A 144,179-nucleotide genomic window follows, 5' to 3' on the forward strand; every position below is an offset into this window, starting at 1 on the left:
GAAACTTTCTATAAGAAAGTTTAGGAAGGTGACTTGGACCATTTAGTATATATACATACATATATATATAAAATAGGTGAAAATGATCTCAAATATGTAAATTGAAATCTTATTTGTTAATTGAATATCCCTGTTTGAATTCTACATAAGAATATTTCTATCCTACTAAGAAAAACTTAATAAGTGATATTAAAAGCTTGTTTGGCTTTTTCTTTATACAGAACTCAATGACTTCATTATTCAACTTGATGAAGAGGTAGAGGGTATGCAGAGTACCATTCTAGTTCTTCAGCAACAACTGAAGGAGACTCGTCAACAGTTGGCTCAGTACCAGCAACAGTCTCAGGCCTCAGTACCAGGTACCAGCAGGACTCCATCTTCTGAGCCTTTAGACCAGGGAGAGGTCATGAGTAAAGACTGCAGCCGTCTGACTAATGGACCAAGTAACGGCAGCTCCTCCCATCAGAGGACGTCTGGGCCTGGATTTTTTAGGGAGGGTAACACAACAGAAGATGACTTTCCTTCATCACCAGGGAATGGTAATAAGGTCTCCAACAACTCTGAAGAGAGAACTGGCAGAGGAGGTAGTAGTTACATAAACCAACTCAGTACGGGGTATGAAAGTGTAGACTCTCCCACGGGCAGTGAAAACTCCCTCACACACCACTCAAATGACACAGACTCCAATCATGATCCTCAAGAGGAGAAAGCCGTGACTGGGAAAGGTAACCGAACTGTGGGTTCCCGTCATGTTCAGAATGGTTTGGACTCAAGTGTAAATGTACAGGGCTCAGTTTTGTAACGTTTTTCCAGCAACATTTTTATACAGTGTCATTTAATTTGGGAGAAGATACTGTCCAGAAACAATTTTAATTAGTGCATACTTTTTGTCACAATTTGCCTTTTTGTGCAGTGTGGGGTTTTTTTTTTGTTTTGTTTTTTTTCCTTGCTTCAATACCTCTGCCACTTTGGAAATTGTAACAGTTAATTACGTTGAACGTTGCTAAAAGGACGTTTGTGTAGGCTCAAGTTATTTTTATATGAGTTAATGTGAAGTTGAAAATGGAAATAATTTCCACAAAGTATAACACAATGATGTCTGTACAAATCCATGTATATCTAGAACCCGTGCTGTTGTAAGGGCATTCTTACTCATACTGTTCTTATCCTTATGCAACATTCAGATTTGTCATAGTAGTTGTGGATTTATGACTGCCAAGTTTGCCCAGTACAGTAGTTTTATCACTAAAAAGTTGGACTGTTGATGGAGTCCCGTAGTAGTTTCAGTGTTAATTACAGTTTTTTCCACCATACATCTGTGCATTTTCTCTTTAGGTGACTGAATGTTTAAGAATTTTGTGTGCATAGTTACTCAGTTTTTATGAACTGTTGTATCCTGTTAATGCAGATTGCTCTGTGACTCCACTATATCTTACCTGTACTGACCAAACCTAAATAAAGATTTTTAATAATGTAAATCCTTCATTAGTTGTTTTTTTAGTATTCTAATGAACATCTGAATTCCAGTTCATCATACTTCAACCAGTTGGAAGACTGAGATCTAAGATTAGTGTTTGTGGTCTAATTTTAGTTCAATCTGGTAAATTGTGTAATTGATGGTTGTTTTGAGTATTGAATCAATGCTATTACAGTTATATTTCTGCATCATTAATACTGTGGTCTTATTATTTGTAACTGTATAATATGCCATGACAGAAAAAAAAAATTTTCTGATCATAAGATCAAGCCTAAATGGGTTTTTATTTAGTGGCTAGTCATCTCTAGTCACAGGTAACAAATAATTTTGGAGTTTTCTTTTTTGTAATGGGAATGCAACATTGTTTCTAAGAATTTAGTTGGGATGGCTTAATATAGGTTATTTGAATGTATATTCTTTAAAAAGTAAAAAAATGCATTGACAAAAACAGAATATTTGATGTAGTCATTATTAGTATTATTATTTTTATTATTAAACTAACTGAAATAGCACAGAAGTTGAAGCTTAAGAGAAACATTAATACCTGATGTGGATAATACAACATAAGCTTTTTTAAAAAATTTTAACTGGTGTATGAGTAAATTCTAAGTCTACAGTGGTATGTAAAATGTACCACTAGACTGTCTTGAAATCTTGGTAAATGTAAAATGTCAAAATGAATTATTAGTATCCTGCACTAACTATATAAATGGATTTGTAATTTTCTTGTTCATGTTTTAATATCTAAAAGTAATGATTGATTCCCTCCAAAACATCAAAAAAATTATAAGTTTTTGTGTTTTTGAAATAACTGGTCCCCTTAATATCAGTAGTGCAAGTTAGTAAATGTACTAGTAATGTTGAACATAATAAATATTGATAATTTGTTTTACTAGGGTTGCATGTTTACATTAATGAGTAGTTGTATCAAATATAGATAGACAGTTATTGAATATAGGATCTTTTCTCATGTAAATACAATTAATTTCATCATGAATTTTCCTACATATGATCCAGGATTACCAAAAAGGGTCATTAGCTTCTACAAAGTATTCCTTATTACAGGTCTAAAAAAATTTTAAATCCTAGCCTAATTTAAAGACTTACATTGAAGTCTTAACATTAGTTTTTAAAAATAAGCAGATGGGGGCGGCTAGGTGGTGCTGTGGATAGAGCACCAGCCCTGGAGTCAGGATTACCTGGGTTCAAATCCAGTCTCAGACACTTAATAATTAACTAGCTGTGTGGCCTTGGGCAAGCCACTTAACCCCCATTGTCTTGCAAAAACCTAAATAAATAAATAAATGAAAGATTAAAAAATAAAAGCAGATAGGATGCTTTTAATTTTTTTCAAGGTTGTACTTCTCAGGATGGAGGGAAGACAATTGAAAGTCTCCTTTAGAATTACTATGTTGAATTTCCACTGGAAATGAGTGGCACTCAGGAGTAGAGAGTTTTATTGAAGCCTCAATAAGATTAATTCATCCCATATGCATTGTATATCATTGAAGTAGAAAGGGAAAACTTGTTCTATGAGAAGTTTCTTAGGGCATTTGATGAATGCCTTTGGAAGTATATTTTTCTCCTGTGATGGATTATATAAATTCTACACTGGAAAGGAATTACAAATGAACATTTATGATCAAGTGTTAAATGCTAAGAAAATTTCAGTAATTGAGGGCTTACTAGGCTTTCTAATCATATTAAATTTTGTTTTAACAAAATAATCCATGATCTCTTGTCTCCCTTACAAATATGTCAGAGACAAGAATGTTTGGGTTTTTTAACTCTAAATATTTTTACTTGTAAAGTATTCTGAATGAAAAAAATATAATTTTATCAAATGGTATTATGTTAAATACAAGCATAAAAGTGAGTTAACACAATATGAGATTAAATGGTAAGATATCTTGGAAGTGATTAATTAAAAAAAAGGATGTTTGTGTAAAATAGTTGTGACCAAAGGTAGAATCCTCTATGGTGTGTCTTTAGTTATGGAAATCAGCAAATCTCTGAACTGCAAGTGAATTTTTCTCATGCTTTATGCTTGGCTAGAGGTGCTGAATTGGAGAAGAAACATGAAACTGAGTTTGAATAAGACAGATCACTGCAGGAAAGTGACATGAAAATTTTACTTACAAGAGAGAATTCTGATATCAGTATTTTTAATCCATGCTACTTTGAAAACAATTCCTTCCCGAATTGGAAAGATTGGAAATACAGAAGACCTAGAAAGCTAAGTGTATGAGCAGATTCAATCTTTGTTGTGATGTAGAGAGGATGACTCAATGGAAAAAGTAAACTGAACTGGTGGTAGAACAGGATGTTTAGAGGAAAAACATACTGATTTTTCATACAACTAAGAGTTGTCACTTTGTAAGCTAAGCAATTGCAAATATGAATGGTAGATACTGGAAAGGTAGATATAAGAATTATCTGAAGAAGGTAGATGATAACATCGGACTTGTTGAACTTCCTTGAAAGAACAGGACCAAGAGGCCAGACCTAGAATCCTGAATATGCTCATAATTACTGATTGGGCAGTAAAGTGGAAAAATTACCAAATTACTAGTTAATTGCTAGGCAAGTAGATTGTCATAGAAGTTAAGGGAGGGAAGAAACTGGAGTTTTGATTGGCAAGAAGAGAAAAATGATAGAAAAAGTTTTGGAAAGTTAGAAAATGAGACCTTTGAAGTAGAACATCTTTCTAAGAATGTTAATTATGAAAGATACAAAAAAGTAGATAATATAAATATACCCATTGTTTTTTTAAGATGGTGAAGCAGAGGTTTTTTTAAACCAATGAGAAAAGGTCAGTAGGTAAAAGAAGGATTTAAAATGCTACAAAGAAAAGAATCTGAAAAATTGATCTTTTATGGCATGGAAGGGACAATGCAGAGTACAACTAAAGGATATATTTCATCTATGACAAAAGGGAAAAAATAAGAATTAAAGAGGAAGTCAGTGAAATCTTTTCCAACAATTGTGAGGGGAAAATGAACAAGATCCAAACTGAGGGACTAGAATGACCATTGGCACTAGGGTCAAAAGATTTTAGACAGATGACCAGGTGAGCCAAGACCTTGTTAAGGTAGAGATTGAGAAATGAATTGTGGGTCAAATGTTTGTTCTGGCACTGCCGGTTTATCACATATAAAAGCAAAAATGACTCATGATCCATATCAAGGGACTGGATTTAGGAATGGCTGAAGATTAGGAGGTGAATTAAGATGCTAAATCAAATGTTGAAATTACTAATGATACAATTGATATTTAGTTGTAAGACAAATAATTTTACATTCATTGCCAATCCTCACTAAACCCCTCTGAAGCAGGTGCTGTTAGTCTCATTTTACATCTGAGTGAATAGGCTCAAAGAGGTTAATGGCTTGAATGTGGTCACACTTACGTTTGGGATGTGGGAAAAACTAGGCCTAGCAAGATAAACCCATTCTATGAATGAGGTAGTTGAGCTGAATTGTGATAAGGATGGGAAGTATTAATGGGAATGTAGGGAAAAGTGCTCTTGGTCAAGGGAGGTTTCACTCAAGTGATTAAGGAATTGATCTTTCACTGTGGTTCATAGAGAATATATTAAAATATTTTGTAAAAATAGTAAATAATAGAGAATTATATCAAATCTATATATTAAAATATGAAGTAATGTATTTTATTAAATATAAAATATTTATAACCAAACATTGTTGCATGATAGAGATGAAGAGACTGATTATCAGCCCTTGAGAAGGTGAAGAATGGGAGTCTTGCTGAAGTGGTGGGAAGCATATTTTCAGTCCCAATAAATCAGTGATAGAAAAGGAAATAGATTCTGGGGAGTCAGTTTCTGCAGTGAGGACCAATCAGGACAAAAAAATAGATATATTTCTATTGAAAATATATACAATGAAGCAAGCCCTTGGCAAACCACTTAAATATATCTGAGCCTCAATTTTCTCATCTGCAAAATAGGGGTAATCCTTGTATTGCCTACCTCAGAAATGTAGTGAGGGCAAATAAGCTAAATCATTTAAAAAACTAAAAAAAAATACTACATTCTCCCCTTACATAACTATATCATAGATTTTTAGACCTTAAAGTAAATGTTGGGGAATAATCTTTGTATTCTGAATTGTCTGAATCACTTATGCTTTTCTCATGTTTTCTGCATATACAGTAGACCAAAGAACAAAATGTGTTTGAAAGTGGACTCAATTTTATTGTGAAGTATCCTCACCTTCACTTTTTCTTGTGAAATATTTTTTTCAAATAAAAATCTATTGAGGACAAAAAAAAAGTCTACAGAAGGTAGTGCATAGGTGGTGAGTTAACAGGACAGAGGTAGAAAAAAGGAGAAAAGGAAGGCTAAGACAATAGAATAAGGCAGCAAGAGTGCGATGATTGTGTAGAAGTAACTGGATGTAGGAAATCCAAAGTAAGGGTGATTTGAAAGAAAGGTACCTACCATACTCTCATGCTATCCTATGTTTCATCTCCCTTTGAGAGCCTAAAATCCTGAGAATAGCTGGCCATTTTGTTTCTCCATTCCTTGAAAAGCAATAAATTCAGAGGGGGAAAGAACACTGGATCTGAACTCAAAAAGATCTGCATTTCACTTAGTGCCTGTGTGACTCTTGGGCAACTCTTTGAACCTCAGGAAGTTTGAAATGAGGTCCCTGAGGTCTGTTTCAACCATATTTAATGTTATCCTATGTCATAGAGCCTATATCTTGACTTTTCTTGCCTCAATGACTGTTGCTCTCTAAAATTATATCTGTTCTCTAGTATTTGGTCCTATTACTCTTAGGATATTTTCTTGATGGCTGTTTCTGATGATACTCTGTCGGGGGTCTCTACCTGCCTGAATATCGTGTGTCTTTTAGAAGTGATTCATAAATACCCTTTCTTCTATATGAGGGTATATTAAAGCTCTGTCCTTGGTTCCTCTATATATTCTATACCCTTGGTGAGCTCATGAGCCCGCATGAATTAAATTACACAGATTGGCCCATTGACATATCTCATTGTCACTTTTTTCCAGTGTCATATCTGTAATACTGCCTTCTTCATACCTCTACTAGATGCTCAGTCTTCTCAAATTTAGCATGTCCAAAACTTTCCCCTAAAATCCAGTGTATCCTCTCCTTTTTTGGGATTGTAACACCATTCTTGAAATCATTCAGGTCCCTTAACCTAAAATTCATCTTCTATTTCAGCCTTATCTCAAATATCCAATCAATGACCAAGTCTTGTCAATTCCCTGTCCTCAAACACCTTAGATCTTTGTCTTAACTCAAAACCACCACACAAACCAGGTCTTCATCACTTTTCCTTAGACAATTGAAGTAACCTAATTACTCCCACTGCTGCCAATTTTTCCTCCAATTCATTCTACACATAACTGACAAATTTAATCTTAATATTTCTATTGGTTTTAGGATAAAAATAGAAATTTAAAGGTCCTCATAGTCAACCCAGGCCATCTTTCTAAGCCAATTCTATTGCCAAGGCCTATCTCTTTTTTTCCTTCAAAGCATTTCTCATATACTCCTAATATTACCACCACCCTTGCCCAGGCCATTATCATTTCCCACCTTGACTACTACAAAAGCCTGTTGGTTGATCTCCTTCATCTCTTCCTGACTAGTCTGCCTTCCACCCAACTGTAAAATTGATCTTTCTACAGGACAGGTCTGACCATGTCTTCTTCCTATTCAGTGAGTTCCAATGTCTCAAGGGCAACTAGATGGTGCAGTGGATAGAGCACTGGCCTTAGAGTCAGGAGGACTGAAGTGGGAATTTAGCCTCAGACACTTGACTCTTATTAGCTGTGTGATCTTAAGTCATTTAACCCTAACTACCCTGCATCCTGGTTATGCACATTTTTATTGCCTTTGGGCATAATTCCAAATTGCTCTCCAGAAAAGTTGGATGAGTTCACAGCTCCACACTGGACCCAGATGTTTCTGGAAGAGAAAGTGAGGCTGGTGACAGCCCAGCTACCTCTCATTTCAAGTCCATTTCAGGTGTTTTCCCATGGCGTTACCTCCCTGATGTCATGGTCATTGTCTCTATCTACAGGATCAAATACAAAACATTTTTGTCTTTCAGAGCTCTTCATGACCTGACGATCCATCCAGTGACAGTGGCTTTCTTGTTGTTACACTGTATCTACCAACTGGTGACGCAATGAACAAAATGCTAAATCTGGAGTCCAGAGGTGTCCTAAGTTCAAATGCAGCTGGCTGTGTGACTCTAGGCCTCAGTTTCCTCATCTATAAAATGAGCTGGAGAAGAAAATGGCAAACCACTCCAGTATTTTTACCAAGAAAACCCTAAATGGGGTCACAAAGAGTTGGACATGTCTGAAATGACTGAAGAACAATGCCACCAACTGCTCCATGCATGAAATGTTCTCCCTTCCCATCTCTGCCATCTGACTTCCCCAGCTTCCTTCATGTTTCAGCTTAAAATTACATCTTTTAAAAGGAAACCCTTCCTGGATGTGGGAAATCTGGGACACTAATACATTGTTGGTGGAGCTGTGAACTCATCCAACCTTTCTGGAGAGCAATTTAGAATTATGCCCAAAGGTCAATAAAAATGGGCATAAAATGAGCATACCCTTTGATCCAGCAGTACTACTACTGGGTCTATACCCTGAAGAGATCATGAGAAAGGGTAAAAACATCACCTGCACAAAAATATTCACAGCAGCCCTTTTTATGGTGGCAAAGCATTGGAAATTAAGTCAATGTCCTCCAATTGGGGAATGGCTTAGCAAAAACTGTAGTATATGTATGTGATGGAACATTACTGTTCTATTAGAAACCAGGAGGGATGGGAATTCAGGGAAGCCTGGAGGGAACTGCATGAACTGATGCTGAGTGGGATGAACAGAACCAGAAAAACACTGTACACCCTAACAGCAACATGGGGGTGATGACCAACCTTGATGGACTCACTCATTCCATCAGTGCAACAATCCGACACAATTTTGGGGTAGCTGCGATGGAGAATACCATCTGTATCCAGAGAAAGAATTACAGAGTTTGAGCAAAGACTATTAGCTTTAATTTAGAAAAAAAAATCATTATTATGTAATTCTTCGATCTCTTAAGCTTTATTTTCCTTTCTTAAGGATATGATTTCTCTCTCATCATATTCAACTTAGATCAATGCATACCATGGAAATAATATAAAGACTAACAGACTGCCTTCTGTGGGGGGAGGGAGGGAGGGAAGGAATATTAGGGGGAAAATTGTAAAATTCAAAATAAAAATTTTTTTTAAAAAAAGAAACCCTGGGGGGGCGGAGCCAAGATGGCGACAATAAAGGATCGAGGCTTAGGCGCTCTCTGATAAAACTCGTAAGCTAAGGACTCTAAGCTTTCCAGAGACAGAACCCACAGAGGGAACCAGTGAGGCAGTTCTCCTACTCAAGGTAACCTTGAAAAGAGCAGAAAGGCTCTGCTCCCTGGGGCCAGAGGGGCGGCCTGCCAGAGCAAAAGAACTTCAGCCTCCTGGAGGCAGCCCCAGGGTGCTGGGAGCCGCAGCTCACAGCAGCAGGGGAGTCTCCTGAGCTGCACCCCGGGGAGCACCAGGTGCAAAGTGGGGGAACAGGATTGGGGGGGGACCTCTACCAGAGCGAGCACGCACGTGGAGCCCAGCCTTCAGGGCACACAGCAAGCAAGGTGGTCTTTCTGCAGCCTAGACCGGGAAACAGAAGCAGGCCCCAGGGCATGAGCCCATTGAGCTGAGGGAGGGGAGTGAAGAGAGACTGCCCAGCTCTGTCCTCAGCCCCAGGAACAGGACTCTGGGGCTCTGACCACATTCAGATCCTGATCACAGTCTAGGCCCCCCCCCCCGGAAGAGCAGCAGGGCCCCCCCCCACCTCAGCCCCGTGGCAGAGGGGGGCGCTTATGGTCATTCACAGACCAGTAAGGAGGACAGAGCCTCACACACTGAGACCCTTGTGGGAGTGTCCCAAAAGCTCAGGAAGCACCCCAAAACAGGCACAGGCTGGGAAAAATGAGCAAGCAGAGAGAAAAAGAGGAACACAATTGAGAAATATTTTGCAAATGAGCCCAAGAATGATCAAAACACTCAGTCTGAAGATGAGGAAGCACAAGCTCCTGCATCTAAAGACTCCAAGAAAAACAGAAATTGGGCTCAGGCTATGACAGATTAAAAAAGACTTTTGAAAATCAAATGAGGGAGTTAGAAGAAAAACTGGGAAAAGAAATGAGAGAGATGCAGGAAAAACATGAAAATGAAGTCAACAGCCTAGTCAAGGAAATCCAAAAAAATGCTGAAGAAAATAGCATGCTAAAAACTAGCTTAGGTCAAATGGATAAAACAGTTCAAAAAGTTATGGAGGAGAAGAATGCTTTAAAAAGCAGAATGGGCCAGATGGAAAAAGAGATAAGAAAACTCTCTGAGGAGAACAAATCCTTCAGACAAAGAATAGAATTCAGGGAGATTGATGACTTTGCCAGAAATCAGGAATCAATACTTCAAAACCAAAAAAATGAAAAATTAGAAAATGTGAAATATCTCATTGAAAAAACAACTAATATGGAAAACAGACTTAGGAAAGATAATTTAAAAATTATTGGAATACCTGAAAGGCATGATCAGGAAAAGAGCCTTGACATCATTTTCAAAGAATTACTACAGGAAAATTGCCCTGATATCCTAGAGGCAGAGGGCAAAATAGAAATGGAGAGAATCCACCAATCCCCTAGAGAAAGAGATCCCAAAAAACCAACCCCTAGGAATATCATAGCCAAGTTCCAGAACTCCCAAGTCAAAGAGAAAATATTACAAGCAGCCAGAAGGACACAATTCAAATACTGTGGAGCTGCAGTCAGGATCACACAGGACTTAGCAGCAACTACATTGGAAGCTCGTAGGGCTTAGATAGAATATACTGGAAGGCAAAAGAGCTTGGAATGTAACCGAGAATGAACTACCCAGCAAGGCTGAATGTCCTCTTCCAGGGAAAAAGATGGACTTTCAATGAACCAGGGGAATTTCAAATGTTCCTTTTGGAATGGCCAGAGCTGAACAGAAGGTTTGATCTTCAGATAAACAGGACTCAGGTGAAGCATAGAGATTGGAGGAGAAGGGGAAAAAATGAGGGACTTGATGATGATGAACTGCATGTATTCCTGTATAGAAAAATGACACTGATAATACTCATATGAACCTTCTCAGCTAATAGAGCAGGTAGAGGGAGCTTTTATAGTTGAAGCACAGGAGAAAGCTGAATTCGAAGATAAAATATGGTGTAAAAATGGAGTTAATATAAAAAAGGGGAATGTAATGGAAGAAAGAAAAAGGAGAGAGGGAATAGGCCAAGATATTTCATATAATAAGACTTTTCTTTATTATAATGAGCTATTGCAATGATATGGAAGCAGGGGAAGGCAAGGGGGAATGAGGGAAACTTCGCTCTCATCAGACGTGGTTAGGAGAGGAAACAGCATATATACTCAGTGGGGTATAGGCATTCGGAGTAAGGAGAGGGGGTGACAGGTAAGGGGGGGATGTGAGTGATGGAGGAGAGGATGGACCATGGGGGGAGAGTGGTCAGATATAACACATTTTCTTTTTTACTTATTGCAAGGGGCTGGGATTGGATGGCCTGCCCAGGACCATAGGGCCAGGTGGATTCTGGGCCTAAGCGGTGGTATGGGGGCTCAGGGTTTCTTGACCAGGGATCTGTCTGCTGCGCCACTCAGCAACCCTACAGCAGAGTCAGAGTGAAAGGAGAGAGAAAATATAGTACATGGTAGTGGAGAAATACCAAAGGAGGGAGTTGCAATCAGCAATGGCAACAGTGGAAAAATATGGAAGTAACTTTTGCCATGGACTAATCATAAAGAATGTGATCCATGCACAACAGAGTTATTGGTGTTAGAACAAAGACTGAAGCACATTTTTTAATATTATTATTATTATTATTTGGGGGGGGTGCAGGGCAAATGGGACTGGGTGGCCTGCCTGGGGATGCATAGCAGGGTGATCCTTGGGTGTCTGAGGCCGGATTGGGACCCGGGTGCTCCTGGCTCAAGGGCCAATGCTCTGTCCACCACCCAGCCACCCCTACTATTATTACTATTTTATTTTATTTTGGGTCTTTTTTTTTTTTTTTGGTTTCTGCAGGGCAGTGGGGATCAGGTGGCTTGCATGTCACACGGCTGGATGATTGTTGGGTGATTGTTGGGTGTATAGGGCCGGATGTGGGCTTGGGTGCTCGTGGTTCCAGGGCTGGTGCTCCGTTCATTGTGCCACCTGGCCATACCTACAATTATTACTATTATTTTTTTTTTATTTTAATTTTTTTTCTCTCCCCTTTACTTTATCACTGAAGCAAGTCTATATTTATGGGGGGAGGGGGTATCTCATTTACTCTTAAACAAGAATATTTTACTAATGTAAAAATAACATTAATTGTACAAAATGAGAATAAATATTAAATTTTTAAAAATCAAATTAAACAATAAAACAAAAAGAAACCCTGATACCCCTGAATGTTGGGCTTATCTCTATTGAATATCATGTTTCAGGAAAGGATTAGACTGAAATGATACTGCATAAATTTTAAGATTCTTTGAGTCTAAGGAATATAAAGAATTCTCCCAAGATTATGACCATTTTTAAAGCTTATGCTTCTATGAATTCAGGTCAACTTAAAGGAGTCAAAAAGCTAGATAATCAAAAGGCTAGAGTTCTTGGCCTAGAGTCAGAAAGATGAGTTCAGATATGACCTCAGACAACTAGCTGTGTGACCGTGGGCAAGTCAGTTCATCCTCTGCCTCAGATTCATCTGTCAAATGTACTGGAGAAGGAAATGTTCAACCACTTCAGTAATTTTGCTTAAGAAAACCCTGATTCTGATCATGAAGCATCAGACACAATTAAAATGACTTAACAATAGTACCTAACCTATTGGATGAGGTGGTAGTGAGAATAAAATGATATATTTTAAAAGTGCTTAAACAGTTTCAGCACATAGAAAGTGCTATATAAATATTAACTCCTATTATTATTATCAAATATTAAATTACTGAATTTCTGGAAGCTGATAAGGATTACAACTGAGAGTGAATACTCCTGTTTAACTTTGTTTCTAGGCAGCTGGGTTGGGTGGATTTCAAGTTCTAAGGAAGCATCATAAATATATAAATACAAACAGCTTTCCAAGGAACCAGTGCATCTGGAGTGTGAGGAAGGAATTTGAAGAATATTGGAGAAACCTATCAGAACATTTTAATTCAAAATGTCATCATGAAGCTTTCCAGAAAAACACAGTCACCAACTCTCAGAAGGCTCACAAATATTAGACTATGACCCTCCACCCTACTCTTTCTTCTTCCCTTCCCCACCCCTCTATCTGCACTCCAAGTCATCATTCACGTAAAGCCAGCACCTTCTCTAATCTTAGCCTTACCATAATTATACTGAATAATTAAGTCATGCTAACTTTCCTATGGCCTGGGCTTGCTGTGAGGTGTTGATGGGTGAGGTACAGAGAGAATGCAAAAGCTCATAGAATCACAAATCAGTTTATTTTTCACAGGTATGTATGGATAGGGCTTCCCAGTCCCATGGATGCAAAAATGCTTGCTCTAACAATGGAATAGGAATCCTATTTGCAAGGTCAGATCTTTGTTGTTACTGGGCAAATTGATAAGGAACAAGAAGAAGAGAGACCTTAAGGGACAGTCAATCATCAGGTGATATGGACTGACCCTCCTCAACCTAGTTACTGATAAGGGCACTATGATTAAGCAAGTTTGCTAACCCTATACAGATTAAGGTAGTTTACTAAATTGATTATAATCAGTAGAACCTTGCATTCTTTGTCTAAATGTAGCCGCCTCAACCAATACTGGTTATATAAGAACTTCCTGGTACATAAATGGGTCAATCAGTAGCCAAATATGGATTAACCTCTGTTACCTAGGGCCCAGCAGCACTTGACAGTCCTCACCCACATCTTTTGTATTTGGGGCAATGATTTCTTCAGGATCTAGTTTTAGTGACTGCTGCAGCTGCAACCATAACTCATTCAGACTTAAGAGAGAAGTGATCCAACAAGAAGGATCAAAATAATTTCACAAGGGGAAGAGAAGTTACTAAGCTTCTCCTATGCTGTCACTATGCTAAGCACTTTAAAAACATTATTTAATCCTCACAAACAACCCAGTAAAGTATTTGCTATCATGATTCCCATTTTAGAGTTAAGAAAACTGAGGCAGGTAGAAGTTAACTTACCTGGACTCTAGACTCAGTGTTCTATCCACTTTGCTACCTATTTCCCTCAGTAGCATCTGGTAAAAAAAAAAAAATTTAAGTTGTGTGAATTCAGGTGGGGTCTAAAAAAAAAGACCCAGACTATCAGAATCCATCGCTTACCCAATGTTCTAATATTCAAAACTGTTAATAATATCACAGTGAGTTCTGGGGAATTAAATTTCTAAAAAAGAATATAAAAATAATATTCTAAGTCATGACAAGAGCCAAGCTTATTCAATATACCAAATTTCAAGGATATTAATGAGAAAAAAAATGGAAAAAAAAAACACACCTACTTGGGGATTGATTATAATTGAGTTACAGAAAGAGTAGTCCCTTCCTGGCATCAAAAATTTATCATTTAAATAAAATTTTGATTTTTTTTTTGGTTTCTAGATGTTTATTTCCCAAATGTATCCCTTCCCAGAGAATCACTGGCTATAAAAAGAAAATGGAAAAGGGAAGTTTATATTTAAAAGAAATATTCCATAGTCTTACTACCTTATCTCTTCTTTTGAGGCCAAGCTTGTTCCATATCATTTAACTGAATTCAGTTTCAATATAAAGGTATTTCTAAGGGCACTTTGGTATGTAGATATGGAGTTAGGAAGAACCAGATTAAATCCCATTTCAGATCTTTAACCCAGGGCAAGCCACTTAATATCTCTAAACCTTAGTTTTCCCATCTGTAAAGTGAGGAAATTAGACTAAATGATATACAAAATCACTTCTAACTCTAAATCTATGACCTTGTGATATATAATGTACAATTTTGTTTTATCACAATTATTTCACATGCTTCAAAACACACACACAGACACACACCCTCCCTCTCAACCAGAACCCTCCCTTTTAGTCATAGAAAACAGTGGAACAAAACCAACAAACTATATCACATATTTGGCACTTATAGTATCCCCCATCCCCTATCTGATGATGTTTCTCCTTTATTCTCAAAGAAGACCATGACATCATACTTTCACATGAATTTGATTTGAGTGAGGGGTTGCTATGCCAAATTATCAGCCTCACTTTCTCCTCTAGAGCCAAATGGAACTAGGGACCCAGATCCGGATCAGAATAACTAGTGATGACCCTGGATTCAAGGCAATCAGGGCTAAGTGATTTGCTCAAGGTCACACAGCTAGTAAGCATCAATGGTCTGAGGCCAGATTTGAACTTGAATTCTCCTGACTCCAGGGCTGTGCTCTATCCACTGCACCATCTAGCTGCCCCCTACCTAAAAGATGGAGAAATGAATATTTTATCATATCTATCTTCCAAGCAATATTGATTGCTGTGTTTAATTGGAGTTCAGATGGCCTTTCTAAAAAAAAAATCTTTCTTTTCATTTATATGATTATATTCACTTTGTACATTGTTGCAGTTCCACTTTCTTCTTTCTACTTCAGCCCATATAAGTATTCCCATATTTCTCTAAATCCCTCATATTCATGTTTTGCAAAGCTGTTTTCCTTTACTACAATTTATAAAAACTCTTCCCCTATCAATGGGCAGCCACTTCGTTGACAGTTATTTGCTGCCATAAGAAAAAATACTCTAGAACCATGTTCTCAGAATTCTCAGAACTATAGATTTCCTTTCATCTCTACAATCTGATCTGCCACTTGTATTAAGGAGCATCATTCATAAATCAGGGTTGCTTGCAGGAAAAGAATTGGGTGTTTCCACTAAAAATGATGCCCTGGGGGCAGCTAGGTGGCTCAGTAGATAAAGGCAGGCTCTGGAGTCAGGAGTACCTGGGTTCAAATCCAACATCAGACACTTAATAATTACCTAGCTATGTGGCCTTGGGCAAGCCACTTAACCCCGTTTGCCTTGCAAAAAAAAAAAACCACCTAAAAAATAAAAAAAATAAATAAAAATGATGCCCTGCATAATTAATCATTGTCCTCATGTGTCTAAAAAATTTGCAGCAGCAGACCAGATTTAAAGCCAGGTTTAAACCTGGCTTTCATTGGTCATTGAATAGAATCTGGTAATTCCCTGGTATAGCTAGTGATGAATCCTTCCTCAGAGAAAGCTGAATGCAGACTGGAAGCCAAATGTAACTTGCAGAAGTTTCCCTAGCATTGAACTGAGTCTGAATCAAAAAAAAAAAAAAAAAAAAAAAAGGAAGATTAAACAGGCTTGGTTCAAAATACCAAAAAAGACTGGCAAGGCTTGGGCTTCCTTCCTTCTCTTTCTTTCTTACCAACACATATATACATAGAGACATACATGCACATATATTTATATTTATATTTGTATTTATATGGATGAATGTAAACATATATTAATTCTGCTCCCTCTCCTTGTGTATTTGTCCAGGGCATTAAAGAATTCCATTTCTCTTCCTCTGTTCTTCTTTTTATTATTGTTCAGTTATTTCAGTCCTGTCCAACTCTTTATGATCCCATTTGGGGTTTTCTTGGCAAAAATACTGGAGTGGTTTGCCATTTCCTTCTCCAGTTACTTTTATAGATGAGGAAACTGAGGTCAACGGGGTTAAATGACTCACGCAGGGACACAAAGCTAGTAAATGTCTAAGGTTAGATTTGAACTCAGATCTTCCTTGACCTAGTCCTTTCCTTAGCTTGTGGAAAAATAAAAACTGGAAAATGAAACCAATCTTTATTAAAGGAAACATAGGTGGAATTTGACAGTCTATCCAGTACACTCTGAGATACACAATTCACAGAGCAAAGCATTGATTATTGATTTTTTTCCCTTTCAATTATATTATTTTAATTTTAGCTGTTCTTTTTTTACATAATGCCTTTGGTTTCTGAACTTGATAAGTAAATTTTTTAAAAATTTAAATAATCTCAATCAAGATTCCTTCCTTCTAATAACTGTATGTTTATTTTTTATATATCTTGCTTTTACTTTTTTTCTCTGGATGTGAATGGCATTGTCCATAACAGGCATACCAAATAATTAATTTAAAAATTAGCCTGTTATATTTGGTCAAGCATTTAATTAATTCACTCCTAAATAGCTCCTCAATTTAATGAGTTTTGAGTAAATTGTAAATTTCTTGAGGGGTGGGACTGTTGCACTTTTGGACCTGTATTCCTCACACCTAGCACATAGTAAATACATAATAAGATCTTAATAAATACTTGATTGCTCTGAATTTAGTGCCTTTTTTCTCCTCTCACTTTCTATTTTTATCCAAGTAGGCAAAATACTGTAGACAACTTTAAAGTAGGTAAAATATTATAGGGACAGTCTGGTGACACAGTGGATAGAGTGCCAGGTCTGGAGTCAGGAACATTCATCTTCCTGAGTTCAAATCTCTTCTCAGACTCTTCACTAGCTATGTGACCCTGGTCAAGTCACTTAACCCTGTTTGCCTCAGTTTCCCCATTTGTAAAATGAGCTGGAGAAGGAAATGGCAAACCACTCTGGTATCTTTGCCAAAAAACCCTAGATAGAGTCATAAAGAGTTAGACATGCCTGATAAAGATTGAACTATAGCAAAAAAATTATAATTTCCTGACATAGTTCCTTTTTTCTAATAACAAAAAAAGGTAGTGATTCCTCATTTACCATAATAATGTCTCATGATTCTTAGTAACAGTTGGTAACTAATTTGACAATGAAAATTCTTCAGTCCTAGAGTACTTTGGACTATCAAGAAGTGTGCCAACTCTTTGTTGAGGACCACAGCTGAGTAGGTCTCTGATCATGATGGTTGAATAAACCCTCTTGGCAGAAGGAGTCTGCTTTTTGCCTGGTTCGGTTCTCCATACCTGGAAGCTTAAGTAGTTACTTTCTAGGCATACTATGTTCCTAGAAGATAAGAAGCTATTCGGTTATGACGCACTTGATATGCCAGTACATACAGCACAGCCCAAGAACAAGGTCAGTACTCAATGTGCTCAGGGGCATTAGAGAAAGAAGGGACCTTGTGATTTTTGCAATATATAAGCTTGTGCATTGCCCAATAAATCAGTCTCTGACTTCTTGGTCACAACTGCTCCAGCTTCTGCACTTTCTCCTTGCTCAATACACAACTTGGGGCTTGAAACCATTCCTTACCCTGGCATGCCACCTTTAGTTACTAGTCCTTCCTCAGTTAGCCCTGTATCTATGGCCCAGAACAGATAGCAAATGACAGAACTATCCGTTTTCACTTATTCCTAAACTTTACACAAACTCAGGTCCCTCTATGCTGGATCCAGGCCCTCTTCTTGTCCTAGTGGACAGCTTTTTCTTGTACTGAATTGTTCCACTAAGCACACCCTTGGCCATACCCTTTCACCAACATCCACAGACCTTTCTGTCTCTCTATGCTGATCTAGACTTAATTTTTTTTCTCTTGGATTTCCCAATCAGGATTTAGTCTGGCACATTTTCTAGATCTTTTTGGAGAAGTTTTGGAGGGTGGAAATGGAAGAAACTTACTATATTTCTTTCTAGTACTCCACAACACTAATTGCCTTTTGCACCTTAAACTGAATATCCTGTAGGCAAATTCAATACACTCAAAAATGAACTGAGGGCAGCTAGGTGGTGCAGTGGATAAAGCACCGGCCCTGGAGTCAGGAGTACCTGGGTTCAATTCCGGTCTCAGACACTTAATAATTACCTAGCCTTGCAAAAAAAAAATGAATTGAGGCTCTTTTCCCAAAATCCACCCTTCTTCTAATTTCTTCCACCCTTTCCCATTACTAGTACAGAACTCACAATCCTCCAGTTACTCAGATATCATTGAGGTTGGTGTCATCCTCAACTTTTCCCTCTCATTGACCTTCCATATTCAATCTATTACCAAATCTAACCAGTTCCACTTTGACAGCATCTTTCATATACATTCCTTTTTTCCACTTAGTCATACCCTTACATGTGGGTACTCCATTCAAAGGAATATAAATTCTGATCGCTTATCATTTGTAAAGTATCATGGGACTTGGGGAACTAGTTTTTTTTCATCCCTATTTATTTATTCTATTAGGTGTATTTTTTAAACTGGAAAAATTAATTCTTTTGTCTCACACAGTTTTCATTTAAGATCTCTTAAATATAGATCCAAAAAGTCAGACTTTGTTAAAGCACATTGTGATTCAAATGAAGCTGCTTGACTGTGCCTCTAAATACAAATCACTTTGACTTTCACTGAGTGGGTGATAATATATCCCAGCCCACATCTCACTTACTCATTGTTTAGGTTTTGATGGCCTCAGGGGCCTGGAACTTCCATTCCTAGGTCCTATACAAAGCAACTGTTGGCTATTTAGGAGTGAGTTAATTAAATGTTTGACCAAAGTGAAAACCAGGATAATTTTTAAATTAATTATTTGTTATGCTTGCTATGAACAACCATTCACATCTAGAGAAAAAAAAAATCATGGTATCTGAATGCATACTTTGTTCACTTTTTTAAAACTTCTCTTATGTTTTTTTCTTCCTAGCTCATGGTTTTCTTTATTTCCACTTGGTTCTAATTTCTTTTACACAAATGATGAATATGTAAACATGTAAACATGCAAATGCACATGTACAACTGCTGCCATGAGGAGGAGGGTGGGAAGGGAGGGTGATAGAAAAATGTGTAACTAATAAATTTGCAAATGGATGAATGTTGAAAAACTATCTTAGCATGTAATTGGAAAAATAAAATAAAATCTCAATTAAAAAAGTAATAATTTTGTATGGCCCACAAATGAAGTTATAAATATCCAAAAGAAAAAAGGTTCTCCACCTTATCTTCCCTTCCCAGACTATTCTTTTATGAAAGCAAATTAGGTCATCTTTTGCCTCTATTCTTACCTAACTTTTAATTACAAAATCAGGAGTGCCTCAGACAAACTGAAACCCGTTTAACTTTAAAAAGTCAAGTTCTCCTATTCCTTCTGGATCCTTTTTGCCAGTGGACTTTAGAAGAGAAGGTGAAGCTGATGATTTTACACAATTCTGCCTCACTTAAATGCAATTCACTTGCAAGTCAAGACATCACCTTCCTGTTATCAATGATCATCTTCTGAGAATGAAAACAAACAATAATCCCTCCACTTTCACACAGACTCAATTCTTTCCAAGTCTTTAGAGTCCAAGACCTGTCCTCTTCCTATTTTTCCATCCTTACTCCTCCCACAAACTCTAAGATCCAATCAATCAATCAATCAACCAATCAATATTGATGTGTAAACAGCTGGGAATTCAAAAAGAGGCAAAAGACAGCCCATGCCTCCAAGAACATTACAATCTAATAGGGGTCTAAAGACCAAATGAAAATAAAGATATACTAAACAAGCTATATACAATATAAATAGAAAATAATTAACAGGGAAGACACAGGAATTAAGAGGGATTGGTGAAGGTTTCTTTCTTGTTAAAAGTGGGGTTTTAGTTGGAACTTAAAGGAAGCTAGGGAGGTCAGTAGTTGGAGCAGAGGAAGATGAATATTTTAGACATCGGAAAGAGCCAGATAAAATGGGTGGGTCCAAGGGATGAAGTGTCCCATTCATGGAATAGCCTGGAGGCCAGTGTCATGAGATGGAAGAGTACATGCAGTGGGATAAGGTGTAAGGAGACTGCAAAGATTTATATTGGAACAGCTGGAAGGAGGGTACTCAGACAAAAGGTTTGGGTATAAATTGAATATAATGTGATGATGTTTATAGGTCTTGAGAACTATAACTTCTATCAGGATAGATGACAGGGGTATACTCTGACAGAGGATATGAATATAAGACAGGTATAAAACAATGAAAGACATGAATATAAAAATATAAACATAAAACATAAAGACATGAACATAAAACAAAGATATGAAAAAAGGATTATACTGAGAGAAGGAGGTGGAAGCATTATAGGATAATAAACACCACATGAAGAGACAGAAAGAACCTATTAGAGGGAAAGTAGGGAGAGTGCAAACAATGAGTAAATCTTATTCTCAGCATATTTGGCTCAAAGAGGAAATGATATACATTCCTAATTGAGTTTAGAAATTTAACCTACCCTACAGGGAAGTAGGAGGGAACTGGGGAAAGGACAGTATGAGACAGGCAGCAGCCAGAAGCAAAGCATTGGTGAGAAAGGATGGGGGGGGGGGAGAAGCATAAATGGGGAAAGAAAGGGATGGAGGAAAAGATAAAAGGTTTTACACAAATAAAATCAGTGCAAACAAGATTAGAAAGAATGGAGAAAGCTGAGAAACAATTTTTACAGCTAGCATTTCAGCTAAAAGACTCATTTCTAAAATAACAGAGAACTACTGACAAATGACCAAAGGATATGCAAAGACAATTTATAGCTGAGGAAATCAAAGCAATCCATAGTCATATGAAAAATTGCTCCAACTCATTACTTATTAGAGAAATGCAAATTAAAGCATCTCTGAGATATCACCTCACACCTCTCAGACTGGCCAATATAACTAGAAAGGACAATGATCAATGTTGGAAGGATGCAGGAAATCTGGGACACTAATTCATTGTTGGTGGAGCTGTGAACTCATCCAACCTTTCTGGAGAGCAATTTGGAATTATGCCCAAAGGGCAACAAAAATGTGACCCAGCAATACCACCACTGGGTCTATACTCTGAAGAGATGATGAAAAAGGGTAAAAACATCACTTGTACAAAAAATATTCATAGCAGCTCTGTGGTGGCAAAAATTGGAAATTAAGTGAATGTCCTTCATTTGGTGAATGGCTTAACAAATTGTGGTATGTGTATGTCATAGAATACTATTTTTCTATTAGAACCCAGGATGGATGGGAATTTAGGGAAGCCTGGAAAGATTTGCTTGAACTGATGCTGAGTGAGATGAGCAGAACCAGAAAAACATTGTACACCCTAACAGCAACATGGGGGTGCTGATCAAACTTGATGGACTTGCTCATCCCTTCAATGCAACAACCAGGAACAATTTTGGACTATTTGCAATGGAGAATACAATCTGTATTATGGACTTTGAACAAAGATCAAAGGCTATTACCATCAAATTAGAAAAAAAATTATATTACTATGTAATTTTACTATCTCATACTTTATTTTTTCTTCCTTAAGAATTTGATTTCTCTGTCATCACATTCAACAGGGAACAATGTAAAGACTAACAGAATGCCTTCTGTGGGGGGTGGGAGGAGGGAAGCAAGAATGGGGGGGAATTGTAAAACTCAAAATAAATAAAATCTTTCTTAAAATAACAGAGAACTGAATCAATTTTATAGGAATACAAGTCATTTCCCAAATGATAAATGATCAAAGGTATAGACATTTGAAAAAATACTCCAAATCCTTAGTGATCATAGAAATACAAATTAAAACAATTCAGAGGTACCACCTTATATCCATCAGATTCACTAAAATGAAAAAAAAAGAAAATGATCAATATTGAAGAGGATGTGGGAAAACTGGAAGAGTTACACACTTGTTATAATTGTAAACTGATCCAACCTTTTTGGAGAACAATTTGGAACTATACCCTAAGAACAATAAAGCTGTGTATACCCTTTGATCTAGCAATACCACTACTAAGTCTATATCCCAAAGAGATCATAAAGAGATCATAAAAAAAGGAGAAAGGCCCACATGTACAAAAATATTTAGAGCAGTTCTTTTTGTAGGTGCAAAGAATTGAAAATTGAGGGAATATCTATCATTTGGGGAATGGCTGAACAAGTTATGGTATAAGAATGCTATGGAATATTTTGTTCTATAAGAAATTCAGAGGGTCAGACTTTAGAAAAGCTTGGAAAGACTAATGTGAATTGATGCTGAGGGAAGTGAGTAGAACCAGGAGAATGTTATACACATTTACAGCAACATTGTGAGATGATCAACTATGATGGAAGGAGCTCTTCTCAGTTCAGTGATCAGGAACAATCCTAAGGGATCTGTTATGGAAAAGACCATTCACATCCAGAGGAAAAACTATGGAGTCTAAATGCAGAGAAAGTATAATGTTCACTTTTTAAAATTTCTTTTATGCCATTTCTCTCTCATGATCTATTTTTTCTTCTTTTACAACATGCCTAATTTGTTAAACACAATTTTACATGTACAATCTATATTAGATTGTTTGCTGCCATGGGGAGAAGGGAGGGAAGGAAAGGTGAAAGAAAAATGTAGAATTCAAAAGGCTTGGCAAAGGATGAAAGTTAACTGTCTTTGCATATAACTGGAAAAAATAAAGAGGAAAAAAAGAAGACTGCAAAGATGGGAGGGGGCTAAGTTATGAAGCATTTTGAATACCAGAGTATTTGAAGGCAACAAAAAATTAATTATAATAATAATAATAATAAACTGGAGTTCACTGAATGGTGTATGTGTGTGTGTGTGTGTGTGTGTGTGTGTGTGTGTGTGTGTGACATGATTGTACCTGCACTTCAGGAAAATCACTTTAGTGATTGAATGAAGAATGAATTGGAGTAGGGAGAGACTTGAGACAGGCACAGTTACCAGTAGGGGGGATGAGAACCTACCTTAGAGTGGCAAGGTCAGAGAAGGGGATGCATACTCAAGAGGTAATGCAAAAGTGAAATCAATATACCTTGGCAATATCTTGGATAAGGGGATGAGAGATGGTGAGGAATCCAGGATGACTTCTAATTGAAACTCTTCAAATAAAATGATTTCCTACTCTATCCTTTATGTCTGGGATTCTCTGCCCCTTCACCCTCACCTGCTGGCTCCCTTTAAGACTCAGGTCAAATTCAACCTTTTCTAGAAAGCCCTTCCTAGTCCTTTCTACTCCTACTGCTAGTTAACCCTATAATCAAATTATGTATTTCTTTTAACATTACAACATTTTGAATGTGATTTACAAAAGTAAAAAAGTTACAATAGAAATCATCACAACATGAATGTGAGGTATCAAGGTTATAAAATAGATAATAGCACTTTCATTCCTATTTCATGCTTAATCATTACAAGTTTAATATCAGACCTGAATAATTAATTAAAGTTAGTTAAATGATATTAAGAATCATACTTTATATAATGTTTTTACCATATTCAGAACGTATATGGTTCTCTGAAGCAGTTTTGTTGTCCATAAAAAATATGTAATAGCAACTGACACACTACCTTACATCTACTTTGTATTTTTCTTAAATTCACCTGATCATTTATATGCTGCTTTCCTTCTTAAAATGTAAGCTCCTGGAGGGCAAGGATTTGTTTTGCTTTTCTTTCTTTTTTATTATTAGTTTCAGTTTTTCAACATTCATCCATTTGCAAATTAAAAAAATATTTTTCTACTACCTTCCCTTCCCTGCCTTCTACCCTTGGCTGCGAACAATCTGGTATAAGTTGTACATGTACATTTATGTTTAACATATCTACGTATTAGTCATTTTGTGTAAGACAAATTAGGATTAAAGGAAAAGAAAGAAAACTACAAAATAGAAAGGAAAATATAAGAGATGTTTTCGAAAAGTGAACATAGTATACATTCAGATTCTGTGGTTTTGTTTATATTTTTGTTTTCCTGGGTGTGGATGGCATGATCCATAACAGATCTCCCAGGGTTGACCTTGATCTCTGAACTGCTTAAGGGAATGCATCATTGTAGTTGATCAAGTCACAATGTTGTTTAAGTGTACAATGTTCTCTTGGTTCTCTCCCTTGTTTTCTTTCCAACCTCAGAGCTAAGCATGGTTGGGGCTGATTGCAAATGTTCAATGAATTGTTACTTGTTGCTTGTTGACAGCTAACTGACTAAAATTTATATATTCAAAGTAATTTCAAGAGAGAAGGAAGGGGCGGCTAGGTGGCACAGTGGATAAAGCACTGGCCCTGGAGTCAGGAGTACCTGGGTTCAAATCCGGTCTCAGACATTTAATAATTACCTAGCTGTGTGGCCTTGGGCAAGCCACTTAACTCCATTTGCCTTGCAAAAAAAACAAAAACAAAAACAAAAAAGAGAGAGAAGGAACACGGGGCAGGGTAGGGGCCTGCGTCAGCTAGGTCGCTCAGTGGATAGAGCACTGGTCTTGAAGACCTAAGTTCAAATTTGCCTCAGACACTTAATGATTATCTAGCCTTGGGCTTGCCTAGCAAAAAGAGAGAGAGAGAACACTAACTGAGGAATCTCAGAAAAAAAAACAATCCTGCAAAAGGATCTGGTTCAAGGGGCAGCTGGGTGGTGCAGTGGATAGAGCAATGGCCCTGGAGTCAGGAGGAACTGAGTTCAAATCCAGCCTCAGATGCTTAATAATTACCTAGCTGTGTGGCCTTGGGAAAGCCACTTAAGCCCATTGGCAATGAGGACTGGCACAGAGTCTGGCTGTTAAGTGCCTGGCTCATTGTCACAACTGGCAAGTATAGGGATAGACTTTGAATCAAGGGAATAAAGTCTTTGAATTTTATTCCTTACCAGCAAATGCAAGTTATAAAAAGACCACACCTAATGAATAAGAAATAAATCATTTATCCAAGTCAATAGCAAACAGAAATCAGAGAATTATAAGATAAGACTGTACCAGACAAAAAGAAATAATGAATGAGTTTTTCTATTGGGAGCATAGTATCTCTGGCTCAACTGAAAGAGAAAGAGTTCCAGATTTCACTCAGAGGTAAATTCCATGAATTTCCTAGCATGATAAACTTGGAATAGGAACATGATTGAGGTGCTGCTCTCTTACATATCAACTTTTTCCAAGAGTTTTTCTTTCCCTTAATGGATTTCTCTTTGGAGAGAATTTGGGACTTCTAATATCCTCTCTGAAAGTTGGAAGACAAAAAACCAGTATTCCCAGGCTTTCTTAAACTCCATCTTCATGTATATATATATTATATGGTGTTAGAATTTAATTAAATTAACAACCATTTTTCTGCCCTAATAATCATTTTAAATATACAAAAAGATATACTGAAAGGTAGTTTAATATTTCTTGCATTTAATACTCAAATTAGAACAATAAAAGAGGTACATAAAACTTGATTATATTATATTACACATTGTAAGCAAACCTATCCTAATGGAGCAAAAGCAACAAGGTGACCATAGCAAACAATGTTGGAACATATGCAAAACCAAAACTCATTCTACCTATTCTAACTCTTTTTGTTCTTCTACTTCTATGGTTTCCAAAATGGGCAATAAGATGACCCTTGAAATCTATATTTCTGTTGGTTCAGTGAATCCAGCTTCCTATTGGTTTTCAATGTTCAGGGAACACCAGTGTACTCATAATATTTTGGGGGAATTTGGGGTATAACACAAAGCAGAAACATATGACAGCTTGTCACCCCCCGGTTGTTTGGCACTTTTTCTCTTTACATTATATGTTGGCTCACTAAAGTAACAAAAACAAGGGAATTAAAATGTAGTATTTCATCAAAGATATGATGAGTTTTAAGACATGAATAGAGGCAGCAAATGGTGATTAATATAGGAAGACTTAATATTTTAAAAATATCAATTTGCAAGCAGCTAAGTAGCCTAATGGATAGAGCACCAGCCCTGGAGTAAGGAGGACCTGAGTTCAAATCTGACCTCAAACATTTAATAATTACTTGGTTTTTGTGATCTTGGGCAAGTCACTTAACTCCATTGCCTTGCAAAATAACAAAAAAGGACATGAATAAATAAAATTACAAACATAGTTCTGATCATTTTTTTTTCCACCTGTGGATGAAATGAACATTACTTCGGGTACTTAGAAAATGCTGTTGCACAGATGAACATTAAAAAAGTAAGAAACTGGGATAAAAACCTCTCTCTTCGATAAAAACTGCTAGGAAAAATGAAAGTTAGTATGGAAGAAACTTAGATTAGACCAACACCCCACATCCTATACCAAGATAAGATCCAAATCGATACAGGATTTAGACATAAAAAACAATACTATAAGCAAACTAGAAGATCAAGGACTTAGTTTACCTGTCAGATCTATGGAAAGGGAAGCAGTTTATGACTAAGGAAGAGATGGAGAACATCACTAAAAACAAACTAGATGATTTTGATTGCATTAAATTCTGTAACCTAGATCAAAAGATATGTAGTAAACTGAGAAACAATCTTTACAACTAATGTTTCTGAGAAAGGACTCATTTCTAAAACATACAGAGAACTGAGTCAAATTAAAAAAAAAAAAGGCCATTCCTCAACTGACAAATGGTCAAAGGATATGCAAAGGCAACCTTGATGGACTTGCTCATTCCATCAGTGCAACAATCAGGGATAATTTGGGGCTCTCTGCAATGGAGAATACCATCTGTATCCAGAGAAAGAACTGTGTTTGAACTAAGACCAAAGACTATTACCTTAAATTTAGAAAAAAAAAAAAAACAAACCTGATACTTTATTGTCTGATCTTGCTATCTCTTATACTTTATGTTTCTTCCTTAAGGATATGATTTATCTCTCATCATATTCAATTTGGATCAATATATACCATGGAAACAATGTAAAGACTGGCAAATTGGTTGACTTCTGGCCAAGATGGCAGCGAGAAGACAGGCACAGTTCTAAAGTCTCCTGATCTTTCCCCATCTATTATATGAAATAAACCTCTTAACAGAAATCTGACCCACAAAACCCAGAAAGAAAAGCCAGGAGAAAGAACATCTCCCTCGGGATTTGTCTCCTGCAGCAGCATTGGACAAATTCGGTTGGGTGAGTCTGGGCTCAGAGGGTGGATCAGCACTGGATCAGCCAGATTAGTAGCTGAAGTGGAGCCGGGAGTCTCAGGGCCTGAGATCAGCAGTGGGGCTAGACAGCAGGGGCTTGAGTCAACTAGGAAGCAGAGGCACTGGTGTTGGTGCTGTCTCTCTGGAGCTTGCCTACAGGGCTGGGGGGAGAGTTCCGGTGCAGGAGAGCTGCAGACACCATCCCTGGGCTCCTCTGGTCTGAGGAACTCTGAGTTCTCCATCTGAGGAATGGCTGAGGCCTCTTCCCAGAACAAACAATTGCAGACTACTTCTGCCTCAGGCACAGATGTGTGAGCAGAAGAATCAGCCCAGCTGACAATCAGAGAGGAATGATCTCAGGCCAGGGTAAAGAGCAGTATTGATTGAAGGCAAAAGAATTCAATAGCTGCAACTCCTCCCTTCAAGCAAAGGGAGAAGGCCTCAATCAAGGCCACAGACACTCCAGAGAAAGCAACTAGCACCTCCTACTGGCCAGCCAGCAAAATTGCATTCAGTGAGTAAAGCCTTTAGGGATCCCAAGCCCCTGTGAACCAGCCCCTCCCCAACTCAAGGTCTTAGCAAAATGAAGAAGGGTCATTGGAAAGGTGGATTCATAGAAAAATTCTTGGAAGGGAAAGACTCTAACTCAGAGAGACCTAGAACCTCTGAGGAGAATACAATCTGGGCTTCAGCATAGAAAGACTTCCTTGAAGAAATAAGAAAGGAGCTTAAAAATCAACTGGAAAATTTGGGAGAGACAATTAATACCTTGCAACAAGAAAACAAATCCTTAGAAAATACAATTGGATAAATACAAAAGGAGAATAAATTTGGACAATTATAACATCTCTCACATCATCAATTGGACAAATACAAAATGAGAATAAATCTCTCACATCATCAATTGGAAAATACAAAATGAGAATAATTCTCTCAGAACCTCAATTGGGCAAATGCAAAAAGAAAATTATTCTCTCAAAACCTCAATTGGTCAAATGGAAAGCTCTTTCAAAAGTAGAATTGCCAATTGGAAAAGGAGTTGCAGAAGGTTAATGAAGAAAACTCCTCCCTAAAAAAAAAAGAATGGAGTCTGCAGAAACTAATGACTCTATGAGACAGCAAGAGCCAGTTAAATAAAATAAAAAAATAGAAAAAATAGAAGAAAATGTAAAATACCTCATCAACAAAAACATTGACCTCGAGAATAGATCAAGGAGGGGCAACCTGAGAATTATTGGATTTCCTGAAAACATTGAAGAGGAAAAAAGCCTGGATTTAATATTACAGGATCTAGTGATGGAAAACTGCCCTGATATCATGAAACCAGAGGACAAAGTGGTTATTGAAAGAATACATCGATCCCCTCCAGAAAAAGATCCTAAAATGAAAACACTAAGGAATGTTGTAGCCAAATTCCAGAACTATCAGATAAAAGAGAAAATCCTGCAAGCAGCAGCCAGAAAGAAACAATTTAAATATCAAGGAGCCACAGTAAGGATCACACAGGACCTGGCTGCATCAATATTAAGGGATTGAAGGGCCTGGAACGAGATATTTCAAAGAGCAAGGGAGCTTGGAATGCAGCCAAGAATCCACTATCCGGCAAAGTTGAGCCTTCTCTTCCAGGGAAAAAGATGGACATTTAACAAAATGGAAGAACTCCAAAAATTGCTGATGAAAAGACCAGAGCTAAATAGAATATTTGGACATCAAACAGTAGGTTCAAGAGACACATGAAAAGGTAAATAAAAAAGGGGGGGGGCAGTAAAAGGAAAAAACTTCTATCCAATAAGTTGAAACTGACTATATATCCCAGAATGGGGAAAAAGATTCTCATAAATCTTGAGAAGTGTAACTCTAACAAAGAGAATATACCTAGCCAGAAGTGATAGACATTCATGATCTATCCATGAGACTGCTATCTAATGGGATGTAACTGGCTTTAACCCCACTTGGGAGAAAGACTCTAATAATTCTCAAGAATTTTAACTCTATTAGATATAATGTATTTAACTAGAAGTGGCAGATACTCAGAATTTTCTGACTCAGAATGAATTAAAAACATTTCCTCTTTACAAAGGGGGACAGGAAGGAGACTGGAGGAGGGAGGTTGAATGAGGTAAATCTCATTACACTAAGAAGTACAAAATACCTATGGTAATAGAAGGCAAGAAGGGAGCAAGTGAGAAAAACCTGAATTTTCTTCTCATCAGATTTGGCTTAAAGTCAACCTACACATGCTCAGTTAACTTATAAAACATCTAACCTTTCAAGTATTAAAAGGAGAAAAGGGGAGAGGGGATGGAGAAAGGGGAGTAGAGTGGGGGAAAAAGGGGGAACTAACAAAAGGAAGGGAAGGGAAAAGGGAAAAAGGAAAGAAAGGGGAGGGGGTGATATAGGAGGGCAAACATACTGAAGGGGGTGATATTCAGAAAGAAAATTCTGGGGAATATGGATAAAGGGGGAAAGAGGGAAAATGCAAACAGAGGGAAGATAGCACAGAGGGCAATAAAGAATTAGTAATCATAACTTTGAATGTGAATGGGATGAACTCTCCCTTAAAATGTAAGCGAATAGCAGAGTGGATTAAAAACCAGAATCCTACAATATGCTGCTTACAAGAAACTCATTTGAAGCAGAGAGATACATATAGAGTAAAGGTACAAGGTTGGAACAAAATATATTTTGCTTCAGCTGAAGTAAAAAAAGCAGGGGTAGCAAACCTTATTTCAGACAAAGCAGCAGCAAAAATAGATTGTGTTAAAAGAGATAAGGAAGGAAACTTTATCCTCTTAAAAGGTACCATAGACGATAAAGTTATTTCAATACTGAATATATATGCACCCAGTGGGATAGCACCCAAATTCTTAGAGGAGAAGCTGAAAGAACTACAGGAAGACATAGACTGCAAAACTCTACTAGTGGGAGACCTCAACCTCCCACTATCAGATCTAGATAAATGGAATCATAAAATAAACAAGAAAGAAGTTAAGGAGGTAAATAGATTGTTAGAAAAATTAGATATGGTAGACCTATGGAGGAAACTAAATGGGGATAGAAAGGAATATACCTTTTTCTCTGCAGTACATGGAACTTATACAAAAATTGACCATGTACTAGGACATAAAAACCTAATGATCAACTGCAGAAAGGCAGAAATAGTGAATACATCTTTCTCAGATCACAATGCAGTAAAAGTCATATGCAATATTGGGCCAAGGAGATATAGACCCAGAACAAATTGGAAACTGAATAACCTCATTTTAAAAAAATGAGTGGATTAAAAAACAAATTATAGAAAGAATTAACCATTTTATCCTAGATAATGATAATAATGAAACAACATACCAAAACCTATGGGATTCATTCAAAGCAACTCTCAGGGGATATATTATAGCTTTAAATGCTTACATGAATAAATTGGAGAAAGAGGAAATCAAAGAACTAAACATGCAACTAAAAAAACTAGAGAAAGAACAAATCAAAAACCCCCAATTAAATATCAAATTAGAAATTCTAAAAATTAAAGGAGAAATTAATAAAATCAAAAGCAAAAAAACTATTGAATTAATACATAAAACCAAAAGTTGGTATTATGAAAAAACCAATAAAATTGATAAACCTCTGGTCAATTTGATTTTAAAAAAGAAAATAGAGAACCAAATTACTAGTATCATAAATGAAAAAGGTGAACTCACCACCAATGAGGAGGAAATTAAAGTAATAATTTGAAATTATTTTGCCCAACTCTATGCCAATAAATTTGATAATCTAAGTGAAATGGATGAATATTTACAAAAATATAAGTTGCCCAGGTTAAATGAAGAAGAGATTAAATACCTAAAGAACCCTATCTCAAAAAAAGAAATTCAACAATCCATCACTGAACTCCCTAAGAAAAAATCTCCAGGACCTAATGGATTCACAAGCGAATTCTACCAAACATTTAAGGTACAATTGTTTCCAATTCTATATAAACTCTTTGGAAAAATAGGTAAAGATGGAACTCTGCCTAACTCTTTCTATGAAACCAATATGGTGCTGTTCCCTAAACCAGGAAGAGTTAAAACAGAGAAAGAAAATTATAGGCCTATCCCCCTGATGAATATAGCTGCAAAAATCTTAAATAAAATCTTAGCAAAACAATTACAACAAGTTATCACTAGGATAATACATTATGATCAAGTAGGATTTATTCCAGGAATGCAGGGTTGGTTCAATATTAGGAAAACTGTTAGTATACTCAATTATATCAACAACAAACTTATCAGAAATTATATGATCATATCAATAGATGCTGAAAAAGATTTTGACAAAATACAGCATCTATTCCTACTAAAAACACTAGAGAGTGTAGGAATAAATGGACTGTTCCTTAGAATAATTAGCAGTATCTATCTGAAACCATCAACAAGCATTATATTCAATGGGGAGAGGCTAGAGGCATTCTCAATAAGATCAGGGTGAAACAAGGATGCTCATTATCACCACTACTATTCAATATTGTATTAGAAATTTTAGCTTCAGCAATTAGAGAAGAAAAAGAAATTGAAGGAATTAGAATTGGGAAGGAAGAGACAAAACTATCACTCTTTGCAGATGACATGATGGTCTACCTAGAGAATCCCAAGAAATCATCCAAAAAGCTACTGGAAACAATTAGCAATTTTAGCAAAGTTGCAGGTTATAAAATAAACCCTCATAAATCCTCAACTTTTCTATATATGTCTAGCAAGATACAGCAGAAAGAGCTAGAAAGAGAAATCCCATTCAAAGTAACCTCAGACAATATAAAATACTTGGGAGTCTACTTGCCAAGACAGACTCAGAATCTTTTTGAAAACAATTAGTTTTAAAACACTTCTCACACAAATTAAATCAGATTTAAATAACTGGGCAAATATCAACTGCTCATGGTTAGGTAGAGCTAATATAATAAAAATGACAATTCTACCCAAACTAAACTACCTGTTTAGTGCCCTACCAATCAAAATTCCAAAAAATTACTTTAATGAGTTAGAAAGAATTGTAAGCAAATTCATATGGAGGAATAAAAAGTCAAGAATTTCCAGGAGCTTAATGAAAAAAAGTGCAAAAGAAGGTGGCTTAGCCCTACCTGATCTAAAATTATATTATAAAGCATCAGTCATCAAAACTATTTGGTATTGGCTAAGAAATAGAGTGATGGACCAGTGGAATAGACTAGGTGTAAAAGCAGGAGATGATTATAGTAATCTGATGTTTGATAAGCCCAAAGAGTCCAGATATTGGGATAAAAACTCCCTTTTTGATAAAAACTGCTGGGATAATTAGAAGGTAGCATGGAAGAAACTTAGATTAGACCAACACTTAACTCCCTTTACCAAGATAAGATCCAAATGGTTATAGGACTTAGACATAAAAAAACAATACTATAAGCAAATTGGAAGATCAAAGACTAGTTTACCTGTCAGATCCATGGAAAGGGGAGCAGTTTATGACTTAGGAAGAGTTGGAGAATGTCACCAAAAACCAATTAGATGATTTCGATTACATTAAATTAGAAAGCTTTTGCACAGATAAAACCACTGTAACCAAGATCAAAAGAAATGTAGTAAATTGGGGAAACAATCTTTACAACTAATGATTCTGACAAAGGACTCGTTTCTAAAATATACAGAGAACTGAGTCATATTTTTAAAACAAAAAGCCATTCCCCAATTGACAAATGGTCAAAGGACATGCAAAGGCAATTTATAGATGAGGAGATCAAAGCAACCATAGCCATATTAAAATTGCTCTAAATCATTAATTATTAGAGAAATGCAAATTAAAGCTTCTCTGAGGTACCACTTCACACCTCTCAGATTGGCCAATATGACCAGAAAGGATAATGATCATTGTTGGAAGGGTTGTGGGAAATCTGGGACACTATTACACTGTTGGTGGAGCTGTGAACTCATCCAACCATTCTGGAAAGCTATTTGGAACTATGCCCAAAGGGCAACAAAAATGTGCATCCCCTTTGACCCAGCAATACCACTACTGGGTCTATACCCTGAAGAGATGTTGAAAAAGGGTAAAAACATCACTTGTACAAAAATATTTATAGCAGCCCTGTTTGTGGTGACAAAGAATTGGAAATCAAATAAATGTCCTTCAATTGGGGAATGGCTTAGCAAACTGTGGTATATGTATGTCATGGAACACTATTGTTTTATTAGAAACCAGGAGGGATGGGATTTCAGGGAAGCCTGGACGGATTTGCATGAATTGATTCTGAGTGAGATGAGCAGAACCAGAAAAACACTGTACACCCTAACAGCAACATGGGGGTGATGTTCAACCTTGAAGGACTCGCTCATTCCTTCAGTGCAACACTCGGGAACAATTTTGGGCTGTCTGCAAAGTAGAGTGCCATCTGTATCCAGATAAGGAGATGTGGAGTTTGAACAAAGTTCAAGGACTATTCCCTTTAACTTAGAAAAAAAAAACAGATATCTTATTGTCTGATCTTGTTACCTCTTAGACTTCTTGTCTCTTCTCTAAGGATATAATTTTTCTCTCATCACACCCAATTTAGATCAAGGTACAACATGGAAAGAAAGTAAAGACTGACAGAGTGCTTTCCATGGGGGGTGGGGTGGAAGTAAGATTGGGGGGGAAATTGTAAAACTCAAATAATATCTTTAATAAAAATAAATTTTTAAAAAAAGACTGGCAAATTGCCTTCTGTGGGGGTGGGGGGGGAGGGAAGTAAGATTAGGAGAAAAATTGTAAAACTCAAAATAAATAAAGTCTTTAAGAAATTTAAAAAAAAGAGTAAGGAATATAAATCTGTGATTTCCACATTTGCCCATCTTAGAAAGCACCCTGATTACAAGTGCCATTTCAATAACTGGTTTACCAAATCCAACATAAATTAGGTGCTGATTCTACTGTACTGGTGCAAAGTAACTGAATCCTACCACTGCACAAATGTGTCAGAAAGGAATCAATAGGGCTTGAGTCACTGGCTACTTACATTTGTTGAATTGAATTATAAATCAATATTTTGACACTTAAAATGTATGTCTTTAGATGCCACATTTCTTATTATTTATAATCTTCTTTCAAAATATGTTGCTAATCCAGTTGGTTTGCAATGGTTTTTATGCTTTTCCAGTTTAGGTAGAACTGGTGTTAAGAACCTATAGAAAGGTAGATGAGTGACATATGCAAATAGCCTTATTATAAATATAACTGAACACTGAAAACACTGAAAAAACACTGAAAACTGATGAATCTTATCCTTGATACTTATCTTGAAGAAAATTACAACACAAGTAGTTAAAATCATCACAGATATGACCTACCAGTTTATTTATTTAATCATGTTTAAGAAAATTTAAGTTTCTGTATAAATACCTTTTGCCCTTGTTTAGTCAATTAGTTGTGGCTAACTCCTCATGATCCCATTTGGGATTTTCTTGGCAGAGGTACTGAAGTGATTTGCTATTTCCTTCTCCAGTTCATTTTACAGATGAGTAAACTGAAGCAAACAATGTTTTAACACTAGTAATAGCTAGTAAGTGTCTGAGGCTAGTTTTAAACACAGACCTGGCATTCTATCCATTTTAACACTTAGTTTCCAAATACTCTTAGCTTCCCTCAGTACAAAATGTATTGTATTTGTAATCTGAATAATCAAACCTGCCCTCCTAAACAAGATCCCAAAATAATTTAGGCAAGTTGAGACAATTTTTTTTTTAGGTTTTTTGCAAGGCAATGGGGTTAAGTGGCTTGCCCAAGGCCACACAGCTAGGTAATTATTAAGTGTCTGAGGTCAGATTTGAACTCAGGTAATCTTGACTCCAGGACCAGTGCTCTATCCATTGTGCCACCTAGCTGCCCTCACCGAAGGCTTTGAATAAAGAAATGACCCAACCACATAAGGAGAATGAGCTCCACAGTATATTTACTGTGGAGGATGATTTGGAAGGATGAGAGAAAGGAATTGGAAAGTATGGTTGGAAGCTGTTTCAGTCATCGAGGCAGGTGTATTAGGGAATGGATAGACACTTAGGAGAAGCATGATATTATATATGAGAAGTGAATAAGAGTAAAAAGAAAAGAAAGCACCAAAGTTTCAGAAATACAAACGAATTCAGAAGAAGGGTCAAGTTTTGAGGAAAGACTGCTGTTGGAAGAGTTTATTAACTCAGTTGGGGACATGGTGAGTTTTAGCAACTCACTACTCCACCAACATCCTTACCCTTTCTTTGAATAAGGTAAATATTTAATGCCCTATATGATTTAATTATTCAATGAATTGTAAACATTATTTACCCTTTGTTTACAACTTTGCTTTTGTCTGATATCTGATACACAGTAAACCACCAAGAGACTGAAACTGGGTCTAATTCACAGGACATGGTACTAGTTAAATCCCAGTAACTGTGAAATGATTTTTGTTTTAGAGTAACAAAGATAATGACTCTCATAAGTTCAAAAATTTTCAGATGAAAGAAACTTAAGAGGTCCTCTAGCCTAAATCTATCATTTAGTCATTTAGGTACAGAGAAATGAAGTAATCTTCCCATAGTTACACAGATAGCAAGTGGCAATATTTGAATCTAGGTCTTCTGATACCAATTTCTTGATTCATATCTGGCCACTGGGCCAAATTGGCTCTGGATGAGAAAGTGAGGCTGGTACAGCATCCCCCTCATTTAAATCCAGGTCACATGCTTGTCATGGCATAACACCCTTATGTTATGGTCTTCTTCAAAAAGGAAAGACCAAAAAAAAAAAAACCCAACATTAAAAAACATTCCAACTAATTGGTAGCTAATCTGGAAAATTTTTCCTGTGAAGGGGTCAAGGCTAGTTCATATTATCCTTGGGGTAAATGTCATGTTCTTGGAGCCAGGGAATCCAAGATATCAGGTGACAGGGATGTGCAGCCAAAGGGGCAACTTCTCAGTATGGCCTGAGGTTGGACCCTCTTGACTTGATTTCCCCAGAATGACATTTGGATAATGTCTCATCTGGAAGAATAAATCTGGCCTAAGACATTTGACTACCCACATGACCTCTGCCTAGACAGATATTCAGTACCTATAAGAAAATTTCCCTTTGATGTCCTGGATCTTTATGGCTACTAAGCAAAACAGAAAAAGAAGTTTTAGGTGAATTGGATCTAAAAGCTAGAGATAGGTTAGGTGTGTTAGGTTGTGGCTCTGACATGTGCTAACATCTACATGTTAAGATAGGAATTAAGTTTCTTTAATATTTAGAAGAGATATTTAGGTAAGAAGAAGAAGAATGGGAAATTCTTAGGATAATTACAGTTTTAAGGCCTAGCTTAAGGAAAGGAATGTGAGTCAGATAAGTATATCAGGAGAAGGAGAATCAATGGTATATTTGGGAATATTTTGAAAAATTTCATTTTGCTTAAGGATGTTTAAACCATTGTAATAAGAGAAAAGGCTAAGATTGTTTTGTTTTTTTAAACCACGTGCTGGGTACTCTGAACTAAGATGATCATTGAATATATATGTTACAAGCTTAAGTCAGTATGATAATTCTCATTGGGAATTTGTTCATACAGTAAAAGATTAATGAAAGTTTATTGCATTAAAGTGAAGAATATGCATCATTATGGTAATAAGACAAAATGTAAATTGTAATAAGTTCCAAAAATTTCATTGTCCTGTGATGAAAATATATGTTTTGATCTGAGTAAAATCTTAAGCAGTTTCTTTACCAGAAGACAAAGTCTCAGCTAGTCACCTGAGCTGGAGAGGACTTTTTTGGAACAGATTCAGAAGATGCAGAAGGACATCCAATGTCTCCAGGAGAGAAGAGAAAAGAGTAGAGACACTGGACCAATTCATCTCTTGCCTATGTATACATACAAGGGACCTGTTTTTAACCTCTCTTTGATTCTGTAAGTGTGACACCCCTACTTATGCCCTTCTCCTTTAGAGGAGAGGCAGAGTGGAGATGTTCTCCATTGAAAGAAAAGGAGGGAGATTATTGGGTGGCATGAGTCTGTATACCCTATCTAAGAAGAGTCTTACCTCTGATTTAGCTGGACTGTACAACTTAAAGAGATATGTGGACTGAGAGACTCAAGTGAGTTGTAATGGTGCTACCTGGATCCTTTGTAAAGATGTTTGTAGTTCATGCTAACCCAGGTTATAAAGATGATAACTCAAAAGGTTTGAGCTATTTTGAAAAAAAGTGTGGAATGAAGTACAATATCAATAGTTGTGCAATCCTTGTATAGAAGGGATCCTTGACACCTTTCTGGGCCCTGAGAAACTCCTCAGAAATATAACTTTGGCTAGGCACCTTTGGGTGTGAGAATAATCTGACAGGACCCAAATGCTTGACTCTGAGGGTCACGAGATATACCATAAATTTGTCTGAGATATACAAAACACTCTTGTTAAACTAATCATTTTGCTGTATCTGTAAAATTCCTGCTTTCTCCAAAGACTGTCTCCTCTTCCCCCAGATGCAGCTTGAACCATAAGATAGTAAATTCCACTTGCCTTGAACCTGTGGGAAGCCTGTGAATATGTGACTCCCTCTGTCTCAAGGAACATGTTAAGACATAAAGCAAGATCTATACTAGGCCATATGTTTGCATATGTTTGTAATAGTCTGACAAGGAAATATATCTAACTGCTGCCTCTGCTTCTATATCCTGCTTGCTCACAATACACCTCCCCCCTCAAAATACTATAAAAACCTTTTCCTCTGGATACTCAGTGCTATGTGCTTTGAGGAGATAGCCCCACATAGTCATTAATAATAATAAAATATACTCCCCAAAATTCATAGCTTGGTCTCCATCTTGCTTCTTTCAGTTCAGCAGTGTGAGCACAATGTTGGTGTCATAAAAGAAGTGTGACAGAACTTCTTCCTCTCTTATTTTTTAAAATAGTTTGTGTAGGAGGCAGCTAGGTGGCACAGTGGATAAAGCAAGGCCCTGTACCTGAGTTCAAATCCCGCCTCAGGCACTTAGTAATTACCTAGCTGTGTGGCTTTGGGCAAGCCACTTAACCCGATTGCCTTGCAAAAAAAAATAGTTTGCATAGAATAGGAATTAATTGGTCTTTAAGTGTTTGCTGGAATTCACTTATAAATCCATCTGGACCTGAAGACTTTTTCTTAGGGAGTTTATTGATAGTTTCTTCAATTTCTTTTTTCTGAGATGGGGTTATTTAAGTAATTTATTTCCTCTTCTGTTAATCTGGGCAGTTTGTATTTTTGTAAATATTCATCCATTTCACTCAAGTTGTTCAATTTATTGGCATATAGTTTGGCAAAATAGCTCCCAATTTTCTCTTTAATTTCCTCCTCATTGGTAGTTAGTTCATCCTTTTCATTTTTGATATTGGTAATTTGGTTATCTTCTTTCTTTTTTTTTTTAAATCAGATTAACCAGAGGTTTGTCTATTTTATTAGCTTTTTTTATAAAACCAACTTTTCGTTTTATTTATGAGATCAATGGTTTTCTTGCTTTCCATTTTATTAATCTCTCCCTTGAGTTTCAGAATTTCTAATTTGATATTTAATTGGAGTTCTTTAATTTGTCCTTTTTCTAGCTTTTTTTGTTGCATAACTAATTCATTGATCTCCGTTCTTTCTATTTTATTTATATAGGCATTTAAAGATAAAGTTTCCCTTAAAAACTACCTTTCCTGCATCCCATAAATTTTGGTATGATGTCTCATTATTATAATTTTCTTGGATATAATTGATTATTTCTATTATTTGTTGTTTGATCCACCCATTATTTAAGATAAAATTATTTGATTTCCAATTAGTTTTGGGTTTATCTTTCCCTGACACTTTATCACATGTATTTTTTATTGCATCATGGTCTGAGAAATGTATATTTATTATTTCTGCCTTTCTGCATCTGATTTTAAGGGGGTTTTTTGTGCTCTTAGTACATAGTCAATTTTAGTGAAGGTGCCATGTACTGCCAAGAAAAAGGTATATTCTTTTCTATTCCCATTAAGTTTTCTCCAAAGGTCTATTATATCTAAGTTTTCAGAGATTTAATTCACCTTCTTAACTTCCTTCTTGTTTATTTTGTTGTTAGATTTATCTAGTTCTGAGAGAGGGAGATTGAGGTCTCCCATTATTAAAGTTTTGCTGACTATTTCTCCTTAAATGTCTCCTTAAGTGTCTATTTCTCCTTAGGTGCATACATATTTAGTAATGATATAGCTTCAGTTACCAATGGTGTCTTTTAAGAAGATGTGGTTTCCTTCCTTATCCCTTTTAATGAGATTGATTTTTGATTTTACTTTGTCTGAGATTAGGAACACCACTCCAGATTCTTTTACTTCCGCTGAGGCACAATATATTTTGCTCCAACCTTTTACCTTTACCCTGTGTGTATCTCTATGCTTCAAATGTGTTTCTTGTAAACAAATTATTGTGGAATTCTGATTTTTAATCTATTCTGATATCCACTTCTGTTTTATGGGACAGTTCGTCCTTTTCACATTTATAGTTAAGATTACTAATTCAGTATTTCCTTCCATGCTATCTTTCTCCATTAATATTTATCTCTTTCCTTTTCTCTTATTCCTCTCTTATTCTTATTCTTCAATCACATATTTGGCAACTGAATTCTCTGTTCAGTTCTGATCTTTGTGTCAGGAAATTCTGGAAGTCCTGTATTTCAATGAACATACATCTTTTTCCCTGATAGTATATGCTGAATTTTACAGGGTAGTACATTCTGGGTTGTAATCCTAGGTCCTTAGCTCTCTTAAATATGTTATTCCAGTTCTTCCAATCCTTCAGTGTTGAGACTAATAGATCCCATGTTGGTCTGCTTGTATTCCCTTTATATTTGAATTGTTCTCTCTTTGCTGCTTGCAACATTCTTTTATTTGAGGATTCTGGAATTTGGCTATTACAGCCCTTGGAGTCTTTATTCTGGGGTCTCTTTCTGGAGGAGTTCTGTGGATTCTTTCCATTGTTATATTTTTATCTTATTCTAGGAGATTGTGGCAGTTTTCCCTTATAATTTCCTGCATGATGTTTTCCAAATTCTTTTGTGGGTCCCGGCTTTCTAGTAATCCAGTGATTTGTAGATTGTCTCTTCTGAATCTATTTTCCAGATCATTCATTTCCCTAGAAAGTACTTTACATTTTCTTCATTTTTTTCAGCCTTTTAATTTTGTTTGATGGAGTCTTGTAGTTTTGTAGATTCATTGGTTTCCAACTGTTCAATTCTAATTTTTTGGATTTTATTTTCTTTAATTATCTTCTGTGTTTTCTTTTTCAATTGGTTATTTTTACTTTTAATGGAGTTGATTTTTTTGTCACAACTTGTCACAATTTTCCTGAATGACTTTCATTTCTTTTTTCTATTTTTCTTCTTCCTCTCTTCTTTAGTTTTTAAATTCTTTTTTAAGTTCTTCAATGAGCTTTTGTATGTGAGTCCAATTTTTAGACTGTTTTGATAACTTCTCCTGTGAATTATTTTTTGATGATTTCTTCTTCAGACATGGTGTTGCTGTCATCTTTGTTTGTGAAGTACTTTTCTATAGTGAGTGCTCTTTTAGCTTTTTTCTTCATTTTTGTTGTTGTAGTTCCACTCCTGGAGTAGAACTAAGCTTTTATTTTGCTGGGGCTGGGATTTGATCCCTGACTTGTTGTTGGCCAAGATGCTGCCTCTGCAGTCCAGGCCTTGCCTTTGCAGAGGTCTGTTTCCTCCTTTATGTCCAAGTTATGATTTAACAGAGGAATGCTCCTGACCTAGTCCTGTCTATTACCCTAGTGCTCTCAGGATTCAGACTTTGTTTAGGGTTGGGATCCTCCCTGCTGTTTGCTATCTAGGTTCCAGGACCTCTGTTATTATTAAGCTGTCCAGACCTGGATTGCCCTGTGCCTAAAAGCCTCCAGCTGGTTTTCCCCACTCTGCTGCCTCCTGGACTTTACTTGTCTCTTCCGACCAAAGAGGCAGACCTTCACTGAAGATCTTCCAAAATGTCAACTATTGAAAACTTTTTTTGAATCTTCTTTTTCTTGGCGGGATTTGTAGCATGGATGTCAGAGTAGAAGCTTCATGTATCTTTGGTAGGGAAGTGCTCCAGGAGTAGGTCAGCTTCTAGCCACCATTTTGGCTCTACCCTGGGAGTTCCACAGCCCTTCATAAATACCTCACCCTCTTCTGTTCTGGCTCAGATGAGTAAATGTAGTGCTGCACACCAAATCTTGGAAAGTTGCCCACTATTTTTTTTCCTGCCAACTGTGTGTTGGCTCAGTTTTCCCTCTAAGTTAGCAACAAACTATTCCCACTCAGAGAGACACTCTAATCTCTTGCCATTAATTCTTCTAGTATTCATTTTGTCTTGGGGCTGCCACTTTGGTTGAATGTGAATATTTAACTTAAAGAAGGTGAGTCTGTGATCAGTCCAGCACTCTGCACCACACATTGCCTTTGTCACTCTCACATCCTGTCTGTCTTTTTTTCTTTTCCTTTTTTTTTAGGTTTTTTGCAAGGCAGTGGTGTTAAGTGGCTTGCCTAAGGCCACACATCTAGGTAATTATTAAGTGTCTGAGGCTAGATTTGAGCTCAGGTACTCCTGACTCCAGTGCTGGTGCTCTATCCACTGCATCACCTAGCCACTCCACTGTCTGTCTTTCTTACATCACATAGTCTTACTTACATAGTCTAATAGATGCCAATGTTTGGGTACATCCAGGAAGTTTTATAGGTAAACTGAAGACAGTGTTCATGATGAGAAGGTCATGAGATGTACAAGTCTTCAGTAGTAGGTGACCATTACTGTTGCTGTTTCCAACTCCATTCTTCCCAAGGACTCCCTGCCATGTTTCACAATCTGAGCCTACTGTAGCATTACAATTATTCAGAATTATAAGCTTGTCCTCTTTTGGTACATTGGTGATAAGGATAAGATTCTGGTAAGATTCTTTTCAGAGTCCTTCTCAATAGGCTGATCCTTCATTTGGAAGATGGTCACCACCCTGAGAGCCAGTGTGGCTTCAAAAAGGGTTAAGGAACAGTTGATATGGTGTTTGCTGCCTGACAACTCCAGGAAAAGGTCTAGAAAGAGAACAGAGGTCTGTATACAACATTTGTCGATCTGACCAAGACCTTTGATACCATCAGTTGTGAGGGCTTGTTGAAAATTATATCAAAATTTGATTGCCCAGAGTTCACCAGTATTACATGTCAACTCCATGATGGCATATATGTCTGAGTTCTGGATAGTGGATGATGTTCTCAAGATTTCTCAGTCACTGCGGTGAAACACACTTTTTAGCCTGATATTTTCAGCCATATTATCAAATGTCTTTACTGAGGATGAATATGGCCTCAAGATCAGCTACTGCACTGATGGCAAATTCTTCAACTTGAAAAAACTACAAACCAAGACCAAAGTGGAAGGAGTGGTGATGGGTGGTCTTCTTTTTGCAAATTATTTTTCAATCAATGCAGCCTCTGAAGCTGAGATGTAACAAAGTATGGATCAATTCTCTGCTACTTGTGCTAATTTGGGTCTAACAATTAACACCAAGAAAACACAGCTGCTCCTTCAGCCAGCACCAACATACATATGTGGAACCATCTATTACAGCAAATGGAGAAGTTTTGAGAACTGTGGACAAGTTCACTTACCTTGCCAGTGTCCTTTCCAAGGAGGTACACATTGACAATGAGGTTGACACACATATTGCCAGAGCTAGCTCAGTATTTGGGAGGTTCCAAAAGAAAGTATTGGAGGGCAGAGATATTAGACTGACTACCAGAATGAAGGTCTACAGAGCCATTGTACTGACCTCATTGCTATAGGCCGGTGAAACATGGACAATCTACAGTGTCATGACAGGAAACTGAATCATTTCTTTTTAAATTGTTGTAAGAAGATTCTGAAAATCACCTGGAAGAAGATAATAGACACTGAGGTCCTTTCTCCAGCTAAACTTCCTAGCATTCTAACATTACTATAGAGAATGCAACTATGATGGGCTGGACACATTGTTGAATGCCAGATATATGCTTGACGAAAAAACTATTTTATGGAAAATTCACACAGGGCAAGCACTCACAAGAGGGTCAGAAGAAACTACTGAGATACCCTGGAGGTCTTATCGAAGAACTTTAGAATTGATTGTACAACATGGGAGACACTGGCACAGGACTGCCCAGCATGGTGTGCCCTCATCAGTGAGGGTGCCACACTTTATGAGGAAGGCAGAATTGAAACAGATCAATGGAAACATTACATACATAAGTTTAGAGTACCCACTTCAGGTGTTCACATTGACTATATCCAATCTGTGGTATTCTGTGCTCTTATTGGTCTGATCAGTCATAGTCAGATACACTGTAGTTTATCTCAAATATAGTGATGTCATTTTGGTCCTCTCCTGGTGGAATGGGCTATTGAGAACAATCCATTCCAATGGCCATGATGGAAACTGAAGTAGGTACTGAGGAGACCTTAGAACTTCGTTAGACATCAAAGACACCAAGATCATCCACTGCATCTCCAGTCATCACCAGTTGTCTTGACTCTGTCTTGCCACTCTTTTGCAATGACTTTGGAAGAGAATGAGGCTGATAATTTTGTGCCACTGTCTCCTTTAAATCCAATTTATGCACAAATCAAAAGACATCATCCATATCATTTTACCATTCCTATCTCAAAGTCCTGTGGTAACAGGCAAGTGATGAAATAGCAGGTGCAGATATCACTGGGAACTATAGTCACAATCATGCACACAGTTTATCCAGATCATAGAGTTGTCTCCTCACTGGAAGCAACAATGGGATTCAGCAATCCACTGAGTGTCTGAGAGGCCTGCTCAGCTCCTAGTGTGAAGAAGGGACTAGAAAAGGTTCTCTAAAAAATTGTCTGCTAACTCAACCCTGGCCTGATTACCTTGGCAGGCAGGGATCCACCTTGTGGTTGAAACACAAAACAATGTGCAAAAACTTTCAAAGATGATTCCACTCACCATCACTGCATGGAATGTATGCATGCTCCTAGACAACACAAGTGCTGGATTGATCACAGACTCATCCTCTCCAAGTTAAATATCCATATTCACCTAAAGTGACTGCTCTGAGGCAAAATGCCTACCAGAAGAAGTAATGACAAGAGATCAGAGTGCTTTTTATTACTAACTTGGAAAGAAAATTGAACCAACACACAGGTGGCAACATTAGAGCAGAAAATGTATGAGCAACTTTTAGGGATTTGGTCCAGTACAGCCCTGCATTTGCTTATCTGGGTCAGAATACTCACAAACATCAAAACTGGTTTTATAAAATTTATGGGGAAATACAGAAGCTGCTAAATGAAACAAAGAATTCAACAGGATTTACCAGTAGGATAGTTCATCTAGTTCTAAGAAGGCAGCATTTAATTCCATCAAAAGTAAAGTACAAGTGAAACTAAAAGAGATACAATTAACTCAGTAAGACTGACTGATTGAAATTTGGTTTTATACAAATAGTAACAATCCAAAGGGCTTTTTTATGCCCTGAAAGCTATTTATGGGCACAAGACCTCTAGTGCATCAGGGCTGATGGAGCCACATTGATTAGTGATAGGGAAGTGATTCTAGAGAGATAGGTTGAACACTTCCATGGTGTTCTCCACAGACTGATATCATTCAATTCAGGAGCCAATGTCTTTTACCTTAAATTGAAGTTTACCTTAAATTGAAGTCAATCTGTCTCTAGTTGAAGCTCCCACTGAAGAAGAGCTTTTGAATGCCATTAGGTTCCTTTCATGTGGCAAAATACCTGGTGCTGATTCTATTCCAACTGAGATTTACAAGATGAGGTTTGTGTGTGTGTGTGTGTGTGTGTGTGTGTGTGTGTGTGTGTGTGTGTGTGTAGGGGGGGTCCATTGCTCATACAAAAACTGATTGAAATTTCCAGTTTATATGGTTTGAAGAGATTATCCCCCAGGAGTTCAAGAATGCCTCCACTGTCCATCTCTATATAGGTAAAGGCAATAGATTGTCCTGTGAATCATAGGGGTGTTTCTCTCTTAATCATTGCTGGCAAAATTCTTGCCAGCATCCTACTTAGTAAGTTGATCCTGAGGCAACTAGATGGTGCAGTGGATGGAGCATCAGCCTTAGAGTCAAGGACCTTAGTTCAAATTTGACCTCAGACACTTAATTGCCTAGCTGTGTGACCTTAGGAAAGTCACTTAATCCCCATAGCTTTGCAAAAAAAATGTGAAGATTAATAAGTTGATCCTTCACTTGCAAGATGGTCACCTGCCTGAGAGCCAGTGTGGCTTTAGAAAGGACTGAGGATCAGTTGATATGGTGTCTGCTGTCTGACAACTCCAGGAAAAATGCCAGGAACAGAACTGTGGTCGTATACAATGTTTGTAGATCTAACCAAGGCCTTTGATCTTGTCAGTTTTGAAGATTTACGGAAAATTATGTTAAAATCTGGTTGCCCAGAGAAGTTTAATTTCATAACAGCATGCTTATCTGGGTTTTGGAGTAGATGATGTTCCTAGTCACCAGTGGAATGAAACAAGGTTGTGTCCTTGCTCCCATACTTTTGATTATGTCATTTTCAGTCTTGTTTTCATTGAGGATGAAAAGGTTACAGGCCAAGAACACAGTGTTGGTGTATGATTTTCAGTTTGCAGATGACTGCCTCAATGCAGCCTCTGAAGCTGAGATGAAACAAAGTGTGGATGGATTCTCTGCTGCTTATGCTAAATTTGACCTAACAATAAAAACCAAGAAAACCCAGGGGCTCCATCAGCCAGCACCACACCATCCATATGTGGAACCATTGGTTACAGCAAATGGAGAAGTTTTGAATGTGTGAATAAGTTCACTTACCTTATCAGGGTACTTTCCAGGGAGATATATATTGACAATGAGGTTGACACTTGCATTGCCAAAGCTAACTCAGTGTTTGGGAGACTCCAAAAAGAAAGTGTAGGGGAGAGAAGAGGTATTAGACTGACCACCAGACTGAAGGTCTCCAGAGCCATTGTGCTGATTTCATTGCTATATGTCTGTGAAACCTGGACAGTCTACCAGTGCCACGCCAGGAAAATAGATTGCTTCTTTTTGAAATGTCTTAGAAAGATTCTAAAGATCCCCTAGCAGGAGAAGATACCAGACTCGCAAGTTCTTTCTCCAGCTAAACTGTCAAGCATTCAAACATTACTACAGGGATCACAACTAAGATGGGCTAACCACCTTGTTCAATGTCAACCTTATCCTTGTCAAAAAGACCATTTTATGGAGAACTCTCACAGGGCATGCTTTCATGGGGAGTCAGAAAAAAGCATTGCAAGATATAAGGAATGTGGCGGGAGAGGTGGAGGTGTCTTCCATAGGAATATAAGGGGAGATTGTTATTTTACATTACAAAGACTAGGGTCTGCCCATGTTGGTGCCTAGGTGCAGGTATGTGAGTGTAAAACAAAGGAATTGACCCCCACCTGATCAGATCTGAACTTAGATCAGGCCTGCCCCATCTGGTTCCCAGTTGACCTAGGGTCCTTTTCCTTTACAAGTGTGCCTGCTCAAGGAGGTTCATGTTTATTACTGTTCACTACCCTGGACTTATTAGTATAATGAGCAGGGCAGGGAAAACATAGGGGGAATGTATCAATTATATTGTGACCCTGACCAATGATTGGCATAAACTGCATATAAGACTCAATATTGCAGTAATTCGGTGCTGTTAAGAATGGAGGTCTGTGGGGCAGCTAGGTGACGTAGTGGATAAAGCACCGGCCCTGGAGTCAGGAGTACCTGGGTTCAAATCCAGTCTCAGCCACTTAATAATTACCTAGCTGTGTGGCCTTGGGCAAGCCACTTAACCCCGTTTGCCTTGCCAAACAAAAAAAAAAAACCTAAAAAAAAAGAGGAGGTCCTTCTTTGCAAAGAAGAATTGGTAAAAGTCATTTTAATCACTCTAGACTAAGTATAATGATGAGTCATTGATAACATGAGGACACTCTAAAAGTCTCTTGTTTGCTGTAAATAACTTTTATTTATTAATTTTTCCAACTAGATGCAAGGTTAGTTTTCAACAATGAAATTTTCCCCTAGGTTTAGAGTTTTACATTTTTCTCTCTCCCTCCCTTCCCTCCACCCTCTCCCTGACAGAAAGCAATCTAATACAGGCTATGTATATTGCCCCCTTTTTGGTTTCCCTAGCTCTTAGTGCAATTCTTGGAACAATGTATAGGTGCTTAATGTTTATTGAACTGCAATTTTATATCAAGAGCAAATGGTGATTAGTATAAGAAGAACTAACATTAAAAAAAATCAATTAAGAGGCCCAGTGAATAAAGGACCAGCTCTGTGGACAGGAGGATCTGGATTCAACACTTAATAATTTTTTTACTTATTTTTTATTTTTATATTTTTTTATTAAAGATTTTATTTATTTTGACTTTTACAATTATTCCCCTAAGCTTACTTCCCTTCCCCCATCCCCACCCCCACAGAAGGCAGTTTGTCAGTCTTTACATTGTTTCCATGGTAAACATTGACCCAAATTGAGTGTGATGAGAGAGAAATGATATCCTTACGGAAGAAACATAAAGTATAAGCGATAGCAAGGTCAGACAATAAGATATCAGGGTTTTTTTTTTTTTCTAAATTTAAGGTAATAGTCCTTGGTCTTTGTTCAAACTCTGCAGTTCTTTCTCTGGATACAGATGGTATTCTCCATTGCAGACAGCCCCAAATTGTCCGATTGTTGCACTGATGGAATGAGCGAGTCCATCAAGGTTGATCATCGTCCACATGGTGCTGTTTGGGTGTATAGTGTTTTTCTGGTTCTTCTCATTTCACTCAGCATCAGTTCATGTAAATCCCTCCAGGCTTCCCCAAATTCCCATACCTCCTAGTTTCTAATAGAACAATAGTGTTCCATACATATACCACAGTTTGCTAAGCCATTCCCCAATTGAAGGACATTTACTTGATTTCCAATTCTTTGCCAAAACAAACAGGGCTGCTATGAATATTTTTGTACAAGTGATGTTTTTACCCTTTTTCATCATCTCTTCAGGGTATAGACCGAGGAGTGGTATGCTAGATCAAAGGGCATGCAGATTTTTTTTTTTACAAATAATGTTTTTTATACATTAATAAAAAATTCTTGTTTAAGAGTAAACAAAATACCCCCTCCCCCCAAAAGTATAGACTCACTTGAGTGATAAAGGGGAGAGAAAAAAATTAAAATTAAAAAAATAATCGTAATAATTGTGGGTATGGCCAGGTGGTGCAATGGACAGAGCACCAGCCCTGGAGCCAAGAGCACCTGAGCCCATATCCGGCCCCATATACCCAACAATCACCCAGCCCTGTGACATGCAAACCACCCCAAAACCCCACTGCCCTTCAAAAAGAAAAAAGAAAAAAAAGACCCAAAATAAAATAAAATAGTAATAATAGTAGGTGTGGATGGGTGGCAGACAGAGCATTGGCCCTTGAGCCAGGAGCACCCGGGTCCAAATCCAGCCTCAGACACCCAAAGATCACCCTGCTATGTGGCTCCAGGAAGGCCACCCAGACCCCTTTGCCCTGCACCCCCCCCCAAATAATAATAATAAAAAATGTGCTTCAGTCTGTGTTCCAACACCAACACTCTGTCGCAGGTGGATCACATTCTTTATGATAAGTCCATCGCAAAAGTTACTTCTATATTTTTCCACTGTTGCCCTTGCTGATGCAACTCCCTCCTTTCTTATTTCTCCACTACCATGTACTATATTTTCTCTCTCCTTTCACTCTGACTCTGCTGTAGGGTAGCTGAGTGGTGCAGCAGACAGATCCCTGGCTCTGGGGCCAAGAGGCCCAGAGACCCCCTACCACCCCTTAGGCCTAGCATCCACCTGGCCCTATGGTCCCGGACAGGCCATCCAATTGCAGCCCCTTGCAAGAAGTAAAAAAGAAAATGTGTTATATCTGACCACTCTCCCCCCATGGTCCATCCTCTCCTCCATCATTCACATCCCCCCCTTCCCCCTGCTCCCCCCCCCCTCCTTCTTACTCCAGATGTCTATACCCCATTGAGTATATTTGCTGTTTCCTCTCCTAGCCACCTCTGATGAGAGCAAAGGTTCCCTCATTCCCCCTTGCCTCCCCCCCTTCCATATCATTGCAATAGCTCATTGTAATAAAGAAAAATCTCATTATATGAAATATCTTGGCCTGTTCTCCCTCTCCTTTTTCTTTCTCCCATTACATTTCCCTTTTTTCTATTGACTCCATTTTTACACTATATTTTATCTTCAAATTCAGCTTTCTCCTGTGCTTCAACTATAAAAACTCCTCTGCCTGTTCTATTAACTGAGAAGGTTCATATGAGTATTATTAGTGTCATTTTTCTATGCAGGAATACATGCAGTTCATCATCATTAAGTCCCTCATATTTTCTCCTTCTCCTCCAATCTCTATGCTTCACCTGAGTCCTGTATCTGAAGATCAAACCTTCTGTTCAGCTCTGGCCACTCCAACAGGAACATTTGAAATTCCCCTGGTTCATTGAAAGTCTTTTTCCCTGGAAGAGGACTTTCAGTTTTGCTGGGTAGTTGATTCTCAGTTGCATTCTAAGCTCTTTTGCCTTCTGGTATATTATATTCCAAGTCCTATGAGCTTTTAATGTAGTTGCTGGTAAGTCCTGTGAGATCCTGACTGCAGCTCCTTGATATTTGAATTGTGTCCTTCTGGCTGCTTGTAATATTTTCTCTTTGACTTGGGAGTTCTGGAACTTGGCTATAATATTCCTAGGGGCTGGTTTTTTGGGATCTCTTTCTCAGGGGGGGATCGGTGGATTCTCTCCATTTCTATTTTGCCCTCTGCTTCTAGGATATCAGGGCAATTTTCCTGTAGTAATTCTTTGAAAATGATGTCAAGGCTCTTTTCCTGATCATGACTTTCAGGTATTCCAATAATTTTTGAATTATCTTTCCTAAATCTGTTTTACATATCAGTTGTTTTTTCAATGAGATGTTCCACATTTTCTTCTAATTTTTCATTTTTTTTTTTTTGGTTTTGAAGGAATGAGTCCTGATTTCTCGTAAATTCATCAATCTCCCTGAGTTCTATTCTTTGTCTGAAGGATTTGTTCTCCTCAGAGAGCTTTCTTATCTCTTTTTCCATCTGGTCAAATTTGCTTTTTAAAGCATTCTTCTCCTCAATAACATTTGAACTGTTTTATCCATTTGACCTAAGCTGGTTTTTAGCATGCTATTTTCTTCAGCATTTTTTTTTTTTTTGGATTTCCTTGACTAGGCTGCTGACTTCATTTTCATGTTTTTCCTCCATCTCATTTCTTTTCCCAGTTTTTCTTCTAACTCCCTCATTTGATTTTCAAAGTCTTTTTTTGAGCTGTCATAGCTTGAGCCCAATTTCTGTTTTTCTTGGGAGTCTTTAGATGCAGGAGCTTGTGTTTCCTCATCTTCAGACTGAGTATATTGATCCTTCTTGGGATAACAGATAATGTATTTCTCAATGGTGTTCCTCTTTTTTCTCTGCTTGCTCATTTTCCCAGCCTAAGCCTATTTTTGGGGTGCTTCCTGAGCTTTTGGGACACTCCCACAAGGGTCTCAGTGTGTGAGGCTCTGCCCTCCCTCCTGGTCTGTGAATGACCATATGCAACCCCCTCTGCCACAGTGCTGAGGTGGGGGCCCCCTGCTGTTCTATGGGTGTGTCTAGACTGTGATCAGGATCTGAATATGGTCAGAGCCCCAGAGTCCTGTTCCAGAGGCAGAGCTGGGCAGTCTCTCTCTCTCTTCCTTCTCCTCTTTCAGTTCAATGGGCTCATGCCCTGGGGGCTCCTGCTTACCAGCTCCTCCTGCTTATGTTTCTGGGATATGGGCTGCAGTGGCCATGCTGCTTGCTGTGTGCCCTGAGGGCTGGGCTTCAGGTGCTCGCTCTGGCAGAGGTCCCCCTGCTGATCCCCCAATTTGTGCCTGGTACTTCCCAGGGTGTAGCTCAGGATATTCCCCCGCTACTGTGAGCTGTGGCTCCCAGTGCCCTGGGGCTGCCTCCGGGAGGCTGAAGTTCTTTCGCTCTGCTTGTCCTCCCCTCTGGCAGGCCGCCCCTCCAGCCCTGGGGAGCAGAGCCTTTCTGCTCTTTTCCAGGTTACCTTGAGTAGGAGAACTGCCTCACTGGGTCCCTCTGTGAGTTTTGTCTCTCAAAAATTTTGTTAGAGTCCTTAGTTTCAAAGATTTATGAGAGCCTAAGACAGGATCCACTCTTGTCACTATCTTGGCTCCGCCCCAACACTTAATAATTATTTAGCTGTGTGACCTTGGGAAAGTCACTTAACCCCCTTTGCCTTGCAAAAAGCAACAAAAACCATCCATAAATGTGACTAAACAGTGAGTATGGACTAAAGTGGGGAAGAGTCTCCTCTGAACATTAAGGGTGTTGAAATGCCGTGAGTCCAGGTAAGACTGGTGATCTGAAGAGAATGTTCGAGCTAGGATTATATAATACACTGGATGCCCTCTTTTAAAAGTCATTCTCATATCTCATATATTTTCCATGATTTCATATATGTAACTCATGTGTTTTATATGAGTCCATGTGTAACTTGGTAACATTGTTTGTCTCATGTTTTGCATGGTTTCATATGTATAATCAGTACCATATTGCATTCTCATGTTTTGCATGTTTTCATGCATGTAACTGATACCATATTTTGTCTCATGTTTTTCATGGTTTCATATGTGTGACTGGTACTGTGTCTTTTGTTTTGCATGGTTTTATGTATAACTGGTACTGTATTTGCTCTTGTTCCACATGGTTTCATGTGTGTAACTGGTACCATATTTTATCTCATATATTTTGCATGGTTTCATATGTGTAATGGGTACTGTGTTGTGTCTCATGTTTTACATGATTTGATATGTGTAACTGGTACTGTAGTCTCATGTTTTTCATGGTCTCATGTGTGTAACTGGTACCATATTCTCTCATGCTCTGCATGGTCTCATGTATATAACTGATACCATATTTGCATGGTTTCATGTGTATAACTAGTACCGTATTCTCTCATGGTTTCATGTGTGTAACTGGTACCATATTCTGTCATAGTCTTCATGGTTTCATGTGTATAAGTGGTACCATATTTGCATGGTCTCATGTGTATAACTGGTACTATATTTGCATGGTTTCATGTGTTTAACTAGTACCATATTCTCTCATGTTTGCATGTGTGTATTTGCATGGTTTCATGTGTGTAACTAGTACCGTATTCTCTCATGGTCTGCATGGTCTCATGTGTATAACTGGTACTATATTTGCATGGTTTCATGTGTGCAACTGGTACCATAGTCTGTCATGGTTTCATGTGTGTATTTGCATGGTTTGATGTGTATAACTGGTACCATAGTCTGTCATGGTTTGCATGGTTTGATGTGTGTAACTGGTACCATAGTCTGTCATGGTTTGATGTGTGTAACTGGTACCATAGCCTGTCATGGCTTGTATGGTTTGATGTGTGTAACTGGTACCATAGTCTGTCATGGTTTGCATGGTTTGATGTGTGTAACTGGTACCATAGTCTGTCATGGTTTGATGTGTGTAACTGGTACCATAGCCTGTCATGGCTTGCATGGTTTGATGTGTGTAACTGGTACCATAGTCTGTCATGGTTTGCATGGTTTGATGTGTGTAACTGGTACCATAGTCTGTCATGGTTTGATGTGTGTAACTGGTACCATAGCCTGTCATGGCTTGCATGGTTTGATGTGTGTAACTGGTACCATAGTCCCTCGTGGTTTGCATGGTTTCATGTGTGTAACTGGAACCACAGTCCCTCGCGGTTTGCATGGTTTCATATGTGTAACTGGTACCGCATTGTCTCATGTTCTGCATGGTCTCTCACGTGTAACTGGTCCCAGACTTGCATGGCTCCGCGTGTGTGACCAGCAGCCCCGTCCTGGCACGGTCTCCCGCGTGTGCCCGCCCCGGCCTTGCCCGGCCGCGGGTGCAGATTGGCGCCCCTGGCCCTGGGCAGAGGCTGGGGGAGAGGAGGGGGCGGGGCCTGCGGGGGCGGCCCCGCCCACCAGGAAGTGCGCAGGGGCCCGGGGGGGGGCCGAGGAGGAAGAGGCGGGGACGGCGGGAGGAGGGGTCTCCCTGGCCGCTATAGGACCCCTCCTCCCGGCAGCGAGCAGCGCCGGCTCAGCCTCGGACGGACGCTCCCGGCCCGCCGCCCCCGCCGCCGCCGCCCCCCGCCGCCAGGATGAGCGCGGGCTCCGACCCCGTGGTCTTCGTGTCCGCGGTCCGCACGGCGATAGGTGAGCAGCCGCCTCGCGCCGGGGCTCCGCGCCGGGCCGCCGCCGGGGCGGGGAGACTCCGGGGCCGGCCCCCGGCCCACTCCGGCTCCTCCGGCGCTGATTGGCTCGCGGGGGTAGGACCACCGCGGACGCCGCGCCCGCCATTGGCCGGCGCGGCGGCGCGCTCCCGGGAAGGCCTCCCATTGGCCGGCGCCCGGTAGAGCCACGCCGGTCCCTTGTTTTCGGGGGTCGGGCTGCTCCCGCGTGGGGGGGTCCGGAGGTCTGTCCAATGAGCGCCCAGCGGTTGTCGGGCACGAAGGCGGCGGCGGTGGGGGGGGGGGGCCGGTCGGGATCCCGGGTTGGCGGGCCGGGGCCGGGGCCGGTGCCGGTGCCGGTGCCGGGCCCGGGCCGGGCCGCGCCGCTCCGGATACTCACCTAGGGCTTGGGTCATCCTTTTGTCTTGGCCTGTGCAGGCGGGTGCAGCCCTGGCTGGCCACCCAGCGTGCCGGCGGGTAATTGAGAAACAGACGGAGGCTTCATCGAATTCTGTTTTTATCGTGATATGCGCAAGCAGGGGGCAAGGAATAGAGGGCCCGTGGGATTCTAGTTGCAGCATGATGCCGAGGCAGTTGGAATATTAATGAAGGATCTCGGACGCTGGCTTTGTTTTGGCCTATGCCTAAAGTCAAACAAAGGTTCATTCTAGGCAAACAAGGGGGACATTCATTCATTGAGAAGTAAATGGAGGGTCCATCTGAGTCTGTTTTTATCATGATATATAGGCACGCAGGGGTGTAGTCCGCTCATTGGGAAAGGAATAGAGAGTTCGTGGGATTCTAGTTTTAGCATATGCAGGCAAGCAAGGCTGTAGTCCAGTAATTGGAATAGTAATGAAAAGTTCTTGGATTATAGCTTTATTTTGGTATATGCCTAAAGTCAAACAAAGGTTCATTCTAGGCAAACAAGGGTGACATTCATTCATCGAGAAATAAATGAAGAGTTCTTGGATTATAGTTTTATTTTGGTGTACGCAGACATTTGGTATATGCCTAAAGTCAAACAAGGTTGAAGTTCATTCTAGGCAAACAAGGGTGGCATTCATTAATTGAGAAACGAATGGAGGGTTCATCGGATTATACTTGGAAACAAATATTAACCAGACTTTGAGAGGGGGAGAGGGGAAATGTACGGACACACACTTGAATTTGCTTTATCAACACTTAAGCCCAGGCACTAGGGGAAAGATAAATCAGCCCTGATTGTAGAAGTTGCTAGTCACTGATTTGTAAAGGTTTACACTGAAAATTTAAGGTCTTCCAGTTAGAATGAGTCTAATAGTGACCTTAGAGGCCATTAATAGATGAGGAAACCGAGGCACTGAGATTAAGCAACCTGACCAGGGTCACATAGTTATTGGAGGCAGGATTTGAAAATTGGACGATCCACATTTTCAGCTTCTAGTGTTTGGTTCATAAGTAGAATTCTGATGTTTTAGGAGTTAAGCACTATGATTTTTACAGGTTCATTAGCATCGTTATCTGTTATTGAATCCACTATCAGTGAACCAAAAGCCCTGAATCACAAATGCCAAAGAGGACCAGATTTAAAAGAGAACTATCTTCCTTCGTTAATACCTAACCTAATCTAATGTCTAACGCTTAATAATTAGACATTTCAACAGTAGAGGAACTGGGGTTGAAAGGAGATGGCAGAAGCTTGGTAGTGGTTCCCCAAAACCACTGGCTACCTTCCAAGGAGTTCAATTTGGGTTTCAGAATTAACATTTTTAATATTTTCTTTTAGGATCCTTTAATGGTGCTTTATCTACTGTTCCTGTCCATGAGCTGGGCTCCACTGTCATTAAAGAAGTCCTTAAAAGGGCTGGTGTTAATGCCTCCGAAGTTTCCGAGGTCATTTTTGGGCATGTTTTGTCAACAGGTAAGATCACCCAAATTTCAGGAATTTAGATTTGTTTAGAGATTTTGGCCTTTCAGGACCTACCTGTTCTTGTACATTCTACTTTAATGATCTGGACTTTCAGGAAGCCTTCTCTGAATGATAGCAGATTTCCTGATAACTCCTCTCCCATTAATGTACAGAAGCCCCTTTTATCTCTCTTTACAGATGCTTGAATTTTTCCATTGAGTATCCATTCTTTTGTGTTAAAAATATTTTCTTTCTAGAATTCTCTTTAAAATATAATACAAGGTAATACATTAGTCCCAAACATCTTGATGTGAATAAAATGAGCAAATTACTTTTCTCCAGTGATACATAAGAGTACTTGATATCACCATGTTATTCTTATCTTGGAGAAGGAAGAAAGAAAACAAAGCCTCTTGTGTACTAGACCACATTGCTATAAAAAAATCTCATTTGATCCTTACAAGGAAAGCAAGTGGTTATTCCCATTTTACAGATGAAGAAACTGAAGCGGGCAATGGTTAAGTGACTTGCCCAAGGTATACAGCTAGTACATATTTGAGTCTAGGCTTGAACTTGGGGCTGGTTGACTCCAGGCCTTAAACTCCTGTTTAATTAATGTGCCATGGAGCTATGATAGGCTTAAAGAGAAAAGAAGTACAGCCTAAAGTATGATCATAACCAACTATCTTATTTTCTTCCATTTCTCTTTGTCTGTTAGTTTTTCCATAGTTGAATGAATCAAACAGGAATAAGATGGGAACTAGACCTGTGAGTCCCTTCTCAGCAATTCAGAACACAGAGGATGCCTAGAACAGTGACTTACTTATGCCAGTATATATCAGACTTAAACCCAGGTCTTCCTGGCTCTCTCTTAGTCACACTTTTCCTGAGACCTCTGATCAATCTGAGAACTTCCCATTCATTTCTGCTTCTGCTCCTGGTATCACTGTCCTCTGCTCACCTCAGGTCCAAACTTGACTTCAGTAATCCCCAGGAGATCTTGCCACTCTTTTAGGTTCTTTCTCTTAACTCTGGCAATCCCTCCTTCCTTTAGGGTGTGGTCAGAATCCTGTTCGACAGGCCAGTGTGGGGGCTGGAATCCCCTATACCGTGCCTGCGTGGAGCTGTCAGATGATCTGTGGATCAGGCCTCAAAGCTGTGTGCCTCGGGGCCCAGTCACTTGGAATGGGAGAGTCTAGCATCGTTGTAGCTGGAGGCATGGAGAGCATGAGCAAGGTATGGCCTCCATGACCCCTAATAATTCAACCCATTTGTTTATTTTTTGAGCAGCATTGTCTTGAACTGAAAGTCAAGAAGATATATAGATATAGATATATATATTGTATATTCATATCTATATCCCCTTAGGGATTCATTCTTTTGCGTTAAAAAATATTTTCTTTCTAAAATTCTCTTTAAAATATAACACAAAGTAACACATTAGTCCCAAACAATCTTGATGTGAATAAAAATGAGCAGATTACTTTTCTCCAATGGTAGGCGGGAATCTGAGATACTTAAGAGTACTTGGCATCACCACACACACACACACACACACACACACACACACACACATTTGTGACTTCCTTTCTTTTTGGAAAGAAGATTGACTCACTGGAATACTGCAAGAAGAAAAGCGATAGTAGTATTTCCTTTATCTTAATGTTTAGCACTTTCTCAAATGGTGTGAAATGTATTTGTATATCTCAGCCCTTCCAGTTTACTGCTTTTTATGACCTTGGGGGAAGGATAAGGATAAGGAAGACCAGCCCTGGTTTTGTGACAAGAGATGTGGTCCTGGCCAAGACAGAACCAGCACCCACTCAGGGAGAAGCAGTGGCTGGGGCACACCTCAGCAAAACTGAGTTCTAGGTCTTGGATCCAAGCCAGAGGGAGAACTGAAGGTTCTCAGAGGAAGATAATTTCCATCACAGTGTGTTGAGTAGCCCCAGCTGTGACTTGGAGGGGGAAAGGAGAGCAGAAGTTGGACAAAGTTCTTGAGGCTAGAGGCTCATCCCCATACTCCAGGACTAGAGGTGAATATAACAGTAAGCTGCTCAAAATAAGAAATAAAGATTTTTTTAAATGATCAGACAAAAAAAAAGAAAGAATCTAACCATAGACAGTTACTGTGAAAATAGTAGAAGACTGGGGCTCATTTTCAGAGGAAGATATAGAAGCAAAAAAAGCTTCTCTTACCCCAAAAAGTAATGTTCAATGGCTACCAACTCAAAAAGAATTCATAGAAGAATTTAAAAAATACTTTGGAAATCAAATAAAAAGGATTGAGGAACACTAAAAAAAAGTAATATTAATAAGAACAACTTAAGAAAAACAAGATAATGCAGTTTAACCAACTGAAATAGGAGACCTAGAATCTTAAGGGGGGGAAATGACTCAGAATTAGAATTGGACAAGGGGAGGTCAATGAAGTTATTAGAGACCAAGAAATAATAAATAAAATATAAAGAATAAAAAAATAGAAGAGAATGTAAAGCACCTCATAAGAAAAACAACCAATCTATAGTATAGCTCAAGAAGAGAAGACAAGAATAATCCAACTCGCTGAAAACTGATTAAAAAAAAGAATCTTGATACAATAATACAAGAGATGATTTTAAAAAATTGTCCTGAAGTGTTAGAACAAGAAGGGAAAATAGAAATAGGAAAAATTCACCCACCAGGAATATCATAGCTAAATTCCAAAACCCCCAGGTTAAGAAGGAAATATTAAAAGCAACAAGAGAAAAAAAACAATTTAAATATGGTAGAACCAAATTAGAATTCCATGAGACCTAGCAGTGTCTACATTAAAAGACTGGCAGGTCTAGGAAGACTACATATTGAAGAGCAAAAGAACTGGAGTTGCTACTGAAAATATACCAGCAAAGTTAAGCATAATCCTGAATGGAAAAAAAAGTGATATTTGACAACTTTTCACTTTCAGGATTTTGTTGCAAAAAGCCCTGAAATTAATAGAAACGATCCAAGAAAATTAGAAGATAAACATCAAAGACTAATTACAAGGGATTCAATAAGAATAAATTTTTACTATTGGAAATGTAAACTATATGTCTAAGATTGTCATTAGTAATTGGGTAGTTGGAAGGAAAGATTGGGTAGTGTTGAGTAGAACGGAATTCTGAAAAGTATAAACTGGTGTAGAAAAGATACGAAAGTTATTGTGCAAATAAGGTGTTAGAGGAACAATTGATACAGAGGGATTAGATGGGATGCTTACTCATTAGGAATAGGTTAGAGAGGGAATATGGTGTGTATGTGTGTGTGTGTGTGTGTATGAATTTGTATATATACATGCTTAAATATAGCCTTAGTGGGAAGGGAAAAAATAACAATGACAGCAGAGATTAGAAGAAAATCTGTAAGAAAGATAGACTGTTTTGAATACAATATGTAGAATTTATTATGTAGACTTTCTTGAAATGAAAAGTTATTACTTTATATTATGAATTCTCTCATGTTTCCTGTGCATGTGACTTTTTTTTCTTATTTTGTATTTAAGTTTTAATTGGGTTAAGTGGCTTGCCCAAGGCCACACAGCTAGGTCATTATGAAGTGTCTGAGGCTGGATTTGAACTCAGGTACTCCTGACTCCAGGACCGGTGCTCTATCCACAGCACCACCTAGCCGCTCCCTAAATTTTTTTTTTAAAGAAAACTTAGAGAGAGAGAGAGACAGACAGACAGGCAGGCAGCTGCATTGTGTAGTGAATAGAACACCAGCCCTGGAGTCAGGAGCACTTGAATTCAAATCTGCCCTCGCATTTTACCCTTCCTAGCTGGACAAATCACTAATTCCACCTGCCTCACCCCCACCCCAAAATGTAAAAATAAATTCCCTCTCCTTCCCATCAGTCCCATCCCCTTCCTTGAGAAGGCAAAAAAATTCTTATCTTAATATTGATCATAAATGTGTGCTCTTATAAAACTTATTTCATACTGGGGGCAGCTGGTGGCACAATGGATAGATCACTGGCCTTGGAGTCAGAAGGACGGGTGTTCAAATCCAGCCTCAAACACTTGACTAGTTGTGTGACCTTGGGCAAGTCACTTAACCCTGATTGCTTCACATCTTCTGTTGGCCTGATTCATATCTGGCCACTGGACCCAAGTGGCTCTGGAGGAGAAAGTGAAGCTGGTAACTTAGCACAGTGCCCCCCCCCCCCAATCCAATTCAGGTGCTTGTCATGGCATCACGTCTCTGATGTCATGGTCTTCTTTGAGAATGAAGAACAAACATCAATCAATTTCAAACTAGTTATGTTGTAAAAGAAAAACTACTTTTGTTTATTGAATGTAGATTATCATTTGATTTATTAGATTAAAATGCCACTTAAGGAATTTTCTCAACAAGGGGTCTCTCATACCTATTTCAGAATCTTTTGAGTTCAGTCACTCTCCAGTCCTAAGAGCCAGAGGAAACATAAACCAGAGACATGAATGTTTACTGAAGGTCTTATCCACTGTGAGGGCCAAATTAAGGAGTATTATTTCCCATGAATTGCACTATCTTCCAGAAAAACCTTTTTATATATCTTCATGCTGGTAGCATCTTGCCCTGCAGTTTGGCAGAGCCTTTTAGGAGAGGTCAGTAACTGCTAAGAGTTTGGTCTGGAAACAATGTAAAGATTACCTTCTGGTGGTAGGGGGTGGGGAGTGTAAAGTTCAAAATATTACCAAAAAACAATAGGTAGAAACTATTATTGTATGTAATTGGAAAACAAATAAAATATTTATTAAAAGTTTGGCCTAAGCTCATATACAGGAATTAGATTATGACATTCACAGACGTAAAATGAACAACCTATAGACCAAGGAGTCTGTGGCTTGGGTGGAGGGGGAAAAAAGCAAACAAACCAACACATTTATTTTCACTCACTTCAAATTAAAATTTTCTTCAGTTATGGATGTAGGCAATAAACCACAGTAGCATTAGCAACATATTATTCACTAATAGAAATCACATATTTTAGTGTCTCATTATTGTTATAGATACATTGAAATCTCATTTATGCTCATCACTACTATGAGATTATTGTAGCTATTAGATTCACTGCTGTAACCACATCCTTACTTCACACACTATTCTCTCTGCACTTATCCCAAACTGGGCTAGCTGCTGAATCACTTGCAGTTTTGGTAAGACCAGCTCATCCCCTCGGGTTCTTTCTTGGACTGCCTCTTCTGCTGCTCTTATCAAAGATTCAAAAAAGCAAACCTGTTTAATATTTGTTTGCCTAGCACCCTGAGGATAAGACCTAGCTGGTCTCACTTATCTCTGTCTAAATCAATGGTGTGTTTCCTGTTCCTAGGCTCCTCATTTTGTTCACTTGAGAACAGGATTGAAAATGGGTGAGACCCCTTTGAAGGATTGTGTGATCTATGATGGTCTTACAGATGCATTCCACAACTATCACATGGGTATTACAGGTAAGGTAGTAAAATATTTTTTGGTTAAAAAATTATAGAAAGGTATGATTATTGTGTATCAATTACAATTATGTCCCTATATCATTGTAGAGAATTGGAGGTAGAAGCAATTTTAACAAATAATGGTCAGGGGTGGCTAGGTGGCACAGTGGATAGAGCACTGGCCCTGGAGTCAGGAGTACCTGAGTTCAAATCCGGCCTCAGACACTTAATAATTACCCAGCTGTGTGGCCTTGGGCAAGCCACTTTGCCTTGCAAAAACCTAAAAAAAAAAATAATGGTCAACTCCCCTCATTTTATAAATGAGGAAACTGAGACCTAGGGAACTATCAAGATTTACCTTAGTTCAGTAAGGTAGTGCCTCTATTGGGCAATCTCTACCCTTCACCTTACTTTCTTTGCTTCTTTCTGTTTATTAGCCCGATGAAGTTAATCAGACCTTTTGGGGAAACCCTTCTACCTTCTCAAAACTATGTTAAATTGGTATGGATTTCAAGTCCCTGAATATTTAATTCCCTTTTTATAGGAGGATTCTTAAGTTATAGCAAGTTTTCATTTTTGCTGTAATTGTTCCAAGCTGGAAAGGTTGACCTTAATTCACACTGAATTAAACATGTCTGGTTACTTTGGGGTTAGTGATGGTTATAGAGGTGGGGTGGGGGGTGGGGTGGGAATAGTAGAAGGGAAAGAATGACAGTATCTCACCAAGAGAGGAGGATGTGTCCTTTTCTAATGAGCTGGGACTTTGGTCTCTACTGGGCTACACAGAACTCAGTAGACTAAATTAAATGTTGCTGCTTAGCTTTATTATATGTCTTTGTGCTATTATATACCTTTGACCTCAATCCAAGTGGATTCTCCAATTGCACATCACGTGTGTGCCTTCTACATGTTCCCAACATTATCTATTTTTCATTTTTTTTTTGGAGGTGATATAAATTATGTGGGAAGAAAATAGTTTCTTAAAAGTCACATCCCAAGTTCCAGCCACAATGTCTGCTTAAGAACAATCTAGAACATTGATTTAGCTCATTTATTGACTAAATGATTTAAACTATGTAAATGGAGATGTTAAATATTTGTTTTTAGTAGAAGATATTGCTTTTAGAATCCAGTCACATATGTGCCAATATGTTTTGTTGTCTTATTCTCCCCCCAACAGCCGAAAATGTGGCGCAAAAATGGAAAGTCAGTAAAGAAGAGCAAGATGGATATGCTCTCTTGTCCCAGCACAGGACAGAGAATGCTCAGAAAGCAGGCTATTTTGACAAAGAAATTGTACCTGTTTCTGTGCCTTCTAGAAAAGGTAGGTGTGGATGGCAGTACATAAAACAGTGGAAAGAATATTTAACTATAAGGAGAAAATCTGTAACAAAGACATACTGGAATTTTTTAAAATACATTTTTATTAATAGCTTTTTGTTTTTATGTCATCTAAATTTCCCCCTGTATCATTCCTATTTCCTCTATTAGACGCGTTTTATAATAATAAAAATTTTTTTAAAAAATAAAAACTAGGGAACTTTCTAGAAAACTCGGCGAGGGGTGGAGGGCAGCAGCTGCTGCTGCCAGAGCTCCGCGCCCCATGCCCGCGCCCCCAGCCTCCTCTTGGTTCTGCTCTGCTCTCCTGCCTCCTAACCAGCTCTCCAGACACGGCCATTGTGACACCCTGGCTATAAAAAATGGTGAAGGAAACAACTTACTATGATGTTTTGGGTGTCAAACCCAATGCTTCCCAAGAGGAACTTAAAAAGGCATATAGAAAACTAGCCTTGAAATATCACCCGGATAAGAATCCAAATGAAGGAGAAAAGTTCAAACAGATTTCTCAAGCTTAGAAAGTGCTTTCTGATGCAAAGAAAAGAGATTTATATGACAAAGGTGGAGAACAAGCCATCAAAGAAGGTGGTTCTGGTGGTGGCTTTGGTTCTCCAATGGATATCTTTGACATGTTTTTTGGAGGAAGAGGAGGAGGAGGAAGAATGCAAAGGGAATGAAGAGGTAAAAATGTTCATCAGTTGTCGGTGACTTTAGAAGATTTATATAATGGAGCAACAAGAAAACTGGCTTTGCAAAAGAATGTAATTTGTGATAAATGTGAAGGACGGGGTGGTAAGAAAGGAGCTGTGGAATGCTGTCCCAATTGTAGAGATACTGGATTGCAAATAAGAATTCATCAGATAGGACCTGGAATGGTTCAGCAAATTCAATCAGTTTGCATGGAATGCCAAGGACATGGGGAACGAATCAGCCTTAAAGATAGAAAAGCTGAAATGGAAGGAAAATTGTTAGAGAGAAGAAGATTTTAGAGGTTCATATTGACAAGGGGATGAAAGATGGTCAGAAGATAACATTCCGTGTTGAAGGTGACCAGGAGCCAGGACTTGAGCCTGGAGATATTATCATTGTTTTGGATCAGAAGGACAATGCTGTATTTATACTACAAGGTGAGGACCTTTTCACATGTATGGATATTCAGTTGGTTGAAGCATTGTGTGGCTTTCAAAAACCAATAACCACTCTGGATAATAGAACTATAGTCATTACTTCCCATCCTGGTCAGATTGTTAAACGTGGAGATATCAAATGTGTGCTGAATGAAGGTATGCCAATTTATCGCTGACCTTATGAGAAAGGAATTTTAATAATTGAATTCAAGGTAAACTTTCCAGAGAATGGCTTTCTTTCATCAGATAAGCTATCTTTGTTGGAAAAATTGCTGCCTGAAAGAAAGGAAGTAGAGGAGACTGAAGATATGGATCAGGTAGAACTGGTGGACTTTGACCCATCACAAGAAAGAAGACGCCATTACAATGGAGAAGCTTATGAGGATGATGAACATCATCCCAGAGGTGGGGTTCAGTGTCAAACCTCTTAATGGGGGGCCAGTGAATATGTTTCATTGTAATACTGGCTTTTGTATGCAATAGTGAAATGAGTGAAGGACTACAATCATTTTAACACACGCTACTAGCTATTGTTTTTGTTGTAATATTCAACTATAGTTGTGTTTTAAAAAGTTAATAAAATCAGTAATATAAAATGCTGACTTTTCAATTTATGGTGTTCAGTGTACAAAATAGTTCCAATATCTTAATTATTTCCTTATGATAAAGAAGCCCCAAGTATTTTTCATGACTTGTACTTTTTGTTTCAATGTGTTTTTGCAGTGGCTTAGACTAAGGTTTGATTGTTGATTGACTAAATGTACACAAGCATTTATAATTGTTAAGTTCTAAAATTAAAGTTTTGTACTGACTTCACCATCAGAAAACTTTAATATGTTGATGATTTTGGTCTGGTTGTTTGTCAAATTGGGATTTGTTGGTGATGATTTTGCTGTATTTGCCTAGGTGTTGTCTGTATTTAAGAAATAATTCTGATTACATGTGGTATGCCAAGGGTAAATTAAAAATCCCCATTCTTTAGGAAGACATTTTATTTTCAGTTTACAAATAATCCCAAATCTCTTGAGGGTTTAGGGTTTTAGATTGAATTCCTTTGTTTTGCCATTATACTGTTATTTAAAAAATGATAGTCAAAACCTACCTCTGGTTCTCTCCATTCACTGTAACAGGAACCCCAATATTATTTGAGGACTGCTTGGTTGGAAACACTGGGGAAGAAAAAGGGGGAGGGATTCTTTATTATATACAGTAAATGCAGGTGACAGCCACCTAATTCTTAAATTTTTCTCTATTAGACTAATTTGACCATATTTAAACAAGGGTTCTTTATGTACAGTGAATGTAGGATGAGAGCCACTAATTTAAGGTTTTATTTTGTTACTCTTAGACTAACTAGTTTAATGTTTGTTTTAACTAGTTTAATGCTTTATACTTTGGTATAATGCTTGACCAGATTGCAAACAGAAGCTGTAAATGTTTTGTTTTGAGATTTTTATCTCCATCATCAAGATCATCATAAGCAATATGTAAATATTAGAAGCTAAGTTATATCTAGGCATCTTTACATCCTATTGTAATTGGAATTTATTAGCAGAATTTCAGAAGAAATTCTGAAGGAGAAATCTGCCTTGGTAAATGTTGATTTAGGATGACAGAAATTTGATATTGGGCTTATATAAACAAAAACCTAAAAGTACACAACATCTAATTCAACTGCTTATTAAGAATGAAGAGTAAAACTACAATAAATATAACCAATGTAAATCCAAAAAAATAAAAATAAAAACTAAGGGGCGGCTAGTTGGTATAGTGGATAGAGCACTGGCCCTGGAGTCAGGAGTACCTGGGTTCAAATCCGGTCTCAGACACTTAATAATTCACTTAAATAAGTCACTTAAACCTATTGCCTTGCCAAAAAAAAAAAACTTAAAAAAATCAATTAAAAAAAGGAACTAAGGGGCAAAAACATGAGAAAGAAAAAACTTAATGTTTTTAAAAGTGAACATAATATATTTGCTCAGCATTTGGGTTTCATAGTTTTTTCTTTGACATGTGGATTGGCCTTTTCATAACAGTTCCCTCAGACTTGTCCTTGATCTCTGAACTGCTGAGTTCATCATCTCACAATGTGGCTGTTGATGTGTACAATGTTCTTTGGGTTCAACTCATTTTATTCAGCATCAGTTCATATAATCTTTCTGGGTTTTTCTAAAATCTGCTCATGATTTCTTACTCCATCACATTCATGTGCTACAATTTATTTAACCATTCCCCAAGTAATGGGTATCCCTTCAATTTCCAATTCTTTACCACTACAAAAGTTGCCATAAATATTTTTTACATGTAGGTCTTTTCCCCTTTTTTATAATCTCTTTGAGCTATGGATTTAGTAGTAGTTTTACTAGATCAAAGGGTATGCACAGTTTTATTGCCCCTTCAGCATAGTGAAACATAATTTAATATTTTTATCTCAGTGCTTATTGAGTATTAGTATTCGTGTTCTTTTTGATTAGGAAAAGGCAAAGGTTTTTTACAAGAATTTCAGATTGGATTATGAAGAATTATATTCTGTAGTTTCACTATAAAAATTCTTTATTTGCAGTTGAAGTGAAGACTGCAAATCCATTGGGGATCATACTATTTTCATTGGCCTTTGTTATAGCACCTTAGATTCAGTCATAAGGGAGTTTAGATACCTTGTCTAAGTTTCTCTGTTTTTATTGGGTAAGAAAATGGGCCCAGAGAAAGTGTGATTTGCTCGCTCTCACACAGATTTCCTTAGTGCATTCTAAGATGAAATTCAACTCTCATTTTCAGTAACTTTCAGATTAGTTCACTGGCAGTTTGAAGCCTAGGCTGTTGGAAATGTTTGGCCAGAGCCTTCAGCTTGCACCATGAAAAGGTCCTGTCTTGGAGTCCTCCCTTGTTGCAGGACAAAAATGAGGGAGGGGAGCAGAAGGCTGAGCCTGAGGGGACCTGCAGGCCACATAAGGAGGGTTGAACTAACTCAGGATGGAAAGATGGAGCAGCTCCATGCTTCCATGCTGGTCAGTAGTGGGATCTGGCACTTCCTGCCTGGCCAAGATAGGGAGACCGGTCCTCCTCTTAGCAAACCTGAGCTGCTGTTTGTAGCTACCCACTCCACCAAAAATGGGATAAACCTAAATGAGACATTTTTCCAATAGCCTAATCAATCTAATGCTCACTTTTCTAAAAGGAATATCCCTTAAAATATAATTCATTGGAAAAGTTATATACTCCTTGCTAATCCTCTAAATTTATACCAACTTTTTTTTAAGAAGTCTAGTTTTAAGTTGGCACAGTGGATAGAGCATTGACTTGGTGTCTGGAGGACTTGAGTTCAAATTCAGCCTCAGATATTGAATAATTACCTAACTCTGTGACTGTGACCTTGGGCAAGTCAGTTAACCCCATTGCCTTGTAAAAAACCAAAAGTATATTTTTCATAGCAGATAAAATACAAAATTACATGCAAAATTAAAATGCAAATGTGCATGCTGAGTTGATTTAAATGATTGAGATCTGTGATTGTTTCAGTTTAAAATGACAATCCTTTGTTTTATCCCTTTTCTACTTTGAATTAAATTGGTATCTGTTGACAGTATTACTAATAGTACTTCAAATTGTCTAAAGTTGTCTTAAGTTTTCCTGTTTCTCAGATGAGAAAATAGACACTTCCTTAGAAGATGGAGCCCTTTCTAGAATGGACTCTTAAGGACACGGGTTTCCTGACTAGGAGTGTGATCTGGGGTTTCTGCTAGCATTCAGGGCTGTATCTGTAAAATAACAACTCTCAGGGAGTTGTTTTTCCCTTTTCAGGGCCTGTGGAAGTTAAAACAGATGAATTTCCTCGCCACGGAAGCACTCTAGAGGCACTGTCCAAAGTGAAGCCTTGCTTTCTGACAGATGGATCAGGAACAGTAACTGCTGCTAATGCTTCAGGTGAGTTTTTTGTGAGGGTGGTGGGAAGGAACCAGAGTTCTCTGATTTTTCTGACCCTTTTTTCTGTGTGGGGCTGTGGTTTGGAGTCACCAGAAACTTAGTTTTGTATCCTGGTGCCAACACCTATTATGTAAGCTCCGAGTCAGTCACTTCAAGCTCAGTTTAAAAATGGGGATAGTTAACATGTCATACCTACCATGTGATAATTAAAGAGAGAACATTTTATAAACTAAAAAGCCTTAAAGCAACTTGAGTTGCTTGTAATTTTTTTTATTGGTGCCTTTTTGTATTCTAGTGAAGCAAGAAATGTGTGTGATGCAGTGTCTGCTAATAGGAGGGACTTTTCACTCTTCTCAGTGACCATTATTTCAGATAAACTTTTTTTTCATGTACATTGTTCTAGGCATGGCTGTTTTTCTTCTGATCTTCATTTCTCTCCATAAGTTTATGCAGAGCTCCCCATGTTTTTATGCCTTCTTCTTATCTTCCAGCACCTTAATAGATCTTTGCTCAACTGTTTCCCAATTGATGGGGTAACTCTTGTGCTATCAGTATTTTGTAACAAATTTAATTGCTTCAATCTTAAGTACCAGCAAGTTGACTTGGGTCCCTCGAATCTAACCAAAGTCAGCCAGCAGCGCCTTGTGGTTTTTTCCTAGTGATTCAGAGGATAGTGCTGGGTTTTAAGTCAGGAACAGTTTCGACTAAGCCTCCCTCACTTAATGGCTGATCATGGGCAGCCTCTTTGCTGTTTCCTCAGTGTAAAATGGATAATCTTGGAAGGGTTGTTGAGGATAAGTGCCTGGCAAGTTTGTGGGTGCTAGTTCTTTCCATTTATAACTTCATTTTTCTCAGTTGAAGTTTGTAATTTCACTCAGCTTTGGTGTTCGTTTAGATGGGGATGTCAGGGTTATGTGAACACCCAAGTTATGTCAAAATGGTGTTGTCAAGTAGGCATCCCTGCTAATCCAGGTCATTTAATTTTTGCCTTTCTGGGGAGGGTGAGATTTATTTATATATTCCAAATAGTATTCTATTGTGGGTTATAGGTATAAAGGATTAGGTGGCAGGCAGAGATTTGACAGGGATTGAAAATATATCTTGAAAACATCCATCTCGTCAATTAGGGATAAACGATGGAGCTGCAGCTGTGCTTCTCATGAAGAAGTCAGAAGCATTAAAACGAGGTCTCACACCCATAGCCCAGATTGTATCCTGGTCACAAGCTGGTATTGAACCTTCCATTATGGGAGTTGGACCAGTTCCAGCAATAAAACAGGCTGTAAGTACTGAATTTCAAATAGTAATCTAATCAAAATTTTGTGGCTGAAAGGGACCTTGGAGAGTGATCATGGTTTTAACATTTCATTTTAAAATGAAAAAATTAGGGTCTCACAGATGACTTGACTTACCTAAAGTATCAGACCTGGTTCTTGGTTCCTAATCTACCTTCAATTATGCCATGCATGCAATCACTCATTCTTTTATCTTTTTGGACTGGATTCGGGGTTAGGAAACTCCCACTGAACAATCTGATGCTACATCTCTTCTACAATTTATAGCTATATGAGAACTACAAGAGTCACCAATGGAAATAAAAACTTCAAAAGGGAGAAGGGATCCTTCTCTTAGGATTATACTCAACAAGAGATTTAATGTTACCCTTTTAGGTTGCCAAAGCAAACTGGACACTAGAGGATGTTGATGTATTTGAAATCAATGAAGCCTTTGCATCTGTTTCTGTAGCAGTGTCAAAGGAACTTGGACTAAATCCAGAAAAAGTGAGTATATTTGTTGTTTGATATTTTTACAGGCTCAGATGAATGGTAGTATTTGTATAAGCCCTCACAGCTCTTTACCTGTCACATAGAAGCTCTATATATGTGCTTATTTCCTTGCTTGCTTCATAGGTGACAAATAGCTGATCTCAGAGGGAAAAAGTAAATTGTAATGATAACCCCATTAATAGCAATAAGCTAGATACTAGATCCCCCAAGGAAATGGATCTTCATTTACAGTATATGGGGATTTTAAATCATGCTTTGGGTTTTTTTTTCAGGTCAATATTCATGGTGGAGCCATTGCTTTGGGGCATCCTATTGGAGCATCAGGGTGTCGAATTCTTGTTACTCTATTACATACACTGGAGCAAACTGGTGGAACCCGGGGAGTTGCTGCTCTCTGCATTGGAGGAGGGATGGGGATAGCAATGTGTGTTAAAAGAGAGTGAAAACATAACCTTGGTCTCAACCAGTGATTGAATTGTAAAATTAACCACATTTTAATCTGTCTTAAAAATAATTTAACTACCTGTGAAAACAAGACATGCTTCAAGGACCAAAAACAGCAGAGGAGAGAGATTTTATTTTCTTTCATCTCCCTTATAAAAACTCAACATTGTTGTATTTTTTGTCTGTACACTAAGTGCAAGGCAATGGTACAGAATGACAAAACTAATCAGTAACATTGTTATAAATAAAGAAAATCAGATCAATCTTCAATAGACCCAGAGTGAACTGCATCTTCATAACTTGCTCCTCCTCCTCCTCTTTTATCATCTTTATTTTCTGGGTGTAATTTAATGAGATCATCGATTCGAAGAATGGTAATTGCAGCTTCTGTGGCAAATTTCAAGCTCTTAACTTTAACCATGGTAGGTTCAAATACACCACTCTGCCTGTTGTCTCGAGGTTTGCCATTAACTAAGTCAAGACCAATCCTGCAAGTGAAAAAAAAAGTTATCAATATAAAACCATCCATTTCCTCTTTCCCCCAACTCACAAACTAAAGTTTTTTAAACATATTGCTTGCACATGAACATTTCTGGAACACACTATGCCTCCTCAATAATAAAGATTACATTCTTTTATATGTTTTAACCTTTATAGACAAAAGCACTCTCAAAATTCTGTCCTCTTTGTATAGTCAAAAGGAAAGTAGAAGGAAAATTTATACTTGCCATTTTAGGTTTTTACGTTCTGGGTTAACTTGAGCCTCATTATGAAAAGCTCTTAACTTGGCAACCAAATCTGTAGAGTCTTGGGCAGCATTAACTGCCAATGTGTTGGGGATAATGAGAAGAGATCTGGCAAATTCTGCAATAGCAAGTTGTTCCCGTGATCCCTGAAGGGAAAAAAGTATTAAAAACTCTACTGAGCAATGAGAGTAGATTGCCCTCCTCCAATCCTCCCCAGTCTCTACACTCTGCTTACCATACTGGTTGCATAGTTCTCCAGATAAATGGACAGTGCTGCCTCTACAGCACCACCACCTGGCACTACAGATTTTGACTCCAGGACTCTCTTAACCACACAAAGAGCATCGTGTAAAGAACGCTCCATCTCATCACACATGAAGTCATTTGCTCCACGTAAGATAATAGAGGCAGATGTCCGAGCTTTAGTGCTGTAACAAACAGGATGGGTTAACCAATTCTTTAGAATAAACCAGAACTTAAAAAAGACTAAAAAGCTAATACTTCTCAGTTTGAAAAATTTTCAAACTCCCTGAGGTGAAGCTATTTAGCATAAAAATCGCTTTGCCTCAATATTAAATCTCTAGATGTAAAAAAAGTTAAGTCACTCAGACTTTTAAAACACCCAGTCTAATACCTATCAGAAAACTAATCCCTCCCTCTTTCTGGAGCTCTCCAACTTCTCAATATCTCCTAAAATGTGTGTGGATATTAACAAAAACAATGTGATAGACCCTGTAACAGAGATGAAATAAGATTCTTCATCTTAAATTACAGGTCTAATCTTACTGTCTCCCATGCGTATAACTGCTCATACTACTGAAAGAATGGCAGCAAATAAATGGGAAATTATATGACTCTAATGAGAATAAAAAGAAAAATTTATAAATGCTTCAGTATTCTTTAGTATGGCTTACTTTTTGATTAAAATCAGCTCATCATCACAAATCCTCTCTTGTACTACCTCTTCGGCTTGTCCCAACATTGAAGCTTCAAAACTTTCTTCACCTTCCAAATTAGCCAGGGTTGACAGAATGGTTGCTTTTGAGGGAAAAAATATAAGAATTTTACAAGCATTTTCCCCTGATCTCTCATACAAAAAGAAGAGTATTTAAAGATGATCAGTTTTGTTACCACATGACTAAGGAATGAGATTCCCCACAAACACCTGGACATATTAAGGAAGACCCAACCACATGATGATTAAGATGCTGTTATTTGCGTCCCCCCCTAAAGTTATTTAAGAAATTATAACTTAACACTTTCCAAGCTGAATCTTAAGCTATTCCAAAGAAAATAACTAGACCCTACACATTCAAACTTACCTCCAGATGCTTTAGCAATTCGCTTCAGGTCCCTTTTTAAAACTCTTCGCACTGCTATTGTTGAAGATTCAACAAAGTACTTCAGACACATATCATCAATTCCACCAGTGGTTAGAATAACATTGGCACCAGTGACCAGTATTTTTTGAATTCTCTCCTTCGTAATATCTGACTCTCTAAAGAGATATAACCACCATTAATCTAAATTTCCCTCCACACAGTACTTAGAAATAAAATTTTCAACAGAACTATTTCAGGCTACTCTTATTTTCTAACATTACCCAACAAAATTACTCTTTTATACATTTAAGATTACAATATCTACCTAAATCAACTTCCTTTGCTTCAATTAAAAAGGACTTAGAAAGCATTTCTAACACCTCAAATGCCAATGTGATTTTGTCCGTCCATACAAGTATGAAATATTTTCTGTGTGTACTATTTAACATTTATAGGCAATGCCATTTCAGCAAGTTTGATATTGCTTCCCCAAGTACTTCTTTTGTTACGATATAATTCTTCACAAGAGCTTTAATAATCACATTAGCCAGACAAGTTTGATGAAACAAAAAAACATGCTTAAGGCAGAAATTTTACATTTTACAAGCACTTATGATAGTAGGGAATAAGTAAACAAGACTAATTTTAAGTAGATCTAGCAGTTAAGGTATTCTACAGTCTCACTTGCTGTACCTTCCTTCTTGCTTTTATATAAACTTAGACAGCTACAACTAGATATTTGCTATCTGTGACTATCATGCATACAAATATACTTGCAGCACAACAAAATACAATGAACATTTTTGTTACATAGTAAATGTCATCAAAACAATGTGTATATGCTATAAAACCATTTCAATCTCAATAAAGGTCTAGTGTTCAGTAATAACCAAAAAAAAGTACACTAGATAAATCTTCTAAATCTTTTAGTTTCCCAAAGATTTATGTAAAACAGTTTGTAATTTTAATAAATTTAAAAATCCTTATTTCCTTGAAGCCTATTCTAAAGTTAAATTTGTATAAACTCAATATTAAGTTCAATTTAGTGGGGGAGGGAGTAGGAGAAATGGAGGGAAAGAGAGAGCCCTACACAACCTACCTCTTTCTAATCTGATCCAGTTTTTCTGGGTCAGTAATGACCACTTGTACACCAAGTTTCATTTTTGTTTTCTGTAAGCTAAAGTCCAGACAAGCAATTTTTGCATTAACTATTCTTTTGGGCATACCTACAAATAAAATGAAAAATCAGTTTAATAAAAATGTTAATAATATTTATTCTAAACTATCACTTATTACCCCCTTCAACTCCAATTTTAAAATTACATTTTTCTCAAAAATTAATTATAAAGAAACATTAAAAAACATTAGGCTTCTATCCAGAGTTCTCTAAGAGAATTTATTAAAGCTCTTTACTGTTAAAGAAAATCAACTTCCTGATTTGTATTCTCCCAACCATCAGTTCTAAAAAAGTAAATGCAACAATCATGACCAACATATTATCAGCTTAAATTACAACATAGAAAGAGAAAATAGCTAAGGAGTGACCGGGAAAATATATGCAAAATATATAGTATGTTTCTACTATCTGTACTTATCTAGAGTGACCTGCAAATAATACAAGGACAAATTATATATATGCTATGATTTGAATTACTGTTTGGGATATTAAAAACAGTTTGAATCACTGGGATCATGTTAAAAAAAAAAAAGGGGATGGTGGCTGATAAGATATATTGATTGTCAATTCTTGCATGAACCATTCATTCAACAATCATCTATCTAGCAACTATTATGGGTCAGACAAAGGGGATACAAAATCAAAAATACTTTCAAGTTTTCATCTTCTGGAGTAAAACAACATTTAGATAGATAAGTAAAAACAAAATGTATGTACTACAAAATTGCACAGAAATGCAACATGGTGCTCTGAAACCAGACTTCAAAGGATTTTTCAGAGAGCCTCAACTTTCTTATCATACAGGTAACAGGAAGTCACTAGTTTCTTGAGCAATTAAGTAAACCTAGTCAGACTTAGGTTTCCAGAATATCATTTTAGCAGAGGTGCTGAAGGGAAGCAGAATGAATGCTAACAATTAAAGAGTTGATAATGGCCTGAACTCAGGTGGTAGCCATGGAATGGAGGGAGATGTGATTAAAGAAGCAGAAACAACAGACTCAGATGGCAAACCTGGGTGACTGGTGATACCCACAAAAGAGGACAAACGTGAAATTAGAGACCAAATTCTTTAAATTATACTTACCCTGTGATGCCACTACACAGTTCAATGCATAACCATTTATAAGCATACTCTCCTTCTGACTTCGCCCATGGGCCTTCAAAACATTAATAGAATTTATAGGAAACCGAGGTTGGCCTTTCACATCTGTATATTTAACTGCAAGTACTGCATCTACCACCATATTAGCAAAGAAGTCACCATCACTAAGCCAAGAGTGTCAAGGATAAAAAAAGAAATACAATGGAGTAACTATTAAAGAAAAAAATTTTAAAAGTCTTTGCTGTTTAGATTTCCCAAAATTCTCCAACTTCTAAAAACAAGCACTAACCCATAAATCAATTAAAAAGGATTTCCACTGATTAAATAAATCTAGCAATCAGAAGAGTGAAAATTAAATCTCTAATTTCTGACTCCAAATTCAGGGTCCTTACCATTATACTTTTTTCCCTTAAGAAATGCCTTCTTGGGGCGGCTAGGTGGCGCTGTGAATAAAGCACTGGCCCTGGAGTCAGGAGTACCTGGGTTCAAATCTGGTCTTGGACACTTAATAATTACCTTAGCTGTGTGGCCTTGGGCAAGCCACTTAACCCCATTTGCCTTGCAAAAAATCTAAATAAATAAAAATGCCTTCTTGAGTAGAGCCATACTCATTTCACAGGCAATTATTAGCATTTCTAGTTCTCCTCTGGAAACATCTTTTAAGCAAAGCTTTTTTTTCTATTTCTTTAGCCTGACAAGCATTCTTCCTCATTTCAACAGGTAATACCCAAAATTTATGGTGAGCAAAATCCTATTTGAATATTAATGAGCTCTCCCCATTTGGACCACATATTCATCTAAAACTGCACATCTAAGAACAGACTCTTAAAAATTGTGTTTCACATTTATACCCAGACCTATTGGGAGTCTTTACTGTCTATGTTTTAGGTGTTAATATAATCTTATGACAACTCTCTCGTATTTTTTTAATATATTAATTCTCCAGCCTGACCTTTACAAGTGCCTCAAAGGGTAAGGAAGAAATTCTTAGTTTTCTTAATCTAGGAAAACTACCAACAACTAATTTCACTTTCCTGCAAATCACAATTCCAGGAACACTTGTCACCACAAGTATTTAGCAATAAACCCTCAACCAGATGAGAAACCTTAAGGTGTTAGTAACTCTACTCGCTCTAAGTTAGACTTCATTTTCAAGGCAGAACTTTTCCTTGGAAATTACCTCCTGAACCCAGATATCTCCAAATATAACTACAATATGCTAGGATCATATAATTGAAGGATCAAAACTAACATACTACAAGGGTTCAATTAATTTAGATAAAATAGCCACAAGTTACAATCAACAATATAAAAGGATACATTCCAATGATCTTAGAAGACATGGATGTTTTTGCAGCATTGATGAGACAATCTTTTCCAAGTTCATCTGTGTTAATGATGAGGTTTTCATTGATGTATCGAACTGCTTCCCTATTTGAAACATTTCAAAAATATGGAAATCAATACTTACCAAGTTTGATAAGGGCATTACGGTGGTTGTGGTTAACTTAAACCATGTTTATATCAAATATAACAGACTAGATTGTTCTGCCATTTCATTCAGGAAAAAAAGACATGGCCACTCTTTCTCCATCAGACCATGGCATCCATATTTTATCCCATAAGCATAGCCACTAAATCTATGAAGTGAAAAAGTGGTAGTCAAATGGGAAGATACTGAAGTGGTCTTCTCTGAGTTGCTCAAATGTGACAACTACAAACATAACTTTTTCATCTTATCAAGTGAAATTAACTGGACAACAAATAACTCAAAATTTTTAATACAAATGTTAGGTGTCTCCCTCTCTTCTATATAGTACCTTCCTCACAACAAGCCTCTGGAGAAGTGGTAAATACTACAAAATATAAGGTGGTATATGGACTATCTTGTCTATTTTATACACAAGAAAACAGACAGAGATTAAGTGATTTAAGAGTAAACATTTCAATTAACAAAATTTTCTTATGAATGCATCATACTTGCAAGCAAGTCGATAGCCACCAATAATTGATGTGGGGTGAATTTTCTGCTTGACTAATTCATCTGCATTTTTCAGAAGTTCTGCTGCAATAATAACCTGTTGAGAGGAGAAATATTTATTTCATACACACTCACGCTTCGGCAAAATAGATGATTGCTACAGTCCTTAGGGGAAAAGGGCAGTCAGTGTTCCACAAACATGGGAAGTTTTTCTTCTAAGCCATTAACATAACTCTCTTAAATCTCTGATTCTAAAAAGTACAAGTCAAAAGAAAGAAGATAATTCTTGAACCTTTCTTCACTGTCAACCAGGAGGCTGCCTGCCATTATAAGTTTGACAAAGATATTACAATAGTTGTGGTTAACTAAACCATCGTTTTTATTTCAAATACAACATACTAGAGACAGTTTCAAACACAATCTAGAGGTAGATTGTTCTGCCATTTCATATAGGAAAAAAGACATGGTCACTCTTTCTCCATCAGACCATAGCAGCTATATATTTTATCCCATAAGCATAGCCACTGAATCTATGAAGTGAAAAAGTGGTAGTCTAATGGGAAGATCTGGTTTTTGAGACAACTGCTAACACGACAGCTGTTGCTTTCAACTCAGGGTTTGCTATCTTCTCATACTTTATAGAAGAGAATTTTGCGAAACAAAAGGACTGAGATAAGTAGGTAAATTACAATCACCTAAAATTGTTTTATCCAAAGTTTGATGAACTCTTGCTCAAAAGAAAAGGTACCTGAAGAGTATAAATCAGAATCCCAAAGTTTTCCTGTGTGCTGTGTGCTAATCCAATTATAAAATTACTGAATTTGAAAATCCAAGAAAAAGACTCAAATGGGGCGGCTAGGTGGCACAGCAGTAGAGCACCAGCCCTGGAAGTCAGGAGTACCTGAGTTCAAATTCGGACATCAGACACTTAATTACCTAGCTCTATGGCCTTGGGCAAGCCACTTAACCCCATTGCCTTGCAAAAATCTAAAAGACTCAAATGGCACACAGGTGAAAACTGGTACCAAAACTTCTGACCAGTGATCCAGTAACTAACCCACATTAGTTTTTTTCATTTCAATCATGTAATATGAAATTAATACTTCTCTAAACTTTTATTTCAGACAATACATCAAGATGATGTATTCAATTAATATGCAATTTTTCTGGTCAAGTCCAACATACTTTTAGTGTGTCTACCCACCACAGAAGTGGTCCCATCTCCAACTTCTTTGTCTTGCAGATCAGCCAATTCACAGAGCACTTTTGCTGCGGGATGCTCTACCTCTAGCAATTTCAGAATAGTTGCCCCATCATTAGTAATAGTTACATCCTGTTTTGGAAATAGCACAATAAACATGGCAATAAATTAGGATTTTATACTCCCATGAGAACGTTTCAAAATTTTTAAGTAATTTCCTATACATGTTAGACAGTTGCTCAGTACACTAACAAAAGCAAAGCATCAACATGAGAAACTATTCAACAAAATACAGCTTTAAAACCCCTAGGTTGTTGTAAAAAAAAAAAAAAGGTACATCTATACTTACTCCAGGGGCAGCTAGGTGGCGCAGTGAATAAAGCACTGGGGCCCTGGAGTCAGGAGTACCGGAGTTCAAATCTGGCCTCAGACACTTAATAATTACCTAGCTGTGTGGCCTTGGGCAAGCCACTTAACCCCATTTGCCTTGCAAAAAAAAAATAAAGAAAAAAATAAAAAAAAATATACTTACTCCAATATCATCCACCAACATCTTATCCAAGCCAACTGGACCAAGAGAACTTTTTACAATATTGGCAATGGAAGCTGCAGCCATAACTGTAAAAATATAAAATAATTAAAATAAGACACCTTCATTATTTCAAATGCTATTTGTTGCCAGCATAAAAGTAGCTTCAACATGCTTTTTCACAAGGAATAGAATACTTATTTATGAGAAAGAAAAAATTAATAATCTCAGACACAAACTTGAATATATAGCAGAAATTAGGATATAATAATTTTCTCCTAGAAGTAGTCTGGTGTTTTAGTGGATAGGATACTGAACTTGATGTCAAGAAGACTTAAGTTCAAAATCATTCTCAAGACACTACCCAGCTTTGTGACTCTGGGCAAAGTGGCCTCAGTTTCCTTAACTGTAAAAAGGGATAAACAGTGTACCTACCTCCTAGAATTGCTGTGTATTTGCAAAGCACAATGCTGGCACTTAGTAGCTGCCTAATAAATTCTTGTTCCCCCCATCCTGTAGTCTATCAAGTGGGTAGTTACTAATTATAATTTAGTCTTACATTTATAATGCACTTTTTTTTTAGTTTTTAGCAAGGCAATGGGATTAAGTGGCTTGCCCAAGGCCACACAGCTAGGTAATTAAGTGTCTGAGGCCACATTTGAACTCAAATCCTCTTGACTCCTTGGCCAGTGCTCTAGCCATTGTTGCTCCTATTGTATTGCACTTTTATACCTCCTAAATATAAACATTTCTGTTTAAAAAAAAAACTATTCTCTGAAGAAAAAATGTTAAATCTTCAGTTAATTAAAATATATTTACTAGTTGAAGTTTTGGTTAATATGCCCTATTTATTTTAAACAATTTTATATAGAAGAAAAATAATAATAATCCACTTTCTTCTCTAATCTTTGGCAATTCCTTCTAGATCCTGAATCTTGAAAATCCTTTTTTTGAAGTTTCACTGATGCCTTTTTATTTTATACTAGTCATTTCTGTACTTTATTTCAACATTCCAAGTTGAACCCTAGTTTGTACTAACAAAAACCAAACAGAAAAGATACAGAATTGGGGGCAGCTAAGTGGTGAAGTGGATAGAGCACTGACCCTGGAGTCAGGAGTACCCGAGTTCAAATAGGGTCTCAGGCAAATAATTATTTAGCAGTGTGAGCTTGGGCAAGTCACTTAACCTTTTGCCTTGCAAAAACCTAAAAAACAGAAACAGAATCAATAACTTTGGATAGGAGAAGAGGGGATAATTTTTATTTTGAGGGGAAGTATTTTTTTAGTCAACTCATTCTCTGGCATAATTTATAACCTAACAAAATCCACCCTGAACAATTTTGGCTAAAATGAAGTATGCGGTAAGGGACTTTTAAAGTAAAAGGTGCAAGAAAAATACATTAAGGTTTTATCAACACAAAGTCAGTTAGTTAAAAAGCAATTCCCTTTCTCATAACTCTTAGAAATCAAAATATCAGTTTAATCTTGCTTGTATAATTTTAACCAAAAGCTTACAAAGTTAAGAGAAATGAAGGGCAAGCACGGGACCGAGAAATCCCGTCCACAATCACATTATCTGGCTATAGGAATCCCTCTCTCATTTCACGGTTTTTTCCAAATGTAACGACGGCACTGGATATGGGAGTTTCTCGGGCTTTTTGTAGAGTTAGAAGTCAAGCCTGATTTTTAACCCCAAGCTCGCCTCTTCTGGGGAATTAGAGGCAGGAAGCTGGCAGCAGGGGAGGGGGAAGGGGCAGGGCGGTCTCCATAGGCCTTGGAAATCTTCAGTTTTGGCTGCTAATAACACCGACCCACGGAGGCGGGACCCCGAGAGTCCTGGTCAGCTCCCCGAGAATCAAGGCCACGTTTTAACCGACACATCGGGGCCGGGCCCGGGGGCTGGCCAAGGACCGGCTCCCCTCCCCCGGGCCCGGCTGTGCATCTCGGCGGCGCGGCGCGGCCCGCTAAGGGCGCCGGCAGGAGGCCCGGCCGGGACCCCACGCCACGGGGTGGGGGTGGGGCTCGGCGGGCGCCGCAGCCTAGGCCTCGGGCGGCGGCGGCCCCGCGGCCCCCTCAGGGCGGGCCTCCCCGCCGCCCGCCCGGCTCGCCCTTACCGTTCTGGGAGCGGATGGACTCGCCGGTGGTCCGTTCCCCGAACACGGACAAGGGCCCCTCCATTTTCCCCGCCAGCCGAGCAGGAGCGGCGACAGCGTGCAGCCGGGCAGCGGGGAGGGAAGGGGAGCGGCGCCGCGAGGGAGGCTGGGTAACCTTTTCCCCGCCCTTTCCTTTCCGCAGCCGCGGGGGGGAGGGAGCGGGGACCGGAAGTTGGCGAAGGAGCACGGCCCAGCCAATGGACTGGCGGGGCAGGAGGAGGCGGCGGCCCAATCAGAGGAAGGATGGCCGGAAAGCGAGGGGGATGGGGGGAAGGGAGAACGGCGGCTGCGCGGCGCGGACGGCGCGTGCGCGCTCGGGGATTCTCGCGCTTTCTAGAAAGCGCCGGTGGGTGCGGCCCGCGGGTGCCAGGGCAGAAGCGGGCGGCCCGGGTGTGCCCACGGTCTGGTCGGCGTCTCCCGGCCTGGGCGCGGGGAAGCGCGGGGCGGTACGGTGTGAAAGTGCCGGCGCCGCCGGCCTCGAAGCCGCGCGGCCCTGTGTCCCCCCGCAGCCTTGGGCCCCGGACGGCTTGGCCTCTGCTTCCCGAATCCGGCGTCTTCCCTGGATGCGGATCCCCCGCCTGGGCTGCCTGACGCCCCGCCCTCCCATCCAGGGCCCCTCGCCGGGGCCCTGGAGCCCCAGAGCCCCGGCTCCTGCGCGGACGCTCGGGGGGCCGTCAGGGACTTCAGAGGACCAGGAGCTCGGAGCCCCATTTATCTCTTGTCCTGGAGTTGGCACAGATGCTGCGTGTGGGTGCCAGGCGGAGGGGGCTGTCTAGAGGGTTGACCAGGCCTTGCAGAAAGCCTTCTGGAGCTGGAAGGGACTTGGGAAGGTCTCAGTCCTCTGGAGGCAGGCCTCTGATCCAGGCTCCGACTGCTAGTCAGGCGAAGTGAAGCCAACAAGCATCTATTATCTGTGGCCTCTGGACGGAGAGCTGAGGATACAAACAAAGTATGGAAAAAAGCATCTACCAATGGGGGAGCCAATGGCAAACAATTATGTACAACAAGCCATGGACAGAATAAATTTAAGATAATCAACATGGGGCAGGCTAGAGCACCGGCCCCGGAGTCAGGAGTACCTGGGTTCAAATCAGCCTCAGACACTTCATAATGACCTAGCTGTGTGGCCTTGGGCAAGCCACTTAACCCCATTTGCCTTGCAAAAAAACCTAAAAAAAAAAAAAAAGATATTGCTATATTGAAAGAAAATAATGAATATGATATAAAGGGATAGAGAAATGGGAAGATATAGGAATTTATTTAAAGTAACTTAAGAGCCAAGAAAACATACACAGACATCATTATAAATAGAACAAAACGATTGAAACCAAATACTGTATTATTATAATGACCAAACTTGGCCCCAAAGAAGAGATGTGAGAAAACACTTTTTTTTTTACAGAGGAAGGGGGATTATGTGTGTGAGACATTATATACAAGCCAGATTTTGTCATTATGCTGGTTAATTTTGCTGAACTTTTTTCTCTTTTTTCTTTGTTAAATGAGATGGCTCTCTGGGAAAGGGGAGGAGGGGAAAATACAATGAAAAATGTACATTATAGAAAGCCAAAAGATACCAATAGTTTATTTTTAAAAGTTATATCTAATCCAGTCATAGTATATACTGAATTCCTCTTCATTAGACAGTTTTGAACTGGCTATTCTCATAAGCTTCTTGAAAAATTCAACAGGTCTAAAACAGAAATCATTAGATTTGGGTTCCCCCCCCCCCTAAGACCCAATCTTCTGAACTTCACTTATTTCTGTGAAACTTTGTTATCCTCCTAGTCACTTTTGTTCTCAGGGTCCAATGCCAAATCTTATTGATTCCATTTCCACAATATCTCTAGTATCCCCCTTTTCTTTACTCACATGACTACCGCTCTAGATATTATCACTTCTGATGTTTTAAAATTTTTTGTAACATTTTGATCCTAAGTTAATCATCTTCTCTTCTTAACCCCACATGAGAAAGACCAACATTTGATGTGTTTATGTGTAATTATACAATAATTTCATATATTAGTTCTTTCTATGGAGGTGGATACATCTTCCTGAGTCATTTGACTTTAATGATCCTATTACTCAGAACAGTTTAGTCATTCAGTTACTGTTCAAAGGATATCACTGTTCTGCTCATTTCTCTCTCCACATTATTTCATTCATATTTCTGTGTTTTTATAAAAACTAATTTGCTCATCATTTCTTACTACTATGCTGGAAGGGATAGACATCCCTTCAGACATCCCTAATTCTTTGCCACAAAAAGCTTTGTCACAAATCTATAAATATTTTAGAACACATAGGTTCTTTCTCTTTTTCCCTTAGGAAACATCTAGTAGTGGTATTATTGGATCACCCTTATTACCTCTTGCTTGGCTTCCAAACTAATCATTCTTATAAGGATTTTTCATTTCATTTCCAGTGCCCTGTCCCCATCCATTTTTTATACTGCTACCACACAAAATTTCCTAGTTTCAGTTTTCCTGGATCACATAATTGTACTGTGTTAAATTCTCTTAGTTTTACAACTTTTTTTGCATTATTTACAATTCTCATGTTTCTATATTCATCATTTCATAAGGCTGAGCAGTATTTCTTTTCCTTTTTTTTTAAAGGTTTTTGCAAGGCAAATGGGGTTAAGTGGCTTGCCCAAGGCCACACAGCTAGATAATTATTAAGTGTCTGAGGTCACATTTGAACTCAGGTCCTCCTGACTCCAGGGCTGGTGCTCTATCCACTCCAAAACCTAGCTGTCCCCTGTCTTCTGTATTTTTACAGAACAAATGAACAGATTCAATTCAGTCTGAATAAAGATGCTCCAGGATTCTCAGACCAAGACCTCAAAGAATGAGTGTCCTATACTTCTTCCCCCCTCCCCCATAGACCCTGTTTGCATGTGGCTGGGAAAGCCATCATTTAGGAAAGTAACCCATGAAGATGTAGACCTGGCTACAGGCTCTTTGGAGGTACCCTCTCACAAATTCCTTAACAGAGATATTGAGGACCCAGAAAAGAAACTTCTTATAGATGTCAAATGGTTTAGCATCACAAATGGATTTGGTTTTGAAAGCAGGGCACAGAAAATGATGATGACTTGAAGGTCATGCCCTTTGGGATAGGAAAGACTAATACCAGAGCACCACCCATGTGCAGTGAGTCCTGTGCTTAGCCAGACCTTGGAGGGCCAGCCCTGTGGCATACATTGGAGAATACCTGGAGTCAGGTGCTGAACCACTCCCCAAGCACCATCCTTGTTCTACCCTCAATGGAAATGTATTTAAGCAAGGTCTCCCAGAAGAAAGGTTTTTCTTTTTTCTTCTCTACTTTGCAGGATGACCACTTTCTCTAATTTAGAATCATGTGCTCCTGGCCTAGGCGCTGGAGGACTGTGGCCTCTACTCCATGTGATTGGATTCACGAGTCTAAGCCAGCTAGCTCTTATGACTACTTTGCTTTCTGCATTTCCCTTAGACCCTCTTGCCTAGAACTTTGTTATTCAGCCTGTCCTTAAGCAGCTTATTGTCTCTCTAGGAAAAAAGTTTTCATCTTAGAACTTTGCAGACTTGTGAAATAAAATCTTGAGCTGTTGTACTTCCAGGGCTAGTGTGATTTTTTTCACTTTCAAGAACTCATTTTAATGAGAGCACCACCAATTTCTCCATCAGGTTTATTGACTTCCTGCCAAAGTAATCTTACTAAAACATAGACCAGTTCCCATATCACCTCCCTACTTGATGAAGTCCAGGCTCCTACTCACCTCCAGGATTAAATAGAAAACCCTCTGCTTTACATTCAAGGCCCTTTACAAATCTGTGCCCCATTGTGCTTTTCCAGTCACCTAACACTATAGTGTAAGATAGTGTAACACTATAGCACCACCATGTGCTCAACCTATTAGTTTTCTAGCAGGGCCTCAAACAAGACATTATGTGTGGGTATTTTCACCAGCTGTCTTTTTCATTGCTTGGAATTCTTCCTCATTTCTGCCTCCTGACTTCTTTCTAGTCTCGACAAGAAGACTTGCCTGTTCCCCTCATTTGTTTGCAAGTTGTCTTCCTCCATTAGACTGTGACCTCTGAGAGGAGATGCTGTTTTTTGACTTTATTCTTAGCACAATACAGCACATCAATTTTTTATTCTGTTGTGTTTATGCATGCAATGGTTATTGACTCTTGACTGATAGACCAATGTAAACAAAATTATTTCATGTTTTGTAATTGTTGTCAATTATTAAAAATTTAGGATTGAAGACAGAAAACTTTAAGGCTACTGAAAAAGCGAAGGAATTTGCAGCTCTCCAGGATGTTAAAACGCTCAGGATTTTATTATGGCAAAATACTGTTACACGGTCCAAAATTAGTAAGAAAAGTAGCAAGCACCCTGAGGGCCAAGTGAAGTCTCAGAGAGAGAGGCAGAGACAGAGAGGGGTGGGCAGCCATGGAGCTTGGTTTAACCTGGCCACACAGGGTGCTTCACCTGGATTAAGGAGGAGCCAGAGCAAACGCCTCCCTTCTGGATGGAGGATGGAGGCCTGAGGGGCAGGAGGGCAGCTGGAGGGGCTGGCGCCCCCTATTGAATGCCCTTCCACGGCAGGCTGGACAGAGGGCCGCGCTTGGGGAGGGGTCTTACACCTTGGACCAGGTATCTTCCAATGGCAAAGTGTGTACTGATCCTTCCCATCCCAAGTTCAACACGTCCTTCCCAGTCGCGCCAGTAAAGTGAAGGGGACGCCGCGGACAGGATCCAGAGACGGGCTTCACGAGATTTCCCGGCTCCCAAGGCCACACTAAGGGTCCTTGGTCTACACTGGGATATCCCCACAGGGGGGTGAGTGATCTGCTCCAGCCGCTGCCACCTCCGCCAGGGTGGAGCAGCCATTCCGAATTCAGGGCGCCCCAGCGGCTGAGGAAGCCTGAATGCCGCGAGGCTGTTTTCTCCCTAGGGCGGTCTCTCCGTCTTTTAGCCAATAGCTGAACGTCTGGGTGATTGATGGCCCATGCATCCACTCTTTTGGTCCGAGAGGCGGCCCGGGCTCGCCCGGGGTCACCGGTCCTGGAGCCCCGGAGGAGCCGCGGCTCGCTTCTGATTGGCCGGGGCAAGCGGCCATCTTTGTTTTGGCCGGTGCCACGCGCTCTTTTCGGGCGGTGCGCATGCGCGCTATTTCCCACCCGCTCAGTCCCGGACCAAGATGGCCGCGCCCGGGCAACCTTCGCCGCTCCGTTGACCTGTGCGGAGCCTTCGCTGCAGCCGCTTCCGGGAGGCCGTCGGCCCGATGGCGCTGCGGGCGGGGGCCCGGGGCCTGTCGGCTCTGTGCAGGAAGCCCGGTAAGAAGCGGGGCCCGGGCCGGTGGTGGGGACGGGGGGCGCGCGCCGCGGCGGGTCCCCCCAGGCCGGCTGGCCCTGCTAACCGCCTCGCCTCGCTCCAGGCCCGGCAGCGCCGCGGCGGGCGCCCCTCGGCACCAGCCCCGGCCCGACCCCGGCGCCCGAGGGGGACACGAAGGACAACGAGGCGATCGCGCCGGAGTTCACCAACCGGAACCCCCGCAACTTGGAGCGCCTGGCCCTGGCCAGGAAGGAGCGGGGCTGGGCCACCGTGTGGCCGCCCCGGGCCTACTGGCACAGGTGAGGCTGGGGGCCGCGCCGAAGCCCCTCGCAGCCGTGTTGGAAGGAGTGACCTTGACCCGCGCTAGCAGCTTAGATCTGTCAAAGGTTTTATTTGAGTTCTACCATTTCCCCCCAATCTTACTCTCCCCCCGCAGAAAGCAGTCTGTTGGTCTTTACATTGTTTCCGTGGTTAACACTGATCTCGGCTGAATGGGACCAGAGAAATCACATCCTTTAGGGAGAAACATAAAGTAAAAGAGATAACAAGATCAGACAGTAAGAAATCAGGTTTTTTCCCCTGAACTAAGGGGAATAGTTCTTGGCCTCTGTTCAAACTCCACAGTTCTTTCTCTGGATACAGATGGTATTCTCCATTGTAGACAGCCCCAAATTGTCCCTGATTGTTGCATTGATGGAATGAGTGGTTGATCATCACCCCATGTTGCTGTTAGGGTGTGCAGTGTTTTTCAGGTTCTGCTCATCTCGATCCACATCAGTTCATGCAAATCCCTCCAGGCTTCCTGACCCTCCTGGTTTCTAATAGAACAATAGTGTTCCATCACCTACATATACCACAGTTTGTTAAGCCATTCCCCAATTGAAGGATATTCACCTCATTTCCAGTTCTTTAGCAGCTTAATTCTAGTTAATCCCAAATGAAAGTCAGATTCTCTGGGCTTCTTTTTTCCTTGTCTATTAAAGGGAGGGGATCAGATAGGATAATTTTTTTTTAGTTTTTTCAAGGCAGTGGGGTTAAGTGGCTTGCCCAAGGCTAGGTAATCATTAAGTATCTGAGACCAGATTTGAACTCAGGTACTCCTGTCTACAGGGCTGTTGCTCTAGCCCCTGCACCACCTAGCCGCCCCTATATTTTTTTTTAGAGGATAATTTTTCAGATCTCTTCCTATCTATGACTAATGACAAATTTGTCTGAGTTGAAATAATTTATTTGGATCCTAAGACTCAGGGTATTTTTTTAAAAAAAAATTTCCTTAGAGGAAAACTAAATCAGACTTATTACAATAAATGACATTGCACATCATTCCTAAGCCAATAGCCCTTTAAGTCAAATATTTTAGGGAATCTGAAATGAAATTAGAGTTGAAAAATTTCATTTCATTACCTTATCTTTCTTTTCTTTATTTTCCTCTAGGTTGAGAGTTCATCGGACTCAGCACCATGTAGAAGCATTTGTTGAATGTCATAATGGAGATGTTGTGGTTTCAGCATCCACCCAAGAATGGGCTATTAAGAAGCACCTCTATAGAACTCGAAGTGTTAATGCCTGTGAGAATATTGGAAGGGTTCTGGCCCAGAGATGCCTGGAGGCAGGAATCAACTTCATGGTCTTCTATCCCACACCTTGGGAATCATCCTCAGAATCGGCATGTTCAGTTTTGAAATTATTTAAATGGAAGTGATTTGCTTTTTGATATATATTGATTCTTTCCCCTGCAACAGCCCCAGTATTTGGGACTTAGTTTTGATAAGTGCTTTGTCTTTTACATATCAAGGTATTAAAGCTCTTTGGGAAACTCATATTAGTATATTATTGTCAAGATCAACTATTATAGAGTACAGGTATTCCTTGAAAAAACATTGTTCTTTATAGTGGGAAAAATTACCCCAAATTCTGGTATTATTTCAACTTCTTTTACTTTTAGATAGATAGGTTTTCTTTATGATATCATTTTCTTTTTGAACCTTAGAGTAGTGCTAACTCAATCTATTTTTGTCTTTCCCTCTTTGAAACCAGATACAGCGACTACAGAATGCCATGAAAGAAGGTGGGGTGGTGCTACAGGAACCCAGAAGAATCTATGAATAAAAGAGAAATTTAATTTCTTGTGGACTTTTAATTTAAAATTTCAGCTGTTCTTTTATCAAGAGACAGGAACTTGAGGGATAATCATCTTGGTGTTTTACAGTACAATAAATATGACATTTTTTTAATAGTTTCTGTCTTTTGTGACTTTCATTCAAGTTAAATCCAGCTCTCTTCTGAATCTAATTTTAGTTGTCTTTCTGACATATTCTCTTTTCAAGCATGAGATCTGGCTGATATTTTAAAATTTTATTTAAGGCAATGGGGTTAAGTGACTTGCCCGAGGTCACACAGCTAGGCAACTATTAAGTGTCTGTGTCTGGATTTTAACTCAGGTCCTCTTGACTTCAGGGCCAGTGCTCTATCCACTGTACCATCTACCTGCCCCAATCTAGCTGATTTTAATGTGAATTAAATGCTGTGATTTCACAGTTAAAAGATACGAGATGGTTAATTTTGGGGGGGGGGAGGTTGTTGCAAGGCAGTGGGGTTAAGTGGCTTGCCCAAGGCCACACAGCTAGCTAGTCATTAAGTACCTGAGACTGGATTTGAACTCAGGTACTCCTGACTCCAGAGCTGGTGCTCTATTCATTGCTATACCTAGCGTCCCAAGATTGTTAAATATTTTAAAGACATTTTTGTCAACAAGTTCCTTTATCTTTAATATGAGAATAGTATCCTGCCAGAATTTTTATGAATTTATGTGAAATATAGTTTTCATGGTGCTATATACTAATATTAAGTATTGTGCACATAATTTGCTAAATTCTGGGGTGGTTACCAAGACACTGATAGGTATGGTGTTTTCCGTGTATGGGGAGAAGACATAATATTTTAGGAACATAGGCAAAGAAAATACACACAAATAGTATGGACAGGAATGTTGAGGGAATCCTATTTTCAAAGGATTGAATACAGTGGCCTGAGTTTTAGAAGGAAGGTAAAGTTAATTAGGGAAGAGATCTCATTTTGAAAGATGGTGGTGATGTGATCAGAAAAGAGGTGTTAATGAAGGAAGAACATCTTGGAAACAAAGGCATCTACTGGATCACAGTTTTCCTGGGTGAGCAATTTTTTTTTTGCAAGGCAAATGGGGTTAAGGGGCTTGCCCAAGGCCACACAGCTAGCTAATTATTAAGTGTCAGGCTGGATTTGAACTCAGGTACTCCTGACTCCAGGGCTGGTGCTCTATCCATTGCGCCACCTAGCCACCCCCAGACTAAGATTTAAAGAATGTTTATATAGACATTTGATACGTGTGTTTATATTTTTATATATACACATACATTTTATAATCTCATTTGATACCACAACCCTGTGAGGTAGGTATCCTCATTTTACAGCTCAGCAAACAAAGCTCAGACTGACTTGCTTGGGGTCACAGAACCAGGAACTTGAACCTAGGGAACTTGAACCTGTCTTCCAGCACAACACTGCCTTCCCATACCAATCTCCACTATTCCTCTGATCCTGGGTTTAATTTAGTAAGACAGAAGGGAATTGTTGGAACTCCCTATTACTAGATTGTTTAATGTTAACTTAGAGTGGTCTTAATCTTCCAAGCAGGTTCTAATCAGTCAGTTAGACTGGATAGACTAATCTCAGAGGGAAGCCACTGTCATTTAGGGTACTAGAAAGAGCTTCCTGTACCTGGTGGGATCTGAGCAGGCTTTAATAAAGTCAGGAGGCAGAGGTGAGGAAGGGAGAGCATTCCTATATGGAAAAAAGCCAGGGGAAAGGGCTGGAGTTTTGAGATGGAGTCTCAACAGCAAAGAAAATTACAAAAGCAAGCAGCAAAAAAAACTGCAAACAGTAAATTGGAAAAGGTTCATAAGAAGGGGCTGGTTTTAAAATGCTATCATCTCAGTGTATTTGTCTTTTTTTTTTTTTGAGAAGCTAGAAGAATTTAGATCTGGAGACCTTAGAGACCAATGAATGTAGGCACCTATTTCACAGATGACTTAACTGACCTGTATCTGGTTAAGTCTTGCCAGGATTATAGAGTCAGAAGCCCTGGAAACTTGGGCCTTCTTGACTTCTGAGAGCCTGATGGTCTATGCATTGTACCATGCTTCCTCTTGTCTAAGATTTTCATTTTATATTTTACTGAGTTGCCACCAAGATAAATAGAAAATACAGGCTTAATCCACAGTCTTGTCTTGTCCAGTATCCTGGGCTACAATCATTTCTTCAGCCTCATTGAAATACTATTGAGGCATATTCTAGGAGTCTTGATTTGATAGCAAGTAATTGGGAATTGTAAATTGACAAGGAAAGCAAGGGAATGTGTTCAAAATGAACCATCATTAAAGCTTCCAGCTGCTGTGCTTGGATAGATTTGATGGGAAAATGTCCTAAGCAGAACAGTAATAAACTTTTATTTATTTTTTCAGCTTCATGGAAATGGTAGTTTTCAACAATCATTTTTCACAAGGTTTTGAGTTTCATATTTCTCTTTCCCCCTTCCCTCCCTGACAGCAGTCCAACAGAGGCCCTACATGTATAATCATGCTAAGCATATTTATGTTAGTTATGTTATGAGAGAAAAACCAAATCAAAACAGAGAAAAAATAGAGGGAAAAAAACATAATCCATAAGGCAACTGCTAAAAACTGAAGAGTATGATCTGCATTTAAACCAAGGTTCCCTCTCTGGATAGAGATGGCACTTTCTATCACAAGTCTTTTAGAATTATATGATTATTGTACTGCTCAAATGATCAAGTCCATCACATTTGATCATCACTCATGTTGCTATTAGTGAGTCCAATGTTCTCCTGGTTCTGCTCACTTCATTCAGTTCTAGCAGACTTTTCTGAAGTTGTATCCTTCATGATTTCTTATAGAACAGTAGTGTTCCTTCACATTCCTATACCACAGTTTGTTCTGCCATTCCCCAGTTTCCAATTCTTTGTTACTGCCAAAAGAGCTGCTATAAATATTTTTGTACATGTGGAATTTTTACCTTTTTGAATACAGGGCTGAGTGGTATTGATGGATCAAAGGCTATGCACAACAGTAGTCTTTTTTTTTGTTGGTTTTTTGCAAGGCAGTGGGGTTAAGTATAGCTTATATAGAACATATTTGATATATGCATTTATATTTATATATATGTATTATATATACACATATATTTATATATGATCATATATATACACACACTCACACAGCTAGGTAATTATAAAGTGTCTGAAGTCAAATTTGAACTCAGGTCCTGACTCCATTGAGAGCAGGTGGGGAAAGCACTGGCACTGGGCTTGGGCTACAGGGGAGCATGGGGGAGGCTGGAGACAAGCAGATTTACTTGAAGACTCTCAGCTGAAATGGCTGTAATGTTGAAGCTGGTGGAGAATTTGGAAAGGGAAGGTGGCATCTAAATTGACCCTCAGTCCTTTTGGACCTGATTGGGGATAGGGATCACCGAGGACAGACCTTTCTTCCTCCTCCTTCCCCATCCTCTTCCTCTCTCCTTTTTTCCCTTCCTTTCTCTTCCCTCTTCCCCTTCTCCCTCCTCTCCTTTCCTCCATCTTTCCCCTTCCTCCCTCCTTCTTTTCCTCTATCCCCCACTCCTCCTTTTTTCCTTCCCCCTTCCCCTTTTTTCCCCTTCCTCCTTCTTTTCCTCTATTCCCCTCCTCCTTTTTCCTTTTCCCCCTCTTCCCCTTCTTTCTTCCCCTTCCTCCCTCCTCTCCTTTCCTCATCTTTCCTGTTCCTCCCTCCTTCTTTTCCTCTATTCCCCTCCTCCTTTTTCCTCCCCCTTCCCCTTCTTTCTTCCCCTTCCTCCTTCCTCTCCTTTCATCTTTTCTCCTCCTCCCTCCTTCTTTTCCTCTATTCCTCTCCTCCTTTTTCCTTTCCCCTTCCCCTTTCTTCCCCTTCCTCCCCTCTCCTTTCCTCATCTTTCCTGTTCCTCCCTCCTCCTTTTCCTCTATTCCCCTCCTTTTTCCTCCCCCCTTCCCCTTCTTTGTTCCCCTTCCTCCCCTCTCCTTTCCTCATCTTTCCTGTTCCTCCCTCCTCCTTTTCCTCTATTCCCCTCCTTTTTCCTCCCCCCTTCCCCTTCTTTCTTCCCCTTCCTCCCCTCTCCTTTCCTCATCTTTCCCCTCCCCCCCCCCCCCCCCCCCCCGCGGCCCCCGCGCGGCCCGTGGCGGGCGGGAACGAGGCGCCTTAAAGGGGCCGCCGCGGCGCGGGCACGTGAGCGGCCATGGAGCTGGGCGCCGACGGCTTCGAGCAGAAGCTGCCGCTGCTGGAGGAGCTCATTCTGGGCTCGGACTTTCTGGGTAGGCGAGGCGCCCGGCCCCCGGGGGCGCCGGGGCGCAGGGGCGGGAGGCCGGGCCGCAGTGCCCCCGCGGGCCCTCCGGCGGGCACCCCGGGCCACGGGGCGGAGGAGGCGAGGCCGGCCGCGCGGGCCCGTAACGTGAGGGGCGCAGCTGGTGTGTGCGGCTCCCACTCCGCCCCGGCCCCGCGCCCGGCGGCCCGCTCGGGCGCCCCGGGGCCGCGCCGCGCCGCGCCCGGCCTTCCTTGACATTTCTGAATTTCACCGTAGGTTTGGACATAGAATTTACAGGCCTGAGGTCCGTCTTTCCGGAAGGCCAGCAAACAAGGTAAAGCGGAACAGCCTCCCCTCAATGCAGAGAGTTCTGGTGGGACCTGAGGCAAAATAGGGGTGCCAAGAAGTTCACAGTCCTCCTCTTCACCTGTTTCCTTAACTCCGAAACAGGTAGAGTAAATACCTATCTGGAAGGTTTTTGCGAAGACCCAGCGAGAAATTTGTAAAGTTAGCGGACGAGGGGCTGGATAAATTGTGTTTATTGTCTTCTTCTCTCAGAGAAGAGACTTCTCCCCAAGTTGATCCACTTCTTTCGGTGCATTTGTGTAATTACTCCTGGTCATATGATACTTTAAGGCTTAAAGTGGGATTCCTAAGGTTTCCTTCATAACCTTAGGAGCTACACCGAAAATATAATTTTTAGAGAAGGAAACTGAAGCTCAGCAACATTTAAAAAAAATTCTCATCACAGATCTAATGACTATTGGAGGGAAAAGGAAAGGGGCGGCTGCATGGCACAGTGGATAGAGCACCAGCCCTGGACTGAGGGGGATCTGAGTTCAAATCCGACCTCAGACGCTTAATAATGACCTAGCCGCATGGCCGCTTAACCCCATTGCCTTGAAAAAACAAAACAAAAAAAGAAAATGAAAGTTTCTTTTTGGGAGACATTTTATTAGTATTTGTAAAATACCTGTTTTCCTCTTAACAGTCTCTTTGACTCACCAGCAGAGTGGTATCTAAAGACTAAGAGGAGCATTCAGCAGTTTACAGTGTGTCAGATTGGTGAGTTCATTGGACAAAGGTGATAGCATCTTCCACATCTCTTTAAATTCCTTGCTATTTAAATTCTTAAGCTTTAGATATATGAGAAGTGGTTAAGTTTAGTGGAGAGAGTACTAAATTTGAAATTGTGTTTTGCCACTTAATTCCTGTTTCACCCGGAGCAAATCACTTTAACTGTAAGAGATGGAGTGGTCAGGTTTTAAATCTATGATCCTGTTGTCTTTAGATGCCCTTGGGAGTGTTGGAAAGTTGGATTCTCCTATAAATTTGTTTGTTCAGTTGAACAGGTGATGGTTTTTAGTGCCATGTTATCTATGGTTTTCTCTCTTTATGTAGCTAGAAGCATTAATTTTACTTTGACATACACTTGCTTAAAGAGGGCCCATTAATTGTCAAGTTGTTTTATTGCTTTTGGATTAATCTTTTCAAATTGCTTGCAATCCTTTCATAAATCTGGAACAGTATTTAAAATAATGTTTAACTTGTTAATTTTGAAGTTTGATAAAGGATTCCCACATTTTCAGACTATCACCAAGCTAAAGTTTAATAATGTAAATGTATATCACACTTTCTTTCCTGTGATCTTGACATATTTTCCTTTCAGACTTTCTTAAAGTCAGCAAGCATTTGTTTTTTTTTTCCCAATTGCAATCAAAGAGTTTTCAGTATTGATCCTTTTGCAAGATTTTGAGTTCCACATATTTCTACCACCCTCAGTTCCCTACCCCCCTTCCCATGGCATCAAACAATCTGATACAGGTTGTATAAATGTGTCCAACATTTTTCCAAAATAGTCATGTTGTGAAAGAAGGATTAGAAGAACTAAGGGGAAAAAAGATGATAAAGAAAAAATATAAAAGAAGTTTTAAAAAGTGAATTCAGCATGCTTTACTCTTCATTCAGACTCCATAGTTTTCCCCCTCTGGATGTAGATGGCATTTTCCATTATAGGTCTCTCAGGATTGTCCTTGATCTCTGAACTGCCAAGAGGAGCTGCATCCGTCATAGTTGATTATCTCACATTGTTGCTGTTAAATGTGTACAATGTTTTCCTGGTTCTGCTCATTTCACTCAGCATCCATTCAAGGCATTTGTTTTTAAAAAAAATTTTTCTTAATAATTAATTTTTCCAATTATATGTAAAGATAGTTTTCAACATTCATTTTTTGTAAACTCTCCCCATATAATAATCTGATATATATTAAACATGTATAATCATGTTACCCATATTATTATTACCATATTAATAAGTCATGCTATGAATGAAGAATCAGAACAAAAGGCAAAAATCTTGAGAAAGAAAAATTTTATAATTTGATCTACATTCAAACTCCATAGTTCTTTCTCTGGATATGGATGACATTTTCTATTACACGTCTTTTAGAATTGTCTTTGATCACTGTTTAGAAGAGCCAAATTTAAGGGCTTGTTTTGTGCTAAATATTGCCAAATGCTGAACCAAAATAATTGTTACTTCAAGGAGCTTGCAATCTAACAGGAAAAATAAGGCATGCAAACAATTATATATAGATACATATAGAGTAGATAGGTGGTAATCTCAGAGAAAAGATACTAACTTTAAGGGGGGAAAGAAAACAGGTGGTAAGATTTTAGCTGAAACTTTAGGGAAGCCAGGTGGCAGAGATGAAGAGGGAAAGAATTCCAGATAATGGAGACAGCCAATGAAAATGCATAATGGGGAGATGAAGTGTTTTCATGTATAGGAAGAGGAAAAAATTTTTCTATCATAAACTTTGTACAATTAATCCCTTCCATTGACCTAATCTTAATTTTTTTTAACAAGAGCTGTTCAGCCTCAATAAAACTGTGAAATCTAGAGAAATGGAGCAACTTTTTCTTGTTCAGACTTTTAGGATATATTCTGTCCTAAAACTGTTGTTAGTCTGTCCAACATTTCTTTTTTATCCTCAAACATTTCCATAGAGATATTGAAGCTTGACCTATTCCTAATTCTTTTGAGTCTCTCGTTCATTTACCTGTGAAACCTTTGTCTTAAGTATGCATTTCTCTACCTTATTTTTCTCCTCAGACTTAATAAATCTTTAATTAGCTGTAAGTAGAAGAGAACTATCTGTGAGGGTTGCCTCCTAAGATAGCAAGATCTTGCTTGAGAACTGTATGTTTTCTTTTCTTTAGAAGTATGAATACACAGTATTATTAAAAACGTGTCATTATTTGTAGTTTTGAGGGATGAGATTGGAAATAATGTTCATTATAACCTCAGCCTTACCCCCCAACTCTGTCATTTTTTTAGGATTGTCAATGTTTTCAAGTATAGGAAGAAAGTCAAACAAGTAAGTACAAGGACTCTTTTCAGTAAAATTCAGTAACAAAGTATAGATGGGTTATACTTCATGCATAGCAGGTGTAGAATGTGATGTATTCTTTCAGAGATGATCAGCATTTTGGTTTATTTTGTTGAACTGAATTTTTCTATTAAAAAGGGGTTCTTTTTTTGGAGTGGGATTGGGAAATAGCAATATATAAAAAAATAAAACAACAAGAGGCATATGATATAGTGGATTGAGAGCTGACTACAACATAAAGAATACCGAGTTTCAAGCCCCCACCTCTGAACAATATTGGCTTTGTGGTCCTAGGCAATTTCATTTAACTAGCAATTTCACTTAAATTCTCAGGAAGCTCTCAGTAAGTTGTAGGGGGAGGTGAAGGGTTGCTTTGATGAAGAAAGTTTCCTCACTGAAAACTCCTTGACCCAATGAAATAGGTCTACCCCACTAAAAATTGTTGAGAAGGAAAAAAAAAATTAGTTAAAAAAGGGAAAAAAACTATCACTAAAAATAACCATCCTCTCCTCTCCTTTATCTTTCTTTAGATATCCCTCCTATTATGTATGAGACATTCTTGCAACTTTTTTATTTATTTCATGTTATCGTGTTATGAGTCACATTTGAGTGTCAGAGAGTGAAAGATGCTACCACATTTGAGTGTCAGAGTGAAAGATGCTACCATTTATAAGTGTCCAAAGTTTTAAAAAATTGTTTTTCCTTGTGTTTCTTTTCATTCTTTTTTTTAAATAGGTATATAGCCCATTCATATAACTTCTTTCTCTTCCCTACCACACTTGGGATTATGGATTCAGAGTTCTCCTTCCAGGCCTCTAGTATTCTATTTTTGAATCAATATGGTTTTGATTATAATAAGGTATGTTAGTTGTTTTTTCCTTTGCTCAACTCTTAACTAATGCAGTAGGTGGGGAGAGTGCAATCTCAAAAGGACTTATTTATAAGGCCTTTCCCTGTCTCTTATTCACATCCATTAAACCAAAATCTCCTTTGAGTTTTGTGGTGCCTGATACATTTAGATGACTACTACATCTTTTTATCTATTTTCTTTAGTTCCTTAAAAATGGGATCCCATATATGAATGAAGAACAGGAAAAGAAAATTAAGCAAGACCTTCTAACAGGAAATTGGAAAGTTCGTAGGTAAAGTCTTTTCTCCTCAATTTATATAGTATTCTCTAAAAGTATATATAAGCTAAGCTTTTATAGAGATATACACATATATATATATGTGTCGTATATATATATATATGTGTGTCATATATATGTGTCATATATATATGTATGTTACATATGGTGCCAGAGGAAGGTATTGATTAGTATTTGGGAGAGCAGTACATGCTATATAAATGTGCAATAGGGGATAGATGCTGATATTCCTAGGACTTTTGGGCACTGTCCCTCTCAGGGTTGAAAGGGAGGTGGTGGTATTTTTGACATCGATGAGCCTAGTCTGTATTTACCAGTGTCACTGTTTGCTAATTTTTTTTTAATCATATGGTTCTTGTCCTTTTGATATGGCAACAGTAAGGATGTTTAGCATTGAATAAAACCCAATTTTGTTTTTTTACTGCTCATGTTCTTATAAGGTGGGAGGGGATCACATCATGTGTGATACCAGTTTCATAGAATCAGAAAACCAGAGGGGACCTCGAAATCCATCTATCTGTCTTTAGGACTGTTGAAGTTTTCCTTCTGTTGAGGCTGTTGAAGTTTTTTTCTGTGTTTTATTTCCTTAATTAAAAAGCATTGTCTGAGATTTCAACCTTTTCCTCTTTTTTTAAACATCAGAGGCAGGTAGTTGCTCTTACTCCCCAAATAGCAATTCCATTTAAAAAACAAAATAAAGGAATAAATAAGCTTTTTCTGTGTACAAAAAAAGCACTTGGAGGGGCGGCTAGGTGGCGCAGTGGATAAAGCACCAGCCCTGGAGTCAGGAGTACCTGGGTTCAAATTCAGTCTCAGACACTTAATAATTACCTAGCTGTGTAGCCTTGGGCAAGCCACTTAACCCCGTTTGCCCTGCAAGAACCTAAAAAAAAAAGCACTTGGGTCACATGAAGAAAAGCAATATAGTCTCTATTCTCAGGTAGTTTATATTCTTATAGGGGGAGACAACCCATATAGGAGGGTTTAGTTGCCAGGCAGAGAGAAAAATAGACGGTAATCCATTTTTCTTAGTGTCATTTCCATTTCCATTCTTTAGTTCATTTCCATATTGTATTTCTTTCTGGTGTTGAACTGTTTGACATTGCCCAAGGACTTTGGTGTTGAGCTTTCTTTGCTGGGTTTTCAGTATGTGTAGATGTTGAAGAAGCAGGGTTTATAGCATCTACTGAGGTAAAAAGTAGTTCACATCTCTATGAAAGATTATTACCCTAGATGATGACCGTGAGCCTGGGTTAGAAGCAGGGCTGGTACTTGATGGAGTGAGATGATAGATGCTGATATTCCTAGGACCTTTGGGCAGAGGATCCTACACTGTCCCTACCAGGGTTGAAAAGGGAGGTGGTAGTATTTTTGACATCGATGAGCCTAGCCTGTATTTACCAGTGTTGCTGTTGATAACTTTTTTTTAATTATATAGTTCTTGTCCTTTTGATATGGCAACAATAAGGATGTTTAGCATTGAATAAAACCAAATTTTTTTTTTTTTTTTTTTTTACTGCTAATGTTCTTATGAGGTGGGAGGGGATCAGGAAACTTATTCCTCTTGAAAGGAAAAATGATCATCTTTAAGAAAAAATCTTACTTTTGTTTGTATAGCAAAACTGATAATCTGTTATTGCTAGCCCATTTTTTCTCCACTAAATCATAGTACTAGACTATAAAAATAGGAAGCAGTAACTTACTTTTGGTTGGTGTCATCTCATTTTATTTGATTATCTAGTTTATTGGAATTGTCTCATTTTATTTGGTTATTCTTTCATCTCTTTTTCTTCTTGGAATTTTATTTGCAGTACATTGGACAAAGACCAAATGAAGGTGGTGATTGACGAGGTAACTCGGTGGTTGGAGATGGCACAAGAAGGAGATTGGATGACTCTTCCTGATATAACTGGTAGGTAGGAGAAACTCCTTTTTGTAGAAGGAAGAGTACTTGGCCAAGTCTATGACATTCACCCACAAAGCTACCAGTCAGATTAAAAAAACAAAAGATTTTTCTTTATACTAGCTATTGGTGAGGGGCAGGTCTCAGAATGTAGGACTTTTGATGCTGGTATCTTCTCTTTGAGTAACTTGAGTTCATACTGTATAGAAGCTTGAATTGTATGGAAGTGTGACCTCTGGATTGAGGATTCATAAATGCATAGGCATTCAGGGACTTCTGCCTAAGGCTATTATTCCAAAGGACTTTTCATAGTGAGCTGTTCTGTTTTCCTTCTAATTTCCTCTTTGCCTAAAACTGCTCTTGTGTAATGTGAGCAGATAATGTGAATGGTACTGAATGCGTCTTTGGCTATAACATTTCACATGGGTGTATGGAGATAGTTTTTCATTTGTTCCTAATAGGGTCTAAATATCTTGAGGTTGTAGATTTAGGAAAGAGAGTGGAATTTTTTTCAAATCTGAATAAATGGGCTGTGCATTTCAGTCCTTGTTTTCCTTATTGCTTCCCCTTTTTTGTCTCAGGGTTCCAGGCTTTTGAGGTACAGTTGGTTCTAAGGCAGGCTCTCCCCACAGTTTGGACCTTGATGAAAGACAAAGGGGTGAGTTTAGAATTTTATATCTTTAGACTAAAGGATGTTTTCTTCCTTGTTCAGGAAGAAGCCTTGGTAGCCTCTGTATTTATCAGGTTTTGTTATCTGGCCAAACTTAGTTGAATTCCTCTTCTGTGAACGGCTCATTTTCATGGCCCAGATGCCAGGCTTCCTCAGTGGAAGTTTGGAGAAAAAAATGTTTTGGGGAAGCTGGACTAACCTGCCCTTGAGATTTCTTTCTTTCCTCTTCCTCCTTTCCTTCTTCCTTAAGCTGGAGAGTTCTTTTCTCTTGTCCCAAGTTTAAGACTAGGATAACTTGTCCTTGCTTTTTCCTGGTAGGTGCTTGTAAAGAAAGTGAGCAGGCAATACCGCTGGTGTCTCGAGAACTCCTCTCGTGACCATGATGACTGCAGGAAGGAGAAGATTCTTCTCTCTGCTCGTGGTTTTGCTGTCTTTTTCCAGATGCTGGTAAAAGCCAAGAAGGTAGAGATCCATAGTCATATTGTATCCTTTTTTGACAGTGTTTAGGTTTATGGCCACAGCCAGTGATGGTTCTGGCTGTTAGGTCTAGCTCCCTATTTCTGGTATTTTAATTTGAACAGCCAGGGGTTATAGGTAATAGAGTGGACTCTGTTAGGAACACCTGAGTTTGAGTTCTTCTTTGGTCATTCACTGTGTGATCCTGGGCAAGTCACTTAACCACTCCAAGGCTCAGTGATAATAATAGCCTCTCTCTCTCTCCCTCATAGGGTTGTTACGAAGATTGAATGAAATCATATCATAAACACATCACAAAGTTACTTTCATGACTGTTGGCTTCATCAGTCCATTCAATACAGATTGCAATCCTACCTTGCCTTAGTAACCAATCTTTAGGAGTTACTTTGGCTTGTGGCCACATTATAAGTGATGAAATGCCTCTGAGCTAAAGCAGACTGTTTCTCAGAGTTCTGCCTTGTTGGACTTATGGCCATTATTACTTTTTATCAATATGGTGACGTAATTTTAGAAAAGGCCCCTTAAGCACCGTGGTGTTGCTTTGTTCAATGTATTATGAAGCTCTGTGTTTTTTTTTTTTTTTGAAACAGTATTTTTGTTTGAAACTTTTGTTGTTTAAGTTAAATGATAGTAGTGTTAGCCATGCAGACTTTCTCTCCTCCATCCTGTGATGATTGACTTTATGGTTAAGAAATTTCTTAAGTTTCCCTTGAGTTCTCACAAGATTATGACCTATTTATTTTTTACCTTTATTTTTCCAAGAATTCAGCAGAGGCCCCCGAGTACATAAGGGGTTTACTGTTAATTTCTTGATACTCCCTAGTAGTTGGGCTGTCCAAGAGCCCACCCCCCCTTTTTTTTTTAGCTTTTGCAAGACAGTGGGGTTAAGTGGCTTGCCCAAGGCCACATAGCTAGGTAATTATTAAGCGTCTGAGGCCAGATTTGAACTCAGTTACTCCTAACTCCAGGGCCAGTGCTCTATCCACTGTGCCACCTAGCTTCCCCAAGAGCCCCTTTCTTAAAAGAGAGATAATGATGTGGCAAGAGGATTGAAGAGGTTACCTATAGCTGATACACCCACTTCTTTGTAAGAAAATACTGATGGCATTTGGTGACTTTGATTCATTTCTTCCATGTCTCTTGGCACTGTTCTTGCTAGCCTTTGGTGGGACATAACATGATGATGGATCTCCTGCACCTTCATGAAAAATTCTACAGACCTCTCCCAGGTAGGGAAGGGGAGATGTCCTTGCCTTTTTTTCAATCTGGAAGATGGACCTAATAAAGCACACACTTTTTTAGACTTTAGGGGATTATAGGGACTGGGGACTATACCCCTTTGCCTGGCCACCTGCCTCATCCCCCCCATATATAATATATATATATATATATATATATATATATATATATATATATATATATTCATTCCTCATCAATATCTAGAGGATTCTGGAGTCAGAGGCTGCTTATTGTGATTCATCTCTTGTTTTCTTTTTGGAATAGAAGACATCTACTGGGGAGGTGGCTTTAGACCTTTATTTATTAAACTTCTTTTGGGAGGAAGCTCATGTTCCTCACTGGGCACTATATCTCAGGCAAACTTATTGTACATCACTTCTAGCTTCAAGCTTAACTTCAGCCCTTCCACCTCTCATCTTTTTGAGTAGAATCATCTTCTCTTCAGCTGATATCTTCTCAGTTGTGATCAGTGACCAAAGCCTCATCTTCAGTCTAAAAATCAAATAAATTACATTGTTTTGTAATCCTAAAGTAACCCATATCTTCTCCATTATATACTAGTTGTTCGTTCTTTTCCAAAATGATCATCTGTTTGAGTTCTGAGTCAGAGTAACTGTTTCCCTTAGAACCCTGATCAAAGTAGACTTATTTGCTCCATGCGAAAGAGAAGCACCAAAAAAGGGGAAACAGTACTTAAAACTTTTATCAGACCTATGTGCATATGTTATCTCCCCTGGCAAAGCTACATTTCTTGAGGACAGATTTCACTCTTGTCTTATGTTCCCACTCCCCACCCCCAGACATACTTTCTGGCACCCAGTAAAATACTTGATAAATGCTGATTGATTGAGTCTCTCCTCAGAATCCTATGAGCAGTTTAAGCTGAACATCCATGCCTTGTTTCCTGTCCTCATAGATACCAAGAATGTGACAAAAGAGATTTGGAAGGTAAATGAACAAACTAAATTTTGGAAAGGGAATGCTTTATTAGTTTGTGAGCAATCCACTTCCATAGAGATGCATTTTTCTGTAGGTGACAGTGTGACTCTAGTGAGTAGGTTCCATACTGATAGTCAGGAAGGCCTGGGTTCAAATTCCCCCTTGGACACTTGGTAGTTGTGAGGCAGCCCTGGGCAGATCAGCTGACTATTGACATAACAATAACACCTACCTTCCAGGATAGGGTCAAGACTCGGATGAAGCAGTGTATGTAAAGCTATTTTTGAAACCTTAGAGGGTTATTAAGTAAATATCAGCTATGGGGTTGACAATGCAAGTTGACTCCTTCCATGCTGTTGGACCAAAATTCTCTTATTGGCTCTGAGGTTATCTGGTCCTGCTGAGACCTGGAAATTCTAAGGTATATCCTGGCCTCTAACTTGACACTCAGATCATTGCCTTAGTAAAACTGGTTTCCTGGCAAAGAGATGTCAGTTAACTCTGTTTCTCTGGTCAGTCTTTCTACCACCCATCTTTGGGGGTTGCTGATCCCCAAGGAGGCTGAATATTCGTTCAAATATTATTGGAGGAACAGGAATAGTTGTGATGGATGGCACTGGAGGGGACAAAAGATATATTGAAGGTGAAAAGTTTAAAAAATACCAACTGACCTCATCTCTCATTCCCCGATTTTGTCTGTTATTTTTTTCTTCCCCACAGGAACTAAGTTTCCCCAGAGCTTCAAATCTTTTGGAGGTTTATGAAGTCCTAAACAGGCAAGTGAGATGTCTTTGATACAATTCCTTGAAAGCAGGAGCTGTGGCATCTCAGGCTCAGGTCCTTGGTGATAAGCAGTATCTGAATAGTAGGGTTTTCTTTTCTTTTTTAAATTAATTTTTTTCCAACTATATGTAATGCTAGTTTTCAATAACCGTTTCCCCCTCCCTCTCCTCCCTCCTCCCCTCTCCCTGACAAAAAGCTATATAATATAGACTCTCCATCTAAAACCGTGCCAAACATAGATCCATGTTAATCATGTGAAAGGAAGAATCTCACATCCAAATGGAAGAAAAAAATTAGAAAAAAAACGACAGTTCATAAGACAACTTTTTAAAAAATTGAAGATAGTAAACTTTGGTCTGCATTTAAATTCCATGGTTCATTCTCTGGATATGGATAGTATTCTCCATCATAAGTCTTTTAGTATTGTCTGATTATTGTACTGCTGAAATGATCAAGTCTGTCATACTTGGTCACCACCCACTGTTGTTGTTAGTGTGTTTAATGTTCTTCTGGTTCTGCTCACCTCACCCAGCATCAGTTCATACAAGTCTTTCCAGGCTATTTTGAAGTGGAATCCTTTATGATTTCTTATAGAACATTAGTGTTCCATATATTGCAATTTGTTCAGCCATTCCCCAATTGATAGGCAAAACCCTCAATTTCCAATTCTTCGTCATCACACAAAAAAGTTGCTATAAACATTTTTGTACATGTTGGGTTTTTTTTACCCTCTTCTGTAATTTCTTTAGGATGTAGACCCAGTAGAGGTATTGCTATAATATTCCAAAATACAGAGAAGTGGAAGATACCCATCATTTTGCTTTTGTGGAGACTCAAGCTTTTTTTAGAAGGAAGATTTGCCTTATCTTTGTCTGAAATCTTGAGATGGTTTGGGCTTGCAGATTAACAGAAAAGCCCTCCCTTCAAAGAAGGGAGCTATTAACTCGGTTCACTCCCCAATGGTAAACTCAGAAATTTGGGGATTGGGGATGGGAGAGGCATGACAATTGCTTCTGGTTTAGAGACTTAACAGGTAAAGTTCTTGATCTGCTTTTAATGTCTTTATTAATCAACTTGGTTTCCTTTAAAAACCACAGTATTTTGGAGTCAGATTGTCTTAATTTAAACAAAGCAAAAAGAGGATATGTGAGTGTATGCACTGTTGTGAAAGAGTGAGCATTTGCAGATAAGGAAAAAAAAAACCCTGACCTTTTGCTCCTTCTCTAATAGTGACTTGAATCCTACCAAGAATTCTTGTCCAGTGATCATCCATGCAAGCGAGTGTATCAAATATGGTACGTTCCAATCGAAGTAAGGCTTGCATACAGACCTCCTGATTTGGGACCTAGATTTCTGTGAAATGGTCCTCATCCCCCAGCAAGTATTGGGTGCAGTGATACCTTCTTATCTAGTATTTCTCACCCTGGTTTTTGACTTGGTTTAATTCAAGCAATAATGATTAAACCCCTGTAGAGTTCTGGATATTGGGATACTATGATTGATCCTGTGATCTGTTCAGTAAGTTATAGGAAGCTCTTTCCTCGGCCTCTCTTTTTGGCACATTTGAGAGGAGACAAGGTGGAGCCTTAGATATGACTGGGGGAAGAGCAAGTGTGGGCCAGGCATCTGGAGTCTCAAATGCCAAAGGAGCTAGAAAGTTGGGTGGAAGATAGTTCCTGGTCCAAATTTTGTTTCTAATCCTGGCTCTTTGTCTTTCTTTCTTGTGGGGAAAATGTTTCAGTTGAGACCAAATATCCTCATGAAGCAGCTTATGATGCCTTCCTTTGTGGATCAGGTAAAAAAGGAATTTTTCTTTAAAAAAAATTCCATTCAGATTGTCATAAGATCCCTAGTGTGTGCAAGGTACTGTCTTAGGGAGCTGAGGGTAAATTCTTCCCCACAAGGGACTTAATTTGTGTGTCTGTGTGAGAGAGATGTCCAAGTAATATTATGCTCGTTATTGTTGATAAGTGCATTGGAGAGGCCCAAAAAGAATATCTGAGAGAGACTCAAGAAGGGAGAGATTCCTTAGAGATAGCAAGATTGAGGAGGGAAGGACTGAGCACTGGAACCCTTAGGCCTCTAGGGAAGGGAAGGCTTTCTACTATTGACAGTGTGAGGAAGAGTCAGTTTTAGGCTGATGGACTCAACAGAGTGTGGTCTATGTGAAGGAGAAAAATCTAAGCTAAGTCTGGAAAGGGAACTTGGAGCCAGATTATGAAGGCCTTGGATCCAGCTAAGAGATTTATATTTGGTGAACTGAGGGGATGTTTTAGAATAGGGGAGTGACATGTCCAGCTCCTGCATTAAGAAATTATTCTGATGGGAGGGTGGGATGAATGGTGAAAGAAAGGAGAGACCAGAGACAGAGGAGGCAATGAAGAGTCTGAAAAATGAGGGTGGTGTGGCATTGGCTTATGAGGAGGCTGAAGTTGGTGGATTGCTTAAATTTTGTGATTTCCAAGCTTCCATAAGATTGGGAGACTTGGCCTCATTTAAAAAAAAAATAGACCAAAGCAGAAATTTCAGGGGCCCTAATGAGGATGATAATATGGGCATCGAAAAAAGTGAATAGGTGGAGCTAGGTGCCCAGTGGATAGAACATCAACCCTGAAGTCAGGAGGACCTGAATTTGGGCAAGTCACTTAACTCCATTGCCTTGCAAAAAGCAAAAAAACAAAAAAGTGAATAGAAATGAGATATATTGTAGAATTAGAATAAAAGACCTGGCAGTTGACTGGGGATGGGGAGGGAGGAGAGACAGGAGTCAACAAGAACTTGAGAGGTTTTGAACTTGAATGACTGGGAAAATGGTGGTACCATAAAGAGGAAAGTTTATATTTACATTCATGGAGTTTTCCATCTTCAGAGTGATGAGAAACAATGTACTGTCACTCAGAAATTGATGGGGGACAAATTTGAAGTCAATTGATCAATAAACTTTTATTAGATTCTTGTTCTGTGAGAGGCACTATGTAGGTATTGGGAATATAAAGTCCAAAGGGAAACAATCTCTGTCCTCAAGACACTTACATTGGTGGAGAAAATGTACAGATATATTTTATATAAAATAAATACAAGGCAATCTGGGGAGAGGGAGATGTAGACAGTGCTTGTGCTGAAATTTAAAGGAAAAGGGGCATTTGCAGGCATTGAGATATGATTGTCCTGTAAGAAGAGTTGCAAGAAGGCTAGTCTGGCTAGACTTTGGAGTTTGGAAAAGGGAGTGAGTAAGAAGGCTGGGGAGGTAGACTGGGTCCAGATTGGGAAAGGCTTAAATTTCAAACAGAAGAATCTGTGTGTTTGTTTCTGGAAGCTCTAGGGAGCCCTTGCAGTTTACTGAGTAGGGGAGTGATGTCATTAGCCCTGCATTTCAGGAAAATCATTTTGGCATTGGGTGGTGGATAAATTGGAGAAAGGAAAGAGTTGTATGTCTCTTATTTTTCGAATTTTCTTTCCTTCCAGTTCTCTTGAAGGTGGCACACTTACTACTATATAGGTCAATTAGGTGAGTATTTCTTTTCTTCTTGTACTCTTAATAGTTGATCAATAAATACTTTCTGATCATTGACTATGAGCCCAGTATGGTCTTGACTGGGAGAGAATAACGAGGACAGAGTCCTCATAAGTATGGGAAACTGACTATTGTCCTAATTTTGGAAGGACCTCTTTGGTTGGACAAAATCTCAGAACTTCTCTCCTTTCCTCACCATGCTGCTATCAAGGATTTCTTTCTCTTTTTCCTCCTCCTGCTTATAGAGACTTCTGCTGACCTACTGTAGGGGAATCTAAGCCAGCCCAGTGTAGACCTTGGAGTGGGAGGGATATCATATGGCTGGAGCCCTCATTTCAGCTCCTAATCTACCTTAGCCCTGGTTTTCATTCATTTATTTATTTAAAGCAATGGGGTTAAGGGACTTGTCACGCAGCTAGGTAATTATTAAGTTTCTGAGGCTTATTTGAACTCAGGTCTTCCTGACTCCAGGGCCGTTGCTCTATCCATTGTGCCACCTGCTGCTCCACCCCCCCCATCCAGTTTTTCATTTTTGACTCCAAAGCTCTCATTACTCTTTTCAGCCCTTACCCTCCTTTCTCCCTTTCTGAACCCCACTGACCCTTGTCCTCAGAGGACAGGTCTCAGGGAAGATTGCTGTTACTGGTAGTGTGCGTCAAGGAGGGTCCCATTTCAGGATTTCAAGGTAGAAATTTTGCTATGGAGTTGATGGGTACCTCAAAGACCTGTGAAATATCAAGGGTGAACTTTAGTGATAATAAAAATGTTATAAATTTTATTATTTGATGCATACGACATAGTCCATGATAAATGATCCTAAAAATTTGGATTTATTTAGCTTTTTTTGTAACTGGCATGTGTTTGCAAGCAATCAGCGAGTATTTATATCAGCAAGTGCTTATTATGTGGCAGGCACAAAGAAAAAGCAACAATAATCCCTGCCCTCAAGGAGTATCTTATAACATTATGTAAATAAAGCAGGGAGTTGCTTGATCTGCACAGAAGAAAGCTACAAAGGGGAAGGCATTAGCTGCCAGTGGGAGCAGGAGATACCTTATGTCTGATGTAGATTTGTGTTTTTTTTCTTTTTTTGAATTTTATTTATTTAAGAAAACGATGTTTAATGACTTGCCCAAGGTCATACAGCTAGGCAATTAAATGTCTGAGGCCAGATTTGAACCTTAGGTTCTCCTGACTGCAGGGCCAGTGCTCTATCCACTACACCATCTAGCTGCCCTGATTTGTGCTTTCTTAAATTAGTGATTTACAAAAATTTTTAAATCTCTTTATAATATAAATAATATAATAGCATGAATAGTAGTGGTCTTATTTTACAGAGCATCAAAAAGAAGATGACAAGTTTAAATGTGAGGAGAGTTCTAGAAATGAATTGTGCAGACTTTCCCAAAGACCCTGCCCATCCTCACATAAGGAGAGTGTGTTGGAAGAGTTCTGGGTTTTGGGTCCTGGGATCTTACTCAGCTACTTATTACTGATATGATCTTGAGCAGATTAGTTAATCTTTCTGGGTCTCTGCAAAATGAGATCTGTAAAGACTTGTTCAGCTCTTAATCTATGACCCTGAAGAGGATTCTGTGATTAAATATGTGTATTGGAATTGATTGGGGACTGCCTCTTTCCCACCTAACAGTGGCATAAGGCTGGAGCCCACATTCCCTCAGTATCTTGATGTTCTGGCTCCCTTTGTGAACCAGGTGAACCTTATCCGAGCATGTATCTCTAAAATTGTGAGTAGTTGTGTGTCTAATCCTTTATTTTGTTTGGGGGTGCCCAAGTTGGAAGTCTTGATGGTGGTTGGAGCTGGAGAAGGGGTGGGAGGCTGAGCATTCTCCCTGTCTTCAGCATAAGGGCAGTCCTGGATGTAGGCCACTGCATGCTCATTCTGTGTAAGCTGGGTGGGATGGATGTTCCCTCAGGGCCAGAGAGCAGGTCCTTTGGTAAGTTATTTGTGGAGACACGAGCCCAGTCCCTAACTCTTTAGTCTCACCTTTGAGGCCTGAGCACATATTTTTCCTCCAATAGACTGTAAACTCTTTGAGGGCAATGACTGTCTAGATTTTTAGACGCTTAACAAATGCTTGTCAGATTTCATTAAACTGCCTTTCCATATCTACTTGGAGACCAAAACTGGTGGTAGAAAGGAGAATAACAGCTACAAATCTGTGCATCTAACCTTTTTTAAAGTTTTTCTCAAGTACATTTAAATATGCCGATATTTCCTAAGGCCATCCTAGCTCTGGCATTTTCTAGCTGGGTGACCCTGGGCATTTCACTTAACTTATCTTGCCCTAAGTTTCCTTATTTGTAACATCAAATAGTTGAACCAGATGACTGTAGTATTTCTTTTATGCTCCAAGTTCATGGTCCTGTAAATTTTTAGTTGTGAGACCTGGGAACTGTTGGTAGTGTTAAGAATCACCAAAAATAAAAATGTAGTTTATAGTCTCTGAATTTCTAGAGATAATCAATATCAGATTTGAAATTTAAGGCATTTATTTCTGTGGACAGTTCATATATAATGTTTCCCATGTTTTCCAGAATTTCGCTGGCCCAGATTCTCCTAGCAGTCGGCCACCTACCCTTATCCTCAAAGTCAAGAGGTGGCCTGGGGTAGATGCAGAACAGATCTATTATGAATTCAAGGACCTCTGCAAATTTGATGTCCGAAGATTCACTCGGAATCAGTTTCTGCTTATGACCAACAAGTTTAAAGAGTAGGTGGTTCATGGGTTCCCTTCCCTTTTAATCTGCCTGACTTGCTTCTAGCGTGATGGGGGTATAGTATTGTCTTCTTACTTTGTAGTGTACTGCCAATCACTAAATAGCTGATGAAATGTCTCTCTCTCTCTCTTTCTCTGTCCCCGTCCCCCCCCTCCCCCCCCCCCCCCTCAAGTGTCAGGATTGTGTTGCAAGAATACAGGTATCACCCTGACTTGCAAGTGAGCCTGTACCGATACTGGAGGCATTCACCTAATATCAACTGTATTCTACAGTAAGTGGCCAGGACCCTAAAAATGTCATTTGGTGGCATTCTCCACTTGCAGATGGAAGGGGTCAGTTATTGAATCATGGCACATTCACTAGTTGATTTATAATGCATGGGAATAGCTAATTAAATGTCTTTTAGTCAGAAAAATGCCTAAATGAGGATCATATCTGAGTAAAATTTTTGCTTTGTATGCTTCTATAAAAATTGCCCCCTTGGAAGCCAAAGAAATCAACTTTTAATTTCTTTGAACCTTTGTTTGAAATTACAAGGAAAATTAATTTCCACATCACAAGGGTGCCATCTTATGTATGGATTTGGTGTGACAGCACACGACCCCCAGTGGTTAAGAATTCCCTTCTAGGTGAATAAGACTCACGAAGTGATGAGAGAAAAAAAATACTCCATGTGTATGTTATCCTTTTGATGAGGTGCTTTCTTGGAAAACCAACAAACTCAAATAGAGCCCCCCCCCCCCCAAAAAAGTTCTTAGTTTGATGGCCATTTATCTTCCATCATTTCCTTGCAGAATCTGTGGTGTAGTTACTGCTTGGGCTTTTCTGGCTTTTATTCTTGGAGGATCTCCATCACATGTACAGTGAAGTCTTCAGGAACTGTTGCCCCATCTCATTGCCCATGGAATGCCATTCTGCATGACTTGACTTTTAAGAGTGTTTTAAGATGGACTTGTGAAATCTTTGCTAGGTTTCTTCTCCTACCCCAAATCTCTTGAGCTCTGATGCCATGACATTGTGGATTCAGTAGCTTTGGCTCATGGGAGAAAATTCCTTCCCAGAAGTAAATGGGAAGAAAGTACTATTGGGACAGCAGCTCAAATCATTTTGATGATTGCATTTGTCTGTGGATTCGTTAATTAGATTCCAGGGTGGCTGATAAAAATAACTTGTGAGGGGAGATCCAAGTTGCATAGATAAAAGGTTGTGCTAACTTTTTTTTAAATACTTTCCGACATCATGAAAAGAGTAAATGACTGGGTGAGGGTAATTTTGGTTCTGTTGAAGACTATTTTCTAAGTAGATTTAATAAAGAAAAAATTTAATTGGGAAGACTAACTTGTCACTGTTCTTTTGAGGGGAAAGTAATAATAATGCAGATTAATTCATATTTTGTTTCACAAAAATCTTTTATAAGACTCTCAAGCACTTTCTTTGTTCACCAATGCTATTTCTCCCACACTTCCCACTATCCTTGGGGAAAAATAAAAGCTACAGCTCAATTGATTGCCCAGAATGGCCTGTTCCAGGACAAAAGACTGATAAATCCCAAAGGATGGTGGGAAAGGTTTTGTGACTCTGGATAGGGCATGCACATCCCATTTGTACTTCAGCAGCCAAGATTTATACCCTTTAGAAACTAGAAGAGTTGAAGTGGCGAACTTTTCAGTAATTGCTCTTATACACTAGCCTAAGCACAAATCAAAGTGATAATCCCCTTCACTATTTTTCCCTTCCCCCTACCTTTTCCATCTGATTCCACTTCAGTAAACTATAAAATATTCTTTTGGCCTATATGTTGGGGGTATAATATATTTTTTATAGGTCCATTTTTAAGAAAACTCAAAATAGGAAAATTCACCTTTTAACAAATAAATTAGAGTGATTAAAAAATTCACTTTACAAAATAAATTCATTCCCTTTAATTGGAAACTCTTGAGAAGTTTAAGTTTTTGCTTAGAGGGGAAAGTAGGCAAGAAAGCATAGAATGACTAAGATTAGAACATCTCTGAAAAATTTGGTTTGTGTAAATTGTATTTATGCTTCACTTTTCAGAAATACCTTTAGCATTCTCATTTAGTCATTTGTCCTTAGTTCTTGAAGAGGGCTATAACAACAGGGAGGTGGGAGGAGTAAGAAGAATAGATCAAAAGGGGAGAAAAGCAGTTGAAAAAATATCATTGGATGTGTTTAATCTGAAAAAAAAACTAAAGAATTTTGATTGTTCCTGCTGTTATCTAGTTTCCCTAACCTCAGTGGAAAAAAAATTATGGCAGATTGCCTTTTCAGAGGCGCTTCCTCCCTACCCCCGCTTCAGTTCACACTCTTTGAGAATCTGTTCACATCCCATCTTTTTTAGAGGAAACCTTCCCTAACAAAAGGCCACTACACTTGCCCACCCATTCATAAAATTGCACTTATTGTAAAGCTTTGGACTTAATGAACACTTTAGGGGCTTCCAACTACAGTTGACCAGCCAGCAAGCCTGGTTTTATACAAAGCTAAGAAATAGTTTTACATTTTTAGAAATAGTAACACTTTGATTTGAAAATGTTTCTTGGGGGCGGCTAGGTGGCATAGTGGATAAAGCACCGGCCTTGGAGTCAGGAGTACCTGGGTTCAAATCCGGACACTTAGTAATTACCTTAGCTGTGTGGCCTTGGGCAAGCCACTTAACCCCATTTGCCTTGCAAAAAAACTAAAAAAAAAAAAATGATTCTTTACATTTTAAAATAAAGGGGTAGTCCAAAATTAGGCCATAGGTATTGTGGGCTACAGTTTTCTGACCCCCTTTTCTATACAGTGGAAAATAACCCATGTTGTTTTTATAAGCTTACTTTAGGGCAGGGCCTCTCTTACCTCTTTTTGTATCTCTAGCTCTTACTACGTCACAGTAGATGATTAATGAATATTAATTATTATTTCTTTGTAGCTAACAGGAAATCAATAACTATTTGCTAAATAGATGAAATACCATGTTTCCTTATATCTAATTCTTCCTGTAGATTGTTTTCCAGCAATGTAATAGATGATGTAATAGGACTCAGAATCCTGCCTTGATTATTTATTACCTGCATAGTCATAGGTTATTCTTCATATGTTTTCTTCATACTAGCATAAGTGACAGGTCAGATCACTTCATCATCCCTCTGGATCTTGTCAACCAAATCTGAGGAGTTTGATCTAAATGACTCCTGAAGTCCCAGCTTCAGATCTATGATTTTATTATCATTTATTGTACTTTTTGGCTGACTTGATTCTATGTTAGAGAATCTCAGTGGGTCATTTATGAACTTGGGAGTGAAAGTGGTGCAGAATAACAAAATATGCACACAATCAACTTTTGAGCAGCCCTGCTATTCTCTTTGAGTTTTTCTTGAACTTATAGATTCTTGTTTTCTCTCTCCCTTAACCTCCAACTGGTTGAATGTAAGCATAAAGGGACAGGGAATGAATTTCTTATTCATTTGTAAGTTTTTTATATATTTTGTATTTTTAAAATTTTTTAATGACCTTGGACATTTTTCCCCATTGGACATTTTTCCCCAATTACATGCAAAGGTAGTTTTCAGTACTCATCCTTTTACAAGTTTTTGAGTTCCACATTTTTATGCCAGCCTCTTTCCTCCTCCTCTTCCTCCTCATGGCAGCTAACCATCTGATAAAGGTTGTACATGTAGTCGTATTTAACATTTTCATATAGTCATGTTGTGAAAGAAGAATTAAACTAATGAGAAAGTAGAAATATAAAAGCAGTTTTTAAAAGTGAATATAATATACTTTGCATTCAAAATTCATAGTTTTTTCCTTTGGATTTGAATGGCATTTTCCTTAACAAGTCTCTCAGGATTGTCCTTTATCTCTGAACTGCTGAGAGGAGCTCATCTCACAGTGTTGCTGTTAGTGTCTCACCTCATCTTTTACTTATTTCCTTCAGCTAGAAGTAGTACATATTTCAAATATTTTTCTCTAAAGGGACAAAGTTATGTAAATCACTTTCTTCTCTTTAAAAATCTTTATCCTATAAAACCAGTTCCACTTGAGCTGACTTTGCCATTGAATATTTGCTCCTTTAGCTGTCACTCATCCCTTTTCAAACCCCAGCCGCCCACCAACTTGTCTGTTTTTACTCTTGTGCTGTTGACTGGTACCAAAGGATGTCATTCCTGTGCTGAGTCCAGTATATCTCTAGAGGTGGTGTGGGTGATGGCAAGATCAGGAACATGATCATCTCTGTTGCTGAATAAGAATTGAGAAATAGGTCATGGAAATTGAGTAGACTGAGGAACTTGGAAGTTTGGATTTTGAGGGAATATCAGTATATATGTTGAAATTCTTTAGTATGAGGGTAGTAAAGATTGGACCAGACTAAACAAGGAAATATAATGTCAGGGGGCCAGGTAGGTAACAAGTACAGAATCTTAACTGGATGATAAATTTGGATTGAATGAACTCAAAAAAAGGAGAAATTAGAACATTTTAGAGAATGTCTTTGAAACTTTTTTTTTAAGGATTTTTCAAGGCAATGGGGTTAAGTGGCTTGCCCAAGGCCACACGGCTAGGTAATTATTAATAATTATTAAGTGTCTGAAGTTGGATTTGAACCCAGGTACTCCTGACTCCAAGGCCGGTGCTCTATTCACTGCGCCACCTAGCTGCCCCCACTGTGCCACCTAGCCGCCCCTGAAACTTTTAATATCAGAAAAAAGATGAATAAAAATGTGACATAGATTCTATATTAAAATAATTACTGTGCTTTTTCTCTTATCCTTCGATTGTTTTTATTTTTTAGAGTTTAATTTAAATTTATATTTTCTCTTTCATCTCTTCTACTGAAAAATGAAAAGCAAAATTCATATAACAAATGTATGTACTTAATCAAAACAAATTTCCACATTGACCATATCCAAAAATGTATTCCATTCTGCATCCTGAATCCATCACTTCTCCATCAGGAGGTGGTCATTAGATTAATTAGAGTTCTAAAGTCTTTCAAAGTTGTCTTCATAGTATTAGTCATGCTCACATGAGTTTATACAAGTTTTCCTAGTTTTTTCTGAAATTGCCCCCTTTGTTATTTCATTGGGAACAGTATTTAATTATATTTGTTCAGTCATTCCCTAGTTTAAGTGTGTACCTCCTTACTTTATAGTTCTTTGATGCACAAAGAATTGCTATATTTTTGTGGTCTTTTTCCTCTTTCTTTGATCTCTTTGGAGTCTTTATAAAGATATAATTTATAGGGGCGGCTAGGTGGCGTAGCAGATGAGCACCGGTCCTGAAGTCAGGAGTACCTGAGTTCAGATCTGGCTTCAGACACTTAATAATTACCTAGCCGTGTGGCCTTGGGCAAGCCACTTAACCCCATTTGCCTTGCAAAAACCTAAGGGAAAACAAAAGATAATTTATAATTCACGTCACTTTATTTTTGTTTGCAATTTCTACAAAGCACTGGTAACAATGGAAAATAATCACTATAGGGCAGTTTGTATAGTAGAAATTATAATTTGGGGCCTCTTTTTAACTGGGAAAAGAAACTGTACTTTCTAATCTTAAGAATCCTTAGTATTCTTATAAAGTTACCAACCTTCCCCTCTACTTTCTTCCCTTTCTGATATCTTTTTGTATCCTGGAAAGTCATAATGGGAAACTAGATATAAAAAAAAAACCATTTTATTTCTGTTCTGGGTGGTATATAGATTGTTAGCTACTGGAGGGCAAGCACTGTCAGTTCTTAGTATCCATAGTGTTTACCACAGTTTCTGGCAAATAGATGCTTAATAATATTAATCAACTGACTAGATGGTTCTACCTGCTTTATTATGTTGAATTTAGTTGAATTTAATGTCTTTGGGAAAAACTTCAATAATTGAGTAGATTAGCATTGGGGAGGAGATTCTAAAATGTTACTTGATTGTACTCATGACCCCATCTTTGGCAGAGATGCTGGAGTGGTTTGCCATTTCCTTCACTAGAGCATTTGACAGAAGAGGAAATTAAGGAAAATAGGGTTAAGTGACTGGTCCAGGGTCACAGAGCTAGTAAATATCTGAGGCCAGATTTGAACTTTGGAAGATGAGTCTTTAATATACTAAAAATATCCAAGGCTTGGTTCTTGAACCTTGTAAATGAAATGGAGATAATTCTTTTCTACTTCTTCCCTCCTCCCCCCACTTCTGCCCATCTCTTTTGACTTAATTTTATTTGTATTTCCTAAAGAGGGTTTTTTACTTTCTTGTTAACAGTGACTAGGAGAAAGGAGGATGAGGACCAGTGAGGTCAGATTCTGTCTGCATAATACATTTTTTAATTCTTTGTAAGGGACATATTAACACCTGTTTAAATAAGTTATAAACAAGAAGATATAGAGATAAGAATTATTAAGAGCTATTCTGAGACAATAAGAGTTATTCTTGTGATTTATGTGATTCTTTTTGCCACCCCTCCTTCCAGTTACACTGGTGGCTGTCTCTGAAAAGATTTGTGTATCTAAGGTTACACACCTTAGAAAGATATAATGAGAACTGCTGCAGTAGTAGAGACATTTTCATTTGTCCGACTTCTCATGATCCTACTTAGATTTTTTTGTTTATTTATTTGATCAAGATACTGGAATGGTTTGCCATTCATTTCCTTTGTTAGCTTATTTGCCTGAGAAGACTGAGGGACAGAGAAAGCAAGCATCTGCCCAGGACCATGAAGCCAGTTGGTGGCAGAGACTGGATCCAAATTCACTTCTATTGGGTGGTTGGATAAGGAGCTCAAGCACCTTGGAGTTTAGGCTCTGGAGGGGTCAGGGCAGTCTGGCTGGTCTTGGGCTATTTCCTGGCTTCTTTTTTCCTCCATTCTGGGCTGAGTCAAGAGTTTTGCAAGATCCTGCTAATGGTTGGAGCAGCTCCTATAGCTGCTGCTAGTGCTCATTTTTGAGCCCTGCTGAACCCTTTCTCCCCCTGGGGTACAAGCTTCCTAACTTGCCCCTTCAGTTGTGGCAGAACCTTGACCAGGCTTGGAGGAGATGAGCTGCCCTTGTTAGAGGAAACATACAGCTGATGAGATCCCAGATCATTTGAGTGTAGTCCTTCGAACCAGGATAGTTTGGGAAATACCCTTGTAGATTGTATTGTATTAGTCTTCTAAAAATTAATTTAGTTTTTCTTTTTAGTTCCAAATTGTCTACCTCTCTCCACCTAGCATTGTAAAGGCAAGAAATACCATGGCCATTATACATATGAAGCCCTTTGTTTTGCATTAAACTTATAACATTCTACATAGGAATGCACCCTAAATACTGCCTGATGAGTCATGTGACTCTGATGTTCACAAATCAATTTCCTTTCTTTTATGAAAAATTTCAAGGGGTGGACCCAAAATGTCAAAGTAAAGGCAGGGACTCTCACAAGATGGCCCCCAAACCACTCCAGATACCTCTTAAATAATGATTCTAACTAAATTCTAGAGTGGCACATCACACAAAAAGACTGAGTGAAAACAATTTTCCATCTCAAGATGACATGGAAGCAGGAAAGGTCTGTTATACCAGTATTAGAAAAAGCCCTGGGTCTGTGGCAGTAGTAGTGTTTTCACACACCTCAGCCTAGGGATTTCCAAGGACAACTTGGAAAATTGGTGGGAAAACTGCCTTTCCAGGATGAGAGTGGAGCCTAGTTTAATGCAGGCCTCAGCACAGACCTGGCCCCAGGGGACCAGGAGTAAGCTTGAGGAGCCACTGGACAGGGAGCCACTCAGCAATTGCTTCCAAGAGGGCTGGAGGAGATTGCAAAGGTCTCTATGCTATCACTGAGGTGGACTCTGTGGCTTGGTTCACACTCAGATCCAGGTTTCAGTCTGGAGCCCCAGTCTCAGGAAAAGGAGCAGAAGCACAACAGAACTCACTGCCTGCAGCAGAGCAGGGACCCTTCTCGGGGTTCCAAGGCAGAAAGGAGTGCTTGTGGTCATCCACAGATCAGAAGAGTAGTCATAGCCTCTCAAAAGACCTTGCAGGTTCCTGAAAACCTTCAGAAGGGGCAGCTAGGTGGCACAGTGGATAAAGCACCAGCCCTGGAGTCAGGAGTACCTGAGTTCAAATCCGACCTCAGACACTTAATTACTTAGCTGTGTGGCCTTGGGCAAGCCACTTAACCCCATTTCCCTTGCAAAAACAAAAAAAAAAAAAATTAAAAAAAATAAATTGTAAACCAAATGTTATTTTGGGGCGGCTAGGTGGCATAGTGGATAAAGTACCACCTTGGAGTCGAGTACCTGGGTTCAAATCCAGTCTCAGACACTTAATAATTACCTAGCTGTGTGGCCTTGGGCAAGCCACTTAACCCCATTTGCCTTGCAAAAACCTAAAAAACAAACAAACAAAAAAACCTTCAGAAGCCTGGGATGGTGGCACTCTCCATCCTGGAAATAGAGCTCCACCTTAACAGAAGGAAAAGAATCCAGCCATAGACAATTACTTAGGTCCTGTGGAGAATCAAAATACACATTCAGAAGAAGAAAACAAAGTCAAAGCTTCTGCATCCAAAGCCTCCAAGAAAAATAGGAATTGGCCTCAAGCTATGGAAAAACCTCAAAAAAAGATGTTGAATATCAAAATAAGGGAGGTAGAAGAAAAATTGGGAAGAGAAATGAGAGTGATGCAGGAAAATCATGAAAACCAAGTCAGTAGCTTGGTGAAGAACAGTTTGAGTAAAAAAAAAAAAAAATTCAAAAGGCCAATGAGGAGACAAATGCCTTAAAAAGTAGAATTGGCCAGATGAAAAAGGACATACAAAAATTCTCTAAAGAAAATAGTTCCTTCAAATGTAGAATGGAGCTAAGGAAAGCTGATGACTGTGAGACATCAAGAAACAATAAAACGAAGAATGAAAAACTAGAAGAAAATGTGAAATCTCATGAGAAAAAATTGACCATCTAGGAGACATAATTTAAAAACTGTTGGACTACCTAAAAGCCATGACCAAAAAATAGCCTAGATGTTATTTTTTAAGAATTTTCCCAGGAAAACTGATATCCTTGAAGCAGAAGCTAAAGGAGAAATTGAAAGAATCCACCAATCACCCCCTGAAAGAGATCCCAAAATGGAAACCGACAGGAATATTATAGCCAAATTTTGAAATTCCCAAGTCAAGGAGAAAATATTGCTAACAGCCAAAAAGAAAACAATTCAGATACCGTGGAATTATAGTTAGGAAAACACAAAACTTAGCAGGTTCAACATTAAAGGTTTGTAGGTCTTTTATATGAAATTCCAGAAGGCAAAAGAGCTTGGATTACAGCCAAGAATCAACTACTCAGCAAAACTGAACATATCCTTTCAGGGGAAAAGATGGATATTCAGTGAAATAGGACTTTCAAAATTTCCTAATAAAAAGACCAGAACTGAACAGAAAATTTTTTATCAAGTGAAACATGAAATAGGTAAACAGGAAAGGCAAATCATAAGGGATTCAATGAGGTTGAACAGCTTATATTCCTGCATGGGAAGTTGATACTGAACCTTCTCATTAGGGCAGTTAGAAGGAGTATATAAAGATAAGGCACAAGAAGGAATTGAATTTGAAGATATAATAAAAAGAGGGACTTAATGGGGGTGAAAGGAATGTACTGGGAGAAAGGGAAAGGAGAGTTAAGAGTGGAAGAAGTTATTTTATATGAAAGAGGCAAGAAAAAGCTTTTGCAATGGAGTGGAAGAGGGGAGTGAATGAGCTTTACTCTCAACAGAAGTGGCTCAGGGAGGGAATAACATATACTCACTTGGGTATAGAAGATTATTTTACCCTAGAGGAAAATAGAAGAAGAAAGGGAAGGGGGTTGTAGGTGATGGAAAGGAAGGAAGATCATGGGAGTGGGTAATTGATACACTTTTCTTTTTTGGTAAGGCAATGGGGTTAAGTGGCTTGCTCAAGGTCACACAGCCAGGTAATTATTAAGTGTCTGAGGCCGGATTTGAAGTCGGGGACTCCTGACTCCAGGGCTGGTGCTGTATCCACTGTGTCACCTAGTTGCCCCTGCAATATGCTTTTGAGGAGGGACAGGGAGAAAGAGAATGGAATAAGTGGGGTTATCAATAGTGATGGGAAAATTATTGAAACAAGTTTTTCTCATAAAGACCTTGTTTCTCAGAGAACTTAGTCAAATTTATGAAAAATAAGCTATTTCTCAAATGATCAAGAGATGAAGAGTTTTCAGATGAGGTTATTAATGCAAGCTATTTAAATATGTATTTTTAAAATGTCCTAATTCACTATTTTATATCCCTTTTTGTTTTTTGCAAGGCAGTAGGGAAGTAAATGACTTAAGGTAATTATTAAGTATCCGAATCTGGATTTGAACTCAGGTCCTCCTGACTCCAGGGCCAGAGCTCTCCCTACTGTGCCACCTAACTGCCCCCTAACTCACTAATGTAAAAAAATATTTTATTTGTTTTTTCAACTACATGCAGCAGTAGTTTTTACTGATTTTTTTTTACAGGGTTTCAAGTTTTACATTTTTCCAACTTCCTCCTTTCTTTTCTCCTTGCCCTTATAGTCGCTCTTTTCTGGTGGCAGGAAACTAGAGACTGAGGGGGGTGCCCAGTGAGTGGTTGAGGAATGACTGAAAAAACGATGGTATGGGATTGAGGCGAAATACTGCTCAATCCTGGGAAATGATGAACAGGATGCTCGGTCACCAGTTTCCAGGAGCCGATGCAGAGCAGTGACACGGTGCAAGATGATCGATCGGCTGGCAATGACTTGCGTTTTCTTAGCAATGCTGTGATCCAAGAGAGTTTTGGGGGACTTCCCTTAAGAACGCAGCCGCTGGTGGTGTCAGGATATCGAACGAAGCATGCATTTTTGGATCACTTTTTCTTGAGGTCGTCTTTGCGCGTGGGTTGTTCCCTTTTACACCACGGCTGCGGCAGTCATCTTTTTCACGGATGCCTGTTTTTAACCTCGCCTTTCTTAATGAGGTGGGAGGAAGGGGGGGAATCTGGAACTCGTCAATCTTGAAACTGGCTTTTATATGTAGCTGGGGGGAAGAAAGAAGAAAAGTTTCATCGGTGCGTTCGGACGCGGAACTTGGGGGTTCGGGGTCCTCCTTTCCACGAGGCCGGCGGACGAGGTCACGCGGAGAACCCCTTCCTCTCGGGGTGCAGATGGTGAGGCCGGAGAGAGGCCGCGCCGGCCCGGCCCGGCCGGGCTTGCTGGTGCCGCAGCTGGCGACGCCCTCCGGGGGCACGGGCGAGCGCAGGCGGGCGGGCCTCACTCCAGGGCCGGGCACAGCCGCCCGCCTGCGCTCGGCCGCGCCCCCGGGTCAGAACCGGGAGCGGTAACAACATCGGGGGGCCGCGGCCGCGGCCGGCGCCCCTCCCCTTCTCCTGGCCCGACACGCTGCACGCATGCGCCACGGCGCCCCCCACACGTGCAGGTCCGGTCGGCGGAGCGCCGCCGTGACGAGGCGCCGGGAGCGCGCGCGCCCCCGCGCGGGGACGAGGCGCCGGGAGCGCGCGCGCCTCCGCGCAGGCGCCTCTCGTCAGCGGCAGGTGGCGCCGGAGGGCAGCAGATGCCGGGTTCTCGCCCCGGGCAGGAAGCGTCTCCTAGCGGCCGAGCCCCGCCCCGAGCCCGCGCAGCCGCAGTCCGGGCGCCTCGGGCTCCGGCACGCCGCTGGCCGGCCGGGCGGGGCTCTGGTGTGTTTGGAGCCTCAGCCTCTTCCCGCGCAGTCACCGCGTCCTCCGCAGGTGGACGCTTTTCTATCGCCCCGTTCATTTGTCCTCTCAAACCGCGCAGGGGCTCTCTGAGAGGTGTGTTCCTCTGATGTGCAAATATGGACTTTAATTAAAAGTAAATTACTTTCCTCCTTTTAGTCGTCTGTGATAATGCCGATCTCTTTTTTTTTTTTTTGGCAATTATATACCTTTACTCAAAAATGCTTATTCTATCCTTTTCATCACTAGACTTTTTTTTTTAGGTTTTTGCAGGGCAAATGGGGCTAAGTGGCTTGCCCAAGGCCACACAGCTACGTCATTATGAAGTGTCTGAGGCTGGATTTGAACCCAGGTCCTCCTCACTCCACCTAGCCGCCGCATCACTAGACTTTTAATATGAAAAGGGACTTCCCACCAGTGAATATTTTCACTCTTCTGCAAATTAAAATTAAAGAAGGGGGAGGGGAGTGTACATCAGCTAATAAGTCAAATATTGTACATAGATCAACATGATTTTTCTCATCCAGGCAGTCCACATAGATGGGCAAAAATTGTCTTGAAATAGGCTGTATGTGTGTGTGTGTGTACCCGCACAATTCTATGAGAAATAAAAAACTAAGTGTATAAATTACAGAAGATTCTGTATAGACAAATCAGCAATATATCAACATTTTCAGTCTATATAACAAATATATTTATAAAGTGTCAAATGGCAATTGCATATAAATCTATCACAGATTAAAACATGGTGTTGAGCAATATGAAACCTATGCAGATTTACCTAGTGTATCCTATAGAAGTCTAACTACTGATTTACTATTTCTGATACTCTTAACCTTATCTTCAAAATTCATAGCTATTTTCTTTTTTTTTTTTTTTTGAGAGGGAGACACGTTCCTTCTACCTGGCACCTCTTCTCATTTCTGCGAACTTCTTTGTGTTAGGCAACCTCACTGAATGGCAACTCCTTACTTTATAAAATAGAAGCTTTCTGAGGGTGGTGATACCCCCCCCCCATTACCTACTGCTAATTTTAGCTGCCTTAGCTTTGCTTGAACACAAACTTTTCAATTTTATGTAATCAAAATTGTCCATTTTATTTCCAGTGAACTTCTCTGTCTCATTTGATAATAAACTCTTTTTCTTATGCTTAGAACTACAGATAATTTCTCCCTTGCTCTTCTAATTTTTTTTTTTTACTTAGTGCTCTTCTAATTTGTAAATGATGTTTAGATGGCATATGTGAATCATGTGCCAATTTGGAGCTTGTCTTGATCCACAGTGTGAGATGTTGTTTTATTATCCCCCAGTTTCTGTCAGACTGCTGCCTAGTTTTCCCAACAGTTTTTGTCAAATAGTGATTTCTTGAGTCAATGTCTGGGGTTTGGGTCACTAGCATGTTGTGCTCACTTGCTTCTGTATATTGGGCACTTACTCTGTTTCCATTGATCAGTCTCTGTTTCTACCCCAGTACCAAATTGTTTTGATGATTCCTGCTTCATAGTATAGTTAAAACTGGTACTCCTAGGTTTCCCACTTTTTTTTTTTTATTAATTCCATTATCTACATGGAGAGAATCCCTGAGAACTGATAAAATCACTAAGTGAAATTGAGGGAGAAGTGAAGAAAGCTCAGACCATAACCTTGAGGGACACCCATGGTTAATGGACAGCCGGGATGAAACACTTTGTGAACTTGGCAGCCTTTTTGAATATCCAGGCAATCCCCAGTGTCAGCCCCTGAGAGCTACACAAAGTGGTTTTGTAGCTAAAATCACACTTCATGTGACCCCTATCCAGTGGTCCTAAACCAAAGCAAAGACCTGTCAACTCAAAGAAAGGCACTTAATTAAATATTATGGTGAGAGAAATAATCTATATGTACAGGGGGGGCATGCTCCCATAGATTCTCAGGTTACCAGTCCTTTTCAGGACATAGGTGTAGCCTGACACTCATATTTCCTGGGTCACATCCTACCTGGAGCACTCTTTTGCCTCTGAAACTGCTTCCGTACAGAGCGGCTGATATCATCTGCTGTTTTACCAATTATGTAGACTTTTCTTGACTCTTCTTTTGGGTCTCTGCTGAGCTATTACTCCATTACTGCCATCTCTTGATTCTCCACTGAGCAGTTGCTATTGTCATTTGGTGGTTCTCCATTAAGTGGCAGCCAATATACATTCTTTTCTTCACAGGGAGGTGAGGATAACTCTTTGGGAGGAAAGCCGTAGCCCCATATGCTGGGCATTTTTTTTTTTTTTTTTTTGCAGTTCAAGCTCTCATATCTACCTCCTTCCCCTTCCTCCCCTCTAAATAATGAGGGTCCTTTAGGACAGATCCTTTGCTTTCTTTTAAGAGGAAACATCCCCATTCTACTTGATTTTTGTTGTTAAGGTGAATACATTTCTTTTGGTTTCTATCATGACTCTCACAACTAGCCATATGTCTAAGCATATAACCCTGATTTCACATCTAGGGCCATCTCTAGTCAGACTGACCCTTGTCTGGTCACTGAATCCAGATGACTCTGGAAGAGAAAGTGAGACTAATGACATAGCACAGCAGCCCCTCACTTAAATCCAACTCGCTTGCATGTCATGGCACCATCTCCTTGATGCCATGGTCTTCTTCGAGAACAAAGGACAAACAACTTAGAAAGAGCAGAGGTAACAGGATGGAGGTGTGCAGGGTTGTCCTGACTTTGTGCCAATCTTTCCTCTCCTTACACATACTTATGATTTTTAGAGTCAAAATGAGCAGTGGTCATGTAGTCTAAGTCCACTGTTTCACCAGTGAGGAAATGGAGGCTTTGACAGGTGAAGTCACTTTGCCCAGATGTTGACCAGAGCTGAGATTCATATATGTCTCCTGTGTTTTCTCCACTTTCCACATTGCTTGCCTGTTTCCATGGCAATGTAAGGGATTGTATCCAACGGTAACAAAAATCTCTGAGTAGACACCGGCTGTGGTAGGACTATGGTCCTCCTTACTCTGAGAGTAACTGACTTGGAAACAGCCTTAAACATCTGGAACCAAGTAAGGAAAATGCTGGCGCCTGCCATCTTAGAGATGTTATTGAAATTCAGCCCAAATTTCACTTTATTAAGACCTTTTCCAGTCCTCCCAGCTGCTAATGCTTTCCCTTCTGAGATTACTTTTTATCTACTCTCTATTTTCCATGCACCTAATGATTTACAGGTTTTTCCCATTAGAATGTGAGCTCCCCAAGGGCAGGGAATGTTTTTTACCTTTCTCTCCCAATCACTTAGCATAGTTCCAAAGTACAGAATTTATGTTTAATAAATATTTAATAAACTGTGCTTCCTGGAGTGGCTCCCTGTTAGAGTCTCAGCCAAGTCTCTTAGTGCCTGCAAGATACCTATTCTCAGTTGGTCTTGTGGCAACTGCTGGCATACTGCGGCTTGTTCCCTGTTACTAACATTTTAGGCTCACCTCCTCCAGGTCACCCAATGGGCAGCTATAATCTTCTAGGATGTAGGGACTAGAACCTCTCCCTCAGAAGAACAGGTCAACAAAACTCAATCAATTCCACCAGAAACACATGTTTGGCTCCCAGGCTAAAATGAAGAATTTCTATCCAGGGATATATTGGTAAATGTTTAACAACTGTCTTGTCTCCTCTCCCAAAGGACCTATAACATGATTCCCCCCCCCATTTAATTATTTTTTTTCCAATTTTATATATATAAAGATGGTTTTCCAACCTTCATTTTTTTAAATTTAAATTTTATTTTTACAATTACATGTAAATATAGTTTTCAACATTCATTTTTTATAAGATTTTGTGTTTCACATTTTTTCCCTTCCTCCCTTCCCTGCCCCTCCTCATGACAGCAAGTAATCTGATATATAGTCTAATCACATTTTTGTGACATTTTCTCCCTACCACCCTTCTCTAGAATAACAAGTTACCTGATATAGGTTTATATGCATAATCACGTAAGATATATTTCCATATTAGTGTTGTGAAAGAAGAATCAGAACAAAGGGGAAAAACCACAAGAAGGAATAAAAAATTTTAAAGTGAAAACAGTATGCTTTGATCTGCATTCAGTTCTTAGTTCTTTCTCTGCATATCAGTGACATTTTCCATGCTCTTACTATGTACAATGTTCCCTTGATTCTGGTCATTTCACTCAGCCTCTATTCATGTAAGTCTTTCCAGGTTTTTCTGAAATTTGCCTGTTCTTCATTTATTTTATTTATTTTAATTTTTTTTTCTTTTTGCAAGGCAAATGGGGTTAAGTGGCTTGCCCAAGGCCACACAGCTAGGTAATTATTAAGTGTCTGAGACCAGATTTGAACCCAGGTACTCCTGACTCCAGGGCCGGTGCTTTATCCACTGCGCCACCTAGCTGCCCCTAAAACTGTAACTTCTTCAAAAAGAATAAAATACCAAATAAAGTGCCACAGAATGACACCTATAATTAAGGTGTGCTAGAGTCAACTCTAATCATTTAGACTGTGGAAATCAGCAAATACTGCAAATCAGGGCTTAGCTATTTTGTTGATTGTCCAGGTTTTAAGTCATGGAGAAAAGATTAGATTTAAAGTGTATTGAGCATGCTTCCCTTCTCCTTCCCCATCCCCCGCATTGGTTGTTAATCATTTACCAGCACACTCCTGCCTATAATCCACTATCTCTGTAATCCACTCTCTCCGGAGATAGATGTTATTCCTGCTGCAATCTAGTTTAGCTCATTGTCTGTTCCCATGCTGTGAAAGGATTAGAATAAATCTCCACCTAAGAGAAAGAAAAAAGTTTTGGTTATTTCATTTAGTGTAAATATTTCCTTCTGACTTTGCCTTTGACCAATAGGAAAAGAGTCCTTAAAACAGGATTTTTAACCTTTTTTGTGTGTCATGGACCCTTTTCAGTCTGGTGAAGCTGATGGATCCTTTTCAAGATGTTTTTAAAAATTAAAAAAAACCCACATAGAATTACATTATATTGAAAAACAATTCTCAAAATATAAAACTAACAACCTAGGAAAAATTTACAAACTAATGGTTAAGAATTCCTGTTTAGAGAACACTGGCCCTGGAGTCAGGAGGACCTGAGTTCAAATGCAACCTCAGGCACTTAATAATTGTATGACTTTGGGCAAGTCACTTAAAATCTCATTGTCTTAAGTAAAGAAAAATTTAAAAAAAAATTCCTGCTTAAAGTAAGTATTCAAAGAGGGATTGAATGATTTCAGGAAAATGATTCTCCAAGGAAGTACAAAAAAGTTAAATGACTGCTCTTTTGTTTGATGAACAAACTGTTAATTGAACTTTATTCAGAAACTTGAAACTATGTTTTATTTTATTGTGGAAGATTGTCTGTTGTTTTGAGAATATCATGTTGATGTTTGTCTTTCATTTTTTTTTTTTTTGGTTTTTACAAAAAAACAGGACCAGTACTTAATCCATTGCACCCCCTAGCTGCCCCAGGTTCATTATTCTCAAAGAAGACCATGACATCAGGGGAGGTGATGCCATGACAAGTACGTAAACTGTATTTGAGTGGCGGGGGGGGGCTTTGCTAAGTTATCAGGCTCACTTTTTCCTCTAGAGCCATCTGGTTCCAATGGCCAGATATGAATCAAGGCCTGACTCCAAGGCCAGTACTCTAGCTAGATGGCAAAGTGGGTTGAGCACTGACCCTGAAGTCCAGAGGACCTGAGTTCAAATTTGACCTTATACACTTCCTAGGTGTGTGACCTTGGCCTAGTTACTTAACCCTGATTACCTCATATCCAGGACCATCACCAGTAGTTCTGATTCTTATCTGACCACTGAACCCAGATTGCTCCAAAGAAGAAAGTGAAGCTGGTGATTCAGCACAACACCCCCCTCACTCAAATCTAATTCACTTGCTTGTCATGGCATCACCTTTTGGATGTCATAGTCTTCTTCAGGAATGAAGGACAGACATCATGACACTATCATACATGAAAACTCAATGATAGCTTTTCAGACTGTACTTTTTTTTAGGGTCATGGGGTATTTGCTTATACTTGGTCCTCTCTAAGCAGAAATGTTTAGAATAGGATAATCTAAATTAATAAAAATTGTTTCTGGCAGATTTGTATTTAAAACATGGAGTACTGAATTTTCTTTACAATGGTCGTTAATATTACTGAATAGTATTATACATCTTAGTTAGGATAAAATTCTAGACCCAACAATAATGTTATAGATCTATGACAAAATGGGTTGCTTGAAAATATAAGAGATGTTAGACAACATCAGCATGAAAATCTTTTCCAAGCCTTAATTGCGAGTGGGAGATATCTATATTTTGGTATCTTCATATTACTTTCAAAGAAATTTCTTTAATTTATTCAGATGTTCTTTTTGCAGTTTTTCCACTGTCACCAAGGAGAAAAGTGTGAAGAGTTGAGTGACTAAGGTGACTCATGATATTTCTTTTTGAATTAACATTCTGTTCCTTCTTTATGGACATATCCTTATTGGATGATTACAAGACCTCTTCTTTAGCTTTTGGATATGTATTCTAAGTAAAGTCAATGTGCATGATCCTTGTTTCTTTTCAAATTTGGAATAAACATTGAGAACACTGAGTAGTCCTATGTTGAGTTTGTCCAATTAGGTATTCTTTTATTATTATTTTTTTTTGCAAGGCAATGAGGTTAAGTGATTGGCTCAAGGTCACACAGCTAGGTAATTATTAAGTGTCTGAGGTACTCTATCTGTTATGCCACCTAACCCCCCCCTTTATTTAAAAAAAATTAATTTAATTTAATTTTCAAGTGGGAAAGTGAAGGAATAAGCATTTATGTAGTGACTACTATATACCAGGTTCTGTGCTAAACATTTTTTAAATGTATCTCTACAATTCTTTCCCTTCTATCTCCCTTTATTTTACCCTCCCCCCTGCCTTCCTTGAGAAATCAAGAAAAAGAAAAATGGTTACAAACATGTATAGTCAAGCAAAAACAATTCCTCAATATGCACTCTGAGATCTTTACCATTTCTTCTAGATCCTCTACAATTATGGTGAGTCATTGTTTTGATCAGAGTACCTAAGTCTTTCAGAATTGTTTGTCTTTACAGTATTGTTGTTACTGCATAAATTGTGTTCTTGATTCTTCTCATTTCAGGTTTCCTCAGTTCATACAATTCTTCCTAGATTTTTCCTAATGTTATCCCTATTATAATTCCTTTTAGCACAGTAGTATTCCAATACATTTATATGCCACAACTTGTTCAAATATTTCCCAACTTATAAATACCTCCACAGTTTGCAATTCTTTGCCTACTACAAAAAGAGTTGCTAAAATTTTTTTTCACATAAGGGTTCTTTTCCTTTTTTTATTAATGTCTTTGGAGTATAGCTCTATTAATTGTATCACTGAGCCAAGAGATATACTCAGTTTATTTATCATGTTGATGTTTGTTCTTCATTTTTTTTGTTGTTTTTTTAGATTTTTCAAGGCAATGGGGTTAAGTGGCTTGCCCAAGGCCATACAGCTAGGTAATTATTAAATGTCTGAGGCTGGTTGTGAACTCAGGTACTCCTGACTCCAAGGCCAGTGTTCTATCCACTTTTTTTTGGTTTTTGCAAAAAACCAGGGCCAGTACTTTATCCACTGCAACCCTTAGCTGCCCCAGGTTCATTATTCTTGAAGAGGACCATGACATTAGGGGAGGTGATACCATGACAAGTACCTAAATTGTATTTGAGTGAGGGGGGGCTTAGCTAAGTTATCTGTCTCACTTATGTAGTGAGTTTATTAACTTTTTGAGCATAGCTCCAAATTTTTTTCCAGATTGATTAGACTAATTTAGCATTAATGAACCTATTTCCCCATAATCCCACTAGCATTTGTCATTTTCTATAGTCAACTCTACCAAACTGATAAGTATTTATTATTAATTATTGATGATTTAGAGCATTTTCATATGTCAATTGTTAGCTTCTATTTCTTCCTCTGAAAACTATCAATTCATATCATTTGACCACTTATCAATTGGGGAAATGACTTATAAATTTGAATCAGTTTCCTACTTAGGAATGAGACCTTTATTAGAAGAAGTTATTGCAACCCCTCCCCTCCCCATTTGTTGCATTGATTTTATTTATGTATAATTTTATGTAATCAAAATTGTCCATTTTACTTACTGTGAGCCACTCTGTTTCTTGTTTGGTCATGAAGTCTTCCCCTATTCATATATCTGATAGGTAATTTATTCTCTGCTCCATTAATTTGTTTATGATGACACTTTTTAATGTCTATATCATCCACATATTTGGAGCATGTCTTGGTGTACAGTTTCGGCCAGACAGTTTTCCCAACATTTATTGTCAAATAATGAGTTCTTGACCAATAGCTGGGATCTTTGCATTTATCAAATACTAGGCTATTGTATTTATTCACTTCTATAAATTATGTGCCTAATCTGTTCCATTGATCAAATCAATTGTTTTGAGGATTCCTGCTTCATAGTATAGTTTGAGAACTGATTCTGCTAAGTTCCCTTCCTTCTCCCTGTTTTTATTTATTTCCTTATATTCTTGACCTGTTTTTTCTCCAGATGAATTGTGTTATTATTTTTTTATTTTTTAAGGTTTTTGCAAGGCAAATAGGGTTAAGTGGCTTGCCCATGGCTACACAGCTAGGTAATTTTTAAGTGTCTGAGGCCGGATTTGAACTCAGGTACTCCTGACTCCAGGGCCGGTGCTCTATCCACTGTGCCACCTAGCCGCCCCTGTTATTATTTTTCTAGTCTCCATATCCCCTCTAGAACTTGTCATTTTCATTTTTTTGTCATCTTAGCCTGTCTGATCAGTTTAAGGTATCTCAGATTTGTTTTAATTTTTATTTCTCTAATTGTTAGTGATTTAGAACACTTTTCATAAGACCATCGAAAGCTTTGACTCCTGAAAACTGTCTATTCACATCTTTTGACCATTTATCAAAACTTCTTTTTTTTTTTTTGCAAGACAGTGGGGTTAAGTGACTTGCCCAAAGTCATACAGTTAGGCACTTGTTAAGTGGCTAAGACAGGGTTTGAACTCAGGTCCTGAATGTTTCTTATTCTTGTAAATTTGACTTAGTTTTTTATATATCTTAGAAATGAGACCTTTTCCTGTAAAGATTTTTTACTTTAAAATTTTGCTGTAAAGATTTTATTATAGTCTACTATTTTCTTCTAATTTTACTTACATTGATTTTGTTTGTACAACTTAAAAATTTATCCTTCTCATCTTTTGTGAATCTATCTCTTGTTTGTTCATGAACTCTTCTAGCTATATATTTAACAAATAATTTATTCCCTGTTCCCCTAACTTACTTATGATTTCACCTAAATCATGCTCTCATTCTGAACTTTTCTTGGCTTATGGCATGAGATATTGGTCTACTTCATTTCTGTTACACTACTTTCAATTTTCCAACAGTTTTTGTTAAACAGAATTCTTGACCTACTAACTGGAATGTTTCAGTTTTTCAAAACCTAGGTTACTGTGCTTATTTGCTTCTGTACATTGTGTATATTATCCATTTCATTGATCAATTTCTCAAATTCTTTTTCTAAAAAATAATTTCTCAAATTCTTAACCAGTCCTAAATTATTTTGTTGATTACAACTTTGTAGTATAGTTTGAGATCTGATTCTTTCTTCTTCAGTTCCCTTAGTATTTTTTCCTATTGATATTTTATTTTATTTTTACAATTACATGTTATGAAAGTTTTTCAACATTCATCCACATGCATATGCATATTTCTATGTTACATAATTTCCTTCCACCCTTCCTCCGACCTCCCTGCCCTCAACAGCAAACAGTCTGGTGAACATTGTACATCTACATTTGTGCTTAACATGTTTACATATTAGCCATTTTCTATAGGAGGTATTAGGACTAAGGAAAAAGAAAGAAAACCATGACATAGGAAAGAAAAACATAAGAGAAATTTTTAAAAAGTGAACTTAATGATCATTTAGATTCTGTAGGTTTTTCTTTGTTTTGTTTTCTTTTGTTTTTCTTCCTCTGGATGTGGATAATAGCATTGTCTATAACAAGTCTCCCAGGACTGTCCTGGCTTTCAGAACTGCTGAGAAGAGCTACATCCATCACTTGATTTTCTTGACATTTTGTTCCTCCACATGAATTTTTAAAAATTTTTTAAAAATTTATTTAAGGCAATAGGGTTAAGTCACTTGCCCAAGGTCACATAGCTAGGCAATTATTTAGTGTCTGAGTCTAGATTTGAAATCAGGTCCTCCGGATTCCATGGCTGGTGCTCTATCCACTATGCCACCTAGCTGCCCCCTGTGCCCCCAGGTGCCCCTTATGAATTTTTGTTAAAATTTTGTGGTTTCCTTGGTATGACTCAGAATAAGGGGTAGTCATTTTTATATATTGATTGGTCCCACCCATAACCAATTAATATTTCTCCAATTATTTAGATCTGTCTTTCTCTGTGAGGAGTATTCTCTTCATATAATAATTCCTATTTACGTCTCAGCAGGTAGATTCCCAAGAATCTGAAGTATAAAGTATAGTATAAAATTCTATCTGTAGTCATTTTAAATGAATTTTCTCTTCCTATCTCTTCCTCCTGGGTTGTGTTGATAATATACAGAAATTCTGATGATTTGTGTAGATTTATTTTATATAGTATAACTTTTTTGAAGTTGTTACTTTTTATTTGTTTTTAGATGACTCTTTAGGATTCCCTAAGTATCTGCAAAAAAGTAATACTTTTATTATTTCATCTTAGCTGCTGCTTATTCCTTCAATATCCTTTTCTTCTTTTATTGCTTTAATTAGCATTTGTAGAATAATATTGAGTAAATATTGGTGCTAATAGACATCCTTGCTTCACTTTTTCTTTTTGCTCTTTTTTGCTCATCCCCAATGCAGATAATCTTGTGTTTTGCTCTTCTTGCTCATCCCCAATGCAGATAATTCTTGCATTTAGTTTTAGATAGATAACTATGTATCCCTTAAAACAAAACTTTATGAGTGTTGGTTGAGAGGAATGTGTATTGGAAAAAATCAAGATCTTTTTCTGAATTTACTGAAATAGTCATATGATCTTGGTTGTTTCTTTTACAGATATGATCAATTATGCTTACAATTTTCCCAATATTGAATTGGCCCTGCATTCCTGGCATAAATCCAGCCTTGTCCTAATGTGTGATTTTCATGGTATATTGTTGTAATCTCTTTGCAAGTATTTTGTTTAAAATCTTTTTGGAAATCAGTATACATTAGAGAAATTATATTTCCTATACTCTTAATCTGGGTAATTTGTAATTTTACAAATATTCATCTATTTCATTTAGTTGATTAGTTTTATTGGAAGAAAGTTGAGCAAAAAAAGCTTCTAATAATTGTTTTTATTTTATTTACTAGTTGTGAAATTCATCTTTTTTATTTTTGATACTAATAATTTTCTTTCTTTTTAAAATTAAATTAGTCAGGGGGCGGCTAGGTAGAGTAGTGGATAAAGCACCTGCCCTGGAGTCAGGAGTACCTGGGTTCAAATCCAGGCTCAGACACTTAATAATTACCTAGCTGTGTGGCCTTGGGAAAGCCACTTAACCCCACTGCCTTGCAAAAACCTAAAAAAATAAAATTAAATTAGTCAATGAAAAATCTATTTTATTCTTCCTCCTTCTCCCCCCTTCCCCCCAAGTATCCTAGTATTATGTATTAGTTCATTGACTTTTTTTTTAGGGTTTTTTTTTTTTGCAAGGCAATGGGATTAAGTGACTTGCTCATGGTCACACAGCTAGGTAATTTTTAAGTGTCTGAGGTCAAATTTGAACTCAGGTCCTCCTGACTCCAGGGTTGATGCTCTATCCTCTGCACCACTTAGCTGCCCCTCAATGTTTTTTTTTTTAACTTAAAAAGTTTATTAATCTCTTCTTTGATTTTCAGGAATTTTATTTTGGTGTTTAATTGTGGATTTTAAATTTATTTCCCTCTTTTTTTTATTGCATATCCAGTTCATTGATCTGCACTTTCTCACTTTTATTGACGTGTTTAAAGATATAAAATTTCCCCTAAGTAATGCTTTGACTGCATCCCACAAATTTTGATGTGTTGTCTTATTGTCATCATTATCTTTAATGAAATTATTGGTTGTTTCTATGATTTGTTCTTTGACTTTCCCATTCTTTAGGATTAGATTATTTAGTTTCCAATCAATTTTTAAACTATGCTTCAAAGATCCTTTATTAAGTTTAAGTTTTATTACATATGGTCAGAACAGGGTATATTTAATAGCTGTTTTTCTGACTTTGTGAGGTTTTTATGCCCTAATACAGGATTAATTTCTTTGAAAGTGCTATGCATTGCTTAGAAATAGGCATACTCATTCCTATTTCCATTCAGTATTTTCCAGAAGTATATTATTTCTAACTTTTCTGAAATTCCACTCATCTCTTAAACTTATTTACTGCTTATGTTATGTTTAGATTTATCTTGTTCTAAAAGGGGTAAGGTCCCCCACTAATATGGTTTTACTGTCTGTTTCCTCCTATAACCCATTTAATTGTCTTTAAAAACTTAAGAATTTTGATTCTAGGACAGCTAGGTGGCTCAGTGGATAGAGTACCAGTCCTGGTGTCAAGAGGACCTGATTTCAAATAACCCTGGAGTCACATAACTCCACTTGTCTTAGTAAAAAAAAAAAATAGAATTTAGATGCTATACCATTTGGTGCATATTTGTTCAATTCTGATATTATTAATTCGTTGTTTATTATACCTTTTAGCAAAATGTAGTGTTGAAGTATTGTCCCCTGCTCCCCCAATTATCCCCTTCATTATATAAACTCTTTCTTGCTTGCCCATTTATGTGAGATAATTTTCTCCCTTTCCCTCTCTTCCAGTGCATTCCTCTTCTTTACTCTTTCATTCAATCTTTTGAAATCATCCCAACACAATAAAATTATGCCTAGACCCATTGTCAAATTAGACTCTGTAAGAGTCTGGTGATGATAAAGTTCTGAGAGACATACATATCTTCTCCCCATATAATAATGTAAACAGTTTAATCTTGTTTAGTCCCTTATGATTTCTCCATCTTATTTATTGTTTGAATGTCAAATTTTCTATTCATCTCTGGTCTTTTCTTCAGAAATGCTTGAAAGTTCTCAATGTCATTAAATATTCTTTTTCCCCTTATAGAATTCTACTCACCATTGTGGATGGGTTTTTCTTGGCTATAATTCCAGATCCTTAACCATCTGAAATATCATATTCCAATATTCTCCTTTCCTTTTTAGTAGTAGTTACTAAATCATGTGTAGTACTGACTGTGGTTACCTGGCCCTTGAATTCTTTTTTTCTGATTTCAATATTATTTTCTTTGACCTGAAAGTTCTGGATTTTGGTTATAATATTCCTGGGAGTTTTCATTTTGGAGTTTCTTTCAGAAGATGACTTGTGAATTCTTTTATTTCTACGTTGCCTTCTCATTATAAGGTAGCTGGACTGTTTTCCTTTACAATTACTTGAAATATAATGTTCTGACTCTTTTTTTTTGTTTGTTTGTTTATGCTTTCAGATAGTCCAGTGATTCTTAAATTATCTCCAACCTTCAGATATCCTTAGAGTCAGGAGGATATGAGTACAAATCTGGCCTTAGGCATTTGACACAACCCCAATTACCTTCACAATTTATTTGTTGATTGATTTTCCAGGTCAGTTGTTTTTTCTTCTGAGATATTTTACATTTTCTTTAATTTAAAAAAAAATTTTTAGTTTTGTAATTTCTTGATGATTTATGGAGCCATTAGTTTCCATTTGACCAATTCTGATTTTTTAATTAATATTTTATTTTATTTATTTTTCTAGTTACATGTAATGAAAGTTTTTCTTTTTTCTTTTTTTTTAAGGTTTTTGCAAGGCAAATGGGGTTAACTGGCTTGCCCAAGGCCACACAGCTAGGTAATTATTAAGTGTCTGAGACCAGATTTGAACTCAGGTACTCCTGACTCCAGGCTTTATTCACTGTGCCACCTAGCTGCCCCTATGAAAGTTTTTCAACATTCATCCACTTGCATCTTTATATGTTACATAATTTTCTTCTACCCTCCCTTTCCAGCCTCCTCCCCTCAGCAGTAAACAGTCCAGTAAATGTTGTACATGTACATTTGTGTTTGACATATTTATATATGTCATTTTGTATATGAGGCATTAGGACTAAGGGAAAAGGAAGAAAACTATGGAATAGGAAGGAAAAACATAAGAAAAAAATTTAAAAAGTGAACAGTGTTCATTCAGATTCTGTATTTGTTCTCTCCCCAAACCCCCACATGTGGATAGTGCCAATTCTGACTTTTAAGGAGTTATTTTTATCTATCTATCTATCTATCTATCTATCTATCTATCTATCTATCTATTTAGGTTTTGCAAGGGAAACGGGTTTAAGTGGCTTGTCCGGATTTGAACCCAGGTATTCCTGAGTCCAGGGCCAGTGCTTTATCCACTACGCCACCTAGGCGTACCTCTTTTATAAAGCTGTTAATTCTTTTTGTCATAACTTTCTTTAATAGGTCTTATTTATTTCTCCATTTTTCCTATACTGTCTCTTATTTAGTTTTTAAAAGTTAATTTTGATCTTTTAAAAATAATATTCTATTTTCCTAATAGTATGTAAAAGCAATTTTTTTTTTAGGTTTTTGCAAGGCAAATGGGGTTAAGTGTCTTGCCCAAGGCCACACAGCTAGGTAATTATTAAGTGTCTGAGACCGGATTTGAACCCAGGTACTCCTGACTCCAAGGCTGGTGCTTTATCCACTACACCACCTAGCCGCCCCTAAAAGCAATTTTTAAAATTTGTTTTTTACAGTTTTCAGTTCTAAATTCTCTAACTCTTTGAGATAGTAAGCAATTTGATATACATTACACATGTGCAGTCATACATAGTAATCATATTGTGAAAGAAAATACAGAGAAAAAACCCAGGAAAAAAATAAAGTGAAAAAATGATATGACATTCAGATTCCACAAGTTCTTTCTCTGAAGTTGTATAGCATTTTTCATTGTATGTCTTTTGGAATTGTCTTGGATAATTGTATTTCTTAGAATACATTCACACTCATTCATAGTTGATCATCTTACTATATTGCTAATATGTACAATAGTCTCCTGATTCTGTTCAATTCATTTTGCATCAATTCATGCAAATCTTTCCAAGTTTTTCTGAAATCATCCTGCTCATTATTTCTTATAGCATAAATATTCTATAGCTTCCACATACCAGAACTTGTTCAGTCATTCCTCAATTGATGGGCATCCCTTTAACTTCCAATTCTTTGTCGTCACAAAAAAAAAAAAACCCAACCTACTATAAATATTTTTGTACAAATAGGTTCTCTCCACCCCTGATTTTTTATCTCTTTGGCATTCTAAGACTTAGTATTGATATTGCTGGGTCAAAGGGTAAATAATTTTATAGCACTTTGGATATGGTTCCAAACTGCTTTCCAGCATAGTTAGATCTGTTCAAAATGCTACTAATAGTGCATTAGTACTTCAATTTTTGTGCATATCCCCTCCAACATTTATAAATTTTCTTCTCTATCATATTGGCCAATATAATAGGTGTAATATAGTTATTTTAGTTAGAGTTATTTTAATTTTTACTTCTCTAATCAATAAAAAACAGAACATGTTTTCATTTGCTATTAATAACTTTGATTTATTTAATCTGAAGATTGCCTGTTCATATCCTTTGACCATTTATAAACTGGGGAATGACTTTTATTTTTATAATTTGACCCAGTACTCTATATATTTGAGAAATGAGGCCTTTAGCAGGGACACTTGTTTTCAAAATTGTTTTTTTCTGCTTCCCTTCTAATCTTGGCTACATTGGTTTTGTTTGTGCAAAACCTTTTATATTAAAAATATCCATTTATATCTTATCATGTTCTCTGTCTCTTGTTTGGTCATAAATTTTCCCCTTCTCCATAGATCTTATAGGTAAGCTATTATGTTCTCATAATTTTCCCATGATGGTATCATTCTTTATGACTAAATCATAAATCATGTACCCATTTTGACTTTATCTTGTTATACAGTGTTGATCTATACCTAGTTTCTGCCAAACTGTTTTTCAGTTTTGCTAGCAGTTTTATAAAATAGTGAATTCTTCTCCCTAAATTTATTAAGCACTAAATTACTGTGGTCATTTGCTACTAAGTATTACTAATATTACTCCATTCCACTGATCCAATAAAACCTCTCTTTAATTCAGTTTGAGATCTGTTACAATAATAGACCACATTTCTTCACATTCTTCTCCTCACTAATTCCTTTAATATTCTTAACTTTTGTTCTTTCAGAGGAATTGTTACTTTTTTTAGTTCATTAAAATAATTTATTTTTATTTTTATTTTTATGGCACTGAATAAGTAAATTAATTTAGATAGAATTGTCATTTTTACTATATTGACTAGGTCTACCTGCAAACAATTAGATTAATATTTTAATATTAATATTAACATATTTTCTCAGATGTTTAGATCTGACTTTATTTGTGTGAAAAGTGTTTTGTAATTGTGTTCATATAGTTCCTGAATTTGTCTTGATAGATAGACTTTCAAGTATTTTACATTCTCTACCTTAGTTTTATGCGGAATTTCTCTTTTTAACTCTTGCTGCTGGACCTTATTGGTAGATAACAAATAGAAATGTTGATGATTTATGTGAGTTTGTTTTATATCCTGCAACTTTGTTAAATTTATTGATTATTTCTTTTTCTTTTTTTAATTAAAGATATTATTTGAGTTTTACAATTTTTCCCCCAATCTTACTTCCCTCCCCCCACTCCCCCACAGAAAGCAATGTCAGTCTTTACTTTGTTTCCAGGTTGTACATTGATCCAAATTGAGTGTGATGAGAGAGAAATCATATCCTTAAGGAAGAGACAAGAAATCTAAGAGGTAACAAGATCAGACAATAATATATCTGTTTTTTTTCCTAAATTAAAAGGAATAGTCCTTGAACTTTGTTCAAACTCCAAATTTATTATTTCAACTATTTTTTAGTTGATTCTCTATGATTCTCTAAGTATGCCATCATATCATTTATAAAAAGTGATAGTTTAAACTTTATTTCTTCTAGAATTCTGGTTGATTCTTTGCCTAAGCTTTATTTATTTATTTATTTTTTGTTTGGATGCTCTGTTTGGGTAATTCTCTTCTTCTGGGTATGTCTTGAATATCTTTATCTCTATAAAATCACTTTCTAAAGATTTTTTGTTTGTTCATTATTCCAACCTATTTCTTGCTTTTAGATTTTATTTTAGTTTTTTAGGTTTTTTCAAGGCAAATGTGGTTAAATGGCTTGCTCAAGACCACACAGCTAGGTAATTATTAAATGTCTGAGGCCGGATTTGAACTCATGTGCTTTCCTGACTCCAGGGCTAGTGCTCTATCCACTGCACCACCTAGCTGCCCCTATTTTATTTTATTTTTAAGAAAGATTTTATTCATTTTGAGTTTTACAACCCCCCCCCCCATTCTTGCTTCCCTCACCCCACCTCCACAGAAGGCATTGTTAGTCTTTACATTGGTTTCATTTTATACATTGATCTCAGTTGAACATGATGACAGAGAAATCATATCCTTAAGGAAGAAAAATAAAGTATGAGATAGTGAAATTACATAATAATAAAATTTTTTTTCTAATTTGATGGTAATAGTCTTTGGTCTTTGTTCAAAGTCCATGATTCTTTCTCTGGATACAGATGGTATTCTCCATTGCAAGCCCAAAATTGTCCCTGGTTGTTGCACTGAAGGGATGAGCAAGTCCATCAGGGTTGATCATCACCCCCATGTTGCTGTTAGGGTGTACAATGTTTTTCTGGTTCTGCTCATCTCGCTCAGCATCAGTTCATGCAAATCTTTCCAGGCTTCCCTGAATTCCCATCCCTCCTGGTTTCTAATAGAACAATGGAACACTTTCCATGACATACATATATCACAGTTTGTTCAACCATTCCCCAGTTGAAGGACATTCACTTAATTTCCAATTTTTTGCCACCACAAAGGGGGCTGCTATAAATATTTTTGTACAAGTGATGTTTTTACCCTTTTTCATAATCTCTTCAGGGTATAGAACCAGTAGTGATATTTAGACTTTATTTTAAGGCCAGTGTCTGCATACTCCTGGGGAGAATGTCTCGGCTGAGCTTTTGTCTTTTTCTACCTTTCTATTGCTTCCTTGGATTACTGAGAGTTGTATGATTCTAAGATCTCAGGAACAGCACAAGTTGGAGACCTGAAAACTTTAAATTCCTAAAATGATGTGATCTAGAGTGAAATGTCACTGCCCTCCTAATCTGAGCCTTACAAGTTTCTGATGCAGGTTTGAGTATCAACAAAATTCCTATTGGCTTGTCACTGATGGGAAGAGCCAGTATACCAAGAAAGTGCAAAACAGAATTCGGTTAATATACTCATTTATTAACATTTCTCTCTCTCTAAGCTTGCTTTGAAAAGATTTTTTTGTTTTTGAAATACATTCTACTATTAGAAGGCAGAATCTGAAAAGCTACTTTTGACTTGTCCATCAAAAGAAGGGAGTGGCCTTCAATTTCCGATTGAGTCTGGACATCAAATATGCCTACTAGAAAGTATTGCTGGGAGGGATGACTCCTTCCAAACCCAGGATCTTTGTGCTTTATCAGTTATGCTAAGACCTCCACAAATGTGAGTCTCTCTCCCCACAGGAGGTTAGCACACTTAATGACTTTAAAGGTTAATAGTTTCTCCATTTTGGTCAGAGTGGCACCATGGTTTTACCTGCAGACTGATGAAGGAAGGTGTAGGGATGTGAGGGGCATATTGGAGGAAAATTGCACACCTTGAAGCAAAACACTACTTTTAAAAGCAACTTGTAAGACTGACCAGTAAAGGGAAACAGTGTGAAAAGGAAGAGGGAAAAATAGACAACACTTTGACAGAATTAAAGGGGACAGTACTGTTTGGTAAGTGGACCTTACAAATAAGAGGTGCAAAAAGGAGGGGAAGCAGTGAAACAAGATCAGATCATTCCTCTGTAAACATCTAAAGCAGTCTTACGGTTCAGATATGGTCTCAGAGCAAATCTTCAGCTTAGGTCACTTGGAGAGATTTTCTTTTCTGTTAATAGAGCATCTTAACACAAATTTTACTTTATAATTAATCAGGTCAAGTCTTAGGTTTCTTTTAGAAAATGAAACCTGGAACCTTTTAGACCAGGAAATTTACAGTTTTAGGTTGGTCAGTTGTCATGCTGATATTCATAGAAAACTCAGATAACAGTAAATTAGAACCCAGTTTTTAGAATCCCATTTAGAGGATGAGATTCCATTAAGAAATTAATAAAAACACTCATAAGATTATAGCCTCCTATACAAAAGTGAATTAATTTAAAAGTTGCCAGATTAACTTCAGTTGTAATAAAAAGTTCAAGGATGTTATATATGAATACATTTAATAATTTCACAATAGCACATATTAAATAAGTTATTTATAATAAAACATTTTCAACTTCTAGTCATGTTTAAATGAATAAATCCTTAGCAGAAATGGATCTCTCTTTAAGACATTTTCAAGACAGTCCACAGGACATTCTTCTTTTGATATAACTGGCTTTGCTGATTGCTAAATAACAGAATCATATCCTGGTTTCACAGATCTTTATCATTTGCCTAATTATCCCCCTAGCATTGTGAGAAATTAAAGAATATATAGCTAGTAACAGATGCCAAGGCTAAACACAGGATTAAGCTAGCTATTTAGAATTTAGAGAATTATAGATCAAATAACTTAAATCTTATATCTGCATCTTACTATAATATTTCATATGTGCTTCAGTATTAACCTATAAGATAAGAATTTAATATCATGTTTATACTGATCATCTGACATGATTATAGAAATTTGCTATAAAGAACAGGGAAATAACGGAAGGTATTCCCTTATTTTGATGTTAATTTCAGGCACAGGTTAAGTAGTTGGTCAATTGCCATGGGCCAGGCTTAAAGTTAGCCAGGTGGTACATCGCAAATGTCATGTTAGGGAAACTGAGTCAGGAGAATCCTGCCTCAGCAATTGCTGATTGTCATTCTCTCAGCCATTCCTGTGAGAATCCACCTACATGTAGATAACTGACCCAAGGGCATTCCTTAATGGTGGATTCAGACCCAGAACGATAATAGTTATAAGTCCCATAAGAACTTTCAATAGCAAATTCCTTTAATCAGTGATTCCTAGATAATAACTAATATCCCACAATGATAATGGTAAGCGACTCACAGAAAATTCACTACTTGTCAATATTGCACAAATGATTTTATTTTAAGATGTATAATATCAAGCAACAAAGACAGGAAATATAAATGCAATAATTCTATATAATTATTTTATGAAACTTTGTCTATTATGAAACTTGTTCATTTATTTAACCATCTCAAATAAAATAAGCATAGATTACTGTTCTCTGAATTCTTTCAAATAATGAGAATATCTTTCATGACTATTAAGCATTTTGTATCCATTTCTGCACATGCATTTCCAATTGGGATGACACAAAACAGGTAATAAATTATTACTCTTTACTAACATTTCTGTATTGAAATCTTATTTCTTAGAACAAAAATAGAACAACAAAAAATGCTCCTAACTTTAACCTTATAACTTAATAGATTTGCATCCTTTTTTCCCCACAAATTAGTTTTCTCTTTGTCCAATTATACTCATATTCTTTTTTTTAGAAAGAGTTTGAGTTTTAAAATTTTTCCCCTATTCTTGCTTCCCTTCCTCCACCCCCCACAGAAGGTAGTCTGTTATACATTGATCTAAGTTGAATGTGATGAGAGAGAAATCATGTCCTTAAGGATGAAAAATAAAGTATAAGAAACAGCAAAATTACATAATGAGATAACGGGTTTTTTTTCTTCCGAAATTGAAAGTAATAGTCTTTGGTCTTCGTTCAAACTCCAATTTCTTTCTCTGGATACAGATGGTATTCTCCATTGCAGATAGCCCAAAATTGTCCCTGATTGTTGCACTGATGGAATGAACATATATCATTCTTTTAAAATTATTTATTTATTTATTTAAGGCAACAGTGTTAAGTGACTTGCCCAAGGTCACACAGCTAAGCAATTATTAAATGTCTGAGGCTGGATTTGAACTCAGGTCTACCTGACTCCAGGGTCGGTGTCCCACTCATATCATTCTTAATAAGATACTTCAGAAATTGAATCTTACGATACTGGATTCAGATTAAACTGTAAGGTCATTGATTTTAGATTGAAGATGCTGAGCTGCATGACTGTTTTTCTGAAATCGCCCATTTAAGGGTGGTCCAAGGGCACAGCAAATCTAAGAATGAAACTTCAAAAAGAATGTTCACCTTCCCAAAATTTCACTAATCACAGTATGTTCTACATAATTGTTATCAATATCAAATTATTATTATAAATTAATTTACAAATGAAAAATTTATTAGATCTTCTACAAATCACAGAACAGATTTTTGCAGAAGCTTTCCCTAAAAGTATTTTCTTTTTTTAACTTCTAAAATGATAGATATCTCTTTATTATTTAGCCTTAGCTTTAAGTATCAGTATAAATTCCAAAAGTTTTTTTTTAGGTTTTTGCAAGGCAAATGGGGTTAAGTGGCTTGCCCAAGGCCACACAGGTAGGTAATTATTAAGTGTCTGAGACCACTGGATTTGAACCCAGGTCCTCCTGACTCCAAGGCCAGTGCTTTATCTACTATGCCACCTAGCCGCCCCCCAAAAGTTTTAAAAACAAAATAAAACCCTAATTACCAAAAAGTCTCTAGTAACCACCTTCCTTTGGCCAAAAGATTTTTTTAACAATAATAAGTTTGATTTTTTCTTTATGCCAAAGAGAAATAGCTTATTATAATAATAATAAAGATTACCACTCGTTTGAAATTTACTCAATATATTTTTTTTGTCTTTAAATATATCATTAGAAATAATCTCACATAGATAATTCACTTGAATTCCTAGAATATCAGCACTGGCTAATTGCTCCTTCAAATTTGCTTATATATCAATATTTATCCTGAGATGAAGTAGACTTGAAAATCACACCCCTTTTTGTAATTTCAGTAGGAATTCCCACAGAAAGCTCTTGCACAGGTCTGATGCAAGATTTTCTTTTGTTAATACCTGTGTAGCAATCTCATAAATTTTTATAAGTAATATCCAAATAACATTAGGTGAATTTCCTTCCAATATAGGCAAAAGCTTGGAAGTTTATAATTTCTTAAATTACAATATTTTAAGATGTGAGCACATGCTTAACAGTGTTAAAGGAAATTATGATTTTCATATTCATTGATATGATAATGAATTTATTAATAACAGTTTCTAGAGATATGTTTTCACAGGCAAGATTCTGGGATGAGGTTAAGTCAAGAGAATCAGACAATATTAATGGCCTTTATACTCAACCCCTCAAAATGATTGCGTTATTATTTTTGTGATTTACCTTCCTAACTATGATTCATGTATGTCTTTCCTATCTTAACTTAGCAGCATGGTAGAGCAATCCTGATTTGCAAATCTGTTTACAATTATAATCTAACAGAGAAATTCCCCTTGATACAATTATTTAGCAAATTTCACAATATAAGGAAATTTAGTAGCATAACAAATATCATAAATAATATTATATATTTAAAATTTGAAACAAACCTAGTAACCAAAACCTATGATCTTAATTTAGTTAAATACACTTCCAGATTACCTTTCATAGAAAATTATAACATTATGAATAATAATGTAACTGAATAATAATAATAATAATAATAAAATTTCCCTTAAAATGAGACAAATTAAATTCAATTACACCTGGATCCAAATGTTATACAGAAGCTCAATTATAATTTCAAGATTTAATATTACATTTTGCACAATGGCTATTTATTCCAAGTATTTTATATTATGAGATTCACTATTTCCAGCTAATCTACTGGGAAAAATTTCAGTGACCATATAGAACAAAAGGGGTTTGAAACCACTAGTGTCTGCCATTTTGATTCCTTCTAACTCTCTGTACTTTTGTCTATTGATTTTCAAATAAAGCTACAAAATTGTCATTCTCAGTCTTTCTACTTAAAGCATATAAATCTTGTGTTTATACTGATCATCTGATGTGATTCTACACCCTCTCAACATGCTTAAATCATATGAAGCTGCAACTCTCCAGGGATTGGAGGGGCTTGGAGCAACCTTTTTATCTGCTCTCCATATTTTGTTATTTTTAAGCTTTCAAACCCATTGCTCAGACTACCCCCACTTTCCTTTACATTTCAACCATATCCTAGATTGCATACACTAGTGTTTGTTTTGAATTATAAAGATTTTATTTTGAGTTTTACAATTTTCCCCCAATATTACTTCCCTCCCCCCCACCCCCCACAGAAGGCAATTTGCCAATCTTTACATTGTTTCCATGGCATATATTCATCCAAATTGAGTGTGATGAGAGAGAAATCATATCCTTAAGGAAGAAATATAAAGTATAAGTGATAGCAAGAACAGACAATAAGATATCAGTTTTTTTGTAAATTAATCTAAAGGTAATATTCCTTGGTCTTTGTTCAAACTCCACAATTCTTTATTTGGATACAGATGGTATTCTCCATTGCAGACAGCCCCAAATTGTGCCTGATTGTTGCACTGATGGAATGAGCGAGTCCTTCAAGGTTGATCGTCGCCCCCATGTTGCTATTAAGGGTGTACAGTGTTTTTCTGGTTCTGCTCATCTCACTCAGCATCAGTTCATGCAAATCCCTCCAGGCTTCCCTGAATTACCATCCCTCCTGGTTTCTAATAGAACAATAGTGTTCCATGACATACATATACCACAGTTTGCTAAGCCATTCCCCAATTGAAGGACATTTACTTGATTTCCAATTCTTTGCTACCACAAACAGGGCTGCTATGAATGTTTTTGTACAAGTGATGTTTTTACCCTTTTTCATCATCTCTTCAGGGTATAGACCCAGCAGTGGTATTGTTGGATCAAAGGGTATGCACATTTTTTTGCCCTTTGGTCATAGCTCCAAATTGCTCTTCAGAAAGGTTGGATGAGGGGTGGCTAGGTGGCATAGTGGATAAAGAATGGATA

The 144,179-nt window shown here is 38.3% G+C and overlaps 5 protein-coding genes, 3 non-coding genes and 1 pseudogene across 14 annotated transcripts in view; 5 read left to right on the forward strand and 4 right to left on the reverse strand.

Moving 5' to 3' along the window:
- WTAP (WT1 associated protein) overlaps window positions 1-1,478 on the forward strand; it is a 31,736-nt gene extending 30,258 nt beyond the window's left edge. For all 3 annotated transcript variants that reach the window (XM_074187960.1, XM_074187959.1, XM_074187958.1), the window contains one exon: window positions 222-1,478. In XM_074187960.1, coding sequence (XP_074044061.1) covers window positions 222-802 — 581 coding nt within the window. In that variant the 3' untranslated portion in view covers window positions 803-1,478. The remainder of the gene's footprint in view (window positions 1-221) is intronic.
- A 51,998-nt stretch (window positions 1,479-53,476) lies between these two features.
- Window positions 53,477-69,894, forward strand: ACAT2 (acetyl-CoA acetyltransferase 2). The gene is made up of 9 exons (XM_074187963.1): window positions 53,477-53,663; window positions 55,446-55,580; window positions 56,623-56,804; window positions 60,901-61,018; window positions 62,181-62,324; window positions 67,267-67,389; window positions 68,517-68,671; window positions 69,060-69,170; window positions 69,449-69,894. The coding sequence occupies exons 1-9, from the start codon at window positions 53,609-53,611 to the stop codon at window positions 69,617-69,619; spliced, it is 1,194 nt and encodes a 397-aa protein (XP_074044064.1). The 5' UTR covers window positions 53,477-53,608; the 3' UTR covers window positions 69,620-69,894.
- LOC141488144 (dnaJ homolog subfamily A member 1 pseudogene) lies at window positions 62,651-64,061 on the forward strand (annotated as a pseudogene).
- Window positions 69,732-79,968, reverse strand: TCP1 (t-complex 1). Its single transcript, XM_074187962.1, has 12 exons — window positions 79,793-79,968; window positions 77,682-77,767; window positions 77,153-77,281; window positions 75,948-76,045; window positions 75,288-75,398; window positions 73,950-74,131; window positions 72,788-72,914; window positions 71,689-71,864; window positions 71,281-71,404; window positions 70,602-70,794; window positions 70,349-70,512; window positions 69,732-70,108 (listed from the first exon to the last, which is right to left on the reverse strand). The coding sequence occupies exons 1-12, from the start codon at window positions 79,854-79,856 to the stop codon at window positions 69,880-69,882; spliced, it is 1,683 nt and encodes a 560-aa protein (XP_074044063.1). The 5' UTR covers window positions 79,857-79,968; the 3' UTR covers window positions 69,732-69,879.
- On the reverse strand, window positions 71,085-71,212 carry LOC141490327 (small nucleolar RNA SNORA20). The gene has a single exon (XR_012469166.1). It is a non-coding gene; the product is annotated as a small nucleolar RNA SNORA20 (small nucleolar RNA).
- LOC141490332 (small nucleolar RNA SNORA29) lies at window positions 75,505-75,641 on the reverse strand. Its single transcript, XR_012469170.1, has one exon. It is a non-coding gene; the product is annotated as a small nucleolar RNA SNORA29 (small nucleolar RNA).
- Window positions 76,375-76,512, reverse strand: LOC141490333 (small nucleolar RNA SNORA29). The gene has a single exon (XR_012469171.1). It is a non-coding gene; the product is annotated as a small nucleolar RNA SNORA29 (small nucleolar RNA).
- A 4,840-nt stretch (window positions 79,969-84,808) lies between the features above and the next one.
- On the forward strand, window positions 84,809-87,393 carry MRPL18 (mitochondrial ribosomal protein L18). 3 transcript variants are annotated; one of them, XM_074187966.1, is made up of 4 exons: window positions 85,020-85,158; window positions 85,260-85,455; window positions 86,591-86,822; window positions 87,194-87,393. In XM_074187966.1, the coding sequence occupies exons 1-4, from the start codon at window positions 85,107-85,109 to the stop codon at window positions 87,263-87,265; spliced, it is 552 nt and encodes a 183-aa protein (XP_074044067.1). In that variant the 5' UTR covers window positions 85,020-85,106; the 3' UTR covers window positions 87,266-87,393. The 3 variants fall into 3 exon arrangements, with proteins under 3 accessions (XP_074044065.1, XP_074044066.1, XP_074044067.1); XM_074187964.1 differs by lacking the exon at window positions 85,260-85,455 and having other exon boundaries at window positions 84,809-85,158; XM_074187965.1 differs by lacking the exon at window positions 87,194-87,393 and having other exon boundaries at window positions 84,809-85,158; window positions 86,591-86,717.
- Window positions 87,394-91,451: 4,058 nt separating this feature from the next.
- On the forward strand, window positions 91,452-110,111 carry PNLDC1 (PARN like ribonuclease domain containing exonuclease 1). Of its 3 annotated transcripts, none has more exons than XM_074187968.1 (19): window positions 91,452-91,532; window positions 91,799-91,856; window positions 92,514-92,587; window positions 94,863-94,902; window positions 95,650-95,773; window positions 95,968-96,056; window positions 97,874-97,974; window positions 98,547-98,623; window positions 98,954-99,097; window positions 100,272-100,341; window positions 101,268-101,299; window positions 102,011-102,066; window positions 103,304-103,368; window positions 103,815-103,868; window positions 105,539-105,581; window positions 107,239-107,335; window positions 108,147-108,322; window positions 108,502-108,600; window positions 109,124-110,111. In XM_074187968.1, the coding sequence occupies exons 1-19, from the start codon at window positions 91,457-91,459 to the stop codon at window positions 109,194-109,196; spliced, it is 1,548 nt and encodes a 515-aa protein (XP_074044069.1). In that variant the 5' UTR covers window positions 91,452-91,456; the 3' UTR covers window positions 109,197-110,111. The 3 variants fall into 3 exon arrangements, with proteins under 3 accessions (XP_074044069.1, XP_074044068.1, XP_074044070.1); XM_074187967.1 differs by having other exon boundaries at window positions 101,214-101,299; window positions 109,124-110,109; XM_074187969.1 differs by having other exon boundaries at window positions 91,496-91,532; window positions 91,799-91,972; window positions 101,214-101,299; window positions 109,124-110,108.
- Window positions 110,112-144,179: the final 34,068 nt, after the last annotated feature.

The sequence above is a fragment of the Macrotis lagotis genome, chromosome 5, assembly GCF_037893015.1.
Source record: "Macrotis lagotis isolate mMagLag1 chromosome 5, bilby.v1.9.chrom.fasta, whole genome shotgun sequence".
NCBI lineage: Eukaryota > Metazoa > Chordata > Mammalia > Peramelemorphia > Peramelidae > Macrotis > Macrotis lagotis.

Coding starts and splice junctions, on each gene's coding strand:
- ACAT2 (XM_074187963.1), top strand. CDS start 53,609: ATGAGCGCGGGCTCCGACCCCGTGGTCTTCGTGTCCGCGGTCCGCACG. Junction 53,664..55,445: donor CGCGGTCCGCACGGCGATAG/GTGAGCAGCCGC, acceptor ATTTTCTTTTAG/GATCCTTTAATGGTGCTTTA. Junction 55,581..56,622: donor TGGGCATGTTTTGTCAACAG/GTAAGATCACCC, acceptor TCCTTCCTTTAG/GGTGTGGTCAGAATCCTGTT.
- TCP1 (XM_074187962.1), bottom strand. CDS start 79,856: ATGGAGGGGCCCTTGTCCGTGTTCGGGGAACGGACCACCGGCGAGTCC. Junction 77,768..79,792: donor GTCCATCCGCTCCCAGAACG/GTAAGGGCGAGC, acceptor ATATTTTTACAG/TTATGGCTGCAGCTTCCATT. Junction 70,109..70,348: donor GAACGTAAAAACCTAAAATG/GCAAGTATAAAT, acceptor TTTCACTTGCAG/GATTGGTCTTGACTTAGTTA.
- MRPL18 (XM_074187964.1), top strand. CDS start 84,824: ATGGCCCATGCATCCACTCTTTTGGTCCGAGAGGCGGCCCGGGCTCGC. Junction 85,159..86,590: donor GGCTCTGTGCAGGAAGCCCG/GTAAGAAGCGGG, acceptor ATTTTCCTCTAG/GTTGAGAGTTCATCGGACTC. Junction 86,823..87,193: donor GGGAATCATCCTCAGAATCG/GCATGTTCAGTT, acceptor CTTTGAAACCAG/ATACAGCGACTACAGAATGC.
- PNLDC1 (XM_074187967.1), top strand. CDS start 91,457: ATGGAGCTGGGCGCCGACGGCTTCGAGCAGAAGCTGCCGCTGCTGGAG. Junction 96,057..97,873: donor GGAAATTGGAAAGTTCGTAG/GTAAAGTCTTTT, acceptor TTTTATTTGCAG/TACATTGGACAAAGACCAAA. Junction 99,098..100,271: donor TGCTGGTAAAAGCCAAGAAG/GTAGAGATCCAT, acceptor TGTTCTTGCTAG/CCTTTGGTGGGACATAACAT.